Source organism: Artemia sp. Qi Xiang Cuo, chromosome 4, assembly GCF_049724085.1.
Source record: "Artemia sp. Qi Xiang Cuo chromosome 4, ASM4972408v1, whole genome shotgun sequence".
Taxonomy (NCBI): Eukaryota; Metazoa; Arthropoda; class Branchiopoda; order Anostraca; family Artemiidae; genus Artemia; species Artemia sp. Qi Xiang Cuo.
In genome coordinates, this window is record NC_142797.1 from 733,468 (window position 1) to 868,165 (window position 134,698).

The 134,698-nt window shown below is 36.1% G+C and overlaps 1 protein-coding gene across 1 annotated transcript; it reads left to right on the forward strand.

Annotated features, from left to right (window-relative positions):
• The first annotated feature begins 14,038 nt into the window (after nucleotides 1-14,038).
• LOC148952662 (transcription factor unc-3-like) lies at nucleotides 14,039-67,056 on the forward strand. Its single transcript, XM_089087348.1, is given in 13 exon segments — nucleotides 14,039-14,332; nucleotides 21,171-21,293; nucleotides 25,682-25,835; nucleotides 27,632-27,751; nucleotides 32,056-32,198; nucleotides 47,112-47,193; nucleotides 50,222-50,497; nucleotides 51,729-51,855; nucleotides 53,103-53,162; nucleotides 53,165-53,190; nucleotides 55,514-55,709; nucleotides 60,363-60,566; nucleotides 65,403-67,056. Coding segments are annotated over 13 exon segments (1,719 nt in total). The 5' UTR covers nucleotides 14,039-14,222; the 3' UTR covers nucleotides 65,501-67,056.
• The last annotated feature ends 67,642 nt before the right edge of the window (nucleotides 67,057-134,698 follow it).

Genomic DNA, 134,698 nt, shown 5'->3' on the forward strand with positions numbered 1-134,698 from the left:
TTGTCAGCGGGGAATTTTTTTTCGGGGGGATTTTCAACGCGGGTATTTTATGGGGGAAATAAATGCCTAGAACCGTTTTATACGAATATGTCAACAAATTAAAAAGGAAAAATATTAAGATTATAGGTGGTTCAACTACAGGAAAGGTTTTTTAGCCGTTAAGCAATAGTCATAAGCAACGTTAACAACAGTTAGCAACAGTTTTTTTTAGCCGTTAAGCAACAGTCACGGGAAATGTAGTCCCCCAATTTACTGGCTCTAACATTCTTAGAGCTACGATTTTCAGAGTCCGGGACGCGGCTATAATTTTGAGTTTGGTTGACGGATCAAGTCTGGTGACTCGGGCCAGGATTATAGTTTATTAATCGTTGTTTGTGTGTTTTATCACCAACTATAGTTTAAGGCTCATTCACAATGAGGTTTAATAATGACGAGATTAAGCGAGCGCTAATTTGAACCAAAAAATGTTGTGTAGAATTTCCTGATTGGCTGAAAATTCTATAATAAAATTCTGATAGGCCAAAATTAGCGTCCTAACAATGTTCATGATTTCCCCCCTCCTACACCTCTCCACCTCAGCCATTTTACTCAATTAGTAAAAAAAAAATTAACAACAGTTTTCAAAGCAAATTAAAGAGGAACTTAAGCTCAGCAGATACAAATACTTTTTAAAATTCAAACTCAAAACGACCAGAAATTACTATTAAAGAATAAATGAAATCCAAAACGAACAGAAATTAAATAAACAATCATAGCAAAAACATACAGCAAGTAAAAATATAAATGAATAAATAGATCTCAAAGCGAGTAATGATTAGATTGAATATGAATATCAAGCTTAAAAAGAAAAAAAATATTTTGCTATTGAAGTATAAATTAAACTTAAAACGAACAGAAATTAAATAAACAATCAATGCAAAAAGACATACAATATATATTAATGTGAATTAATAAATAAATCTTAAAACGAGTGAAACTTAAATTGAATATGCAAATCAAGCTTGAAACGAACAAAAATCACCACAAACAAGAGTTTGGGTTTGACCTCCTCCTTCTTTAACAAAATGGCTACCTAAAATTTTTTATCAGATGTATTTGGGGAAAAAGGGCTTGGGGGGCCAGTTGTCCTCTGATCATTTTTCACTCTTAAAAGGGCACTAGTACTCTCGATTTCCATTCAAATGAGCCCCCTTTGAAGTTTATACGACGAACCCTTCTATATAAAGTGCCTCTGGGAGAAAATAAATGGAGTGTGGGGGGAGGCTAGCTGCCCTCCAATCACTTTTGACTCTTAAAAAGGGAATTATAACTTTTAATTTCCAATCAAATGAGCCCTCTAGGAATTTTATATGAGCATCCCTTCCATAACAACCATATATGCCCTCAGGGCATAACTTACAACACCTACCCGCGGGCTCTGGGGGGCTGTATCAACACCGGAGTTTTTTGTTATTAGAACTTTGAACTATTTTTAAAAAAATGTCTATCTCAAAATTTTTATCTGAGCCCTCTAGGAATTTTATATGAGCATCCCTTCTGTAACAACCATAAATGCCCCCAGGGCATAACTTACAACTCCTACCCCCGGGCCCTGGGGGGCTGTTTCGACACCGGAGTTTTTTGTAATTAGAACTTTGAACTGTTTTTAATGAAATGGCTATTATAAACATTTTACCGGATGGGCTTGGGAAAAAGGGTGTGTGTTGGGGGGTGGGGGCTAGTTGCCCTCTGATATCTTTTTACTTTTAAAAATTTAACTAGAACTTTCCATTTCCAATCAAATGAGCCCCCTCTGAAGTTTATGCGAGCATCCCTTTCATAAGAACCATAACGCCCCAAGGACAACACTTACAACGCCTATCCCGGGGGCTCTGGGGGGTGTTTTTGTTATCTAACTTTTGAACAAATTCCAAAACACTGGCTATCTAAAAATTTGTCGGGGACCGGTTTGGGGAAAAAGAGCGTGGGGGGGTAGTTTAACTCTCTTGACTCTTAAAAAGGGAACTTGAACTTTCAATTTCGGATCAAATCAGCCCTCTATGAAGTTTATACGAGCATCTCTTTCATAAGAACCATACATTCCCTTAGGGTATAACTTAGAACGCCTTCCCCTGTGCCTTGGGGGGTTCTATTGACACCGGATTTTTTCTTACCCAGCCTTTGAACTATTTCTAACGAGATGTCTATCTCAAAATTTTCATCATATAGGCTGGGGGATAGCTGCCCTTGGATCTCTTTTGACTATAAAAAAGTGAGCTCGAATTTTCAATATCCAATCAAATGAGCCCTCTCTGAAGTTTATACGAGTATCCCTTTCATACGAACAATTTATGCCCCAGGACATAACTTACAACGCCTGCCCCCGGTCCCAGGGGGGTTGTGACGACACCTGAGTTTTTGGTATCTGACTTTTGAGAAATTTTTAACTTAATGCCTATCTCAAAATTTTTATTGGATGCATTTGGGGAAAAGGGACGAGGGGGGCTAGTTGCCCTCCAATATCCTTTGACTCGAAAAAACTTATCTAGAACTTTCAATTTCCAATCATTCCTTAATCTGCACTCTCCGAAGGAAGAAGTCCAGCAAGCCGTTGAAGATATTTTGCTGTGTTTCTGCAAGGCTAAGAAAGCAGAGGGTCTCAGCAAGGCTAGGTGCAGAGTTTATCTTAAAAAACTGAACAGCTCAAAGAAATAAACTGTTGTGAACCCAGAGAGACTTCCACCAACTTCATCGGCTGTGAAATTTCATTCTCATAGAGTCTTCTATCAGGTAATGGAATGGCGTAATACTGCGTCAGTACTCGACTCAAAAGACTAAGGTTGGCGATTACGTGACAGACGCCCCACTCCTATCATGACAGACATCGGACCTACTCCGCCTCACCCGCTAAATGTGATTCGATGCAGCTGCACACGATCCAACTGTGATAGCTCACGCTGTAGTTGCTAACAAAATGGATTGCCTTGCACACTTGCTTGCAAAGACTGCCAAGGGATTGCGTGTTCTAATAGAGATGTTTTTGTTGATAACGATGAAGAAGAGGATGTTTAGTACAGATCCTTGATCTTAGAAAAGTAAGAGATGAATCTAATGGCATGTTTTTTGAAATCATCGAGTCAAAAACCTTGGGGGCAACATTTTGACCAGCCGTATCGCACAACTCTCGAGGATACTGTTTTCCTCCTCCCCCTTCCCTACTAAAGGGGGAAATCGAACCAAGTCCAGCGATAAAACAATACAACTTTATTTTTTTTAGTTCTCCGTGTAGAAAAAGAGCAGACGTGAAATTCGAGTGCACAATAAATCTGCCCCTGAATTTTTCCAATTTTCCCTGTGTTTTTACCCTGTTCCGCCAAGGAAATTTTTGGGGACTTTTGATATGTTGTACAGAATTTTTTTCTCTATAAGATGGTGTAAAATCTTTTATATTGCAATCTTGTCCCAGAGTTTCGTAGATTTACTAGACTATTGAGCTACGCCTGGTTTATGAGCATTTTCTGCGTCAAAGCATCTGTTGGCGGATGTTCATTTTTCGTCTCGGATTAATATAAAGAGACAGATTGGAAATAGGAGGATAAAGTGTTTAGCCAGCAAAAATAGGAAAAATCCTAACCCCACTTCAAATTTGGTAACACCTTAAAAACTCTTCCTATTGTTGAAATAAATTTATGCAAACTAAAATCGTCAATTTCTTCTGTTTCGTGGCATATGGTTAGGATATCAATCAGATCCAAGGATAGTCTCGAGACAGTTTCAATTTGAACAGGATATATCCCCCCTTTTTGACATATCTACAAAATGATAGGCCCGTGGAGTACTGAATTTGCATCCATTTCCATTTGACAAAAAGGATTCCCGATATCCCCTCAAACTGATATTTTCATGGAACTAAATGCAGAGGGGATAGGCAACGATTTGATTTTCTATTTATCTTCAAATAAAGGGTGTTATTTTTTCTTTGCAAGACTATAGAAATACTAGATTCGGAAGAATTTTGCTAAGAATTTTTCTTGACCAGTATATAGAAAACGAAACATATGAATTACTGATAACAACGGCAATGGTAGACGATAAAAATTGCATTCACCTTTCTACTGGGAGGCAGTGGCATAATTTTATCAAAATCTTGGGGGGGGGGGGAAAAGTTGGAGCCAATTTTCCCAAATCAAGTGAAAATGACAGTGAAGAATGTAAAACCAGCCATATAGTAGGCCTACCATAAAGGCAAAAATATATTAAAGAAAACTGACCTGTATCTCTGGATGCTTGAATTATGCAGGCTTATCTTATTTTTAACAAGATTTCTTTTGCAGAAACTAAATTTCAGCTGAGGGAGGGTTAAACTGGGGTCTGTGGGTCAGGATGTGGAAAAAATTATAAATTAAAAAAATCAAAACAAAATTAAAACAAACTTAAAACTAAAAATGGATTTTGATCCACTTCAGTTTCAGTTAAGCGTTTAGTAGCTTTGGACAAAATTTATTTTGAAGGACATTTGGATGTTTTATTAGAAATAGCGGCTCAATATTTTTGAAAATGCGCCGTCATCATTATCTTTTCGTCATCATTAAAATTCTGTTTCTAGAATTTCGGTTACAATTGAGCCTTGTAACTCTATTCTTACAGTTCGTTACCGTAAACTGTTTGATATATTAGCACATAAATCCAAAAACTAAACGAATAGAACGTTATCTACGTTTATTAGGTGTTACAATTGTAACACCTAATAAACACCTAAAAGGTGTAAATACGATAATTTTGACAATTATTGGAGTTCTGACTAGATATTAGAAGTAGAAATTAATTCCCAGAGTAGATACCCCCCTCCTTACTCCCAACAGACTTCAATCATCAAACTATAATTGATTTAATCTATCATTTATATTACAAATCTTATTATAAAAAGCACTAAGTCCTATTTTCTTTTTCAGTGATATCTTTTTTTTTATTTATAAAATTGAATTTAATGTATAAGCTACCTACCATCTTATTTTTCAATTACTCCATTTCTGTTCTATTTGCGATGTAGAGGGTGTATTCATATTTACCCTTCACTCCACTTACAAAGGTTTTAACAGAAGAAAATCTAATTTAATATTGATACATTACAGAAAAAAAACACAAATATAAAAAATAAAAATTCGACAAGAGCAAATGTTGTAAAAAGGAAACATAGAACATTTTTGCAATTTTACGATTAACTAGTTCGCTTATTATCTTGATGATAATGCTCTGGGGTCATATCTGATATTGACATATGGTGGGAAATCGGATGTTTCAAAGATGGTATATTTGCATAGAATGCAAATCTGGAACATATTAGGAACTGAAGTGAATCACTATTTTATGTGTTTTTTTTTTAGTTAGCTTCTTATATGACTTGTTGAATTTGATCATGAATATTTGCGCTATATCGTGAAAAATCACTAAATTTAGGAAAAAATAACTAGTTGTCGAATAGAGATCATTCTAAAACACTAACTACAAAAAAATCACTAGGCAACATAAAAAATCAGTAGAAATAGTGATAAATCACTAGGGGTGGCAACCCTGGGCTCAACGCTTCCAGCGTATATCACAGACACCAAATATATTTCCCGGAAGAGGATGGGCTAAATCCTTTTGAACTTAATCCAGCCCTTGTTTAAATACCTATTTTTTTAAGCTTCAAGGAATCAGTTCCTAATTCTGGACGTAGTTTTCAATCCTACTTCAAATTTACCCTATAATATAATTATTATAATATAGAGCCCTTTCCAAAGAATTTTTCTTTTGGCAGGCTAACATGACGCCACTGCATGAGAAAACCAATCTTCTGTTACCATACTGAAAGCAGCGAGGAGTTTTTTCGCTCCTACACCTTGTACCACATCTCGAAGCGCAATTCGTTCTTCCACGCTTATAATACTTCTGGCACACTATGTCTCTCCATGCCACGCCTGGGGCACTTAGAGCCCCATGTGGTAAACTTCCACCATGCGTTGTGTGTACCAACTGCTGTAATCGATTTTCGAAAGTTTTATCTGTAACAGGAATTGGATACACAGACGATAATTTGATTAACTTTTTGCAACAATCTGTTGACCTTTCACAAAGGTCAAGCCCGCATGGTCAGTCTGAGAAGGAGCAACTTTTCTGGGAGGGTGGGGGGCTGAGACTGACATCGGAAAGCCTTTCGACGTGCTGAATTTAATATCCGAGTTTTCCACGTTGATCGACAATTTTTTTTTACACTCTTTTATAGATCTATTCGAATGTTTCTGCTCTTGATAATTTAGATGAATTCCTCTGGCAATATTCTATAAATGTACTAAAGCCCATTCTTCGTACATTTTAAGAGGGCTTCAAAAAGACAGTGTTCTGTTCTCCCAGTATACTTGCTTTTACAATCTATAAAAGACAGTCTTTTTACTTTAAAAAAAACTGACATTTCATGCTTCTTCCAGAATTTTCAACATAATCCACTCAGACTCCACCATTGCAATCTTTCCTGGATCTTTTGTCCAATCATTTGAGTTCCAGGAACATGTAGATAGGAACCAGAAATTGATCGTAATGCCGTGTTTATTTATTTTCTTGCTTTTTTCAGAAATAGAGTTGCCTGTAAATCAAGAAAAACTGACATTCTGCTTCTTGCAAGTTTAAAAAGATCAAAGTTATTTGTAAATTTTAAATTAGGACTAAGAAGGGCATGTTCTCAATAAAAAAAATAGATTTTTTTTAAATTGTTGCTAAATTAATTTAAGGAAGGAGTCCCCCCTTCCTCAGATAAAATTGGGTCAAACTCGACACAGTTTTCTGAAACCAAGTATCACTGTTTTTTAATACGAAAAATGCAGTTTTCTGACAAAAATAAATTAAAATAGAATCAACAGCATTATGGAGTTTTGGAAAATCATGGCAAGTGGAACTTTTTTTTTAGTATAGCAATATTTTTAAATTAAATTATATTGCTAACACCTGGTTTTTTTTTTATTTTATCAACAAATGGGAACCTCTCGATTTTGAGCTTATACGACAAATAAGAATTGTTTTTATAACTGAATTTTAAAGTACCAGTTGATATACTTCATCCGCTTTAAATCTTTTTCAATAAGTTTAAAGACTGTCTTCTGCCGAAAATCAGCTCAGGCGTCAACTAGATAACCGACCCAGTTAGTGATAAAAATCCCCGCCAACAAGTCTCCTGGTGAAGGCAATTATTTAAAGCCAAGGTCACTCTTGCCGCCTGAACTGTGGCAGGATATGTGTTGAGATTTATCGTAAAAGCAGGATACTACTTCTTCTTTTGGAAAAACGAGATGCCTGTTATGTCAAAATGCTTCTAAGGAGAAAACAGGGTTTTACAAAAAGGTTTCAGAAGCAAAAGGTTTTGTTGGGTGTTGTTTGGAGGTTCGTTGGTTTTCGGGTCCGGTAAGTTGTGCTCTAATTATGTTTTTTTTTTTTTTTTTATTTCTTTTTTTTTTTTTTTTTGGTTTCTTGGTTTTTTGATTTATTAGGTGGGTTTTCTCCCGCACAAGCATTGCTTCAGGGAATCGATGATGTATATTTATTTTTTTTTTTTAAATAAACCCATTGTTACTTAAAAGCTTACGTACCACAGCGCAATTGACTCTATTCCCCTTCGGCACCGTAATATGGATTATTTCATATTAGTTCCTAATTGCCCCTTTCTTCTTAATTTCTGTCAATATCCCTTTCTTGGACACCTCCATTGATTACGTAATCTTCAGTATCAAATAGTGATGGTACACGCGAGATAAACTATGTATATAAATTATTTACCGATGCTACTTCTTGAACAAAAAATACACATTCTTACCATTATTTACCGACAAGAATAAAGCTCTAATCTAAGACTTTTTAATTGCTGATGATGAAGAGAAAATAGGGGACTCCTAACCTAATTACCTAACCTAACCTAAATAATCGGGAAGTGGCACAAACCTTATGTAGAGTCAATTGTGTAGACACATCTCAACCCAGCTACGTGAGTTTTCGGTGCCCTGCTAAAGAAAGACTCGCATATCCGACTGTGGACCTGAGACAAGGAGGTTTCGTTGCAGTGAGTGCCGCAGCAAAACCATTCAATTATAGACCTGACGCATGACAGCTAGTTTAATTCAAAAAGGCGTACACATGAAAAATATAGTTCGGTTCTTTTGACTATTGAAAGGTTTCTTTTTTGACAAAAAGCACTTTGAATTACTGCAGTGAGGTGGAGTTGCAGCTGGAGGTGCCGTAACAAAACAAGACATGTAAGCTGTATTTAGCCGTGGAGCTAATCCCGGAAAGTTATCTCAGAGAGGGTTTTTGCAGCAGGTAACACCTGTGTCCCTGGTTATCCCTGTTTATGCAACCTTCAGATATCTTCAGATAAATTTTAGCTGTCTTTTCCATTTAAATCTTTGATAGCTGAGATAATTTTTACAATCTTAATCTCTTCCTATTCAAAATTGTAACCAGTGGGTACTTAGACTGGGATTCATTTCACAGGAATGGAAGAAGGTAAATTAATCAAAACAGCAAATGGAAATTATAAAAGAATTAGCACTTACCTGCAAAGATGATCTTTGACTTTGACCCAGTCAAAGCCGATTGGAAGCAATATTGCAGCCGACCAAAGAAGCGATGGTCCGACAGCGTATCCGAGTTCCTAACGATGGCAAACATCAGACCGAGTGAAGCGCAAACCCTTCCAATGAACCGAAGTGGATGGAGGAGGCAGAAGTCAGTCTCTACGCCGAGTAGCACCCGGCAGGAGACCTAAGGTAGAAAGAGATAATAGTAGAGTGATAATGGTTATGATATTTTGGTAAAGTTTCAATTGATTCACAGGTTTTTGTATTTTCCTTCAAGTTGGAGTCGTTCTCCCTTAAATAAAATCCCATGTAGCTGCACTCACAAGAGTCTTTGATTTTTAATTTTTTTTTTTTATTTAATCCTCCATATTGCTGCTTTGAATTTTGTATAATATTTCCTTTTACCCCCTCAATTTTTAGTTGTACTTCAATAAATTTCCAGTTGATTTTTTTTTCTTTTTAGTCTGAATATAATCTATAAGGTAATTTTCCCTATTCAATCAGAAGCTTAATAGTTACTTAGATGACAATTTATCACTCGTTTTATACGGATTTTACTTCCGACAAACTTAATGTTTCTGTATGAAGCATAAAATTTTGAAAATCATGGTTAAAGCGTAGATGCAACCTAGTAAAGAGCGAACAACAGCCCATAGTAACAAAAAGTTAAAAATGAAAAATGTACCATTGGAATCAGCATAGTCGAAAACCTTGTACAGGGAAGTTAGAGTCACCCACCTTGAACAACAAGGAAAATCACCTTTTGCATGGGTAGCACTGATCTGTCTTTCGATTTTTTTTTCCAGGGCTAGCGGTTTACCAGAACATCAAAGAAAGATGCTTAATAGCTCTTTCAGAAGCTATTTCTCATGTCTACGTGCTTTTTATAAATTCCACCATTTGTAAGTGCCACATGGCACTAAAATGGCACTTTTCGTGTCATTTCTCAAGGGGTGGGACTCACGTGCTACAAAAAAATCGTAGGCAGATATTTAATAGCTCATATAAAACTATTTCTCATATCTACGTTGTTCTTATAGATTCCACCATATGCAAGTGCCAAACGGCACTAAAAATGGCATTATTGGTGCTATGTGTCAAGTAGAAAAGCTGGGGCTATTGGGCTACCAGAACTTTTTAGAGAGATGTTCAATGGCTCATTTGAAAGCTATTGCTCATATCTACGTGTTTCTTATCAGTTAGAACATCCGTAAGTGCCATATAGCACTAAAAACGGCACTGTGTGCCACTTCTTAAGTGGAAAAGCTTGGAAGTATAAAACGGTACCGTTGTAATATTTATGGTCCAAAACCCTTAACTGTTACAGGAGCCCTTCCCGTATACTCCCCCTCCCAGCCCCCTTAGTAAGTCGCATTAGTCCGTTGGGATAATTCACTATGAACTCTTTAGCACGGTCAGCCGACGTTAAGGCTCGGAAAATGATTTTTAAGATATCGGATGTTCTTAAGGGGAAGAGATTCACAACCTAACAAATAATTGAATCTTGAAATTTCAGATGACTACTCCTTGACTCACTCTTCTCCCTCACTCACTCTTCTCCTCCTGTTCACAAAAGTTTAGCTTCGCCAAATATAGTTTAATGCTCTCAGACTTTATAATAGAATCGTTCATGAACTCAATTTTTTATTACAAATGTATTTAGTGGATAAGGTTCAATAACTATGCTTTCGGTGATGATATAACTCTCCATAATCTTTGGGAAAAGGGCTGTAAGTTACACAACTTGGTCCTACAAGAACAAATAGACTGAATTCGATCATCAGCCGCCGTTCTTCAGTTACTAGAGCGTTAGACTTTGAATCAGAATGGTAAGGATTCAGTTCCTTAATCTGGTATTTTTTTTCAATTATGGTTTTGTGATTTATATATGATTATTTTTGTGATTTTTTGTGAATTGTGAAATGTTCCATACACTATTTTTGGAAAAAATTACATCCCGGACCCCACCCCTTGCCACTTAGGTGTTGGAGAAGTGAAGGCTATTTATTCATATTATTTACTTTTTTACTATTTAATAGAGAGAATAAAAGTATTGTAATTTATACAGAGAAATCATAGCACGAAAAATATATTTGTATTATTTTTCTGTGATATTTTTCTAGTTGTCAGGTTATTATTCAACACGTTCTTGTCCATTGCTACTCCGCACCTGTATGATTAAAGTTTTTTGGTGTTTATCAGGAGGAGGGGGAGATCAGGAGGAGCGGAGGAGGGATTGAAGACCTTAAAAGTCTTTTTTAGAAAAATAGTTACTCTTTCCTAACTGTCGAGATTGTCCTCCTTCAAAAATCGTGTACACCATTTTGTGTAGTTGGATTTCTCGGCATTATTTGAAAAATGATCAGAAATTAAACAAAAAAAGTTTTTTAACTGATAATTAGGAGTGACATTAAAACTAAAAACGAACAGAAATTAGTCCATATGTTCGGAGGCTGCACCCTCCCCCAAAAAATACAAAGATCATTGCAGTGTTGCTTCTACATTAAATTTAAAATAAAAGCGGGCAAGGGTTACTTTAAAAAACAAAGTTTCTTTAAGGGAAGCAAACAGCCCCAGTGAACGGGAGAGGGCGTAACCAAATCCAGATCTAACATTCACTTGACTACATATACAAAAATAATAATGTAACCTATATTTTCTGTAGTTAGATTTCTGGGCATTATTTGAAAAACGATCAGAAATTAAACAAAAAAGAGTTTGTTTTTTTACCTGAAAGTAAGGAGTGACATTGAAATTTAAAACGAACAGAAATTATTCGATTAGGAATAATTAGGGGGCTGTCCCCCTCCCCCAAATAATAAAAATATCATTGTATTGTTGCTTCTACATTAAAATTAAATTAAAAACGGGCGAAGGTTAATTTAAAAACACACATTTTTTTAAGGGAAGTAAAGAGTCCCAGTGAATGGGAGGGGGCTTAACCAAATCCAGCTCTAACATTCCCTTGACTACATATGCAAAAACAATAATGTAACTGTTAGCTTATGGACAAAGAAAGAGACCCAGGACGCAGAAGCATTTTTCGGGGCTCCTCTTCCGAAGTGTTCCTCTTCCAAAATTATACATAAATAAGGACTATCGTCGGGCAAGTGAAACTTATCTAGATTTTTTTTTCTAAAAAACCCTTATTCTAAAATGGGATTCAGATTAAATCAGGGAGCAAAAGTAATTTATAAGACCATAAAGAGGGGGCATCGGGTATATAACTCCTCTCCCTTTTAAATCAAAACAAGCACCCTAGGGTTTCTTCCACTGTTTATATAGTCTAGTGGCCATAACCCCCGCGGAAAATACCCCTCGTAGAAAATACTCCGTCGGAAATCCTCCCAGCGGCTGTTTGGTCTCCAATCACTTTCGACTTATAAAAAAAGGGCTCAAACTCTCAATATCTGATCTAGAGCACCCTCCGAAAAATTTTGCGACCATGAGATGGAGGTGTGGATAAGGAAGGGGCAGTCCTTGTCCTATACGGAATAAATTCTGCTCATTTTGGAGTTTAATGTTACTCTTTATTTTCACAATAATAGCGTAGACCATAAATCATAAGGGAGTAGATATCAATTTCACATTTTTGATGCGTTTTTTAATTTGCTTTTGTCCCCCCCCCCCCAACAAAAATCCTGGTTACGGCCCTAGGGAATACATCAATTCCTACCTCCACCCTCCCCTCATCTCTTCCTTAGAACTAATTCTGTATTCATCTCATGGCTCAATGAGAGCTGGGATGTTTTGGCATTAAAATTCATCCTTTGCGGTATATCCCCCCTACCAAACTACTAAACAAACAGAGAAACCTATTGTAGAAGTTTAAGTGCCTTTTTTATTTTTGTAATGTATCCATTGCTTACAGATAGTATTTGTTATTGGAAAATATACGGACATTTTTCGCAGGGGAGTTTTCTGCAGGGGGGGGATTGTCTGGAGGAATTTCCTAAGGGAGTAATTTTTTGGGAATAATATCCCTTCATCAACGATGTGTTTTCCGGGGGACATTTTCCGTGGGGGAGGGGGGGGTGTAAACGCCTAGAACCATATAATCGGTCTTTTTTGGAGCTTTTTATAAGCTAAATCCGCCTCCCCCTGAAAAATCCCCTATGTACGCCTTCTTTCTCTCTGTGAAAACTACTGGACAATATGGTAGGTGTAGAATTAGCAAAAACATATTGATTTCATGGTTCTATGCATTAACCCCCCCCCGTGTAAAATACTCCCTGTGGACAATATCCCCCGTGGAAAGTACCCCCTCCCCCGTGGAAAATAAGGCTTTCCAAATTTGAGAGTTTTATTTGAGTTTTTTTTTCCGTAGAGGAAAAAGGTACTTGTGTATTATGCGCTACTCACTCAAGTTTACGCTGTGTAAAACTCGAGAACAAACCGGTGTCTTCGTTAGTTTCTTTCTGCTTAGCGCGAAACAAGACAAAGGCAAGTGACAGAATAAATGGAACTATACAAGTTGGACTATATATTGGCACATGAGGGGGAGGGGTAAAGTATTAGGTCAGTTTGAAGTCAGAATACAATTCTTTCTTCATAATATGCAGAATGACTGTGCAGATCACATTTTGCATGCAGACCCGCTATGCTTTACCCCCCCCATCCCCTGATCTGCAAATATATAGCCTAAATTTGTTTCTAAAGCAAAGAAGAAACCGGTTTGTTCTCGAGTTTTACACATCGTAAACTTGAGTGAGTGGCGTATAATACACAAGTATCAAAATTCCTTCCCCCTACGGATAATGAAAAAACAAAACTCAAATAAAATTCTCAAATTTGTTAAGTCTTATTTTCCACGAGGGGGGGGGATAAACGCCGGCCACCAAATTTAATTTCTCCTTGCCTTAATCACGAAACATTCCTCATTAAGAAGTGAAAATACTTTGACGAGACAATAACTCATTTTTGACGATGAGTTTTTTCTGGAGAAAATTTTCATTTCAAGAACATCAAGATTGTTAGTGGCACTTTTATTTCTTTGCCTAGAAAGCCTCTTCGAACGTCAGAAGAGTAAATAACTTTTCTAGAATTCCTTTGGGAAAAGTTGGAAACTCACCTTCGGAAATTACTTTTTCTAACTCTACTTTCTGATTGGTTGAAAGTTGGACCCAATGGACTTTCTCCAAATCTCCTCATGGGTGGAGCAAGTTCTCCAGAGACTACTGTAAGACGAATCCAGCCTCCCTAGAGCTCTCCAGTTTGCGCAGGGGAACAAAACCTCTCTGGGATCTAGAAACTCTAGAAAGACTAATCTTCCAATCTCAAGGGTATCCTTTCCATGTGAAGACTGTGGACTTAGTGAACTTTAAAAGACTTTCCTAGTGGACAAACTCTTTTGGGATCATTTCCAAAAACATTTCCCTTCAATCTTACAAATTTATGTCAACCTTTGCCTAAACAGCAATGTGAAAGTATTCCGTCTTCGCATAAACTTTAATAATCTAATTCTCACGGGAGTTTAACATTTCAACCATTACCAAACGACCTTGTGACTGAACCAAACCTTGAAGCAATTAAGACAAAACCCAAAGGTCCGTTAGAACCAGTTGAATTCAGGTTAGTTAACGGTTTCTGTCAAATTTCAAGTCCCTTGTGGTTCACAATTATTTCAGTCCAAGCTTTGCTATGTTTCGTGTTGAACCGAAAATGGAGCCTTCCATGACCGCTCTTGTGATGTCTTTTACTCAGAGGGGACTTCACCAAGTCCCAGGCATGATTTGCATCGAGCCCTCAAGGTAAGAAATCTATTTCGAACTCATATTTCTAGTTTAGCTTTTCATCATCCGATATAAAGGATTATTCTTTCGAGGGCCTTATATAAGAGGAAGGGATTTTAAATATTGAAACCTCCTTCCCCTAAATATTAAAACTTTATAATATCTACTATTTCATAATTTAATAAGAACTACCATTGATAGGAAATGGCAAAAAGAACTACCATAGGAGTGCACTGATTGTTTTTGAATATTTCATTCCAGTTGAGAAATATACGAGGGAACATAAGGGCACGGGCGTATCCAGGATTTTTCGGGGGGAGGTACTTTACAAAAGAATTTTTTTTTGGGGGGGGGGGGGTACAAAAAACTCAATTGACAAAAATATTGAAGTGAAAAAGGCTCATCAAAGTTCATCCTATTTAAAAATTTTATTTTTTCCATTAGCTTATTCACAATGCCCCCTCCTTCTCTGTGCACTGATGTATTTTATATGGTTTTTTATATTTATGTATATATTTTAATTTTAGCTATAGGTTGGTATACAAAATACACCGAAAAAGGCAGAATATTCCCAGATGTATAAACCTAATTACTTTCTATTTAATTGATGCTAACTTTTATGAACTCTACCGAATAATCTATGGACAACAAAAAAGCGTCAGAAATTTTCATTCATCTTGCTATTTCCTTTCCCAATAGAAGAGGTCATGTAAGAACAAAGTTGCCACCCGGAAAGAAAAAAAACAGTAGGTTTTTATGATTTGTTGGTGATAAATTACTATGGGTGATAACCCTGGATAAGATGGGCTATGTAATTATCCGTTATCTGGCGCAGCCGAAGCTCCCTAGGAAATGTTATGATTTTTGCAATCAGTTCCTATTTCCTTATGTACTTCATATTGCCTCAGTTTTCCCAATTAGCCCCCCCCCCTGGGTAAAAATCATCGCATCCGTGCCAGGTATAATTCTTTGATAAAACATGCTATCCACTGTAATTCAGAAAATTAATTTTTTATTAAATGATTTCTAGTTGTTTTTTTGTCTTTATTAAGAGGATCTTAATCTCGAAAAATATTTTACCTGGTCTAAGCCTTAAGAAGCACTGTTTCATTCAGAAAAGTGTGTCAGGTCTAAACAGAATGCCTCTGTTAATTTTGGTAGTCTCGATTCCTGGGTTAATCTGAAAATCAATAAAAAAAAATTCTGTTCACGCCACAAATATAGCCCCCTTCCCAAATTACCTGTAAGACAATGTCTCTTTACCGTGGAAGTATTCAGTTTTTGATTTTGTTGCACCCAGGTACCGCATGAACCCCTTTGTGCTCTTTGTTTAGAAGTTGTTCCCTGGCTGACACACATAGGAAAGGGGTATTCTGTGATATCAGCAATTTTTACATTTTCCATACTTGAATATTTTTGAGGAACACTTCGAAATTGTACCCTTTCAAAAAAAGAAAAAATGCGCACGTCTCTGCTCCAAGGCTCTATTTTATTGATTTCAACTCGCACGAATAACTAAATTATACCTGACCTCTCTTTTTACAAAATCTTTCTTGTTCAGGATGTTATTATGCGAAAAAATAGGATTGGAATCTCACCTATAATGCTTATGCTATCAGTTTATCAGATTTTTTCAAGTTCAATTTTATAACCTGTTACTAGCCTAAGTCCATTTAGTTCAAAATGGGTCAACGTATAAATATGTATTAAGACATTTTTTCGTTACTTAGCAATGAATCGTGCTGTAGGTGATATTCATGAATCATAGCGACTGTATCTAATTAAATACACAAAAAGGCAATTATTGTATTTTTTTTCGAATATAAGTTAACAGCGAGAATTAAAGCGGACATAAATTATGTTATATACGAAGGAAGGAACACTTCCCACACTGCTCCCTTTAATCCTAGTCTTACTGATATAGTTTCACTATAACTTTGCTGATAACAATTTAAATACAGCCAGGCAGTAACTTCAAATATTTTTACTTGCGCAAATCCTTAAAAACGCGTGTGAACTGAAAATTTACCAATGATAAAAATTAATCTTTTTCTCAAATTGATCTTGTGTTCATTCTTGAAGGATTAAGAAAATCGAATCGAACTTCAGCTTAAACAGTAGGGGTTAAGTTGGGCAGTAGCCAAGGCCGTATCCAGAGGGGGGTCTGAAACCCCACCGAATTGTTTATTTGACTCGTAAAAACGTAACAAAAATGGATATAAAACAATTTTGTATGCGTTTTTTGAGGGTTTTCTTGTGTAACCTCCCATCCCCCGAAAAAGAATGTTTGAGTAAAACCCCCTCAGAAAAAAAAATCCTGGGTACGGCCTTGGTAGTAAACCCCCATATATAGATTAATTTATGTTTGTTTTAAGTTTTTGGTCTAACTCTTAAATTTTATTCGATAAATACTTGATTTTTACATCTAAGCTGTGTTCGTGTTGCAAACCAATGGGTGCTGTTAACCCTCCCCCTTTCCGTTCAGCACTAAAATTGTATTCCCAGTCGAAATGACTGGAAGTTATGAATCATGTCCCTCCCCCACGTGTATTAGAAGGCTTTATCAGGGAAAGCTTGTATTTTTGGGGCTATAATATACACTCTTTACCCCCCCCCCCTGGTAAAAACATTCAATGACATCTCCTTCCATAGCTCGTTCACTATTGTACAACGCTGAGTGACTATCGTAATTGCGGCTATGTAATTAGTTTTTCTGTAATTTAAGTCGTTCTTGTATCTCTTAATTTTCGCTCGTTAGCGGTTTCTCCCTATTCGATGTAAAATTGTTCTTTAGCAGTACGAATTGACAAAAATGAGAGCAAAGATGTCTCGTTCCTGACAGTTATAAAAGAGTCCTCTGCCGATATTCTATGACTGTCGGTTTGACACAATCACCCTCCCCCCCCCAAAAAAAAATAAAGACATATACGTGACAATCGTTCACCAGGGACAAATACATAAGTTTCTATTCTTGATTTTAAATTTGTGAGTTGAGCATGCTTCGGACAAGCATAAAAAATGATTCTTTTGACGTCTTTACCATTATCAGATTTTTTTTTAAATATCGCTTTTTTAATGACAAGGGTCACTCTTTACTTGTCGTTTATTATCCTCCGCCGTTTGGTATTTTGCGGTTAAATATAAAACCAAAATCGGTTCTTCGGTACTCGTGTCGGCCTCTATAGATCTAAAGTTGCTGCAGCAGCCTGCTAATTTCGGTAGCAATAGAGTTTAAAATATTTTAAATCGGAAAAGCTGATTGTTAATTTAGGTGCTTAAAGACATTAATATAGTAATGTAGATGGGACGATAGCATGTGAATGCATAAAGGGTACTGGTGGATTATTTTTTTCTAAAACTGTTATGTTATGAAGACAGCAAGCCAGTAATTCGTTTGGTATCAAAGGAGCCAAGGGATCTTCTTATATGCACGGATATGGTACCCTAGGGCCTCTATCCAGACTTTTTTGCATGGAGGGGGGTTCGGAGGAGGGCTTACGGAGAAAAACTTTTTAAAACGCATCAAAAATGTACTTTTGTGCGTTTTATTGCGTTTTTACGAGTCGGAAAAATATTTCGGGGGGGGGGGGTCAAACCCCCCTGAACCTTCCCCCGAATATGGCCTTGGGTACAATGCCATAAAACTTATTTATTTGATATCCTTGAACACCGGGATAAATAAGCTGCTTTCTTGACATTTGATGCTTTTGGATCCCTATTGGAGGGGGCCGACACTTTTCACCGCCGGATTTACGTCTCAGAAAGCCACACAGCTCTGCCACGCTTGGCAGTAACCACACGGTATGTTATTTTTGAAAGTCGACGCTCCCTTGGTTCCAATCACAGTTCATATAATTATCTAAACAGATAATTATATAAACTGTGGTTCCAATATATGCTAACTGCTACCCCAATTGCTGATAGTAAATGCTACCGAAATCCCAAAGAGCATCGGTTCAGGTGCTGAAGATAAGCGACCCGGCGAGAAACATGTAAAATGATGGCACTTTTCGCAATGTCACTTTTGAGAACTACCAAGGACATTGACAATATAAAAGTTTTTCGCCACCTAACGTCTATTCATACCTGAAAATCAAGATTTTCTAAGTTGTTCTTTTGGCTGTTCCCAAAATCATGAAGCTTTTAGTGGGGCGTTGCCCCACTGTCGTCGCGAACCATGAAAATGAATAAGAAAAGTAATTAGTTAAAGTTGACAACGCATTTCGTTTGTAAAATTATAATATAACATCATATTATAATGTCAAAATTATATTTTTACAATATCAACAAAATATCAAAGTTATAATATCGAAAATGTATTTAGATAACCTCCAAAACCGGATTTGCAAGCATCGCTCTGAATTTCTGAAACTTATTTCTCTATTTAAAAAATTTCCAAATTTTAGCATATTGAAGCGTTTTGGAATTTTTGAACTTTATACATTCCTTGCAACCGGATTTACTGGGCCTCTGAAAGTAAAGGCCCATTCACAATAATATTTTAATTATTAAGATTTAATAGCGCTAACTTGGGCAATCAGGATTTTTCATAGAATGTTCAGCCAATCAGGAAATTCAATAGAAAATTTTATTGGTCCAAATTAACGCTCGCTAAATCTCATCATTAGTAAAATCTCTCACTGTGAATGGGCCTTAACCTGCAGATAGCGATTAAGCAAACAAACAAATATTAATAAACAACAAACCAGGCCCGAGTCAACATACTTGACCCGTTCAGCCAAACTTAAAATTAAAGCCGTATCCAGGACTCTGACAATCGTAGCTATAAGAATGTTAGAGCCAGGAAACTGGGGAACTACATTCACCATGGCTGTTGCTTAACGGCTAAAAACTGTTGCTAACCTTGCTTATGACTGTTGCCTAACGGCTAAAAAAACTTCCCCGTAGTTGAGCCGCCTAGAATGTTAATAATTTGTTGACATATTCGTATAAAACAGTTCCATATAGCTTTGGTTTTAACTACGACTACTACTACTAACAACTCACAGCAGCACCAAGCCGCCCGAGTCCAACACAGCTACGCACACTTTTTCTCCATCCGAGCATATTCAACGCGTCCCTCTTTACACCCTCCCAGGAAGTTTCCATTTCCTTTAAATCTTTCTTTATGACATCCTCCCGCCCCACCCGCTGGCGGCCTGCTTTGCGTTTAGCCCTAGACGGTTGGTCAAAGAGGACAATCTTCGGCAATCTATCATCCCTCATCTGATTTTAACGAACACCATTTATGTACTAATAAAGGGAGTTAACACAATTCCACTTCAATATTGACTTCATGGAAATTATGGCCTAAAAAGGCACTTTTAAGGCATCATTTTCCGCCCTAGAATGAAAACAAACCTCAAATCCGGCCTGTGTGCAAAGTTTTTACTGAAAACAGTGCGACTTTTTTTGCGGCTTTCTCATACTAAAAATTTCTTTAAACATTCTTGAAAAGGGGCTAACGTAAGGCTTATGATCTTCTTATTAATCTCAAAGACCTCTCATGACAAACCAGGGCCTTAAATGCACTTCAGCGTTACCAACGCTTTGGAATGAACTGTACCATTTTTCCAACTAAAACGTACAGTAAGAGGCCCATCTGAACAGCAGGTAGAAAGTTAGCCGTAACAAGAAGAAAATTTTTGATAAACCAAAACTTGGACAGATATCTGAGTCAAATTAGCGATCGCTAAATCTAGTCATTAGCCAAATCTCACTGTTAACGGGACATTACCTGCAAAAAAAAAACAAAAAAAAAAAAAACAAAGATTAATAAACAACAAACCTGGCCCGAGTAACCAGGCTTGAACCGTCATCCCGACTTAGAATGTATAGCCGCATCTAGAACTCTGAAAATCGTAGCTTTTAAGAATGTTTGATCAAGGAAATTGGGGAGCTGCGTTTATAACTGTTGCTTAAAAAAACCTTCTTCTTAGTTGAGCAGTTTAGAATCTTAATTATTGTTTTTCCTTTTTTAATTTGTCGACATATTCGCATAAAAATTCCACGTAGCTTTGATCTTTAACGAACACTATTTGTGCACTAATAAAATGAGTTACCACCCCCTAATCTCCCATTTGATTGATAATCTCCCGTTTTCCAAGCCAAATTGTTATATATTCCATGGAAAAGGGAAGGACAGGGAATAAATTTCACCTCAACATTAACAATGGAAATTAAGACCTGGAAATGCACCTTTGAGGCGTCAGTTTCCACCTTAGAAAGAAAGCAAACCTCAAACCCGGTCTATGTGGAAAGTTTTTACGGAAAACAGTGTGGAGGCCATAAACTTTTTTGTGACTTTCTCATACTACAATTTTCTTCAAACATTATTGTAAAAAGGGCTAAATAAGGCTAATGACCTTGGTATTTATCTCAAAGACCTCTCATGAAAACCTGGGCCTCAAATGCACTTCAGCGTTGCCAACGCTTTGAAATAAACCATACCAGTTTTCCAACTAAGATGTACCACAAGAGGTTAATTTATGCCATCTGAACAACAGGTTGCCGTAACAAGAAGAACATTTTCGATAAACTAAAACTTGGACAGATATACGAGTAAGAAAAAAACATATAAAACCAAAATCTTCTGGATTATTTGTATTGTACCAAAAAAAAAATCAGACGTACCGCATTATGCTTGAACCTCTAAATTGTGCCAAAAAGGGTACAATTGTACCGCGTTGGCAACGCTGACGCACTTTTGAAGCATGAATTTTCAACCTGGAGTGGCAACTTGCCTCAGACCCGGTCAACATGCAGATTCTTTATTACTGATGCTGGATAAACCTCATGAATGCAGTACTTACATTTTATCTGAATTTCCATAAAAAATTTCTTAATGGAATTCTAGGGAATTATCCTGGAATATCTACGGTCAAGAAGGGGGTGTCAAGAATTCCGGCGATGATGATCAAATCATTGATAAGATTCAAGCAGAATTTATCAACAGTCTTAGAGAAGCTAAGACTGAAAGGTATGCCAGGGTAGAGAAGAATATATGGTTGTGGTGACAAAGCTGTAACCAAGTGGACAGGGGGGGACTAACCAAATGTTTTGTTGTTATGACATTTCAAGCCTTATTGCATTCAAAAAATGTGGCATGACTATGAAAAATTAACTTGTATTTCAAGCTCAATGCTATTACCCACCCCCAAATAAATTTTGGTTACGGCTTTGTATATTGATGTATATTTTAGAAGCTTTAGTTTTGGAGTTTGTAAGTAAATTTACGAACTGCTGGTTTGTTGATAGATATGCTAATAGTGTAGAAAAGTCAAATATGGCTGATTTGAGAATTTGTAGCTCTGCTTCGTTGAGACTTCCAGGAACATGTTCAAGAGTTCCAGCAACTCTTCCCTCCTGCTTATCATAGAATATTTGCTAATTTAGAAAATTTGGTGGGCTGGATGACCAAATTTGGTCGGCTAGCTTTATTTTTGAAACTGGTAAATACATTTACAAATTGCTGGTTTGTTGACAGGTATGCTAATATTGTAAAAAAGTCGAATATCGCTAATTTAAAAATTTACTGCGCTGCTTCATTGAGACTTCCTGGAACATGTTCAAATTTATACTTGAAATATTTTCAAGTATTTACCCCCAACTCTTCCCTCATCCTTATCACTGAATCTTCAATAGTTTAGGGAATTTGGTGGGCTGGATGAATGGGTATAGCCTAAATTAAAGCTCAGGGTAGTGTTTTACCATTCTACCCCCGTTCTTTCCCTATTTTTAAGGCCCGAAATATTCTATGGAAATGGATACGGACTAATAAGAATGCGTTAGGGTTTGCTGTAATTCCTTGGAGCCGTCTTACCGAAGAATGTGGTGTAGAAGAAGCAGCATCAAAACCGAACCTACCTCGTCTTCACGCGGTATTCCGAGCCTTACAAACCGGGATGGGGTGGAGGTAGAAGTTCAAGACACCTTCTCTCATTCTAATACCTTAAATAGGCACCATACTTAAAATTTGCCTTAGAATCTTTTCAACTGGTATAATCCTTATATTTGTCTTCGCGTAATATTTTGAGCCTTACTAGTAGAGAAGGGCAGAGGTAGAAGCTTTAAGCACCTTCACAGGCTTTAGCTTGGCTCTTGGTCCGTTTCTGAAAGTGTTATTGGCGCAGCGCAACACCTTAACGATTTTGCGAAAAGCAGCTCCTCTGCGCGTTTACCATAGACATGCTGAGCTTCCAACTCTAACGGATATTTAGGTTCGGCGTATTGATCTGTAGAAATTGAAAATAGTGGACTTTACTAATTCATGTTTATTAACGTTACTTTCGAAAAACTTGGCTAATGATTTTCTACTTTCATTTTTACTTCCTTTGCAGATAAAAGCAACTATGGTAATCACCTTGGTAGGATGGATTGTCAGGCTATGCTAATTCAAAAGATTTTCTTCACGGAAGAGTGAAAAATAAACAAAAGTGGAGTTTTGCGTTAATGAGCTTTTATTCAAAAGCATTTTTGTTTTACAAATTCCTGACAGTCTGAAAACAGTCAATAAATTCCTGACAGCCCTGACAGTATATAAACTAATCTATAAAGCTTTTCATAGTCTTACACCAGCTGTGATATCAGTAACTTTCAGTATACAATTAAAATTATCTTAAAAACATAAGCGTAAAATTAATATTTTTTTAATAACCGCAAAGTCACTGAACAGCTTACAGAAATATTGGATGGATTTATCAGGCAGCATTTTGGTCCCACCAGCTATAATACCAATAGTGAGTAATAAACAATCTTAAATTGTAAATAATATACTTTAGTATTACTCAAAAACATGCTTTATTTTTATACTATAAAAAGTGTCCTTAATCCGTTCGCTTTTACTGTACCAAAAACTACGATATTGTTTTGTGTTTTCAGTAAAGCGATAGTTTTCTATAATCCTACAAACATAGGGAAATATAACTAGTTGGTTCATTTGTACTTGTTTTATTGATATATGTTGGATAGAATGTGAAACAATAAATTTGCTCGTTTTAGTTGCAACTTCGCTCTTTACTTCCCTCAGAAGACCTTGCTTTTTTTTAAATTAATGTTTTGCCTGTTTTTAATTTATATATTTAATGCAGAAGCAACACTGCAATGATCTTTTTTCGGGTGGAGGGTGCAGCCCCTCATATACGGAATAATTTATGTTCGTTGTAAGTTTAAATATCGCTCCTTACTTTCAGTTTAAAATTTTTTTTCCATTTAATTTCTGATCATTTTTCAAAAAATTTCAAATCTTTCGACCTTGCGGCGGAATTCAATTTTCTAACCCTGTAGAAAAAGTTTTTATTTTGGAGCGCATGCATCCCTGAGGATGCAAGAAATGGTTTCTGGAGATTCTTTTATAAAGAGCTCGTTTGCAATCACCTAATACGACACATACACAAGATAGTGTTGATTGCAAGTTTTATTTCACTCCTTGACGAAATTAAATCAAAAAAACAAGTTTTTTTTAACTGAAAGTAAGGAACGACGTTAAAACTTAAAACGAACAGAAATTATTCCGTATATGAAGGGGGCTGTCCCCTCCTCAACGCCTCGCTCTTTACGCTAAAGTTTTTTTATTGTTTAAAAAAATAGAGTTGTGAGAAAGTCAAACTTTAGCGTAAAGAGCGAGGCGTTGAGGAGGGGACAGCCCCCTTCATATACGGAATAATTTCTGTTCGTTTTAAGTTTTAACGTCGTTCCTTACTTTCAGTTAAAAAAACTTGTTTTTTTTATTTAATTTTTGAACGTTTTTGAATTAATGCAGGTTTTGATTTTGGCTCACCGTACATGAATAATTAAAACAAAATTTGCATATTATATTTGGTTAAATGGCTTTCTCGAAACTTGTTTAATTTTATTTACGAACATTTTTATTAGTAATAAATATACGTAACTTAGAAGTAACTTACGTAACGAACTTCTATATTCATAAATTTTTAACACGTATATTAGGGGGTTTGCCCCTTAGTCAATACTCTGCTCATTAAACTATAGTTCGAATATTTTTTCCAGTTCTTTAAAAATGACCTCTTAATCACAATCAGTTGATCAGTTGAAAAACTTGTTTTTTTTATTTAATTCCTGATCTTTTTCTTTAATAATGCTGGGAAATCCGGCGCCCCCGGCATGGCCATGTCCCTGCCCCCATGAAAACTTCCTTCATGGAAAGATCCTTCCATATAGCCCCCGACCCTCTCCTTCCCCCACCTACCAGAAAAAATCTCCTCTGAAAAAGTCTGTATACTTCCCAATAACCAATACTATATGTTAACATTGAGTAAAGTTCATAACTTTCAGCCCTCCCCCTGGGGACTTTGGGGGATCAAGTCATCCTAAAAGACATTTTTATCATATTTTTGACCATGCTGAACAAAATGGCTATCTCAAAATTTTGATCGGGTGACTTTGGGAAAAAAATGAGCGTGGGAGGGGGCCTAGTTGCCCTCCATTTTTTTTGGTCACTTAAAAAGGGCACTAGAACTTTTAATGTCCGGTCCAATGAGCCCTCCCACGATATTCTAGGCCCACTGGGTCGTTACGATCACCCCTGGGGAAAAAAACCAAACAAACAAACAAACAAACAAACAAATAAACACGCATCCGTGATCTTTCTTCTGGCAAAAAAATGCAAAATTCCACATTTTTGTAGATAGGAGCTTGAAACCTCTACAGTAGGGTTCTCTGATACGCTGAATATGATGGTGTGATTTTCATTTAGGTTCTATAACTTTTGGAGGGTCTTTCCCCCTTTTTTCGAAAATCAGCCAAATTTTCTCAGGCGCGTAACTTTTGATGGGTAGCTCTAAACTTGATGAAAGTTATATATTTGAAATCAGCATTGAAATCTGATTCTTTTGATATATCTATTGGTATCAAAAACCCGTTTTCTAGAGTTTCGGTTACCATTGAGCCGGGTCGCTCCTTACTTACAGTTCGTTACCACGAACTGTTTGACTATCCTGACAGACTCGTCCGAGTTGAGTCGCTAGTGCGCTAGACTTGATAGCCTTTGTACCTGAGGACAGGGGTTCGATTCCTGGTGTCACTGGTTATTTGGTATGATTGGGGGTCAGCGGCGTGACTCTGTAAGTTCAGCCGGTATCGACCCAGCTCCAAATGGGTATCTGGAGAAACCTGGGGAAGGTAAACAGGAAGGATGTACGAAAGCACAGGATGGCTAGCCTCCAGCCCTCCATTGCACTTCCTGGCTGAACGGCCATGAAACGGAGATGAACACCGCCGGTAGGGTTTGTAAAATCTAATGCCATATTCTTTACCCTTTTTTACCTGATAGTTATTGCGGTTTTCTAAACTTCGCGTTGCTTTTCGTAAATGTTTTTGTATGCTTTTTCATTTATTGTCTTCTTTCAGCGTTGGCATTGTGAAGGCACACTTTGAGAAGCAACCACCTCCAAACTTACGAAAATCAAACTTTTTCCACTTTGTTATCGCACTTTACGACAAAAACGGACATCCGATTGAAGTAGAAAAGACGAATTTTGTGGGCTTTATTGAAGGCAAAAAGGTATATAACACATTTCTAGACGTTACAAATTAATGCTATAGCTAGTTAAATACGATGTCCAACTGACTTTAGCTAAAAATATTTGTTTTTACACAGCGTTTGACATACCATGCGTAAAGCAGAATCTTCAAAAACTTTTTCTATGCTGGAACTTCTGGAAGGACTAGGATGCACATACATTGTAGGGTGTTGCCCCCTACCCCATCCCCTCTCGAATCAAGACAGTTTGCGAATTCATCTATGATTATCTATATATTTTCACACAAATTACTTGTTATCTGTACCTTTATTTGTCCACCTTCCTCCGAAATAATGCTCCTTCCAAAATGATTTCTTATGCATATGCCTCTGAACGGGGTCAGGTTCTGTGACAGGCTAAATATGGTAATCCTTTTAACTGGTTCTTTTTAACTAGTAAACTGGGGATTATAATCTTTTTAACTAATTAATCCTTTTAACCAGTTTTTTGGAGGAAACTAAGGAGCCTAAGGAAGCCAGTCTTTTTTTTCATTTTTGATAAATTAAGACCGTTTTTTAATTTCCTCCATGTTAATCCAAAAACACCTAAAGCAGAATTGTAAGGTTTGTCTCGAAACAAGGGGCCCGATCATATTTCTGCTTTGTTGATATTTTCGTTTTTATGATTGCATTACGACGAGGCGACGACGAGGATTGAAGTAATAGCGGAAGTCACAAAGGTGATACAATTGGTTTATCACACTGTTAGCTTTGGTGAATTTGCCAAATGCGCTTGGACCCAGATACCCAGACCAATCCAGTGGGGTTGACCCCCCTCCCTGAAATGTTTGACCTACTCGTAAAAAACGCAACAAAAATGAATAAAAATAAGTTTCTGATGCGTTTTTAATTTTTTTGTTTACTCCCCCCCCCCCAGAAAAAAAAATCCTGGATACGTCCCTACCAGAGACGTTCGTAGGAATTCATTCGGTGGGGCATAACTGAAAAAATATAAATATGGACAAGAAACTTAAAAAAAGACTAATATAGAAAACGCTATTATGTGAAAAAAAAACAACAAATTAACGGAATATTCACCAAATAATTAACATTAAGCGGGAGGCGGGCCCGAACTGAAATATAATAAACAGATAACACTGTCCGTAATATACAAACTATTATCATTATCAGGGGTGGGCTGGCACCACAAGCAGGGTGCCAAGTGCGGTAACGAAGGATAAAATTTGAGAATTTAACACCCTTAAATCGTTTTTTAGGCTATTCCTACTCTCGTAAAGTTTATACAGATCTCTACATTTATATGACGGTTTTTCATCAAACATCTTTGTGAATGAAGTTGATTTTCGATTAGGCCTACTTATAAGTCCACTTTTATATAACTCTTCTGTCTAGTAGCACATTATAATCCTCTTTAAGATTTTTTTTTTGCTAATTTTTTCTGAGATTTTAAGGCCAAATACACATGAAAATCAGGATCAACGGCCAACCTAATGTGTAAAATACCGTTTTAGATTTCAGCATCCGTTGAGAACTTGACACAGTTCCTTTTGAAAATCACATTCCCAATTTTTTTTTTTTCATCTTGAGGGTGTAAAGTGCCTTTTTTCTTGAGGGCGCATCTGCCAGGTATACCGGAGGCCCAGTTTACCCTTGCTCATCATTTTTACCTTATTCTGGGCATTTGGTTTAGTTTATATTTGCCGAATTTTCCAAGCCAATCCTGCATTCTTTGTTGTTGTTTTTTTTAGCACATTTCTTGGCTGTACCACGTTTTTTTTTTAATTTGTCTGATTTATTTAAGCAAAACATATTTTTAGGAGGCAGAAAATGAGCAGACGAGTAATGGAATCCACTATCGAGTCCAACTTCTCTACGCAAGCGGAGCTAGAGCAGAACAGGACTTGTACGTTCGTCTCATCGACTCACAGACGAGAACAGTAAGTATTTCTCTTTCGTTTTTTTGACCTTTTTAATATTAGTTTGATAATTATCTAGAGAGTCCTAGACGTTGTGTTGCATAGGAACAGAAAAAAAGGTACTTTTGCATTATCTGTAAAACACACGCGACATGGTACATTGAACATGCTAAGGAAACTAGTCAAACAGGTTTCTTTCACCGGACAATGCCTATACTGATGATTGCAAACACTGATTTGTCACTGTGTTTACAATATTTAAACGTTAGGTTTTTGGGGCGTAGGGGCAAAAAAAGGTACCTAGGTTAGGCTACGTATTTAATAAATGCTATACTTTTACCCGCCACCCCCCTGATGTGCAAATATGTAGCCGAAATTTATTTCTAAACTTTTATATTTTTATCCTATTTTGTTTTATTTCATTAGCATTAACCAAACTTCACTTCTGGCATGTGTTACAGATAATATAACAGTACCGAAAAAACCCTAAAGTGAAAAAATTCGTAATACCGAGGCTAAGTAAAATTCCGGGATTAAATAAAAGCAGAGAATCGGAGGTAAATACAATATTTTACCTCTAATTCATTGATATTGTATAGCATTTCTCGTCTCTAGTAACAAATGTAATGCTAAGATATAAAAGCTGCCCTGAAAGTGCGTTAACACTATTAGGCAGAATGCATTTTAAGCGGAATGGTAGAGGTAAGAGAATCTCATCTTTGGAATAAATTTAAATAGAATATTATCCGAGGAAAGGCTGTGAAGTTAGTTACCTTTTTTGTTAGGGTTTTCTAAAGCCAAAGTAGATTTGCTCTCCACTAGGCCTATTGAACCTCCCTGTCAACCAAAAACAAATAAAATTCGACGCCATTTTGCCAGTAGGTAAGATATGGCAGTCAATAAATTGATTACAAATATTAAGATGCTACCGTGGAACTTTTTTTTATTTTTTTTTGTCTTCCTTTCTTAGGTTACTATCAGGGGTAACGATTTTAAAGGTCTGACAACTACAAAAAAAGTCACTACATATTGTGATCAGCGTATATTTATTTTTTGGGACTCCTTCAGGCTTTGGAAATATTTTTAAGGAGACACAAATCAAGAGAGTTTTACATGGAACTAGTATTTTTGTTTTGACATCGTCTCTCGTAGAATTCTGTTGTAGATTAGATAAAGAAAACAATTTTTGTAAACTGAAAGTAAGGCGCGACATTAAAACTTAAAACGAACAGAAATTATTTCGTATATGAAAGGGGATGTCCCCTCCTCAACGCCACGCTCTTTACGCTAAAGTTTTTTATTGTTTTAAAAAATAAAGTTGTGAGGCAGAGTCAAACTTTAGCGTAAAGAGCGAGGCGTTGAGGAGGGGACAGCCCCTTTCATGTACGAAATAATTTCTGTTCGTTTTAAGTTTTAATGTCGCTCCTTACTTTCAGTTTAAAAAACTTGTTTTTTTTATTTAATTTCTGATCGTTTTTTAGTTAATGCAGCTTTTATTTTGGCTCGCCGTCATTGAATAAGTAAAAAAAATTTTGCATAAAAATTTTACTTTTAGTTTGCTAAATGGCTGTCTCTAAATTTGGTTCTGACATAATTTACGAATTAACTTACGTAACGAACTTCTATATTCGTATATTTTTCTTCTGGCAAAAAATACAAAGTTGCAGATTTTTGCAGATATGAGCTTGAAACCTAAGTTATAGGGTTTTCTGATACGCTGAATCTGACGGTGTGATTTTCATTAAAATTCTTTCTCTTGTAGGGGATGTTTCCCCGCTCTTTAAAAAATCAGGTAAATTTTCTCGGGCTCATGTCCTTTGATGAGTAATGCTAAATTTAATACAATTCATGAATCTAGAATCAACATTATGAGCCCATTCTTTTGATACATTTATTGACATCAAAGTTTCGTTTTTAAAAGTTTCGATTACTATTGAGCCGTATCGCTTGTTTTTTTTATTCTTTTTTTTATTACGTATATGTTATTACGTATATGATGGGGTTCTCCCCTTAGTCAATACCACGCTCTTTACTTTAAAATTTTAAAAATAAATTAATTCACAAACTCCTTAATCACAACGGCCTTTTAATTAGAATAGATAAATATTTTGAAAGCGCTAAAAAAAACTGTAGCGTAAAGAGCGAGGTATTGACTTGGCGGAGAACCCCCCCATATACATAATAATTTCTGTTCATTTTAAGTTCTAATATTGCTCTTTACTTTCAGTTGAAAAAACTTGTTTTTTTTTAATTTAATTTCTGATCGTTTTTTAAATAATGCTTGGAAATACGGCGCCCCCTTCATAGAAATGTCCCTTACCCCAAAGAAACATCCTCCACGGAAAGATTCTCCCGAGTAACCCCCTCCTCCAGCCCCCCTCCCCCCACCACCAGAAAAAAAAATTCTTCCTGAAAATTTCTGTATACTTCCCATTAAACAAATACAATATGTAAGCAATGGGCAAAGTTCATAACTTGCAGCCCTTCCCCTGGGAACTGTGGGGGATTAAGTCATCGTAAGAGACATATTTATTAGATTTTTGACTATGTTAAACAAAATGACTGTCTCAATATTTTAATTGGGTGACTTTGAGAAAAAAATGAGCGTGGGAGGGGACTTAGTTGCCTTCCATTTTTTTGGTCACTTAAAAAGGGCACTAGAACTTGTAATTTTCGTTCCATTGAGCCCTCTTACGATATTCTAGGACCACTGGGGCAATACGATTACCCCTGGGAAAAAAACAACAAGAAACACACAAATAAACACGCACCCTTGATCTTTCTTCTGGCAAAAAATGCAAAATTCCACATTTTTGTAGATAGGAGCTTCACACCTCTACAGTAGGATTCTCTGATACGCTGAATATGATGGTGTGATTTTCATTAAGGTTCTATAACTTTTAGGGGTCTTTTCCCCTTTTTTCGAAAATCAGCCAAATTTTTTCAGGCGCTTAACTTTTGATGGGTAAGATTAAACTTGATGAAACTTATATATTTGAAATCGGAATTAAAATCTGATTCTTTCGATGTATCTGTTGGTACCAAAATTTTAGAGTTTTGGTTACCATTGAGCCGGGTCGCTCCTTACTTACAGTTCGTTACCGCGAACTGTTTGAAAATCCAGAGTTCCTCATTTTAAGGCACCATAAAACACAGAAGTCAATTAGTGGGATAGAAAGGGGGCAATTGCTCTCTTCCATAGATTTCAAATATATTCCTTGTTTGGTATTCTCATTAAAAAGATGAAAAAACATACTCCCCTCCAGGAATTTTGAAAATATCTTTTTTCTTCTTCCTTTTTTAATTATTGCCTCCCCACCCCCCAAGAAACGGCACCCGCATCATATAAATATTAGACTTAACTAAAAGGGGTCATAAAACAACTGTAAATTTGAAAAGCAATAAACTGCTAGTTATTGATTTTTTGTTTCATCTGTACAGCCACCCTTTATTTGGAAACTTTATTCAGACGTCAAACTTTTATTTGAGTTCCCTACAGTAAACCTTATCTCGGTATTATTTTGGATAGCAAACATTTGCTCTATGTCTCCTAAGAGATTTGCGCTTCCCTCTTCTTGAATCATTTATTCGGATTGTCTTCTGCTGATAGAATATCGAATGCAGAGTAAGCCAGATAATGGAGAATGAGACGATGAATTATAACGAAGATGGAATATTTAGAACGGTGCTAGTTGATTATTTTGCATTTGGGTCCCATCTGTAATATCAGTTAATGGTACAGTCAGTTTGAATCCCTTGACTTGGAATAATATATTTAATATTTTCTGAATATTATGTGGTTGGCAGATAAGTGGTTGGCGCACTAGACTCGAAATCCCATCTTCTTTGGGATTGGGGTTCAAGTCCCGGTGTCTGATGATCGTTTGGTGTGGGAAAGGGGCCAATTGTGTGACTCTCTAAGCTCTGCGAAAGTCGACCCACTCTAATTTTACATCTCGAGAAATGTTTGGGAAAACATATGAAGTGTTAGATGATTGCTCCCTGACGACGCATAGCACTCCGGCCGAAGGAAAGGATCGGTAGATCGGTAACTGCGCTACACGGGCTGTTGGTCTGAATGCGAAAAAAGAAGTAGTACATTATATAAATTAATATAGCTATTAATTTTAAAGGTGGCAAAGTTAGCACAACTCATAAGAGAGGAGCAACCAGGCCATGTTTTCATAATTATAACAAATGGTGAAAACACGCTTTTAAAGAGGGAAAAATATTTTTTTTTCTTTTTGCGGCAACTGAATTGAAACAGGTTACTTTTTTTTTTACTTCGGATATAAACAGGAAATACTAACAAAAGTTTTTTCAAGGCTATAGTATACGAAGGGACAGACAAAAATCCCGAAATGCGCCGAGTTCTTCTTGCACATGAAGTGATGTGCACTCGATGTTGCGAGAAGAAAAGTTGTGGAAATCGGAATGAAACTCCGTCGGATCCTGTGATTATTGACAGGTGAGCCTATTTTCCATTTCATATAGTCACAACCCTGGATAAAACAAATCACGTACAACTATCCCGTGTGTTGGTGAGTTGGACCATGTTCAACGATTAAGCCAAATTTTTATGATTACTAATCAGAGTGAAACTGACGAGTCTGATTTTGTTATACAAGTGCAATGTTCAAATCAGTATAAAATATGTGTCCTTCATAAATCTTGAATTGTTTATCAACGGATGTGGCTATAGTGTGGCTCAAGCATACGTTAGTAGTATATTCGAGTAAAAGGTAGGAGATGTTTGCCCTTGGCCGTACCAAGGTGCCACTAATCAGAGTGAAACTGACTAGTCTGTTCTTGTTGTACAACTGCTTTATTTCAGCTTTATATATCTTTTTGTAAAAGAAAAGAATGCACTTATTTGTGGACCTAAACCTAAGTTTTACAACCTGCTTACAACTTCCTATTCTTAGCCCTGTTTTTAGGCATCGTTACACTTTTCCTCACTTAGTACCTCTTATTTATAGCAGGTTTATTTACGATGATGGGTATTTACCCCCCCCCCCAGGAAAACACCCTCCAGGAACACCTCCCCTGGATAGTACCCCTACGGAAGATTTTCTCCCAAAAAATACCCCTGGAAAACACCCCTCCCCCCCCCCGCGGCTGGTTGATCTTCAATCAATTTCGACTTATAATAAAAGCACTTGTACTCTCAATTTCTGATCTAATGAACACCCTTCAAAGTATCTGAGACCATGAGATGGAAGTGTAGAAGAGGAAGGGGTAATCCCCCTCCTATAGGGAATAAATTCTGGTCATTTTGGGGTTTAATGTTACTCTTTACTTTCATAATAACATCGTAGCTCAGAAATATTCCCCGAAATAATAAGAAAATAGATCTCGATTTCACATTTTGATGCGTTTTTTAAAGTTTCTTTTGTATCAAACCCCTCGGAACCCAAACAAAAATACTGGTTATGGCCCTGGTGATCAGACATAATTTCTACCTCCGCCCTCCCCTCTTTCCTCCCTTCGAACTAATTTTGCATTTATCTGATGTCTCAATGAGAGCTGAGATGGTTTTATAATTAAAATGCACCCTTTAAGTATCTCCTTCTTTCCCAACCTATAAAACAATAAGAGAACCCCATTGTAGAAGTTTAAGTGCCTTTTTTAGTTTTGTAATTTGTCCATTGCTAACAGATAGTAGGGTATTTTCCGCGGGGAGAAGAGGAGGGGGGTTAAATGCCTAGAAATTGTTTACATTTTGTTAGTTGCCCATGGAATGCTTTTTGTAATGGTATTTTTAGTCCAAAATACCATTAATACCATTTTTTTTATATACCATTTTTTTAGATGGTATTAAATACCATTTTTTAGATGGTATTTTTAGTCCAAATTGGCATTCGTTAGAATTTTATGATTTGTTAAACTGCTATGAAAATCTGAGCTAATAATGAACACATACATGTTTCAGAAATCCTGCTACTTTTGGCTTCTCTTCAGATTGAAAACCCATAGAATTAATAGTATTTGTTATGCACATACTCCTTCATAACCGTATTTGGATGTGGAGTAAAGAAAACCCTATTTCAACCGAATTTCTAGAAACAATTTGCTGTTCTTGGCATTTTTTTAAGCTTCAGGAATATATTGTCACTAGTGGGACCACCTCATACAAGCTTGACTTGATGGGTCTAATGTTTGTGCATTGTTGTTGGTCAATTAAACCTATTTTAAACCTTAAATCCCGAAAAGGTATCCCTGGTAATTAGGGATTCTGTGCATATGTGCGACCCAAAACTTTGGGAAGAATGGGAGGGGTTGCGCTATACGCTCAAAAGATATTACTGTACTTTCTCCCAGAACAATCCTAAGATCGTTGTTGGGTTTTTCAGTCTCTGTGCCGATTATATCCTTGCAAATATTGGTATAGTCGACAATAATGGAAAATAGAAAAAAGGATAAAAAAAGGGCACAGTATGAAGCTGCTTCTATGCTTCTAAGCTGCCTATGCTTCCAATTTCAGGTTTGATCATATCATTGCGAACCTTTTTAACCTTAATTCTGAAAATTTAATTGTTAAACAATTATTAACATATTTTATCCTTTTCTATTTAACATAATTATGCTAATAAGGCTTAGATTTACTGATTCCAAGAATGAGTCTAATGAGAAACAACTTGATCTAGTTTTTCGAATAGATTTTTGCTTGTTTTTAGCATTTCGATAATCTAGATTTGGCATTGTAGATGTGTCATGCTCTTGATTTGTCTACCACTAGTAACAAACTGAAGGGATATTAATTTTCCAAATAGACTGTGAAATTGCCTACTATGTATTATTTAGGGGAGATGGATTGGGATACTTTCTTTTTAGGTGCGATGATTTGGTGAACCCAAAGGCGGTTTTAGGGGCAGATAGAGGGGGTACTTGCCCCAGGTGCAGAAATTTTAGGGGCAAAAAAATTCAAACAAATAATCTAACGGTTGCAATTGTTTTGTATTTTTTAAACTTAATTTTATTTGAATTAAGTAGAGGGAGCCGCTGGCTAAATTGTATTAATAAATGAAAATCTTGTTAAAACTTGGCCTGAAAATTTTTGGGAGACAAAGGTGAGGGGTGCTAAACAAGATTTCGTCCTGGGCACAACAGAGGCCAGAAGCACCGCTTGGCAAATCTAAGGGAAGGTTTGTTTAGTTGTGGAAATGATGACCTGCTATTGGGGAACCTTTAATCGACATCTCCTAGATATATAGTGGCAATACACGGTTTTATTCTTAAAAGTCTAGACGCTCGAAAATAGAAAGCTTTGATTTATTTGCAACGGTTTATTTATTATGTTTCTTAGTATTCGTTTTGGATGAGGCTTTACAAGCATGAAATACATGTAGGCCTATAAAATTATGGGGAAACCCAGTGGAACCGAATTTTTCTTTCCAGTGGAAATAATTTTAGGATTTTTTGGGGACCAAGTTTCCTCATTCCCCTCTTGTGCAAACGTGCCTAAACTAGGCGCAGTAGATTGAATAAATTTTGAATCAAATCTAAAAAAATTTCGTATTCCTTTGAGGAAATTTGAAGTCCCCTCACTCCACCCCTTCTTTTCCCAAACAGTACCTGAGACTCTCAATCCCATCCTCCCAGTCTCAGCCCCCCGCCCCCCGTCCTTCCAGCGGTTTCACCGTTTTGGTTTTAATCTAATTTTAGACTCTAATATTCTTTCTGAGCAGTATTTATAAGCTCAATCTTTGCTAATTTTTTCTCTTTAAATCCTCTTGTTATGTATAATAGACAGGCTGAAGTGCGATGTAGGACTCCAAGCTTCCGGTCCGGAACCCAATAGCTTTATAATTCAGTTGTATGTTTCACCCCTTGTTATCGGCCAATTAAATCACAAAAATTTCCAGACCGTTGGAACAAATTATATCACCCCATAACTTTTCTAGCGAAGGTTTGCCACTAATTATACAAAATTCCGCAAGAGTAGTTCCCAAACATAAAACTGTCAACAATACCCACACACCTTGGTAGCAAAACTTTGGGGGGCTAGTTCACAAGATGTCGTGTGGCGCTTCTCACAATAAATTCTAAGATGGTGTCAATAAATGCAGGAGAATAAGTGTACTGTCCCCTCTTTGAAGTAACAGTGATATCTGTGTGGACAAGACATCCTTTTTGTGACTTAGCACCAGGAGTAGGGCATTTAAAAAAAAAACATAACATAATCATTTGAGGATCAGAGGATCATTTTTTAACCCCCATCCCGAGCACACTAATTCACCTCTCCTCCCCTCTCTACATGGCTGTCTGTACGTTTCAACTGTGTCCTCTAGTCGCAAGACAAAACAGGATATACTTGCCTAGACCATAAATTTGCAAATGCTCATTTACGAAGAAAATACCCCCCCCCCCAGTCTTTTATCATATTTTTTATTCATCTAAACGAGTATTTTTGTTTCTCGTCCAAAAATGGAACTTTTACTCCACAAAAGATTATATTTCGGATATTCGTACCTTTTACCGACGGGAAAGTGCGGGGCTGAAATCCGCAAACCTATGACTAACAGTCTTGTTGTTTTTTGAACATAGAATTTTTTTTATACATACATTTTTTTAAATTCACGATTAATTTTACTGTTAAATCACTATATATATCAACGATATAAAATTATATTATAACTAGTTCCTTTATTTTGTCTATTTGTGATATGTTTTGCTGATTTTTTTGGGGGGATGCTGAATCCAAATATGAAATCAGCTTTTTTTCAGTTATACTTTTTCAAATATATCCCAATTATCCACAATAATGGTCTAGTGATGTTTTAAAATCAATTTTTTATGTTATTTCACATTTCTTAAAAATTTGAGCTCCTAGCCAAAAACTGATGTCATATTTGAATTCAGCTCATTAAATACATACAAATAAACACCAAACACCGCGTCACCGAGACCACTGTACCCAATCTGCCTCTTAATCGATTTTTTGGTGTGTGCTTAACCCCCCTCCTTTATAGAACCATCTAGCTTAAATGTTATATTTTTAACTTTTTCTAAGAAATTAACTCTTATTTCAGTAAGCACAATAGCATTGACTTAGAAACAACTAATGTAGCTCTGAGACAATAGCTTTTCGTCCCCCTTTTCGTAGGAAAGGGGGTTTTCAACCATAAATTAGATGCCTTAAGGGCCTCTATAGAACTGAAACACATCAGAGGGCAAAATTTTTCCGCAAGCAGTATTTGATTTTCGCCGAAGCTGGTATTTAATGGTTTCTTAGGTCGTTCATTACAAATCTGGGGCTAATATTGCAATATAGAAGTATAAAATCAAAACAAATTAAGAACACATTTTACAAATAGTGTTTGATTTTCAACCAAGTTGTTACTTAGGAATTTCTGAAATTTTTAATACCAAATCTGTTTCTAATCACCAATATAGAAGTGTTGGCCTCAGGCGGCTTGGTGCTGCGGTGAGTTGTTAGTAGTAGTAGTAGTAGTAGCAGTATATAGAAGTCCGAAATACCACAAAAAATCTAATGCATATCAAATTTTTTTTTACTTTTTGTCAAATTATCTTACAAAACCTGGGGAGTAGTTGGGATTCCGCGTGCGTTCTCCAATTTCGATAAATTTGAATTGAAATCCAATATTTTAAGTTCATGACAAGAAGAATCACAAATATTCTTCCAAAATATTAGAAGTATGTCAGTTAAGAATGGAAAACAGATTATTAGAAAAAATATTGATTTTTGGAAAGAACCTAAAATGAGCGAAAAGTCATTTCACAAGGGAAGCTACTACAGACGACAGAAAAAGTATTCAGCCGAATTCACATGTGTGCTCAAGTAGACATCGACGTCTGGGTAAAATTGTTTTCGACCGATCGAAACCATTTTTTTCCTTTTTCCCTATTTTTTTTCCTTTTAATAAACAGTTCTGACTGGTCTAGAGTAATGTTGCCTAGACGCTAATGTCTAGGTAGACATATGTGAGAACGGGCCTTAATAAGACGATACTGCTATAAATTTTTTTACTTTAACTGAAACGGATTTACAACGAAAAATAGACACAATTAATTGTCGTCTTAAAATAATAATACTAAACTGAGTGTCACAGATCTATTCGTTTTAAGAAATCGCTAGTTTTTTTTCTGTTTTTAGTGCTATTTCCAGGTCTGACTTTCTTCAATTTTTTATATTGCCCATTGCTTTTATCAAAAAAACCTATTTTTGAAAGTTGTTTTACATTGAATTATTTATGAAAAAGGTAAAAGTTTTCCCAAGTTTGAAAAGTTTCCTGCGACATTTTCATCTCTAGTCACTACTTACCCGGTCGATAGTCCGCAAACCCATGGGACAGTAAAGCGCAGAGACATTGCGCTGTTTGACTGAATATTTTCTTAGAAATTAAATTCTAAGGAGAAGGACTAACATTCTAGTGAGATGAAAATTTTCACTGTGAAAACTTCACCTTGTTATATGGATTAAGCTAAAAGCTGATCTTCTTCGAATATACTTAAGTCTGACGCTGCATTAATATTAAAGTATAATAATATATATTAAAACCATTTTCAATATAAAGGTTATATTAAGAAGTAGTATCAAAATCCTATTTCTTTAAGTTCTGGTTTCAAATAAGTCAGAAAATAATAAAAGATCATGCCGTTCTAGCACTGTTCTACTAAAAGATCATGCCGTTCTAGCACCATTATAATAAATAAAACCTATTTATCTTCATTTACTTTAAACTGTGTTGGCAAAGAAATAATATATATTATAATATTGTATTCCTTGTATTTGATATTTCAAGGAAAACAAATTTTCAAAAAAAAATATTCTGAAATCACAACTGAACTCGTCATCAGGATAACATACCCATCAACAGGTACTGGACGTGTTTTTACGTACCGACGTAGTGTCTTGTCGCCAGGTCACGAGAACTAATTCCTCTGTTGAAAAATTTAGGGTTTATATGCTTTCTTGACCACCAATGTGGTCTATAGGTTGTTCTTGGTTACAATCAAATTACATTTTTGTGAAATATAGTATAAACAAACAAATATGTTCATTATAAATTTCGTTTTTTTTAAGACCATAGGATAAATGACATGTCCACCAACCGTGGTATATTTTGCCCACGCTAGTAGGTCAGTTTTAAGATCAAATGTCAGTGGCATAACATATTTAAATATTAATTCTGCTTTTCTGATTATCCCGAAATCACAGCTGAATTCAAGTCGTCACATAATATAACATCAACAGATATCGGTTATAAATTTGCGTAAACCTTGTCTGGACGAAATTAATTCCTCTTTTTTGGAGTATTTCGCTTATTTTATAACTGATATGGCCCATATGCCAAAATTGAATTATGGTGAACACTAGCATTCATAGTACAGAATTGAATGACAAAATGATTTCATTTCTTAAGACCGTCGTGACAGCTCACATGTTAGCTGAGCACGACACATTATGTCTGTTACTTCAAGTCAATAGCTCGTGTCGGGTTTGTCGGTTCAAAAGTAATATATTAAACTTATTCAAAAGCTGAAATTGGGAGTTGGAAGTAAGGACCCCGGCCTTTCATAAGAAAAAAATAAGTTCTATAGATTCGTTCAATTTGTTTTCTTCCATCTCGTTTGGTTCTTAAGATATTAACAGTTTTTTTTTGTTAAATCTGTTATTTCCTTTTTTCTCTCTGGCAACGATCTTTGGAAACCAGAGCTTCCAATCTTTGGAAACCAGAACCTCCAATATCGAAATTGTTTCATCGCACCTTAGATACCTAAGAAACCTCTCTTTAACAAATGAACAAATAAAAAACCTGGATCTTTTTAAATTAGGAAGTGCTTACATAATTAATTTTTTCTTCGACCGTAGGGTCAAATTGAGAGTTCTGGTCCTTTTTTTATAAGTCGAAAGTGATTGGAGATCAACCAGCCACGGGGGGGTATTTTCCGTGGGGTATTATAGGACGATTCTTTGAATCTTTTCCGCTATACCAATGCTAGTATTTAAATGGTATTTTTGGTCGTTTATGGTTATTAAGCTGAAACAAGAGATTGACGCATGACAAAAAGCATGGGGAATATATAATTTGGGCTACATATTTGCACATTAGGGGGGGAGAGGGGTCGGGGTAAAGTAAAGTGAAACGCTTTTAGGAATGGTATAAGTAAGTATTTTAGGATTCTTAGGTTTACTTTTTTTGTAATTTTCAGCGAGGATAGAATTATGCAAGTGGGGGGGAGAACAGGAGGAAATTCATGGAGGATTTTTTTGTAGGGGGGATCTCCCAGGGAGGGAGAGGTGGATTTTTCGGTATTATTTGAAAAGATCAGAAATTAAATAAAAAAAGTTTTTCCAACCGAAAGTAAGGAGCGCCATTGAAACTTAAGATTTTCGAAAAATAGAGTTCACAACATCAAGTCTGTTTCATCACGTTGTAGATATTCAAGAAAATCCTTTTTTTTAACAAGATAAAAGGTTTCCAATCAAACAGTTCGTGGTAACGAACTGTAAGTAAGGAGCGACCCGGCTCAATGGTAACCGAAACTCTAGAAAACGGGTTTTTGATACCAATAGACATATCAAAACAATAAAATTTCAATGCTGATTTCAAATATATGACTTTTATCAAGTTTAATGCTACCCATCAAAAGTTAAGCGCCTGCGAAAATTTGGCTGATTTTCAAAAAAAGGGGGAAAGACCCCCTAAAAGTTATAGAACCTTAATGAAAATCACACCATCATATTCAGCGTATCAGAGAACCCTAATGTAGAGGTTTCAAGCTCCTATCTACAAAAATGTGGAATTTTACATTTTTTGCCAGAAGAAAGATCACGGATGCGTGTATATTTGTTTGTTTGTTTGTTTGTTTGTTTGTTTTTTTCCCCAGGGGTGATCGTATCGACCCAGTGGTCCTAGAATATCGTGGGAGGGCTCATTGGAACGGAAATTAAAGGTTCTAGTGCCCTTTTTAAGTGACCCAAAAAAATGGAGGGCAACTAGGCCCCCTCCCACGCTTATTTTCCTCTCAATGTTGCCTGATAAAAATTTTGAGATAGCCATTTTGTTCAGCATGGTCGAAAATATGATAAATATGTCTTTTAGGATGACTTAATCCCCCGAAGTTCCCAGAGGGAGGGCTAAAAGTTATGAACTTTACCCAATGTTAACATATAGTAGGCTATTGGTTTTTGGGATGTATACAGATTTTTTCTGGAGCTTTTTTTGTGGTAGGGGGAGGTATGGGTGGGTCGGTGGTTATGTTGGAGGATCTTTTCATGAAGGACGCTTTCATGGGGGAAGGGAAATTGCCATGAAGGGGGCGCAGGACTTGCCAGCATTATTTATTGTTTATTGGGAAGTAAATAACCATTTTCAGGAAGGATTTTTTCTGGAGGGGGGGGCCAGAGAAGGGGGTTACTCTGGATAATATGTCCATGGAGGATGCTCCTTTGGGGTCAGGTACATTTCTATGAAGGGGGTACTGGATTTCCAAGTATTATTTAAAAAACAATCAGAAATTAAATTAAAAAAAAACAAGTTTTTTCAACTGAAATGCAAGCAGGAATATTAGAACTTAAAACGAACAGAAATTATAACGTATGTGAGGGGGTTCTCCCCCAAGTCAATACCTCGCTCTTTAAGCGACAGTTTTTTTTAGTTCTTTCAAAAGAGCTATCTATTCTAATTAAACGGCCTTGGTGTTTCAGGGGTTTGTGAATCAAAATTTTTTGTTAACTTTTAACGTAAAGAGCGTGGTATTGACTAAGGGGAGAACCCCCTCATATACGTAATAAAATAAACAATAAAAAAACAAGCGATACGGCTCAATAGTAATCGAAACTTTTAAAAACGGAATTTTGATGTCAATAAATGTATCAAAAGAATGTGTTTATAATGCTGATTCTAAATATATAAATTTTATTAAGTTTAGTATTACTCATCAAAAGCTACGAGCCTGAGAAAATTTACTCAATTTTTTAAAGAGGGGGAAACATCCCCTACAAGTGAATGAATTTTAATGAAAATCACACCGTCAGATTCAGCGTATCAGAAAACCCTATTACATAGGTTTCAAGCTCATATCTGCAAAAATCTGCAACTTTGTATTTTTTGCCAGAAGAAAAATATACGAATATAGCTGTTAGTTACGTATGTTAATTTGTAAAGACATCCATTTAGCAAAAGAAAAGTAAAATTTTTATGCAAATAAAAGCTGCATTAACTAAAAAACGATCAGAAATTAAATAAAAAAAACAAGTTTTTTAAACTGAAAGTAAGGAGCGACATTAAAACTTAAAACGAACAGAAATTATTCCGTATATGAAAGGGGCTGTCCCCTCCTCAACGCATCACTTTTTTACGCTAAAGTTTTTTAATGTTTTAAAAAATAAAGTTGTGAGACAGAGTCAAACTTTAGCGTAAAGAGCGAGGCGTTGAGGAGGGGACAGCCCCTTTCATATACGGAATAATTTCTGTTCGTTTTAAGTTTTAATGTCGCTCCTTACTTTCAGTTTAAAAAACTTGTTTTTTTTATTTAATAATAGTAAAAGGCAACCGACAACACCTTTTCAGTTTTCTTAAATTCCTGTTGGATTTACTCTGTGTAGCATATTGTCTCTGAGATTACTTAAGCCCAGCTATTGGTAACAAACCGGTGGCTTTGTTTAGGCTTGTGCGTAAGAATATATTTAGATGGAGGGGCATAGTTTTCAAAACAGCAAAACAGGAAAAATACGAAAAACGTTCGAGATTGCGGAAGAATCGCAGCATTTTGTAGATGAATGACTTTGAACGGTTAATTTGGAATTTTATCAGGGCTCATGTAAAGTTCTATTTGCCACTGTGAAAAGTTTCATTAGGTTCATTTTCGTAGTTCTGCATTCTTAACTTAATAAATATTAACTTATTCTGCCTACTGACTGTACCAGTCATAAGGCGATTATTCGTGATAGGCCCAATCTTAACGGCAAAATAATGCCAGTCGCGAATATCAAATAGAAAGCAAAGTTGTCTTGTAGGACAGACTAGTGAAAATTATCGTGGATATCGACTGGAAAGCCAGTTATGTGAAAATTGATAACGCTGCCACTACTATAGTCAGATTATCTCAATAAACTGATACTAATAATTACATCTCAGCTGTGATTCTAAAGATCTCACCATTTATTTCATAGTTATTGATTTTAAAAATAAACAAAACCGAAATTTAGGTTTTTTGTAAAGCCATGAATGAATTTGTAATTCATAACTCATTCAATAATGAATTTGGCACTAAAACTCCTATTCTCAACCAGAGGCCTGGATTGACTTTCCAAGCTTGGCTAATTCTTTTTCTTTTTGAATATTGGTCTGGCACCTTCTTGCTAGTGGAGAATATCGGATGGCGAGGCAAGCTGGTTTGGCACTGGCTTTACTAGCCACCTTGGGAATAATGTTTTGTAATTGTGGAATATAAGCTGTGAAAAGCTGATTTAAGTGGTCCCTATTCTTAGCAGTAAAAATTTAAAATAATATTGCTAGCAATTTTGCCATTTGAGGCAGAAAGGGTTTTCTATGTACATTTAAAAAACAATGGGAAAATAAATAAGCAATTTTTTCACAGGAGCAAAATAACAAAATTAAAATAAACATGAAACATCAAACAGACTGAGATGTTTCGAGACCGTTCTCAGAATCCTTTCTAAGCTTTACGAGGAAAAAAACAACAAGAGAGAGTACAAATGGACAACTCTAATTTCTGCGTTTTGCTTAAAGAATATAGTGAAAATAATAAAAAAAAATCGCAAGGTCTATTTAAAAAAGGTCTGTTTCACGGTAAAGTGAAATAGTTTGCTATATTTGGCTCACTGTTCAAGCTAAAAATCTACTTGAATTATTAATTAATATGACTGAAAATTTATGCATAAAACTATAAAAACGTAGTTTTTCCTGACCGTAAAACTAACTTATCGCTATGATCTTAAGGAACGGTTTTTGTTGGTTTCCTTGTGTTCTTGTGTGAATTTTTCAGTAACGATACGTAAAACTGCGACTTAAATCTGGGGTTGAAAAGCGCCTACACCTTGAACATGGATGAGAAAGAACCACGGTTTTATACAACAGGAAATAAAGTAAGACATATAATTTCTGACTCTATGGAAGTTCCTGGTCACGAAGTGTAAGTAAAATGTGACTCGTGGAAATAGTAACCAAAGCTCTAAAAAACGGATGTTTGGAAATATTATACACATAAAAAAACAATTTTACCTCATGCTAACTGAAAATATACAATATTTGAATAAGTTTAAGGGTGCACATCAAAACCTATTAGCATCAGTAAAATTGTATAATTTAATGAAACAGGGGACCTGACCTCCAATAGTGACCTTGATAAAAATTACACCATCTCAATCAATATATCAGTCAAACATTTATGTTTTTTCACTCAAGAGGAAAAACAGGGGAGTAAAACACAAAAAGAAAAGAAAAGGACATACACTGAAAGATTGATAATATATCTATTCTGTTCTAATTCTGGATTTGAAGAATTCCCTCAAAGAACTTCCACGGCTTTTGCCGCGAAACTTGAAATTTCTTAAAAAATTTTTGTCTCACAGGTGTGTTTTTTTTTACCAGGAATGATCGTATCTGTACTTTTTAAAAGTAGAAAGTGATGGTAGGGCAGTAAGGCCCTTTTCCGTGATCTGCTGGCCCTCAGTGCCAGACTTGGCATCGCATAAATATTTCAAGGTAGCCATTATAATCCAAAAGGTCAAATAGTAAAGATCATTAATAAAAACATGACTCTTACGCCACAAATGAAGCCCCAAGGACAGGGCCATAAGTTTTGAATGATTACGCATTCTATATAAAAGGATTCGTAAATAAACCTTCGAAGAGACATTACTGACTTGAAGATCTTCCGCATATTTTGATCAAGATTATTTGAGGTTTACAAAATACATTTGGGGGGGGGGGCAAAATTAGGTAAATTACCTGAAAGCGTTTTGGATCTCCATGGACCTTAGTTTTTTTTATGCAAATGCCAAAGACATATTATTGGCCTACTGGCTAATTGATAAACTTGAGAAGAAATAGAGTGAGACTTCAACATTTTGAACAACCACTAAGAGCAGATACACGATGGACTCTAGCCTCTCCAACCCTTCCCTATGTTCTCCTAAAACTACGATCGAAGGGATACTCAGATCGAATTGATGGCAATAGAGTATTGGTAGTGGACTCCATCAAACGGATATTGTGAATTTTAGTGAGTTTTTTATGAGTTAGGAGATTTTCTCCTTGTCTTTTTGACCAAGGGTACCTTCATGACGAAACCTTATGTGATATTAAAAGCGAAAATAGTCGTTCCCATAAGAAACAATAAAATGCATTAAAAAATATAAATCAGGAATGTAACTTTATGAAATATCCTCAATCTGATATTAGAAATAAACATAAGTTAAATAAAACAACCTTTTTTTTCCGACAGAAATAAAAAATGATATTAAAAATGAAAACGAGCCAAAATTATCTTACATTATGAGAGAAGAGCTGCCTCAATCTCAATCCCTCATTCTTTATACTAAAGCTTCATTTTTTCTACAAATGTTTTGAGAACGACTTCTCCAACAGAGGAGCATTGTGAACAAGATTCTTATTTAAACACATTTTTATTTTATGTATTTAATTGATTTTAGTTGTCATATTTGCTTTAAGCCATAAAGTTTTAAGTTCATATATTTTGCAAGGCAATCGGTAAATAAAAGTTTGCAATAGCGAACTGGCTATGTTTTTGGCATCCTAAAATCCTTTCAATTACTTACTAGTTAAAATTTATCGTTAAGAGGGAGGGGGTAAGGGTTCAATAGCCCTCCTTGTATACAGCATGATTTTCAGTTTGTCTTATGTTTAAAGTCACCCTTTACTTTCAGTTGAAAAACTTAGCTTTAAAAAAAATAATTAAAAACAAAAAACACATCCTTTGCTAAATGATCGTGATGAAAAATTATACAATATACCGCTAAGTAAATGAATAAAAGGTTTGTTTTCCCAAATAACCTAATTGTTTAGTGATATTTGCCCAGCCATTCAAACCAAACGTTTGCTAAAATTATACTGATTAACTAATTGATGTGAGGTCCCAAAAAAGGAAATAGTAACGATTCCATTGTACATAATGGTACCCCTTGTTATACCTCATTACAATGTGATATCATATTTCTTGTGGTGGGGGAAGCAGAATGTCTACATTTAAAAGGAAAATAAAAATCTAAAGAATTAAATACCTGTCCAGCTTTTACGTAAACCACCTGCATTTTGTTGCAGCAGAATTTGGCAATAAAAGAGCGACTGCCGGCTTGTGTAGACACGTGCCTATGTTAAGTAGCAAAAAGCAGTAGAGATAATAGACAGGTTTCGAAAATAATTGTCAGATTTTTCTAAGGATAACATTTTATTATTATTCATCTTCAGTGATCATACGGATGAAATAATGCCCTTTTTTAATTTAATGTTTTATTTTTTTACTGTCATTTTAGACAAACCCTAATATATCTAGACGGGAACGTATACAGGACGTGGGGTGTATAGATTTCCCCCCCCCCCCGGGGAAATAAGGGGGAAAAATCATGTCTTTATCCGACGCGAAGTCAGCAGTTGTCTATAGTTCCGAAAATATAGTGGACTAGACTGATATTATGCCATGTCATCAAAAACCTGCTCAGAAAAAAGGCGTCTTAAACATCATCGTGCAACTTGTTGCCTTTATTCTTAATCTACGAGAGTAAATCTTGAAAATGTTATAGTTTATCTTACTCTTTTGGGGGATGAATTGTTCTTTTTTCCTTGCTTTCTTTTTATGAATTAACAGGCCAAAATAAAATCATTGTTATCGTAATATACCCTCAGGGAAATAGAATTGATCTTGCAAGTAAGTAAATTATTTTCAGATAATATTTTAGAGACACCACGGTAACAGTCACAGTAAAAATGCAAGTTATGTTGCTATACAAGAAGTTATAGCAATAATTCTGTTTATATGAGTTTCATGAGAAATAACCGCTTTTTTATTTTTGCTATAAACAATCTTTGGATTCTGCATCTTCTGGCTCTCACTCTTTCCCCTCTCTCCCACTCCCTTTCTCTATCTCACTGTCTCTATCTCTCCCCAGCCTCTAAATCCCCCTCCTCTCTGTATGTTTCCCTTGTCTACCAGTCTTGAGAAAAAACTGATTATCAAAAATAATATAACTGGCCAAGCAATAGGATCTTTTCGTTTTATTTTGGGTCTTATATATTTGTTTACTGCTATCTTCGTAGTAACTTTTGAGCCAAAATAAGCTAGAAATAGCTGCCAACTTTTGTCCATATTTCCTTTTCTAATATTTTTAGATGGTAGTTTTGGTTGAATTTCTAAATCATTTTTTTTTCAGATTTTTCATCAAATTCTTCCTGAAGTGCAATCAAAACTGTTTGAAAAATGCAGGTAATCCAAGGGATATGCGGCGCTTTCAGGTAAGCAATTTATCCAATAAGACGTGCTTGCGGAATTTAGATTCGTATTCTGTTTCGTCTCATTCAAATGGTATCATTCCTCCTCAAGCCAAGTATATCTCCACTTTTTCCTACAGTTGTACTCCTAATAGTGCTCTGGACAGGGCCGAATTCAGGAGGTGGGGTTACCTGGTTTGAACCTCCCCCGTTCTGCCCCCCACAAAACTGTTTTTCCGATTAGTAAATTGTTCTTTAAAATATTGGGGGGGGACCTCATATTTTACAAATTTTACGGGAGGTAAACTTCTTCGTCTTCATTGCTTGGTAACCCATCCTCCCGAAACAAATTCTTGCTACCCTCCCCCAAACAAGAATCCTGTATAAGGCCCTCTGGATTTACCTTATTCTTCTGGGTACATTTGCTTTCTTTCCTTGTGAAGTTAGAAAGATATCAGATACGCCCTTTGACTCTGGCATGGGCAAATTTATACGAAAAGTCCTTATTTTGTTGTAATTTGATTAAGATGAAAATTTAGAGTTATTTATGATCAAGTATTTTCACAGAAAAAAATAATAAAAGCCAGATTTTGCAAAATTGTACAGTCAGTTTTCACCGTTAATCCGAAGTCGGGCTAAATTGCAGAATCTAATTTTATTTTGGGAGAATGGAGCAAATATACAACAACTAAAGAGAACATGACATAAATTCGTTTTTCTATCTTTATGACTATTCCCACTCGCCTCAAAAATTCTACAGAAAGGTCAATCCCGGTTACAAAACCCAAATTGCAGGAAACTTTTAAATATCTTCTTTATGGTGGTGATAGCAAAGTTCTCTGACATTTGGAGGCCATTTTGGAAAAGCTCCATTGACATTCCCTAGCATGGCTATAATAGTGATTTGGCAAATTATAAGAGACATCCATTGCCAGGGGAATGTCTTCTACAAGAAGTGTGTGGCTTAATCAAACTGTTTACACAAAAGGGACCATATGCCAATTATCAGTTGCGGGTGTCTGTTTAATGAAAGATGAAGAGCGGAAAATAAGTTATGCTCACCACTTGAAGTTTTCACGTGTCGATGTGAAGATGGATGGAACAGAGTCTAATGTGGGCTAATCCAGTTCATTTGTAATGACCTTTTAATAATTAAAAGGGCGTAAAGGGGCAAATAAGCAATGCATGACAATTTTGTTGGGAGTGGGAAAAGGGGATGTTCGTCAAAGCAGTGGATAGGAGAATGGTGTTAAAATTATGTGAGACTGAGAAAATAACATGAGGTAGGTGCAAGTTTTCCCCTGGGTATGCTCTTTAAAAGCACCAAACTTTCAGACGAGGAGTTTAGAAACTTCCAGGGGTTTAGAAACTAAACATCCAAACTTTCATCATTTTAAAGGGTCAATTTAGAGCGAAATTAAATCCTATTCAATTTACGCCCTTATTCCATTTGAAGTAGCTTTAACCTCGTTTTGCGTGTTCCCGCCTCTTGATGGTCTAAATTGTTTAAGGAGCGTAGAAGGGGCGGTCAGACTATCTTCTGATGTGGGCTAGTGTGGAATGTGGGCTAATCTAGCTCATCTATAGTTAGCTTATGACAAACAAAAAGTCATTAAGGTGCATATAAGCAATACACATGACAATTTTAGTTGGGATGGGAGAAGGAGAAGTTCTTCGAAGCAGCAGAAAGGAGAAAGTTCATAAAATAATGTGAGACTTGGAAAATGCTTTGAAGTATATGAGGCTCCTCTTTTCAGGTCATAGTGTGATTAAATACATTTGTTTACCAATATCAGATGTGGCTCGCACAAGCATTGCTTTGAGTCGAAATGTTCATGTTAATTGTTTCGTTTGTTCATTTGTTTAAAAATAAAAGGTTGATTGATTGATTGATTGAAAAGTTTATTTGAGTGTTTTTTTTTCTTTTATGCATCTATTTACAATACAAAACCCATTAGCGTACCATTATTCTGATTCAGTAAATAAACAAAATCAAAAATGAAATGTTGGGAGTGGTACGACTTTCGAGGCTACATTTCTATTATACACAATAGTTATCGTTTCAGCTGAGGTAATCAAAAGGAAACTCATGTTCTACCCTTCACACAAAGCAAGTTCTAACGGTTGGTTAACCATCTCCTATCTGATTTGTTTCCTAACCTAAATTTCTATAAACAATATTTTATAAAATATAAATTAATTTATTATCCCCTTGGATACCTAAAAAAAAAAAAAAAAAGGAAAACCTCTTAATAATACTAAAAGAACAAAAACCGATTTTTTAGGTTTTATGCTCAACTGTAAAAAATACGTATCATAAAATGCCATAACATGTCTTTTGAACGACCACAGACTCCTTTTAACCGTGAATGAGTTTAGCAGCGACTTTACTTCTTGATATTAGCTGAGAACGGTTGAAAAAGCTTAGTTAACACATCTTGGATATTGAAATAGTAGTAATAACAACCAAATTGATTTGTTAACAACATTACATCTTACTTTTATTGTCATTCTTTTGGGAGGAAGGAGTAGTATCACCGAGCAGGTTACAGCAGTACATTGTTTACATTATTTTTGAAGTACACTCTTCGTTACCTCTTCGACGGACCTTGAATAAAGAATTTAATTCCCAAATGGGCTAAAGATTTGGAAATTATTATTTTTGACAGGGAATAGCTTTTTGGAATCCACCCAAGAGCATGAAATGGAAAAATTGATTATTGATTATATGGATTATTATTCATTAAATAATTGATCACTTCGCAAGCTTTTTTGCGTTGGTGCGTCCTCGCCCTTTACTGCGTGCATGGCTATAGAACAAAATGGCCGTTAAACCCTTTTCTGAATCACGCTTCAGACATAATCTGTAGATTATACCAAGTCTGAACAAAGAAAATTGGAAGTATTTTAGTTGATGTTTTTTGTTACATTTTCCTTTAGAGGGGAAGGAGATCCCCCGTTCATATTTTATAATTCTATCTTGTATACACACTTTGTATGATTAAAGAAAACTCGTATAGCGTATCATTATCAACAAACTTTCTCATTTCAGGTCATCATTCTCCCACAAATTTCTGTTGATGGAATCAGTTACGGAATTTCAGAGAATATGTTTGTCCACAATAATTCGAAACATGGACGAAAATTTACAAAGAGACTTCATGATGCTTCCGACGCATTATATCATCCTCACTTATCAGCACCAGTCATTCATGAAATCTTCCCTTGTGAAGCATGGACTGGAGTGAACACAACTGCGATGATCAGAGGTGACAATTTTCATGATGGTATACAAGTCATGTTTGGCAGTTGTCCTGTTTGGAGTGAGGTAAATCCTTTGATCATAGTTCTTACATTTTACTGCATTCTTATTTGTATATAATCTCCTTATTTTTATAATGATTTGTGTTCTTCTCTAATATTTCTTCTTTGTGTCTTTTGTGTGTTTCTATGACGGTTCCCCCTTTCTTCTTGTTCTTTTTAAATTTTATTGTCCCCCTTCTATCCATTTTCAATTCCTTCTTTTTAGTGGCGAGGAATCCGGACCTATACCTTGCTACATCTCTGCATAACGTCAGTTTTCCAGGTGTATCTATGATCTTCCTATACTTTTCTCTTCACTGAGTTCTTTTTTCGTTTTTTTTAGCTTCAAAACCCTCTTTATACCTGGGGAGGAATGGAACACCTAACCACATCTTTGGATGAAATGACTTCTTTGTGCATTCACATCCTTGTTTTCACTACTTCTTGTCATTTTCCTTTTTTTTGCTTTTTTTGATTTTCCATTTCCACTTTTCAGGTGTATTTACGGGTTTTCTACTTTCATTTAATATTTTCCTTTTTTTACCCTCTTTGCGGTGCCACGGATGTTCAGAACCCATAGGCTATATCCCTTCCAATTATTATTCCTTTGTTCAGTGTAACCCCTTCGTTCCAAGAGTGAAGTTTCGTCCCGCCTCCTCCCTCCCTGCCCGCCTCATCTTTGTAGCAACTAAAACGTATTTTAATCTAAGTTCTTAAATGAGACACCAGTTTTGGAATTATATTTTCATCAAATAGGTGACACGAATTCCAGTGGTTTAAAACAATTTTCCATCTCAATTATTTTCGTCTTTTCCTCTACAATTTATTTTTGTTGCAATAGTTTTGGGTAAAAATGGCCCTTGAAACTAAACTTCCTCTTTCTTAGAAGCAACCTTCGACTAGAAGATCATAAGGTTGAACTTTGGAAACCCCATTTAAGAAAAAAAACCGTTGTGCTAGTTTTTCAAAGTTTCTGAAAAACTGTTGGATGCCTGCTCGAAGAATTGACCAGGTGTAGCAGTAAATTATTCACGAATCCCTACAGAGTAGTTCACTACACAACAATTTAAAAACTACATTTCCAGTTTATTTTCTTCCCTTGGGACTTAATATGTTTATTCCATTAGATCGACACTAATGTTTTGCCTCTTCTCTCTCTTTCCATTTCTTATCAAAAAAAGTCTGGAAAAGCTATGAGAGATATATAGTTTTTAATACTTTGCATAAACATATAAAGAGACCTAACCCTTATTTAGGTAACGTCCCAGCACACTATCAAGATTCAAGTTCCCCCCATACCGGTCCCTGGTGTCATTGAAGTGAGCCTAACCGTGAAGTCAAAACCAGTATCCCTAAAAAGCACCTACAAGTTCACCTGCATATGTAAGTATTGTGCACTTCTTTTTGTAAAGTACAATAATGCGATAGGCTAGTGTGTAAACATGGTACGATACTAATATAATTTAAGGTAAGAATTTCGCTGAATAGTTTTTTCCAGTTTAAGCTACGAATATAACTCTTATTAGATTGATAATTGATATCAATCCTCAAAAGATTGGTAACAAAAAGTAAAATAATAAGATATAAAACTTCAATTTTAATATAATTTTTCTTCTATTTTGGTTTACAGTTTCTTTTGACAAACAAAATTTGCAAGATACAAAATTTGGTGCGATATTTGCATAATTGTGGTGGTGTTGGTGTTTACCAACAGAAACTATTTTTTTGTATCTAAAAATTACAAGTGCCGACGGGAAAGAAGATTTTTGTTAGGAGAACAATGGCTATAAATGGGTATTTATGGATGCCTTTACAACCCTCCAAACTGTCACCTAACGGTCTATCCCTTGTGGTGAATTTAATGTTCTTCGTTGCATGCAGCTCATAAGTAGATCCAAAATGACGAAGGATATGAATGAATGATCTACCCCTCTCTTATAGACTCGAACAGCTTGTTGATCTAAAATAAATACATAGGTGGGAGCAGGTCACCTTGTCTTGGCCTGCTTCTTAAAAGTCGTCCAAATCGTTTTGGGGTAAATTCTAATGTGTCCGCTTCCGACCATCTTACTTTTGTAATCTGTTATAGCAGAGAGCCTATTGGATGAAAACACAAGAAAGGAAAAACCTCAGTGTATGCTCTTTTATGAGTATCAGATATAAGTTCCCCCCCCCGTAATACGAAATATGAAGTGATCTTTCAATTTTGGCCCCCTTTTCACATAAAGCGTGTTTTCAGTCACCTATTATACGTTACTCATTGTTAGTTCGCTTTTTTTTTATCAAAAGAGAGTAGAACTACCATCGACAATAAAAATATAAGGGTCGAGATTCCCGAAAATCTATGATCCAGCATGTAGATATATATAAAATATCTTTCAGTTTTAGTTTGACTGTAGAAATGTCTAATTTGCTTGTTGAAGGTACTATACATTTTAAAAGCTAGTGTACCTTTTTTTTGTCTATGGAAATCGCTATCTGTAAGTTCAAACTTTTCTGAGGAAAGATTAAACCATATGCGTGGTATATTGATGTAGACCCTGCTTTTGAAGGTGTCTACAGACGGGGTTTAGTGATGCAACTTGAGCATCAATGAGAAAGTAGTAATTTATTTCTGTTTTACGTTACAGCACCTAAAGAGCCCAATCTGGAATATGGATTTCAGCTGCTTTCTAAATGTATACCCCGACATTTTGGGATCCGGAGCGACTTCCAAAGGTAAGTCAATTTTTCTTGATTGTGTCCTTAAGTGATAGATTAAACTGTCGTACTCTTTTATGACCAATTTTCGAATCCCCTTCTCGAATCACTGTCTTGCTTCTTGAAACAGCTTTTTTTTTGCTTTTTTTAATCGCTTTTCTAAAATAAGAAAAATCTATAGCTTTAAAACATGTCTCGTAAAATAAGGATTGTCACTGAATTTTCTAACTGACTAACATAAGGGTAAAATGATTCGGTTGAAGTTGTCTTCTTTTGTTTATTCTTATATTCATTTAAGGAGTTGTTGCCATGCTTCAGTTTTGCTTGGCCTCCTGAATTAAATAGGATTCTTGGATTTCTGAAATTTAATAATTGCTTTTGAGAGCATTTAATTAAAAATTTTCTGATTACTTCCGTGAAAAAAAATTAGTGACAAAAGAAGAATTGTTAAGGGTTTATACTGTCTTGCCCTTTTCTTGATCATTGTCTCATAGGATTAAAAAAAATAATTGACACTATGCCAAAGAACATATTAGGATATGTATGCATTAAACGAATGTGCCATCAATAACTTATGCCAGCAAAATAGTAGTTTATATATATATATATAATAGTAGTTTGTAATGTTTGTTGGGGTATGTTATATATACAAAATAGTAGTTTATATGCATGTTTTATATTTCAGAAAATTTTTTTTTTTTAATTGTGAAGTATGTTGGAAAAATGCTTAGTAGGGTTGGGGGAGGAGAGGAGGAGTCAGAGTTTTTTTATTTTAATTTTCCGAGGAAGTGTATTGGTAGTTGAAGTGTCCTTTTTTGGGTCGTCCCAAACACGCTAATATGAGGTGGGATCTGTTTTGATAGTCAGAGGTAGTGTTTACTTTTGTTTTGTTAGTATTATACGGAGTTTTCATTGTTTTATTGGTGTGTGACCCATTTATTAAAAAAAAATATATAAAAGAAAGTTGTATACAAGTTTTTTTCTATTGTGCCGACTTAAAAAAATCACCTTTCCCTCCCTCAATCTAGGATTCTATGAATTTTGATATTAATAGTTTTGCTGAAATCCTATTTGAAAAGGAATTTTTTCAAGCAACTCTCATTCATTTACATCCCAGTCCATCCTAGTTTGCAGTCTATTTGGTGAAGTAATCGCTCTCAATTCTTTGCATTGTTAGACAGTTGGCGAGCATTTGGATCTCAATTTTAATATACATAAAGCATAATTTTAATCTCAATACGATTTCTTGCCCTAATTGTCTTTAATACCTCTATAGAAATTTAAACCATTTGATAGGCTTGTATCTACACGAAGCCGAATTTCTCAGTTTCCTAACTTTGTCTGGAAGCTCCATAAAAAAATGATCTTCAGTTTTTGTAGATCTTCGGTCACTGCTTCATGTATAAGAGAAACTGTTCTCACCGAGCAATATTTTAACATGGGTGTTTGGGTATCCCAAAGAGCAAGAAGCCTTTGGGATATAAAATTAATTTAATAATTTTATATTTATTAAATTATATTATTATAATTTATTTCTTTGTTACGGGGACCCAAATGTAGAAAAGAAATATAAACAAATATTGCTTGCTCTCAAAATTGAGCTAAAAAGGCCATAAAAGTGCTAAAAACTTTTTTCACATCCACTGCATTCGGTTTAAAATTTTCATGTGGCAGGATTTTCCACGGAGGGGGGGGGCTCCGGGGGGAATAAGCCTGGCACCAATCAATTAGCCCCAATATTATCATGTGCTTAACGCTCTGTTTTCTTAAAGAAAACGAGCCCTAATTCCCTTTTATACCCCCAGAACATTTTAGAATGTGATAATTAAAGGTTTTGCAGAGATTACGGAGACACTGCTAATGTATCTTGGCTTCAACATTTCAGGCACTTGCCTGCATATTTTTGATCTGGCACCACCATGAAGAATTCTTGCTCAGTGGTACTCATTCCTCGCACGCGGCTTTGTTTATCTGGCCCATGTTTTGCGTGTCGTAAATTCTTACTTAGTCTTCATCATCTTCGTACGCCTTTATTAAAAAAAAAATGTTTCCCTTTTATACCCATAGAAATACCGTTGACAATAATAATCAGATACTCTACAGAGTTATGATAGCACAATAGGAGGGCCTTTGAGGCATTTGGAAGACCTTCAGTTTGTTAATCTGGAACTGCCACGTAGATTTCTAGTTCGGTTTATTGATTTCTTACATGCGGTTTTATTTAGCTAGGCCTTGTTTTTGGTGACGTAAATCCCTTAGCCAAAATTTTGTCATCTGTATATCGTTTTGTCTCTCCGAATTAATAAGCCTAAGTTCCCTGTATATTCTTATATTTTTACAGGAGACAATACTCAAACGTTCTGCAGAGTTTATGGAAGCATTACTGGCAACCGTGCAGCAGCATCGGCCAAACGGATTGAATTCGCTTCTTCCAACCATGAACGGCAGCGCAGCAGGGGTGACTGTATCTACTTTTAATGCTTACGGTGGCCAAATTGCTGCCAGTATGCAAGAAGCTGGCTCTCAGTGGCCTGAAGGTTGGTACATTAATGATTTCTACTTACTCCAAAGAACACTAAAATGAGCAAATAATATTTTTAGGCAAAGGTACAGAAAACCTTTCCCCAATGTTCGTTATTTTGAAGAGAATATATGGAAATGTTAGCCCGTATAACAAGTGCAATTACGTGATAAACTCCTGACGCTTTGTTTTAAAACAAAATAGATTCTTAAGATTAGACAGAAAAAATAGTTGGTAAAAGATGGTAAAAAAAAACTCTAATAAAAAAGGACAAAAATTTGTTTAGCAATAAAAAGCAAAAAGGGAAGGAACAGCAATTTTTGGTGATAACAGATAGCAGTTCAAACCTGACCTTGAATGAGGACATACACTTACATCATTTGACAGCACCAAGTAAAAGCACCTGAAAACCATTATGATATCCATACAGCAGCTGAGGAGAGAAAAGGTATTTAAAAAGGGCACGTTTTTAAGAAACATGAGCAGGCATTTACCCCCCCCCCCAAAAAAAAAAATTGCTCTCCCAGAAAATCCCCCCTCCCATTGACACTACCCCCTGAAAAATTCTCCCCGCGGAAAACACCCTCAGGAAAATAATCACTACGTGGCTGGTTGGTCTCCCGTCACTTTTGACTTAAAAAAAAATATACTAGAATTCTCAGTTTTCTAACGTAATAAGCACCCTTCAGAGTTTATCTACCATGAGATGGAGGTACAGATGAGGAAGAGGCAGGCCCCCTTCTACACGGGATAAATTCTGCTAATTTTGAGGCTTAATGTTACTCTTTACTTTCATGATAACAGTGTAGAGCTGAAATACTCCCAGAAATCAAGAGGGATTAAATATCGATTTCACACCTTAGATTGGTTTTTAAAAGGTTCTGTTTGTATGTCCCCCCCCCAAACAAAGTTCCCGGATACAGACCTGGGGATTATACATCGATTTCTACCTTCCCCCTCCCTCGTCTTTTCTTTAGACCTAAGTCTGTATTCATACGAAGGCTCAATAAGAGTTGGGATGTTTGGGCAATAAAATGCACCCTTTGAGTTATCTCCCTCCTTCCCTAGCTAGCCGACATATTTTAAGGTCTAAGCAAATTTCACTGTCCTGTGTGAATTCCTTGTCTTTTAAAAAATACCGAACATTGGCATATACGGGCTTAAAACCTATTCAATGGGGTTCTCTGATTCTTTTATAGTTAGATAGGGAGGGAGATGCCTTAAAGAGTGCATTTTAATTCAATTCTTTTAAAATTTTAAATTTTAAAGGACATTTAATTTTTTTTGTACCCCCCCCCCTCGGCAAAAAGTCCTGGTTGCGTCCCTAGGGATTATTTATCAATTTCTATCTCCACCCTTTCTTCGTCTCTCCTTTAGAGCTAATTCTGTATTTATCTGAAGGCTCAATAAGAATTATGATGTTTTGGCATTAAAATGCATCCTTTTGGGGCATCTCCCTCCCTTCCTAACTACAAAATAATCAGAGAACCCCATTTCAGAGGGTTCTAGTCCTTTTTTATAAGTCAAAATTATTGGTGCCCCACCAAATATAGGAGGGATCTCTCCACGGGGTGTATTTTTCTAGGTGGCTGGCGTTTACTCCCCCCCCCCCCACAAAAAACACAAAAATTAACCCCTCGCAAAATACATTCCCACGTGGCTGGTTGATCTCCAGTAACTTTTGACTTAAAAAAAGGACAAGAATTCAATTTCTGACCTAATGAGCACGATCCAAAGTTTCTGTGACTATGAGGTAGAGGTGTGGATGAGGAAGGAACAGTCTTCCTACTATACGGAATAAATTGTGTTCTTTTGGGGGTTAAGTGTTACTCTACTTTTATAATAATAGCGTAGACCCAAAATATTCCAACAAATCATAAGGGAGTAGATATTAATTTCACATTTTTGATATGTTTTTAAAGTTTCTTTTGCACCCCTCCCCGAAGATAACAATTCTGGCTATGGTTCTGGTGATTATACATCAATTTCTACCTCTCCCTCCCCTTGTATCTCCTTTAGAACTAATTCTGTATTTATCTGATGGGTCAATGAGAGCTGGGATATTTTGGCCTTAAAACGCACCCTTTGAGGTATCCCTCTTCCTCAATAACTACAAAACAATCAGAGAACCTCATTGTAGAAGTTTAAGTGCCTTTTTAAGTTTTGTTATGTGTCAAATAAAGAAATATTGAGATTTGAAGGAATATATCTTAAGCTGACAATCTACGGTTTTTTTTTTTTTTTTTTTTTTTTTTTTTTTTTTTTTTTTTTTTTAGTATATTCCTCTTTTTCCCTTTCCTCTGAACTTCTCAACAAAACTAAATTAAATTTTGAAATTTGGAAAACCCTATTTTTTCGGGGGAGGGGGGTATTTTTCGAAAGGGTATTATCAGGAGTAGGAGTGCTTTCCATCAGGGGATATTTTTTGACGGGGGTAAATGCCTAGACCCTTAAGAGAAATACTTGAAAGCTATTCGAAAGAATATTCTCCCCCACCGCCCCAAGTAAAGTATACTGTCAGTCGGGTATCAAAAGGTGATATCTCCATAATTGTAAATTTTCAGAAGAGTAAAAACACTCACAACATTCTTATTTCTCCTTTGATAACCGTAAAATAAAAACGGTTTGGAATGTTTTGATTTTACACGTCAATCCTTTTTGTTTTACGATTATCAGAGGGGAAATACAACAGTTGTGATGTTTTTTGGGCTTTTCTGAAAATACGACCTTTTGATACACGACTGAGGTTAATTTGTTATTAATCAGGGAATATCATCCAACTTATGCATGTTTGGGACTTCAAATTTCTCAGTCAGGCATAATAGCGCACCTTTTATGACAATACTGTAGCTGAAATTATTAATAAAACGATGTCTAAATCAATTTAAAGAATGAGTAATAAAAAGAAAAATAACGATATATTTATGTTTGAAACAAAAAAAGGACAAAGCTGTAGGGTGGCTGTTAATGAACCATTCGAGTAATCCATTCCCTAAAGACAAAAAATTAAAGTTTCTGTTCAGGCCTGGTGGTTTAACCCCACACTACCAATAGGGCAAATAACAATTTTCCAGAAAAGGCTACTTTGATATTTCAAAGAAAGTGTTAGAAGCAAGTGGATAAAACGAAAAAGGAGAAGCACTGTATGGTAGATATTTTTGAATATTTTGAGTAATCTTCTTTGATATTTTGAGTAATCTTCTACCAATAGGGGAAATAATAGCTGTCCAGAAAGAATTTTGTTTGATGTTTCAAAGAAAGTAATAGAGGCAGGTCAATAAAACAGAAAAAAGAGAAACACTATATAAAGGATATTTGTGAAAATTTTTACCAATCCGTTCCCCAAAGAGAAAAAATCTTGCAATTTTGGAATCAGGTCTATAGAAACAGGTGAATAAAACTGAAAAGGGAGAAGACTTTATGGTAAATATTTTTGTAAATTTTGAGTAATTCATTCCCCAAAGAAAATAATCTCGCATATTTGGAATCAGACCTGGCGATTTTAGCTCCAGCCCATCATTAGGGTAAATTATACCCTATCACTAGGGGAAGCAATCGCTTTCTTGTAAAGCTTCTTTGATATTTCAGAGAAATTAATAGAAGCAGGTGAATAAATCAGAAAAGGGAGAAGAATTTATGGTAAATATTTTTGTAAATTTTGAATAATTCATTCCCCAAAGAAAATAATCTCGCACTTTTGGAATCAGACCTAGTGATATTAGTCCCACCCTAAAATAGGACAAATAATAGCTTTCCAGAAAGAATTTTGTTTGATATTTCAAAGAAAGTAATAGAAGCAGGTGAATAAGACAGAAAAAGGAGAAACATTTTGTGGTAGATATTTGTGAATATTTTGATTAATCTATTTCCCAAAGAAAAAATATTGCACTTTTGGAATCAAGCCTTTTGATTTTAGCTCCACCCTATCTGCTACTACTACTACTAACAACTCACTGCAGTACCCAGCCGACTGAGGCCAACAGAGCTACGCACGCTCCTCCTCCAACCCAATCTATTCAAAGCCTTCCTTTTTACACCCGCCCACGAAGTTCTCATTTCCTTTAAATCTTTTTCCACGACGTCCTCCCACCCCAGACGGCGACGAGCTGCTTTCCGTTTAGCCCTAGACGGTTGGCCTAAAAGAACAATCTGCGGCAATCTGTCATCCTTCATCCGCACAACGTGCCCTAGCCACCTCAACCTTTCTTTCATTATAGCCCTAGAGAGCGGTATTGAACCATATTTTTCGTATAGCCTATTGTTTGAAATACGGTCAGTCAGCCGGGTACACGGAACAATCTAAAGGTAATTTCTCTGAAAAACATCTAGCAAATTTTCATCCGCTTTTCGGAGTGCCCATGCTTCCGAGCCATATTTGACCACTGTCATCACTGTAGCCTATCACTAGGCTAAATAATTGCTTTCCGGAAAAAAAACTTCTTTGATATTTGAAAGAAAGTAAACGAAGCAGGTGAATAAGACTTTCAGAAACCAGTTCAAAAATAAAATGAGGATTAAGGCCAAATATCAGCTGTTTGACTCATCTACTGTCTTAAAACACAAAAGAAAGTTTGTCCGGAAAGCGGTTGTTTTTCCTATAGATTTTTGTGCTGCCCTGTTTAAACTGAACTGGGCTTAAATACTGATTGATGTAGGTTTTTATTTTTAGTTGAATACCAGCGTTCTTCCGGAGGTGCTGAAGTCAGCACAGGAGCACCTTCCCCTCCGGAGAGTAATTCAAGTGATGCCTCAATGCCTGTAACCTCTCAAGGAGATGTCTGTACCAGCTATTGGAATACTGGCACCGATGCTACAGCCATGTTTTCTGCTGCTGGAATGAATTCTGCTGCAGCTTTCTTAGCTCCTCAAGCTAGTAAGTACCTCTTTCTTGATATAATTTTCTAGTGTCTAATCTGAGAAATCATTTCTGCTCATTATGAAGATTTTTTTGTGAGAGAGAAAAAAAAACACAGGTAAATTTTTCCGAAACGTTTGGAAACTGCTGGAGAAATCAGAAAAAGTATCAATATTTGGAGGAGGGAGGTAGTCAATCGTATTTACCACCCCCCATGTCCCCTGCGCGTCCATCTTAATTGTTTCAAAGTAACTACAGGCCCAGATTTACCAATGCGCCTACTGGGCCGGAACCTAGGGGAGCACAATGCCAGAAGGACACAAAAAACCGATCACTGAGTGATTTTTTAATCTGAACAAAAACTGGACTGATGTGATTTATCGTCGAAGTGCCAGGTACGCCTTCGCCGTCACGCTGCCTATTCACAGAAAAGTGATATTAAAACAACACAGGAATTCCGTAGCCACTTATAAACTGCCACTTATAGTCTCCCAAGCATGCCAGTTGAGAGTTTGGTTTCACCTCTGTCTTTCATTACCTTTGGTTTTCATTACTCATTATTTGCGTTATTTTCATTGTTTCCACTATTGCAGAATTTTCGGGGATTTCCCCGAAAACCTCACAAAAACGGAGCGGCAAAAACGCTTGGGCCTAAAAGTGTCAAAGCTTTATATCCGGCCCTGAGTAACTATAAAGAAAACATTTAAAACTGATTATTGACCAATTATAGGGGTAGGCCACCTTTTAACTCAGAACACAATATTGTAGTTTTTATTTTACGTATTTCCAGGGCCGTTGAGAGTGGAGATATAAGTCAAATCTCTGGGCCCCGATTCCCAAGGGATCTCTGTGCCAGAATATTTTGCTAACGTTGAAATTTATGCTACAAGTTTAGTTGGGTTATATTGGATTTATAACCATTTACGATCTGTCCTGGATAATAAGTTATTGTGGCAAACTGTAGAACGCGTTGTCGATCATAAATTTTCTGTCTGTCTCGTCAATGCGATCATGGTATGTATGTTGTTTATTCAAGTCAAACTTCTTTCGTTATATTTCTTACCAATTTCAAACAGTTCATGGTAACGAACTGTAAGTAAGGAGCGACCCGGCTCAATGGTAACCGAAACTCTAAAAAACGGGATTTTGATACCAATAGATACATCAAAAGAATCAGATTTTACTTTTGATTTCAAATATATAAGGTTCATTAAGTTTAATCTTACCCATCAAAAGTTACGTGCCCGATAAAATTTGGCTGATGTTCGAAAAAAGGGAGAAAGACCCCGTAAAAATTATAGAACTTTAATGAAAATCAAAGCCATCATATTCAGCGTATCAGAGAACCCTACTGTAGAGGTTTCAAGGTCCTATCTACAAAAATGTGGAATTTTGCATTTTTTGCCAGAAGAAAGATCACGGATGCGTGTTTATTTGTTTTTTTGTTTGTTTTTTTTCCCAGGGGTGATCGTATCGACCCAGTGGTCCTAGAATATCGTGGGAGGGCTCATTGGAACGGAAATTAAAAGTTCTAGTGCCCTTTTTAAGTGACCAAAAAAATGGAGGGCAACTAGGCCCCTTCCCACGCTCATTTGTTTCCCAAAGTCACCCGATCAAAATTTTGAGATAGCATTTTGTTCAGTATGGTCGAAAATATGATAAAAATGTCTTTTAGGATGACTTGATGCCCCCAAAGTCCCCAGGGGGTGGGCTGAAAGTTATGAACTTTACTCAATGTTAACATATAGTATTGGTTATTGGGAAGTATACAGACTTTTTCAGAGGAGATTTTTTCTGGTAGGTGGGGGAAGGAGAGGGTCGGGGGCTATATGGAAGGATCTTTCCATGAAGGAAGTTTTCATGGGGGAAGGGACATTGCTATGAAGGGGGCTCCGGATTTCCCAGCATTATTAAAGAAAAAGATCAGGAATTAAATAAAAAAAAACAAGTTTTTCAACTGATCAACTGATTGTGATTAAGATGTCATTTTTAAAGAACTGGAAAAAAATTCGAACTATAGTTTAAAGAGCAGGGTATTGACTAGGGGGCGAACCCCCTAATATACGTGTTAAAAATTTATGAATATAGAAGTTCGTTACGTAAGTTAATTTTAAGTTACGTATATTTATTACTAATAAAAACGTTCGTAAATAAAATTAAACAAGTTTCGAGAAAGCCATTTAACCAAATATAATATACAAATTTTGTTTTAATTATTCATGTGCGGTGAGCCAAAATTAAAACCTGCATTAATTCAAAAACGTTCAAAAATTAAATAAAAAAACAAGTTTTTTTAACTGAAAGTAAGGAACGACGTTAAAACTTAAATCGAACAGAAATTATTCCGTATATGAAGGGGGCTGTCCCCTCCTCAACTCCTCGCTCTTTACGCTAAAGTTTGACTTTCTCACAACTCTATTTTTTTAAACAGTAAAAAAACTTTAGCGTAAAGAGCGAGGCGTTGAGGAGGGGACAGCCCCCTTCATATACGGAATAATTTCTGTTCATTTTAAGTTTTAACGTCGTTCCTTACTTTCAGTTAAAAAAACTTGTTTTTTTTATTTAATCACAAACAGGAATGGTGATTCATGTCTCTACTGCAAAAGAAATTCGTTGTGACGAGAAAAATCTAAAAATGGCCTGGGAAAACTCATTGGTCAAAATTCTAAATATCCTCGTATATGATGTTTTTTGTTTCAGTTTTGACATCCGAAGGAAATCATCTGAAACGTTCAACAGGAGCTAGGTCAGTGTTGAACACGTCAAGGGAGGGATACCCTGTTTTTGAGGTCCCTTTACCAAAATAACATTAAAATTAACCGGATGAAAAGTGGACTGTTTTCCATTTCAATTTTTTTTCTTTACTCTCTTTCACAAAAAGTTTGAAAGACAAAAAAAATGCACTCGGCTCTTTATTTCTAGCACCCTCTCACTTTTCTGTTTTTCTTTTTTTGCATTTGTATCAACAGTGATAAGTCATTTATGACTCGCTGTATAAATGAAAGAAGTGAAGTAGATCAAAGAAAGAACAATAAAGTGAATGAATCAATATTTTCCACGACAAAACTGCAAAAGCAAATGCATCAAAACTGATGAACAAGAGGATGATAAGGACTTACCGTCAAGGAATTTTAAAATACGAATCCGATTTTATTAAACATCAAATTATCATTAGCACCAATCTTATGAGCAATTGCACTAACTCTGCAAAATCAATGACTGCTTGTAACCAGTGGCGGAATTTTGAGGGGAGGGATCTGCTTTCCCCCTTCTTATTTTTTTTACCATCCCCTAGATTTTGAAAATACCTTCTTTGGGGGGTTTCATTTACAAATGTCTTTTTTGCATCTCCATTCACTAATATTAAGAAAAAATGATAATTTATCCCCACCTCAGATCCGAAAAATAAATTTCCTCTTAAATTTACACCCCCCCCCCCTCTAAGTAACGCCGGTGCTAATAAGAAAAAATCTAAAACTATCATATTTTGCATATCTTGAAAATTAAACACGGGGTCGAATCTGATAAAAAACAATCGAATGATAACAAATACGTTGAGTAAAGTCTAGGTAAAGCCTTGTGGGAATATCGAAGATGATTTGAGGTAATTTTAGCCGAACCAGGTCATAATTTACTCTTAGCATCAACAAGGGAATAATTTAAAAGACTATTTAATAATTTAAAAGACTAAAAATAGTGAATATATATCGCGTTACCCAAATTGTTGAACTAGCTATCTTAATTGTGGTTCCTCCTCAGTTAAGCTGGTTCCTCTACTGCGGTGGCTTGGTGGTAATATTTTTTCTTCTGTGTTTATTCGGAATCTCGACCCCTAATTAACATTTTTTAATTTTTCAATAGTTTGCTTATGATGATTGTGAAAATTGTAGAGGATCCATGTAATGGTTTTGTGGGGTTTTACGTTAGCCTGGCGTGAAAGAACTTGTTTAAGTGAGAAAGATTATGTCTGACGTAATGCAACTTAACCACTTAAGAAAAAAGAAACACATGTAGTGTGAAATCCACCTAATACAAAACCACCGCAGTATCAGGGCCAACTTAACTAAGGAGTACCCAAAGTTATTGTAGCTATTTCAATAATTTTCATCAAGGCTGAATATTCACCTTTTTCAGTATTTAATTAAAGGGCAAGCTCTTCCAACAAAGTACTTCCTCAGTTTTCTGCTGCCCTAGAGTTTCAATGTTTCAAAGTAGGATGACAACTTTGTTTTTATTCGATAGTCCCAATTCAGCTTTATCCATCTACTGAATTAAATTTTTAAATTCGCTTTGCGCGTTTTTAATTGACAAACAGATCTGAAATTAATCGACAATCTTTGAAAAAAGGAATTTTTCCTATTCTTTAGGACAAGTTTAGATGATTCTCAAAAAATACAAAAATTGGTGGTAATATCATAGTTCTGGATCGGTAAATGGACACATCTGATTCTAATGAATTCATTGATTCTTAAGCATCTTGTTCTTTCGGTGATAGATACTGCTGTAGGCTTGTCGCAAAATTAAAAATTTCAAAAGAAACATAAAGGTTAAAAGCAAATCATCAGTGTGTACAATACAAGACTGTGAAGCTGGAGTCGGAGTTTTAGGAAATTTTGCTGAATACAGTTGGAGTCAGTTTATTGAAAATGTCTGGAGTCGGTTATAACTAATATAATCTAGTTAAATGAAGCTTTAAAACAGGACTCTGGAGTCAGAGTAGTGGAGTCAAAGTTTTAGTGAAAAATTTTATTTAGTTGAATAAAGGTTAATATTTGTCTATGCTTTAGTTTATATCCTGTCAACTGAGAAGTTATATTTTAAATAGTGATTGCACTAATTTGTTTTGTTTTGCAGGAATGGGAAGTTTCATGCATTCTGGATCTCTCTACTCGGCTCTGCCAATCAACTGTAACTACCCGTTTCCGTCAACTTCAAGACAACTGTGTGGCTGATTTTGTTTTAAAGTTTATTTCAAAGAGTATGGGATATTGATGCCAGTTTCCCATGCCCATTGATTTAGTATTGTTGGATACAGTGTTGCCAGATGGGTCACATTCATCACTTGTAGACTTTTCGAAGCAGTTACACATTAACTTCTTTATATCAGCGTATTTTATATAGTCGAAAACTGGTGCTTTTGGTGCCATTTTGCTTTTACGGCTGCACTGTCCTGACCAGAAATTTGGTAACACTGGTTGGATATATCGATGAGGCTAGTCATATCTGATCTATATCAAACTAGAGTGTTTTTTTTTTCGCTAGTCTTCTGAACGTTATCTAGTTATAAAAAACAATCAAAATATATTCGAAAGATCAATGTAGTTTTGTCTTAGTATGAAAGTTCTACGCTTAGTATGTTACTGTTATTACCTCTTTTCTCTTGCGAATTGAAAAGATATAGTTACAGGTTTTGTGGGATAAAATTTTTGGATAAAAATTTTCTATTTTTTGGCATATTTTGGCGTATTTTTTGCACATTTAGTAAATAATTTTGAAATATATAGAACAAATCACTCGAAGCTGCCGTAGATACACGTATCATATCCTCTGTCTCTATCAAGCCCATATACAGGGGGGGGGTGTTAAGGTTTTGCCCCCCCCCCCGAAATAGGTATTTGACTCGTAAAAACGTAATAAAAATGATTATAAAATCATTTTTTCCCTGCGTTCTTTGAGGTTTTTCTAGAACCCCCCCCCCCAAAAAAAAAATCCAGGATACGGTCCTGGTCTCTGTGGCTGCTATAAATGACCGTCATAGCGGTGTGATGCATATATGACAAGTTTTTTCAATACTTTGCTGCTGCTTAACCAAGCACCTTCTGAAGCTAAATTCTGACGAAATTCCAGTTTTGCAGTGGTGGCTTGATTTCATGCCCACCGGTGAGAAGAAAGTCTTCATACGGGCAAATACTTGGGTCATTTCTGCTACGAGTCAAGAAAAATTATTTCCCGGCCGTAGAAATTGTATTTACAATGATTAAAATCTTTTTCTCACATCCAACTAAACTAGGTACCCAAAATAACTCTGCTAGGAAAACTAAAGAAAAATTCGCTTTCAATAAGATATACCCAGCGATATATCATTGTTTGTTACTTTTCGTTCGGCGAAATTTACTATCATCTCTCCTCGTAGCTTGAAGGTCTAATGCATCCATAACAATTTCCGACTGAAATGATTAATAATGGATTGTATAAGAAAAAAAAAACTTTGGAAATGGTTTATTACGGATGTGTAACACGTTTCGAAATTTTTTTAAAGATTATGTCAAAAACCCCTTTCTTTTTAAAAAGCCCTAAACAACCATTACAGCATGGGGGTTTCTTCCATTCGTTTCCTATATCACCAGTAGAAGTTTTTTTTTTACAAGTTATAGGGGAGTATGCAGAGTGGTGTAAGAAAATACATATTAGTGAAACAGATATTATATTATTTGAGTTTTCGTATGCAGCATATCATAAGCGTTTTCATTGTTTTGATTATTATAAATGTTTTCCGGATTAACCGATGTTTATTTGATAATAAACTATTTAAATTAATTGTTTCACCCTTATTTACGGAATACTAACCACGGAATAGGGCTCTATATCAAAGAATTAGGAAAAGGTATTAATTTGACAACTTCAAAACTGTGAAACTAGTTTATTAGATATGTCGATAAAGAAATTTAGAGCGCAATATGTCAAAACCAGATTGTTAGCCTAAAAATACTCCGTTATTTTGATTTTAGGTATGTGATACCTTTGTCAAAACGGTGCTGACAACCCAACCAGTTAAAATAGGTTTACTTGTTCCGTTTGTCCAATTTAGGTTCTTATAACTTATTTTGACATCAAGATGATAAGGAGCTTGTAAATTTTCCAAAGTATGTTGTCCCTTATTCTAAAACAAGTATGTCGTCCCTTATTCTAAAACACAAAGTATGTTTTCCCTTATTCTAAAACACAGCTGAGCAGCTGAAATTTGAGTTTTTAATAGGAAAGTTGCGTTGGTCTCATCTTAAAGGCTAAGTAAAAAAAAAAAAAAAAAATCTACTTTCAAACAAATTTTTGTTAGTAGTAATAAAAGAGCCCTAAGCGTGTTTCTTAGTTTATTTGCTATCCAGTTAAATTTGTAATTTGCGTCTCCTTTTGAATTACAGCATTAGATTTCTCCATGAAGCTCCATACTAAAATTACAAAACAAGAAACGGAAAGTGAAATACTACTACTAGTAACTCACTGCAACACCAAGCTGCCTTAAGTAAACACAGTTACGCACACTCCCCCTCCTTCCCAATCTATTCAAACCCTCTCTCTTTACACCCACCCAATAAGTTCCCATTTCCCTTAAATCTTTCCGTACGACATCATTTCACTCCAACTCGGGAAAACCTGCTTTTCCAAGAAGTTCCCATTTCCCTTAAATCTTTCATTACGACATCCTCCTACCCCAGCCGTGCACGACTTGCTTTTCGTTTAGCCCGAGACGGCCATAATGTTCTTCTAATATGTTTTTCTGACGCTCAATCCTAATGAAATACTCTAGCCCTACCCCTAATTTGTAAATATATAGCCCAAATCGGATATTTTTCATCTATTCTGTCACTTCTCTTTGTCTTGTAACACGCTAAGCTGAAAGAAACTAACGAAAAAACTGGTTCTGCAATGCGTCAATGGATGAACAACTAGAGTAATAGGGGTTTATCATACAAGCACCTTAAGGTCTTTTTAGCAGAAAGTTTATCATTCTTCACCTTGTTTCAGCCGAGATCGTGCTATAATTCTACATCCCCCATAGATGGATAGTGTTTATCATAGATTGAGGATGCATAGAAGTTATAATCTTTCAAGCCAGGAAGTTTTTCTCGTTACTTGAGATTTCGCCTCTCCTTCCTTTTCTATCCTTTTCTTCATCTTCTTACTTTTTCTTCTTGTTCTTCTTTTCATCTTTTGTTCTTCTTTATCTTCTCCTTTTCGCCTTTTCACCTTTCCTTTTTCTTCCTCTTCTTCTTCTTTTTCTCATCGTTTCTTCTTCTTCATAAACAAATAAGAAAAACAACAGGGAAATTTTTTATACAAGACAGTGGAACGCAACTTTAAATGAATATTTCGACCCTATATCCAAGGGCCGTCCTCAGCAAAACAGACGAAGAGAATAAAAACACTATAAAAGAAACTTACATTGAAATTCAATCATTAGAACTGTTTAAAAAATTTTAAAACAGCCCTAATATCATTACTTCAAGGAGTCCTGGTTGAACTTCCTTGAAGTAATGATATTAGGGCTGTTTTAAAACTTGATATTAGGGCTGTTTTAAAACTCGTATTTAATATTGGAGGGAACTCATGAATATCCGTAAACGGGGGTCTCAAGGCAAAGGGGGTGAGGTTTTCTTCTTATGTTGGAGGTAAAGTGAAGAATATTGTCATTAATATATGACAAATTAGACTACATATAAACAGATGCCAACCTTCGTTAAAAAATGTAGGTTCATTTTTATGTTCATGTTCATTTTTATGTATGTTCATAATTTCATTTACGGCTGAAAAATAAACAATGGCTAAAAGATTTAGTGAAATATGATAATATAAAATATAAAAACTCGCTATCACAAGCCCCAAAGGGCCGAATTAATATTTTGGAGGTCAAAAATAGCACAAAGCATAAGAAAAAGTTATAGAAAAACAATACGCTTAAAACTTGTCAAAGGATGCAAAATTAACTGACAGGATGAATAACTTGCATTCATTCATTGACACTTGTTTAAAACCGTCATTTTATCAAGTTCGTCAAAAAAATATAACATGTCAAAACATTAAAAAATTAAGGCTCATTAAAATACATAAAACTGAAAAAAAAATTTAATGAGGGTTTAAAGGGGCTTATGCTATTTAATCTAGTGAAAAGTTTGATCTCAAGTAATGAAAAAACTTCTTGGTTTGAAAGATTGTAACCTTTACGGATTCTCAAGCTATGATAAACACTCTCCAGCTATGGGGGATGTAGAACTCTAGTGTGATTTCAGCTGAAACAAGGTTAAGAATGCCAAACTTTCTGAGATGAAAAATATCTGATTTGGGCTATATATTTGCACATTAGGGGTGGGATGGGGTTAGAGTATTGGACAGTGTGAAGTTATAAAACCATTCTTACTACAAAATATGCAGATAATTGTACTTAACACTACTCCTAATGTGCACATATATTGCCCAAATTTTTTTCGAAAGTATTATATTTTTATCATGCTTTGATATATTTCATTAGCATTGAGCGTCGAAAAAACACATTAGAAGAATATTAAGTAGGTGGCATATCATAGTATATCATATTTATATGAAATTGCTTTTGCCTAGCCGGACTCACACAGATTTCTCATTCTTCTATTTTAGTTCTAGAGGGTAAATCCCGTATTGTTATGTTACTCTTTAAAGAGTCTGTTGCTCTTTAAAGAGTCCTTTTTTTGGCCCAAAAGTTTGTAACCCTGGTATGATTTCATTCCAAATTTAATTAGACATAACTTATTTAATCTAATATTGGTTTGTTGCAAGCTTAAAAAAAAATGACAAGGCTAAAATAAAGCAAAATGCATTAAAAATAATTTACGAAAGTATTACCCAGGAGAAGGTACCAACGAAAACGACAGTGGAAATAGAAAATACTTTCACCAAAGTTGATAGAGATTTGGACCTCGTCTTTAGATAAATGAGATTTGATATGACGTAATCAGGTTTGGTAAAAAGAATAAACAATTTTTAGTAAAATCTCTACCATTCATACTTTTCGAAGTCTGCTTACATATTTGATCTGAAAGCTGAATAAGAATCTTCACTGGTTGATATATTCTCCCATTTCGAACTTTTTATTTCTTCCATAGCTTGAAGGTGTAGTTATTAATGTAATATGTGGAGTAATTCGATTTTTACCTTATTACTCTTGGCTAGGGTTGACTAGGTCATTCAATCATTGAAGAATAAGGGGAATAATAGAATTTTCCCGGGAAATATCGTATTATTCTCGCTATATGACCCCAAGTTACGCATCACTGAATTTGTATGGAGTTATGGTTTTTGAAAAGAGTAGCCTGGTTAGAGTCCTTTTCCGAAGGTTAATCAACAGAGTGAACTTTACTGTAATGGAGATATAGCGGAAATTTATGGACAAAGGAGACGATTATAATATTTTTTTTTTTGAGATTCGCAGCAGTGGAGTAAGAATTACAGATATGTTCACATATTATGAACTTGGTGCCTAACCGGAGTTACACACAAATTAAGGCTTTTGGTTTCAAAATTATGTTTTTAATAGTTATTAAATCTTAATGTTAGAAATTGTGTTTTGTTCACTATTAAGGAATAGCAAAGTTTATTCCTACTCATAGTATAGGTAAGTAGTTTATAGACAAAATTAAGTTACATTTTCTTTTGGAAAACCCGTATATAAATTGAGTCACTTTTAAATACTACTACTACTAGCTACATTTAACAACTCACCGCAGCATCAAGCCACCTGAGGCCAACACAGCTACGCACACTTCTCTTCCATCTCACTCTATTCAAAGCCTCCCTCTTTACACTCTCAAGAAATTCCCATTTCCCTTCAATCTTTCCTTACGACTTCCTCCCACCCCAACCGTGGATGACCTGTTTTCCGTTTAGCCCTAGACGGTTGGCCGAAAAGGATAATCTTCTGCAATCTGTCATCCTTCATCCGCTGAACGTGCCCTGGCCATTTCTTCGGAAAATATCTAGAAAAATTTCATCCGTTTTCGGAGTGCCCATGCCTCAGAACCATATTTGACCACTGTCATCACTGTAGCTTCCAATATCCTAATCTTGGTTTGCAGAATTATCTTCCTATTCTTCCAAAATTTTATTTTTTATTAATTAATAAAAAATTAAAAAAATTAATAATAAATTTTATTTTTATTCTTGGAAAGCCCGCTAAAATGAAACAAAAAGCAAAATCATTAAAAACTGGTAGGCAATTAACAATACTCTAATAAAGGCCAATGTCCCCCCCCCCTTCATTTTGAAAACACGTTTGTTCGATATTTTCACCGAAAAAAAATTGTTACCGACCTCTATTGGTTTTGGAAAACCCAATTTTCATTTCTTTTTCTTTAAATATAAAAAATTATCCCCCCCCACCCTTACATTTGGGGCACCTAGTAATGTTATACACAACATAGCATGATTATCCTGCTAACTTTTGTAGACTATTTGGGACGCTCAGAAAGAAGTTGATTCAACTTTTTCCAGAGTAAAAAAAAGCTGACCTATTGTAGAAAAGTACCGAGGCTAAACTTCCCAATGAGAAAACCTGACATCTAAAACTGAACCTTTTTTTTCTGTCAAAGGTAAGTCAATTGCATGTGCATAATTGTTGCGCTACAACCCAATACTTTCTGCTTTAAATTAAATAAATAGTAAAGTAAAAAAATATATAAATAATCACCCAAAAGATGACATGTCTGTTAAGTTTTTTAGAAAATTTATCTTGACATACGGAAATCAGATAGCAGAAAAAAAGGAATGCACAATTTGATCCCACATTTAATATTCTTCCAAATATAATAATCATTACCGTCATAATTTTGTTCGTCATAATCATTACCGTCATGATAACATAAATCATTACCGTCATAAATTTATATAAAGTAAAAATATATTTTCTCTCCCTTCATTATACATATTGAGAACACGCCTACGCCTAAAATTACCTAATACCTTCGAAGTTACTGTTATTAAACGCTTATGGTGGCAGATTAAACGGCTACCTAACTCTTTCAAATATGTAAATCGTGTAAAAATGTGTACGGTCAAAGCCAATAAGTAAAAAAATAATAGAAGCTAGAAATTTTTTTTTCTAATATCGGCCCCAACTCCTCGGAATAATCTTTCGATTTTTTTTATGATTATAGAAGGTAAGTCAATTACTTATATATAACCGACAAAAGGATGGTAAAACTGCTTTCTTTAAGTTGTATGGACTTATCAACCCCGATTAAATAAAAGAAAAAGATATGAACATCCTAAAAAATATAGCATCTCCTTCTTAGTGGTTTTGACGATTTTACTGCTGAGAGACAGCTCTTTGCCGAGAACCCACATATTTTGTCAATAAAACTAAAACCAAATCGTCTTTCTCTCACTTCTTAAAAATCTTAACCAGAACAGAAAAATAGCGATAAAACACTTTTGAGTAAAAACTGCAGCCCCCTTCTATGATCTCATTGTAATAAAGAAGTCAATGCTTTAGCAAATTAGACCCAATTAATAATACAGTAAATGCCATAAACCTTACGCTATCTCTGACAGATGGGGCGATTGCTCTTATGGCCGGTCATTTTTAGACATGCAATAGAATTTTCTCTCGATTGACAGCTCACTTTTCTATGTGCAGCAGATGGAGGGCTATTCAAGCCATGGGGGGTAGTAACGTGCCCCACTATTAAGCAGGTGTCAAGAGTTAGGCAATCAACTTGACGAATAATTAGGAAAGTATGGAGACTAAACAGGTATTAGATTTTATTTCCCATTTCAATCTCAATACAGAGAATAGGCGTAAGTAAACAAGTTCAATCCTTAGCTGGGAAGGATACTTGTTCGGGTTGTGGGTTAAAAATAATAAAAAAGACATGATTTTGGGTCTATATTAATTTAAAAAAAACGAAGTTTTTCCAAGGGAAGTAAAGAGCGAAGTTTAAAATTAAAACGAACAAAAATTATTACTTCACAGCCTATTTAACAAATATCAATAAGACTAGCGCAAATAAATCAACTGGTGATATTTCCCCGTGTTTGTAGGATTACAGTAACCTAGCACTTTACTGAAAACACAAAAGACAAGTATAAAAAACAACAATATTGATTTAGGAGTCAAAAGAAAGAACGTAGCCTCACAACAACAAACTAATCTATAACGCTTTTAATTGTCTTACAGGAGCTGTGATATCAATAGCTTTCAGTATACAGTTAAATTCCAAGTTCTGATACAAATTCTAAAGTGAGTCTCTAGTGTTAATACTATCAAGATTACTTCACTTTGAAATTGTCTACAAAATAATCATGAAATATCCTTTTCAGATCCAAAACGACAGTCAATCATTGAACTAAGCTCATTGTGAATGTTGTGAACTGAGCTAGTGTTTTCAGTAAAGCGCTAGTTTTCTGTAATCATACAAACATAGGGAAATATCACCAGTTGATTTACTTGCGCTAATTTTATTGACATGTATTAAATAGGCTGTAAAGTAATAATTTTTGTTCGTTTTAAGTTTCAACTTCGCTCTTTACTTCCCTCAGAAAAACCTTCTTTTTTTTAAATTAATCTTTCGTCGTTTTTTAATAAAATTTAATGTAGAAACAATACTGCCATGATCTTTCTTATTTATACGGAATAATTTCTGTTCGTTTTAAGTTTTAATGATGCTCCTTAGTTTCAGTTTAAAACTTACTCTTTTTATATATATAATTTCTAATCACCTCCAATCTAGGGGATGTAAGGCATCTCAATCCTTATTAAGGAGCTGAACGAAGAAGCCGTACAAGATTTGAAGGAAAAAATAAGTTAAGAGCGAAAAAAAAATCAATCAAAACATAGTGTCGTTTCTTTCTGTAAATTAAATAAAAAAAACAAGTTTTTTTAACTGAAAGTAAGGAACGACGTTAAAAATAAAAACTAAAATAAATTTTTCCTTATATTAAGGGGGCTGTCCCCTCCACAACGCCTCGATCTTTACGAAAAATTTTTTTATTTTTTTAAAAAAATTGAGTTTTGATAAAGTAAAAATTTAGCGTAAAGAGCGAGGCGTTGAGGAGGGGACAGCCCCCTTCATATACGGAATAATTTCTGTTCGTTTTAAGTTTTAACGTCGTTCCTTACTTTCAGTTAAAAAACTTGTTTTTTTTATTTAATTTTTGAACGTTTTCGAATTAATGCAGGTTTTGATTTTGGCTCACCGTACATGAATAATTAAAACAAAATTTGCATATTATATTTGGTTAAATGGCTTTCTCGAAACTTGTTTAATTTTATTTACGAACGTTTTTATTAGTAATAAATATACGTAACTTAGAATTAACTTACGTAACGAACTTCTATATTCATAAATTTTTAACACGTATATTAGGGGGTTCGCCCCCTAGTCAATACCCTGCTCTTTAAACTATAGTTCGAATTTTTTTTTCCAGTTCTTTAAAAATGACCTCTTAATCACAATCAGTTGATCAGTTGAAAAACTTGTTTTTTTTTATTTAATTCCTGATCTTTCTCTTTAATAATGCTGGGAAATCTGGCGCCCCCTTCATAGCAATGTCCCTTCCCCCCTGAAAACCTCCTTCATGGCAAGATCCTTCCATATAGCCCCCCACCCTCTCCTTCCCCCACCTACCAGAAAAAATCTCCTCTGAAAAAGTCTGTATACTTCCCAATAACCAATACTATATGTTAACATTGAGTAAAGTTCATAACTTTCAGCCCTCCCCCTGGGGACTTTGGGGGATCAAGTCATCCTAAAAGACATTTTTATCATATTTTTGACCATGCTGAACAGAATGGCTATCTCAAAATTTTGATCGGGTGACTTTGGGAAAAAAATGAGCGTGGGAGTGTGCCTAGTTACCCTCCATTTTTTGGTCGCCTGAAAAAGGAACTATAACTTTTAATTTTCATTCCAATGAGCCCTATCATTACATTATAGAACGACTGGGTCGAAAAGAACACCTCTGTGAAAAAAAACAAAAAAAACAAAAAAAAACAAACAAACAAACAAATAAAAACGCATCCGTGATCTTTCTTCTGGCAGAAAATGGAAAATTCCACATTTTTGTAGATAGGAGTTTGAAACCTCTACTGTAGGGTTGTCTGATACGCTGAATATGATGGTGTGATTTTCATTAAGGTTCTACACCTGTTAGGGGGTCTTTCCCCCTTTTTTCGAAAATCAGCCAAATTTTCTCAGGCACGTAACTTTTGATGGGTAAGATTAAACTTAATGAAACTTATATATTTGAAATCAGAATTAAAATCTGATTCTTTTGATGTGTCTATTGGTATCAAAATTCCGTTTTTTAGAGTTTCGGTTACCATTGAGCCGGGTCGCTCCTTACTTACAGTTCGTTACCACGAACTGTTTGAAAAATAAAAAATAAGTTCAGAGAGAAAAAAAATCAAAACAAAGTATCGTTTCTTTTTGTATAAAAAAAAAATTAAAAAAAGAAATAGATCTTAAATTCTTTGTTTAAAAAAAAAATTAGTAGCACTTAAGAAAGTAGCTCCTGGCGAGTAGCTTTGACACAAAAAAAGGTTAACTAAGCGGACAGCTTTGCATATCCAGATATATTTTTGGCTAATTTTGCTAGCTCAACAGAAATGTGCCTTTAGGCTTAGGGAGTTATTTGACCTGTCCCAAAATAGAAAAGTCAGTCATTACTTAGAAATGAATCCAAATTTCAAAAAAGATCATTTCTTGCGTAGGTACGATAAATGGTATTATAAACTAAGTGCTTTCATGTCAAACATTTTGGGAAGAATTACCCAAATTCTTCTACAAAACTGTTTTCATTTGTTTTTCTTCCTCTTTGGATGCATAATCTTGTGTATGGAGAGAATATTACGATGGAACTGTTAAGTAAATAATTTGAATAAGTAAGTATAACAATAAGAAATCCTTCTTTTAATGTACAACTTTGAGTGGCTCCGGAACATGTCTACACTTCTCCAACCACTAAGTGACAAGGGGTTGGGGCCAGGGGCGTAATTTTCTATGGGGCAGAGGGGGCAACTGCCCCTCCCAGGCCTCAATTTCCCCCAGACCCTTTACCTTCCCCAGCTTGAATTTAGTTTCTCCAAAAATGTTGTCAAAACTAAGATAAGGCTGCATAATTCAAGTATCCACTGAAACTGGCCAGTTATCTTTAGTACATCTTTACCGTTTTTATTACTATATTGCTCGTTTTTCAGTTTTTGCTGTCATTTTCAGTTGATTTGGAAAAATTGGCTCCAACTTTGACCCCCCCCCCCCAACAGGATTTTGAAAAAATTATGCCATTCGTTGGGGTATGGTTTTAGTGATCTACTAAGAATGTCGTTGCAAACCATGAGCTGGATGGCCTCTATTCCGTTTTGAAACAAAATACTTGACAAAATACTTTCCCTTGACTGATTGAAAACGAAAAATGAATGAAAAAAATAAGAAAAGTAAAACTTATTGAAAATGAGTGCGTCACCGTGATTGAAATTGGGACAAAACCGTGATTTAAAAAACAAAACAAAAAACAAGCAGGAATCGAACGCAACACACTCTAGTTTGAAGTCCAACGCTGAACTAAAAGAGCTACGCCTCTAATAATAGAATGTGATATATTGGTGCTTTTACCTTAATTGCGTAGCTTATTAAGGGGGCTTGGAGGAGGAACATGCGAGAGATTTTCTTGCAAACCTCTATTTCAGGGTTTTGGACCATAATTATTACAATGATGATATCATTTTATACTTCCAAGCTTTTCTACTTAAGAAGTGACACCAAAAGTTCTGTTTTTAGTGCTATGTCACACTTACGGATGGTAGAATTGATAAATATCACTGAGATATGAGCAAAAGCTTTCAAATGAGCCATTAAATGTCACTCTAAAAAGTTATGGTAGCCCACTAGCCTCAGCTTTTCCACTTGAGACATGGCACCAAAAGTGCCGTTTTTAGTGCCATTCGGAACTTGCTGATGGTGGAATTTATAAAAAGGACGTATATATGAAGAATATATTTTATATGAGCTATTAAAAATCTGTCTAAGATACCTGCGATACCAATACGCCCAATAATAATATGCTCATACCGATACGCGTGATATCGATATGTCGGATACCGATACATCCCTTTCCCCAGAGACTATGGAGGGTCATATTATCACCAAAACCATAGATATTGGACCTTTGAATTATTTTGAACAAAATGGCTATCTCAAAATTTTGATTGGATAGCTTTGGGGGGGGGGGAGAGGGCCTTCAGGGTGGGGGGCTAGTTGCCCTCCAATCTTTTTGGTTACTTAAAATAGGCACTAGGAACTTTATTTTATGTTCAAATGAGCTATTACAGATCTTTCTATGATCTTCTGGTCACCTCCTAGCTCTGCTATAAAAAAGTAACGAAAAAAAGTGAGACAGATCAGTGCTACCCATGCACAAAAGTCATTTTCCTTGTTGTTCAAGGATGGGGACTGTAATGTCCCCCTTTGAAGGTTTTGACCATGCTTATTCCAATGGTACATTTTTCATTTTGATCTGACGCCATTTTCGAGGGGTTTCAGGCTTTTCTTCGAAATCACCATAAATTTCTTTTCGTGATAAAATTTTACTTTCTACTACTACTTCTTCTACTACTAACAGCTCACTGCAGCACCAAGTCAACTGAGGTTAATCTAGCTACGAAAGCTTCTCCTCTACCCAAGTCTGTTCAAAGTCTTCTTCTTTAAGACCACTAACAAAATTCTCACTTCATTTATATTTTCCTTAATGCCGTCCTCTCGCCCCAGACGGCGACGACCTGGTTTCCGTTTAGCCCTAGATAGTTGGCCTAAAAGAACAATCTTCGGCAATCTGTCATCCTTCATCCGCACAACATGCCCTAACCACCTCAACCTTTCTTTCATTATAGCCCTAGAGAGCGGTATTGAAACACATTTTTCGGATAGCCTATTGTTTGAAATACGGTCAGTCAGCCGGGTACCCAGAACAATCCTTAAGCAATTTCTCTGGAAAACATATAGCGAATCTTCATCCGCTTTGCGGAGCGTCCATGCTTCAGAGCCATATTTGACCACTGTCATCACTGTAGCCTCTAATATTCTAATCTTGGTTTGCAGACTTATCTTCCTATTCTTTCAGACTTTTTTTAACTGTGAAAAAACACCCTGAGCCTTGGCTATTCTATTTTGAACATCTTCACTGCTCCCACCATCTTTACTAATAATACTACCAAGGTAAGTGAAGCTGCCCACCTGATAAATCTTTTCATTACCCAACGTCACCTTTTCATCTTCACTTATTCCTTACTTATTCAAACTTATTCTTCACTTATTCAAAACCTCTAAAACTTCATTCATTTTGCTCACACTTTCACCTAGGATGCTTACATCATCAGCATAATCCAAGTCCAGGAGACTTTTTCCTCCCCATTTGATTCCGTGGTCTCCCATTGCCTTTCCTGTGCTCCTTAAAACAAAGTCCATCAAAATAATCCATATAAAGGGGGATAGAACACATCCCTGCTTAACTCCTGATTTAATACAAAACCAGCTGCTAACCTCAGTTCCTACCTTAACCGCAGCAGTGTTATTCTATTACTAAGAACTAATCACTTTAATGTATTTGTCTGGTTTACCGTACAAGGATAAAATCTTCACTAAAGCTATTCTATCAACGGAGTCGAACGCTTCCTCATAATCTATAAAACCGAGGACCAAGTTGTTTGAAAACTCAGACACTTCTCAACTATTTGCCTATGACTGAAATTCTGGTCGACACATCCTCTACCGGTCCTAAAACTGCACTGCTCTTTTTTTTAAAATTTGTTTACGACATCTCTTAGTCTTAGAAGTATCGTATTACTAAGGAAATGGCTACCTGCAGAGATAAGACAAATGGCTTAATAATAACAGCAATGTTATTTATTAAGTTCCTTATAAAGTGGCTTAATTAACGTTTTCCTACAATCGTTTGGTCCTTCCCCTTTTTCAAAAATCATATTCATAATCTTCAGTAACTTATTTCTAACCTCAGAGCCACCATATTTAAGAAACTCATTTACCACCCTATCAGCACCTGGAGCCTTACTATTCTTTAATCTTTTTAGTACTGTTGCTAATTCCTCCTCACCAAACAAATCTTCCTTCACATCCAAGGTATCACAAACTTTTTCATTTTCCTCTATATTTTTTCCTGCAACTCTAGCTCGGTTAAGCAAGTTCTCAAAATGTTCGGCCCATCTCTCTTTAGTGTTTACCTTATAGCTATTTGCGACCCCATTCCTATCTTTAACTGGGACAAGTCCGGATTGACTACTCCCTCTCAATTTGTTGACGTGCCAGTACAATATTTTACTATTATGCCGTCTAGCTGCATCTTCCAGATCCTCGGCAATTTTATCCATGGCTTCCACTTCACACCTCCTTAGTTCATATTTTAACGTTTTCTCCACTTTCTTTACATTCCTTTTGTTTCCATATAATCCGTCACTCAGTTAGTTCTTGTACAAGTCTTTTCTCATTTCTTTTAAACATAAAGCTTTATCACTAATATTCTTAGCTGCACTTCTAGCTTTCTTCCCTAATACACCTTCAGCAACTTGACAAATTATATTTCTAAAATTATTCCAACTATCTTCCACATTATCAAATTTTAAACTCTCAAGTTTAGTATTCAACTGTTCCTGAAAAGTTTCTCTTAAATTCTCATCCTGGAGTCTACCAACATCTTAACTTCCCGGGAGGTAGTTACCCTTCCGATATTTCAGCTTTAAATTAACCCTTGACACTACTAGATGGTGATCACTATTTTTAACATCAATAACAGGCCTCCTATATACCCTAACATTTTGTATCTATCCTGTCAGTCTCCGGTTTTCCATAACATAATCACTAAAGCTTGCTCTCCTGTCATCACATGAATCCTCTTTTAACTTATGAACTGTTTTGTGACCAAGTACTGATTTCATTATACCTATATTTTTGTTCCTACAAAACTGCAGAAGTCAGTATCCATTAATGTTTTTTTTTCCTACACCAAATTTATCTAGGCTGGGATACCATTTATCCCTATTTCTTCCAACCTGGGCGTTAAAATCTCCCAATAATAACATCATATTTTTACCTGGGACCCTGTCTTTTTACTCCTGTAAATGTAAGTAAAGGTCATCTGAGTCACAAGTACTTCCGTCTGTTGGTTGTACAGGGGTATCTACTACTATAAGTATTGACCTGAAGTTTCTAGTCATTAACTGAGGATTTAGTATTCTATTATTTATAACTTCCCAGCTTAAACAAGACTTAGCAGCTTCCTTATTCATCATCAAGCCTATTCCCTGTCTATGTACCCCATCCTTCCTACCTGAATAAACAAATTCTATATTACCTAATTTCATGCTTCCTACCCCTGTGATATGAGTTTCTGAAACTCCTAATAAATCCAGTTCGAATCGTCTGAGTTCGTCAGTCAAAATGTCGATACGATACTCATTTTTTAACGGCGTGACATTCCAGGTTCCAATTTTCAAGTTCTTCAGATCATTGAAATTATTTTGGCATAGAGATGAGCAATGATGTTGGAGGCCGGTGCAGGAGGAGGATCAACACATCGTCTCCAGCGTAAATTAAACTGCTTAAGCCGGCCTATAGCTAGTCATCATGAAGTTTCTTGGACCTCCATGAATGGGTGCTTTGTGCAATCCTGGGCTCGGACCGATACCGATACACCAATATGCCCGATAAAATACATGTGATACCAATGCGCCTGATACCGATATGCGCGATACCCATAGCCCTTCAGGGACAATGGAGGGAAATATCATCATTAAAACCATATTTATTGGATATTTAAACATGTTAAACAAAATGGTTATCTCAGAATTTTATTGGAAGACTTTGGGAGATTGGGCCTTCTAGGGAGGGGGCTAGCTTCCCTCCAATCATTCTGGTCACTTAATAAAGATGCTAGCAAATTTAATTTCCGTTTGAATGAGCCATTAAACATCTCTGTTTGATGTTGGAAAAAAAGAAGACATCAGTGCTACCCATGCAAAAAAAGTGATTTTCTTTGGTGTTCTAGGTGGAAGACTATAAATGTCCTACTACAGGTTTTCGACCATGTTGATTCCAATGGTGCACTTTTTATTTCAATCTGACACTATTTCCAAGGGGTTTCAGGCTCTTTTTCGAATTCACCATAAGTTTGTTTTCGCAATCAACTATTACTTTTAAGATTAACCAAAACAATAGTTACCATTCCTGATTTAGTATCAGATGACAATTTTTTTCACTAGGCAGTCTTTTTCAAATTACGTTTTTCAACTCTTGGTTACTATGGGCTGTGTTTCGCTCTTTACTAGGTTGCAGCTAGGGCTGTAACCATGATTTAGTTATTATCTTGAGAGAGTGATTTGGACCATAGATAGATCCTTTTTCTATGTGTAGCAGTTGAACGGATCTTCAAACAATGGGAAGGGGGAGGGGTTACAGTAGCATGCCTTCCTATTCAGATGGTGTTAAGAATTAAACATCTAGCTTGACGGATAATTGGTAAAGTATGTGAACTAAACAAGTATAACATTCATTATCACTTCTTGAAAAAATTTCAAATCTTTTGGAGCCATAATTCAACTAGCAACATTGCCTTTCATACAGCACGCCACATTGCCTCAATAAATAAAAACAATCTTGTGTGTACATTTAAGCATAGGCTCTTTTGTGAGGATCAGATATTTTTTTACTCCTCCCCCGAACACTAAATTGTGTCCCCTTGCCCATACCCCAACAAAATCTCTCTGAAAGTTTCAACTAGATTCCTCAAAATTGAGACAAAAAGGAACCTGAGAATATTTGCCAGTTTTTCGAATGAAGAGAACGGGAGAACAGCCCTAAAATGGCAAACAATTTTAATCAAATTACACCATCAAATTCAGCATATCAGAAAGCCCTATTGTAGACTTTTCATGCTCCTATCTACGGAAATGTGGAGTTTCCAATTTTTTTTTCGAGAAGGAATCGTGTTTACCACAGATGCGTGAATACTTGTTTAGTTTTTTTTTCCCGGGGGTTATCAGATTTATGCCATAGTCTTAAAAAATAAAGATAAGGCTCATGTGAATAGAATTTACAAGTTTTAGTGCCCTTTTTAAGTAGCAAAAATGATTATACCACTGTAAAGCTGCGTTCTAAGCCATTTTGAAGCACCGAACTATAGTTTTGATCCAAGGAGAGAGAAGTTGTTATTGGTTGAAAATTTTGAGACAGCCACTCGATTTAGAATTACCGAAAAACTATATATTCAGCTTACATATTGTAACTAGTAGGCCATTGGCAATACTATGCAAAAGTTCAATCCTCTCCCTCCAAGCAAAGTTGTGGTTTCAGCAATTCTGAGGCGATGAACTATAATCAAACAGTTCGTGGTAACGACCTGTAAGTAAGGAGCCACCCGGCTCAATGGTAACCGAAACTCTAAAAAACAAAATTTTCATACCAATAGATCCATCAAAAGAAACAAATTTTAATGCTGATTTCAAATATATAAGTTTCATCAATTTTAGTTTAGCCTTACCCATCAAAAGTTATGCGCCTGAGAAAATTTGGCTGATTTTAGAAAAAAGGGGGAAAGACCCCCTAAAAGTTACAGAACCTTAATGAAAATTACACCATCGTATTCAGCGTATCAGAGAATCCTACTGTAGAGGTTTCAAGCACCTATCTACAAAAATGTGGAATTTTGCATTTTTTGCCAGAAGAAAGATCACGGATGCGTGTTTATTTGGTTTATTTTTTTTCCCAAGGGGTGATCGTATTGACCCAATCGTCCTAGAATATCGTGGGAAGGCTCATTGGAACGGAAATTAAGAGTTCTAGCACCCTTTTTAAGTGACCATAAAAATGGAGGGCAACTAGGCCCCCTCCCACGCTTTTTTTTCCCAAAGTCGCCCGATCAAAATTTTGAGATAGCCATTTTGTTCAGCATGGTCAAAAATATGATAAAAATGTCTTTTAGGATGACTTAACCCCCCGAAGTACCCGGGGGGAGGGCTGAAAGTTATGAACTTTACCCAATGTTTAAATATATTATTGGTTATTGGGAAGTATACAGACGTTTTCAGGGGGGATTTTTTCTGGTAGGTGGTTGGGTCGGGGTTATATGGGAGGATCTTTCCATGAAGGAAGTTTTCATGGTGGAAGGGACATTGCTATGAAGGGGGCGCTGGATTTCCCAGCATTATTAAAGAAAAAGATCAGGAATTAAGTAAAAAAAAACAACAAGTTTTTCAACTGATTTCAACTGATCAACTGATTGTGATTAAGGGGTCATTTTTAAAGAATTGGAAAAAAATTCGAATTTTAGCTTAAAGAGCAAGGTATTGACTAGGGGCGAACCCCCTAATATACGTATTCAAAATCTATGATTATAGAAGTTCGTTACGTAAGTTAATTCGTAAGTTACGTATATTTATTACTAATAAAAAAGTTTGTATATAAAATTAAACAAGTTTCGAGAAAGCCATTTCACCAAATAAAAGTAAAATTAATATCCAAATTTTGTTTTAATTATTCATGTATGGTGAGCCAAAAGCAAAACCTGCATTAATTCAAAAACGTTCAAAATTAAATAAAAAAAAACAAGTCTTTTTTAACTGAAAGGAAGGAACGACGTTAAAACTTAAAATGAACAGAAATTATTCCGTTTATAAAGGGGGCTGTCCCCTCCTCAACGCCTCGCTCTTTACGCTAAAGTTTGACTTTCTCACAACTCTTTTTTTTAAACAATAAAAAAAACTTTAGCGTAAAGAGCGAGGCGTTGAGGAGGGGACAGCCTCTTTCATATACGGAATAATTTCTGTTCATTTTAAGTTTTAACGTCGTTCCTTCCTTTCAGTTAAAAAAGACTTGTTTTTTTTTAATTAATTTGATCCAAAGAGGTAGATGTTGTTATCGATTTAAAATTATGGTATAGTCAATCAATTTATAATTACAGAAAAGCTATATAATGAGAAGTTGTTATCGATTGAAGATTCTGAGATAGCCAATCAATTTAAAATCAGCGAAATACTACATATGGTGCTTACCGGTTTCAGAGGCAGTAATGCGGCACCGTTGGGCCTTAATTCCTAAAGAGTCAAGCAGTTCATTTATTTTAAATAATTAATACAGACATTTACTTTAAACTTCCGTTTAACCGAGTTGATTCACAAAATATCTCTTAAGTTTATGCATTATGATGTGTGATTGCGAATCAGTTATTATGGCAGAGGACTGGCAGGTCATTGTGCTTGTGGGAGGTCGGGGAGGCTTGATGACTCAAAAATTACTTGACTTAAGTCCCATCGGTCCATGAAGGTTGTTTTGGGGCCTCTTCTTTCACCAGTCTATTGATGTAACGCCTGTATGAACTTCTATCCTCTGTCAGGAGGAGAAGGCGTGGTAAGTTAAGCGATGATACCTTGCTTTCAATCTCTTTGGGGGAGAGGGCTTCTAGGTCGAGAACCATGTACCCGGCCTTCAAAGGCGATCGTCGGTAGACGAGTGCTTTCCATACATTGTATGCATCCTAAAAGCTATCTAAAGTTTTTGCTATCTAATATACTGCACTTTTGTTCTGTCGTATAAAAGTGCACTACACTACAGCATTTTTATTCTGCCGAGGATGGTTAGTTAGGCCTTGAGATTGCGGAGAAGCTTGATGTTGCAGATTCTACCATGATAAGTAATCACATTGTTATTCCCAAATTTTCTAACTGTATTTGGGGTACCATCAGATAAATACTTAATAAGCCATCAGATAAATATAGAAGAAGGCCTGGTTAAGGGATTGAAATTAGTCTATAATCTCCCTACATTTGGATAAACCTGAATGAGGGTGCTGCGGAGTGATAGCTCCCCTGTTATTGCAGAACATTTTTTGTAGCATAAAATATTACACTCACATGCTTGAAGGCACAAAATGAGGAGGGGTGGGGAGTTCGTGGCCACGAGCTGTAGGTAAAGAGCAACTCGTGCTAATAGTAGCCAATAATCTTAAAAAGGAGTTTTTACAACAATATGCATCAAAAGAATTCGCCTTTTATGATGATTCCAATTTATAAAATTCAATAAGTTTAAAGTTGCCCACAAAAAGGTACCTAAAAAAAGGAAGTTTGTCCCCATTCTAAAAAGGGAAAAAAATCATATGGACGAACGACTTCGATGAAAATCACACAATCGAAGTTAGCATATCGAAAAACTCGAAGTATCGCGTTTTGGGCTTTCCAGTATCAGTTATATACAGTACACTTGTTTCCCAGGGGCATTAACACTTTACTGGTGTGCATTGGGGTTATTTCTTTAAATATGATTTGCTCGAAAAACTTACCTTGAATACCCTGGAAATCATGCCCCTATAATTAGTTTTGATATTTAAGTCTTCCGTTCCAAATAAATATTTGGATGGGTGCATTTTTTCAAGAGTGATTATCATTCTTGAAGCATCGCTTACGAACATTAAACTTGAATGTAAAAACGGGTATTGAAGAAGGGAGAAGCACACCTCCTTTACCATTAAGAGATCATAGGATGAAATAGTAACTGTAGTAACTGTAACTTACTTACGTACTTACTTAAGTCCAATACATCCTCATGGGACGTCTTGGGGCAACTCCTTCCAGAATCTGATGAACTAGGGTTCGATATGTTGTTCTGTCAAGTGCAATTTGGAATAGTTGGGCAATGCGTTATCGGTCAAAGTTTTTGATCCGACTTTTGCGTGGTCTTCCCCGTGGTCGAAGTCCTTCAGTTGCCCCTTCAAGCGCGATCTTGGCCAGGCGTTCGGGATTCATTCGCTTTACATGGCCGAACCAGCGCAGCTGCTGTTTTCGGATTTTGTTCAGTATAGTGTCTTGCAACTTCAGCCTTCTTCTGAACTTTAACTAGTATCTTGTAATAACTAACTGTAAGTAAAGAGATACCCTTTAAAAAAGAAATCAAAACCATGTTTCCAAACGCACACCACATCATCCATGAACCTACCCCAGAAGCAAGGGGAGATTCTAAAACTGTTTATAGCGGAGGTTTCAATGGCATCTATGAATAGATTTGCCAATAAAGGAGAAAGAGAAGCCCCCATAGGTGACCCAAAAATTTGTCTATAAAACTCCCCTCGAAAACCAAAATAAAAAGAAAATTCATTTACTAGAATAATTAGTCTCATAATGACTTCAATATCCAACCTGGCTAAAGTCACATCTTCTATTAAATCAAAGTGTATTTCTATATTACTTTTTAAAACGTCCTCTCACCTTTTTAGATCACAAGTTGAATACATGGACACAACATCAAAACTGCAAAGAATTGAACTATCCTCCAGCGTGAAATTTCGCAATTTATTAGTAAGATCAGTCGAATTTTTAAACATAATTTTTGTGTTCCCAAAAGTGGACGCAATGCTACCGACAACCATTTTCCTAATTTTGAAACAGGTGACGGAAAAGTTGACACAATGGGGCGGAAGGGGGCTCCAGTCTTATGAATCTTAGGTAGACCATAGATCTTTGGTGCCGAACAACCCCGATGATAATATTTGTTATAAAACTGTGGGGTAATGTGAAAATTATTTTTAATTTAATCTATTTCCTTTATCGTTGATTTTAAAATTTTATCTGTGGGATCAAAATCAAGTTTTTTGTATGTAATAGTGTCAGAAATAATGGATTTCATTTGATTATTATAGTCTTCAGTGTTCATAATTACGATCGTGTTTCCCTTATCGGCTCTGGCGATATCGGCTCTGGTGATCGGCAATGGGCGAGGGAAGCCAAAGAAATTAAAAAAACATATGTTTGCTAACCTTTCCATAAATAGGGACACAGGTAATTTAAATATTGACCCAATTTATGATAACCTTCTAAAGAGTGAATCAACAGTCAATGAGGGAGTTAAGATTTTAAATGATCCCCAGGGGACTATTTTACCTGCTAGACTGAAACGATTTGCTTCAGTAATAGCTAACAAAAGGATTATTTCGCAAAAGAATAATTAAAGTAATTTAAGGATTTTTTATTTTTCCTCAGTTATTCTGGTGTCCTCACTGAAGTAACTATATAATAGAATATTTTCCCTACGTGGATCAGTTTAATCCAATTGTACATTTTTTTTTTTTTTTTTTTGGTGGTGGTTTTATTGGTTTTTAGTTTTATATGTTTTTTTTTATCCTGTTCTTATTGTGTTTATTTCGTGCTGAAGACGCCTTTTTTGGATACAGGTTAAATATCCAGGTTGTTTTGCATTTGTTTTTTTATTTTCTCTCCACGGGCCACAGTCTCGTTTTTTTTTTTTTTTTTTAGATTTTTCTCTTTGTTGGTTTTTGTCATGGCTGGCCAGTTCGGCTTAAGATCTTTCATTGATCCTGAAAGAAAAGATTTTCGTCAAGCAAGATGCCTAGGAATCGAGCATAACGATCCCTAGGTCTACTTAGACAACCTCTTGATACGTGTATTTCATTTAAGTCGGGGCAAGCCTTTGAAACTCCGGAGAAAATGAGAAAAAAGGACTTCTCGACATTTAAGGCAAGATAATTTACATCAAACCATTGGATAACTCTTTCAAAAAGGGCATTTATCTTTGAACGAAGATCAGACTCACCTCTACCAGCTGTGCCAAGAGTACTGTCATCAGCAAAAGCAATAAGTGAATCCGGTAAGGACGAACTCCTGTCACAATTAGTGACGGATGCTGGTTGACAAAGACGACAGCAAAGGGTAGGTTTTAAATTTTGAACCGCATTAATAAGATCATTGACATAGATTAAAAAGAGTATCGGCCCAATAACAGATCCTTGTGGAACACCAAACTCTATACCCGAAGGGTTAGAAAATTGCGGATCAACTGAGACGACTCGAACAGATAAATATGATAGAAACCAAGAATAAGCATTCCCTCTTATACCAATATGGGACAGTTTCCTAAGAAGAATCTTGTGTGTTAATGAGTCGAATGCTTTTCGTACATCGAGAAAAAGAGCAGCAGATACCAGACCAGAGTCAAGAACTGAATGTAAATAATTCAAAAGAGTTGAACATGCATGGTCAGTTGAGTGCTTCGCCCTAAAACCAAACTGAAAATCATGAAAAAAGTGTTTAGAATAAGAAAATTAAGAAGTCGAGAAGGCATAACCTTTTTAACTGTTTTACAAAACACTGATAAAAGGGATATGGGACCATAATTTGCTGGATCGTTTCTTGATGCACCTTCACAAAAATAATAACTCGAGCACGCTTTAAAGCACTTGGGAAAACACCATTTTCAAAGGAAAGATTGATAAGTCTCGTGAGGGTAGAAATGATGACAGGAATAATGAACTTTACAACCTTGGTCGGAATACGGTCTGGGCCAGAAGATGAAGAACCCCTCAAACCATTGACAATTCTGGATATTTCAGCTTCAGAGGCAGGTTGCAAAAACATTACTTTACAATAAGGCGGTCCAAGGTAAGACCTAAAATCAGGTAGAGAAAGAGAAGGACTTACAGAAGAGGTTGTAGTTTTGCCAATGTTATTACAATAGTAAGTAAACGTATTTTGAACTCTTAGCTCACCCTCTACATTTTCGCCTTCCAATACAATACTTGAAGGGGCAGAAGGAGGCAGAAAAGATGGTCTGATAACAGAATTGATTACTTGCCATGTCTTCCTAATGTCTTTACCATACGCAGAGAATTTTCTGTAATAAAATAACGATTTGGCCTTTCGGCAAAACGAATCGTAAACTATTCTATAAGCTTGGAAAAGTTGAAGTCGAGAATCACAGGAAGATGGATTAGAGTACCTGTAAGCCTTCCAAAGATTATTTTTCTTCCTCCAACTTTTAAGAAGTCCCGGAGTCATCCAAAAATTCAAAGGGGTTGTTCTTTTCGATGCCAGATTCGACTAGGGCGCAACACATGTATCCAAGGTAACTTCTTTCAAAGAATCATAAAAAGAATTAAACAAAGAATCTAAATCAGATTCATTTTCAGAAATACTCCACAAACAACCCGCCAACCGTGATCTAAGAAGGTGCAAACCCTGATCATTAAATTTTAAAGAGGAAAAACCTGCTCCTTGGTTCCTGCTTGGCAACGCATTGGAAAAATCATACGTGGAAAAAACAGGAAAATGGTCTGAGATATCACTCGTCAACACAAAATTTTGCACCAAGGTCAACGATGAAAGAGTATTATCAAGCAAAGAAGCAGTAGTGTTAGTAATGCGAGTTGGAATGTATGCAGAAGGTAATGTTCCACAATGAAGCATTGTTGAAAGAAAGTCTAAGGACAATGATAACCTCTGGTCAAAAAAATTAAGTTTTAAGTCGCCCGTAATAACAAGCTCATATGAATGAAGTTGGATTGCTTCCAAGACCATATCAACAATCTGAAGAAAAGAGCAAGCAGATCTAATAGGAGAATAGTATATATTACCAACAATCAAAGTTTTAGCTTGGGCTTTAATCTGAATAAACATAGATTCAAAAATTCCTTCTTCATTTCTTGGCAGTTCACGTCTAACACAGTAGGGAAGACATTCCGAAACATAAACAGCAAGGCCACCTCTTGCCATCCTACTTCGTTTTAAACATTCCATCTTGTACCCAGAGAGATACAGTAGAGATTCATTTTTCGAATCAAGGAAAGTCTCACAAAGACCAATAAAATCAGGCTGGCCACTACGCACTATTTTTTTTTCAACTCATCAAATGAAGAAAAAAGGCCCTGTACATGAAGCTGAAGCACAGAGAAACTACCATCTCGTTTGGATACTCGACTTAAATCCGATAGATATTTACTACTAACTGAAAAATGGGGATTTACTGGTGATTTATTAGACTGACCTACTGAATTATTAATCAAGCTAAGAAAATCTATTGGATTATTTTCAAATTGAAGCAGTAATTCACCGAAGGAGGAGATTTCACCTCCTTGTATGAGCGATATAATTTCAATTTTATACAAACAGAAATTAATATTTTTTAGGAGGGGGGGGCTCTCGCTCTTTACACTAAATTTTGACTTTTGTTGTAATTTAATATTGACTGCTCAAACACAAGGGCCGCTGAATTGGAATACAATTTTTTTAGAGCGCTATAACAATTTAGCGTAAAGAGTGAGGAGTTAAGGGGGGGCAGTCACCCTGATATACCGAATAAATTATGTTTCTTTTGGTTTTGATTATTACCTTTTACTTAAATACAAAGAAAACTTGTTTTTTATGTTTAAATGAAGGAAGAGCTACCCCTTCTGAATTAATAGCAGAGTAAGCTATCAAGTTATCTTTTGATTAGTTCATTTTGCTTATTCAAGTCACGCAACATCCTTCGTCATAATATTTTGCCCGGAGTAAATTGAAATTTCTCGGCCGGTTCTAGATCATAAAATACTATGAGTACCCTTGTGCCCCATTCTAACTAATAGGGAACAGGGAAAGTAGAACTGGATAATGAAGGCTTTGCAGCAAATTGGAACAGAAGTGAAAGATAGCCAACTTGGGAGCATTTGCTTGGAAAACTTTGATTCGTTTGTCAATGAATTACGATTCTTATCCAGAAAAATTATTATTATAAAGCGGATTTTCAAAGAATCAAAAGTCAAGTAGCAAAAATGAAATGGCTTCATCATATACTCACATTCTAATGACAATATATGTTTTTATGATACTTCCTGAAATTTTTTTAACCCATAGTCTTAGAGAAACGTCATTTGGGAAAATTAATCGTTGGCTATTCCCGATAAAAAGTCTTCAAAGTTCATGAAAATATACACTGACAACGAGATAAAGAAATTTTTCCTATGCCTCCTCCCATATCGATTCGTGGCTCGTTTCAGAAAAAAATGAAATAGATTCACCATGTACTCACATTCTAATTTCTAATGGCAATATATATTTTATGATTCTTCTTGTAATTTTTTTTTCTCTCTACACATAAAATTTTGTAAGCGAGGTTCTTATTCAAGGAAAATATCATTAAAAAAAACGGGTTTGTAGCTTAGGTCAGGCCAAGGGTAAATAAAAATAATATAAACCAGGAGAATCAAAGTATGATGGAATGTACCCTGTCCTACTGTTCCTCCCTTTGATAACAGCTTAGCAAATGGTTTTTGGCTATTATCCCAGAAGTGTAAAAATGACAAAGACAACCTTTAGCCGTCACAGTAACGATTTAGAATTATCAGTTTTCTCCAAAGTGTGTTATGTTCTTATTTTTGCTTCAAAGAAATGGACAAATAATTGATCCCTTGATGTTAAGATCGTTTTTAGCGTAGATTGAATAGCTAAAAATGATTCATAGTAGGCTACAACCTGCTGGTTTTTAATCACAGTAATTTAATCTTATATCTATTTTAATTTTTTTTTTTACTCTCCTTAGCAATCTGTGCTATGTCCTCCAACTGACTTTTGAAAGTACCAAGGCTATTTCGTTCTTTAATTTGACCGCAAAAAAATCTCACCATTGTCAGTTAAAACAGCTCTACTATCTTAAAACACCCATAAAGTGTTTTCAAGTGAGGTCAGTCTTTGGGTACACAATTTTGGACACAAAAGCAATCGAGGACTGGTAACGGTTACTTATGCCCACTGTATAAAGATAATTAGTGCGCATGCCTATTATTTATATACTGTGCTTATGCCGAAGCCGAAGTTCTGATTTGGGAAATACGAAGAAAGCTCTCACTACTCAAACCTGTTTTGAAATGGCTGAAAGGGTCTTGAGAGATTGAGAGACTGATTGTAAATTCGTACCTGAGACCTTTATCTGCTCGTTTTTTGCTCTTTCGGTATACCTCAAGGATATTGCATGAAAGGTTTGCGTACTTTTATTGGACTCAGTGAAGCCACCATTGATAAATCATGAATTTTTGTCGGTAATTTTGTAAGCAAGTGGTGAACAAACATATCATATGCACTCAAAATAACGTGTTGAGAACATTTACAACAAAGAAGAAAACTATTGGTGTATCAAATTTCACACATATCTAATCATAGCCGCGATTTCATGCTGTTCTTGCTGGAACTAGAAAATAAATAAAGACTATTAAAAGTTAAAGTCCCTTTTTGGGGCAATCAGTAATTCTAACAGCAATCTCTAAAATAGATTGACGAATAAAATTGTAGAATTATGATATCAGAGGCAACGCTAAAGCGTTGCCTATAGTAAAGGCAATACGGCTCCAATGTTTTATTAAATAAAAAAAACAAGTTTTTTAAACTGAAAGTAAGGAGCAACATTAAAACTTAAAACGAACAGAAATTATTCCGTATATGGAAGGGGCTTTCCCCTCCTCAACGCCTCGCTCTTTACGCTAAAGTTTTTTATTGTTTTAAAAAATAAAGTTTTGAGACAGAGTCAAACTTTGGCGTAAAGAGCGAGGCGTTGAGGAGGGACCCCTTTCATATACGGAATAATTTCTGTTTGTTTCAAGTTTTAATGTTGCTCCTTACTTTCAGTTAAAAAAAACTTGTTGTTTTTATTTAATTTCTGAACGTTTTTGAATTAAAGCAGGTTCTGATTTTTGCTCACCGTGCATGAATAATTAAAACGAAATTTGAATATTAATTTTACTTTTATTTGGTTAAATGGCTTTCTCGAAAGTTGTTGAATTTTAATTATAAATGTTTTAATTAGTAATAAATATACGTAACTTACGAATTAACTTACCAAACGAGCTTCTAAGTGCATAGATTTTAATACTTGTTTTAAGAGGCGCGCCCCCTATTTCGTGCCTAGCTCTTCCATATACAGCTTAAATTTAGTTCAAAATCTTTAAAAATTACCCCTTACTTCCAAAGGCCATTATGGCGCATAGATAGTCCTGTTGAAATCACTAAAAAAAACTATAGCGTAAATAACAGTGTCTTGAATTGAGAGAGAACCCCCTACTACACGTACTAATTTCTGTTCTTTTTAAGTTCTAATGTTGCTTCTTACTTTCAGTTGAAAAAACTTATTTTTTTTTAATTTAATTTCTGATCGTATTTTAAATAATGCTTGGAAATCCGGCGCCCCCTTCATATTAATGTCCCGTACCCCAAAGAAACATTCTCCCATTACATTTTCGACCGTTTACCCCCATCGGTCCGCCCCCCCCCCTACCTGAAAAAAATTCGTCCTTAAAATTTTCGTATACGTCACAAGCCCCAATACACTTTGTAATAAATGTGAAAAGTTCATAACATTCAGCCATTCCCCTGGGAGCACGGAAGGATAAGCCATAGTAAAAGAAATATTCATTAGATTTTCGACCATGCTGAACAAAATGGCTATCTCAAAATTTTGATCGTGTGACTTTGGGAAAAACATGAGCGTGGGAGGGGGCCTAGTTGCCCTCCATTTTTTTTGGTCACTTAAAAAGGGCACTATAACTTTTAATTTCCGTTCCAATGAGCCCTCCTACAATATTCTAGGACCACTGGGTCAATACGATCACCCCTGGGAAAAAAAAATAAATAAACACGCACCCGTGATCTTTATTCTGGCAAAAAATGCAAAATTCCACATTTTTGTAGATAGGACCTTGAAACCTCTACAGTAGGGTTCTCTGATACACTGAATATGATGGTGTTATTTTCATCAAGCTTATATAACTTTTAGGGGGTCTTTCCCCCTTTTCTAGAAAATCTGCCAAATTTTCTCAGGCGCGTAACTTTTTATAGATAGGATTAAAATTGATGAAACTTATATATTTGAAATCAGAATTAAAATCTGATTCTTTTGATGTATCTATTGGTATCAAAATTCCGTTTTTTAGAGTTTCGGTTACCATTGAGCCGGGTCGCTCCTTACTTACAGTTACCTTACGTACGTTACCACGAACTGTTTGATTATTATTATTATTATTATTATTAATTTTTTTTACCAGAGACACTTCATATGGAAGGGACCGTCTTAGAAACTTTAAAGGGGGTTCATTCGAATGGAAATCGAGTGTTCTAGTGCCTTTTTTAAGGGTCAAAAGTGATTGGAGGACAACTAGCCCCCCCCCCCACGCCCATCATTCTCCCAAACACATCCAATCAAAATTTTGAGATAACCATTTTGTTCAGCGTAGCTGATTTCCAGATAGAAAATACATTTTTGGGGAGGATACTCCCCCACAGCCCCCAGGGCAAGGGTTTTAAGTTATGTCCTGGGGGCATATAAGGTTTTTATAGAAGGCGTTGTCGTAGAAACTTCAAAAAATATTCATTCGATTGGAAACTCAAAGGGCTAGTGCCCTTTTTTATAGTCGAAAGTGATTGGAGGGCAACTAGCCCCCCCCCCCCCGACGCCCATCATTCCCCAAACACATCCAATCAAAATTTTGAGATAGCCATTTTGTTAAGCTTAGTTGATTTTCAGATAGAAAATATGTTTTTGAGGAGGACACTCCCAACACCCTCAAGGCAAGGGTTTTAAGCTATATCCTGGGGGTATATAAGGTTTTTATAGAAGGCGTTGTCGTAGAAACTTCAAAAAAGGCTTATTCGATTGGAAATTCAAAGGGATAGTTTTAATAGTCGAAAGTGATTTGAGGGCAACTAACCCCCCTCTCACGCCCACCATTTTCCCAAACACATCCAATCAAAATTTTGAGGCAGCCATTTTATTAAACGTAGTTTTAAGTTCTGGAAATTAGGTCTTTGAGGATGACAACTCCCCCAGAGCCCTCAGGGCAAGGGTTGGAAGTTATACCCTGGGGCATATAAGGTTTTTTATAGACAACGTTGTCGTAGAAACTTCAGAAAGTGCTCACCCGATTGAAAATTTAAATGGCTAGTTCCCTTTTTAAAAGTCGAAAGTGATTCTAAGGCAACTGACACCCCTTCCACGCCCACCATTTTCTCAAACACATCCAATCAAATTTTTTTTATAGCCATTTTTTTCAACGAAGTTGAAAGTTCTGGATATTATATGTTTGAGCAGGACTCTCCCCCCACAGTCTTCAGGGCAGGGGTTATAAGTTATGCCCTGGGGGCATATATGGCTCTTATGGAAGGAATGCTCGTATAAACTTCAGAGAGGGCTCATTTGACTGGAAATTGAAAGTTATAGTTCACTTTTTAAGCGTCAAAAGATATTGGAGGGTAACAAGCCTTCCCATACCTTTTTTTTCCCAAATGCATTTAATAAAAATTTTAAGATAGCTATTTTATTAAAAATAGTTCAAAGATCATATAAAAACAATTCCGGTGTCGACACGACCCACCAGGGCCCCTAGGCAGGCGTTGTAAGTCATGCTCTGGGGGCATATATGGATCTTATGGAAGGGATGCTCGTATTAACTTCAACGAGGGATAATTTGATTGGAAATTGAAATTTCTAGTTCACTTTTTAAGTCAAGAGAGATTGGAGGGCACCAAGCCCCCCCCCCCCTCCACGCCCTTTTTTCCTCAAACCCATCCGATAAGAATTTTGAGATAGCTTTTTTTTAAATAGTTCAATGACCATATAACGAAAACTCAGGGGTCAACACAGCCCCCCAGGTCCCGAGGGCAGGTGTTGTAAATTATGCCCGGGGGGAATATATGGTACTTATTGAAGGGATGCTCGTAAAAAATTCAGAGATGGCTCATTTGATTAGAAATTGAATTTTCTAGTTAAGTTTTGTAGAGTCAAAAGAGATTGGAGGGCAACTAGCTCCCCACTCCCCTTTTCCCCCAAATACATCCAATAAAAATTTTGAGATAGCCATTAAGTTAAAATTTTTTCAAAAGTCAGATAAGAAAAACTCAGGTGTCGTCACAACCCCCCAGGGTCCGGGGGCAGGCGTTGTAAGTTATGCCCTGGGGCATATATTATTCGCATAAAAGGGATACGTGTATTAACTACAAAGAGGTATCATTTGATTGAAAACTGGAAGTTCGAGTTCATTTTTTAACTGTAAAGAGAAATCTAAGTGCAGCACGCCCCTCCCCATGACTTCTTGTTCAAACTTTGTCTGATGGAATCGTTGAAATCGACATTTTGTTTAAAATCTTTCAAAGGTCGGATAAGAACAACTCTGGTGTCAATAGAGCTCGCCTGGGCACAGGTGAAGGCGTTCTAAGTTATGCCCTAAGGGCATGTATTGTTCTCATGAAAGGGATGCTTGTATAAACTACATAGAGGGTTCATTTGATTGGAAACTGAAAGTTCTAGGTCACTTTTTAAGAGTCAAGAGGGTTAAACAACCCCCCACGCTCTTTTTTCCCCAAATCCGTCCGCTACAAATTTTGAGATAGCCAGTATTTTGGAAATTGTTCAAAAATTAGAGAACAAAACGCCCCCCCCCCCCCAGAGCCCAGGGGATATGCGTTGTAAGTGTTTTCCTGGGGGCGTATATGGTTCTTATGAAAAGGAACTCGTATAAACTTCAGGGGGGGCTCATTTGATTGGAAATTGAAAGTTCTAGTTCAATTTTTAAGAGTCAAAAGATATCCGAGGGCAACTAGCTTGCCCCCCCCCCCAGAATCTTTTTTCCCCAAACCCGTCCGCTACAAATTTTAAGGTAGACAGTGTTTTGGAAATTGTTCAAAAAATAGATAACAAAAACGTTCACCAGAGTCCGGAGGATAGGTATTGTAAGTGTTGTCCTGGGGGCGTATATGGTTCTTATGAAAAGCATGCTCGTATAAACTTCAGAGGGGGCTCATTTGATTGGAAATTAAAAGTTCTAGTTCAATTTTTGAGAGTCAAAACATATCCGAGGCAACTAGTCCCCCCCACACCCTTTGTTCCCAACCCCATCCGATAAAATTTTTATAATAGCCATTTCATTAAAAGTAGTCCAAAGGTCAGATAAGAAAAATTCCTCTAGGGGCATATATAGTTCTTATGGAAGGGTTGCTCGTTTTAACTTCGGACAGGGCACACTTTATTTGAAATTGAAAGTCTTGTTCACTTTTTATGATTCAAAAGAGAGCGGCGAGTAACGAGACCCCCCCCCTCATCCACGCCCTAAATGCATCAGATAAAAATTTTGAGATAGACATTTTGTTAAAAATAGTTCAAAGTTCTGATAAAAAAAAACTACGGTGTCCTCCCAGGGCCCAGGGGCCCCCAGGGCCTGGGGGTAGGCATTGTAAGTTATGCCCTGGGAGCATATATGGTTGTTATGGAAGGGATGCTCGTATAAAATTCCTAGATGGCTCATTTGATTGAAAATTGAAAGTTGTAATTCACTTTTTAAGAGTCAAAAGTGATTGGAGGGCAGCCAGCCTCCCCCCACACTCCATTTATTTTTTTTCCCAGAGGCACTTCATATAGAAGAGGTCGGTCTTATAAACTTCAAGGGGTGCTCATTATATTAGAAATTGAGTGTACTAGTGCCCTTTTTAAGAGTCAGAAGTGATCAGAGGGCAACTGACCCCCCAAGCCCTTTTTTCCAAATACATCTGATAAAAAATTTTGAGCCAGCCATTTTGTTAAACATAGTTCAAAGATCATATAACAAAAACTCCTTTACGTATGGTCATTTCGTTAAAAATAGTCCAAAGATCAGATAAGAAAAACTCCTGTCTCGACACAACTCCCCCCTCCCCAAGGACCGGGACAGGCGTTGTAAGTGTTGCTCTGGGAGCATATATGGTTCTTATGGAAGGTATGCTCGTATAAACTTCAGACAGGGTTCATTTGAATGGAAATTAAAAGTTGTAGTTCATTTTCCCAGAGTGAAAAAAGATCAGAGGGCAACTAGCCCCTCCCGCCCTCCACGCCTTTGGGTGTATCGGACGGATAAACTCATCCGATAAAAATTTGAGGTGACCATTTTGTTAAAAAATAGTTCAACCATCATATATTGAAACTCCTGGGTAGACACAACCCCCCAGGGTCCAGGGATAGGCGTTGTAAGTTATGCTCTGGGTATATATATATGGTTCTTATAGAAGGGATACTCGTATAAACTTCAGAGAGGGCTCATTTGATTGAAAATAGAAAGTTCTAGTTCACTTTTAAAGAGTCAACATAGAACGGAAGCTTAATCTAGTCCCCCCACACCCTTTTTCCCCAAACCCATCCGATAAAAATTTTGAGATAGCAATTTTGTTAAAAATAGTTCAAACATCAGATAATCAAAACTCCGAGGTTGACGTAAACCCATTTTTCACTCTGATATCAGTTTTTTTACTTTGATGAATATTTGATTTTTTTTAAAGTTTGATTTTGAAATAAGGAATTTTTAAAAACTCTAGATTGTTTTTAATAAAAAACGTAAAAGAATTAATTTAAAAAACTTTCTGATAAATAGTTTCTTCAAATAAGAGTAAAGGCTATTTTCAAATTAAGCTCAGCAGATACAAATACCTTTTAAAATTCAAACTCAAAACGACCAGAAATTACTATTAAAAAAAATGAAACCCAAAACGAACAGAAATTAAATAAACAATCCTATCAAAAACATACAACAAGTAATAATATAAACGAATAAATAGGTCTCAAAGCGAGTAATACTTCGATTGAATATGAATATCTATCTTAAAACGAAAAAAAAATTTTCCTATTGAAGTATAAATGAAACTTAAAACGAACAGAAATTAAATAAACAATCAATGCAAACAAACATACAATAAATATTAATGTGAATTAATAACTAAATCTTAAAACGAGTGAAACTTAAATTTAATATGCAAATCAAGTTTGAAACGAACAAAGATCACCACGAACAAGAGTTTGGATATGACCTCCTTCTCTCACTGTAAAAGTCTAAAACCTACTGCGTATTTGGCGCTTTACTGAAAACTATATGCGGCTTGAACAGTCTTGGAAAGTATAAACAAAATCAAATTGAATATTTGATGTATAATGATATTAATTGTTGAAAGATCCATCAGTTCAAGAATTTATTTCACTGTAATTTTATTTCCATTTTCAATACTGTAAGAACTGGAAAAGAAAATATTTGTAACATAATCAGTTTTCAGTTAAGCGCCAATGACTCAGTAGGCTTTTGGTTTTTATTTACAGTTAGGAAAGGAGGCAGTATCCAAACACTTGTTTGTAGGGAAACTATATTCGTCTTTAACGACTTTAAAAAGAGCTAATAAATTAAACTGAATATTTGATGTATAATGATATTAATTGCTGAAAGCTCATCAGTTCAAAATGTTACTATAATTTTAATGTTTATTTTCAATATTAAGTACAAAAGAAAATATTTGTCATAAAATTGGTTTTCAGTAAAATTAAACGAATGTAATATTTTATACAAGACACTAGTTTTACCCAAGAAAGCGAGACACTAAATAAGAAAAATGAACGAAACAATGCTTGATCATATTCTTAAAACAAAAGTTTATACTAGATACTGGACACGTAAACATAATATTTTTGGAGCGGTACATTATGGGGACGGGGCAAAATAGTGAAGGACGTCCAATAGAATAAAATACGCAAATAAATGTGTACGAATTTAAATCATATGAAATATTCATGGAATTAAAAAGTAGACTACATATGAAGAAAAGAAAAGTGAGATGGGTACTAGAATAACCGGTACTTGGGCACTATATGGGCCTTTACAAGGAAACCAGTCACGAAAAACCCGTTTTTCATGGATTAATTCAAGAGACCGCTATAGATTAATGCAATGCATAGCGTGGTTTTCATTGCGTTACAATATTTAAACTTATTTTTTGGGGGCTTGGGGGGGGGAGGTACCGAGGTTAGGTTAATTTACGTATTTAATATATGCAATGCTTTACCCCCCCCGCCTAATGTGCAAATATATATCCCAAATTTTTTTCTAAGCTATTATATATTCATCCTATTTTATTTCATTTCATTAGCATTAACCAAACTTGACTTTTTAGAAAGGCCCATATAATGCACAAGTACCAAATAACCTTCATATATTTAAAAGGAATCTGGTTGAGGTTTTTTAAGCGTACATCAGGTCTTGATAATAAGTTTAATGGGTTGAAAGGGGACATAGGAATAATCCGCATGAGACATAGTAGGCTAATTAGTATGGTTAAATATTGAGAAGGGGTGTCATCGATAGCAGATCATAGGCTAATTAAACAAGTATTTTTATGATGCTTGAGTACAGGAGGAAGGATTCGTGGCCAAATCAGGTGAAGAATTTATTAGACTGTGCAGGACTAGGTAATGCTTGGAATGAGGGAAAGGAGATAGGAGGGATGGTAGGGACTATCTAGGTTAGTTGCTACTAGGCTACAGTCTCAGGAGGTCTAGGTTTGGCAAGCTGAGAACGCCGCCTCGCCATCCCTGGGCTATATGCGGAGATCAAGGAGAAATGGGACGAAGCAATTTATCTAAAAATGAAACTAAATCCGGAAGATTTCAAATGGGCAATGTATGTAAGGAGGAATTTCATGCCTCTTGGAGAACAAAGGAAATATTTAAGGTTGGCTAAATTGAGCGATGGTCCTTACAGTTGCTCTGTGTGTGGAGAGATAGGTGAGTCTTTGCGTCATTTTTTAGGGGAATGTAAGGAATTGAAGGAATTGTGGCTGGAGATATTTGGTAGGGAGGTCGGGGGAAGAGATTGTATTTTGAAGAGCTTTAAAAGTAGGTTTTATTTAGATATAAATACTATTGGAAGGTTCGTCCGGGTAGGTATGAGGCATCGTGAAGATTTTCTCGAATTATCAGTTCTAGGGTTTTGCCAGTTTACGTTTTGTTTTTGTATTTTTGTTTGCTTGTTTGTTGTGTGTCATTTTGACCCAATAGAGCTTTCGTGTGAATAGATCTATTCTATTCTTTATGAAAGTGCCTTTTAAACCTATATTTAAAAGGGCATGGTGCATTTAAGCGAGTATTTGCTTTTATCATCTTGCCTTTCTTGCTTTCCATTATTTTTTCAGTTCTGTTTCTAATGTTTTCTATTCTTAAAATTTGGTAAATATTTTTGTCTCTGTAAATCTACGCAAACAATTTGTATCAATTCACGTCATGTTTCTGTCGATTATATTGGTTTTCTGCTCTCAATTTAAAGAATGCCCAGGAAAAATAGGACAGCCTTAAATCTAATAAATTCATTTTACATTGAAGAGGTTTAGCAAACAAACAAACATAGGGTCTCCCCTCCTTTCATCACTTCTTAATCAATTATCCGTGGTTGCCTTTAAATGTCTCTTCACTAGCAAGTGAATAAATATTTAAAGCTCTAAAAACATGACCACCTGCTCTTCTTTTATATGCCACATTGAAAGGGGTCAAGCACTTATTTTCTGAAGTTGGAATTATTGTGATGCATTAACTAAGGTGAGAACGGATACTTTTAAGTAAGAGGGGGGACACTTTATCATATTCAGGGACTCCCAGAGAGTTATTCTTTAGCCCCTCCCTCGCCTTGTAATAATGAAGTTTGACACAAAAAGAGTATTAAAAAAGTTTTTTTTTAAATACTCTAATATCCGATAAAAAAGCCAATAAAATTTAATACCCGATAAAAAGGTTTGACAGCAAAAGTGTAAAAAAACAAGTTTTTCGGACCTAAGAATACCAAACATCCTTTCCCCCTAATCTCCCCTCTCCCCCCCCCCCAAAAAAAAATAATAGTCATCTTAAGCCTCTGTAGGCCTAAGTGTTTGACTGTGCATATCAAAAAAAAACAATAACAATCATATATATTCAATTCTTCTGACCCCGAATTCTATGCCAAAGAAATAGAATCTTGGGCCTAACCTGGCCTTAGTTTTTTAGGCAAAACTTAGGAATAGTGGGAACTTATCTTTTTTAGAGCTCATTTTCTCATAAAATTAGTCAGAGATGGCTTTGAAGTACCAGAGACAGTGAAAATGAAATCTTTACAAAAAATAATTGGTAATTCAATTTTTAACTAAGAACATCTATACGCATGGGTACCAATTCATTTAAATGCACGAAGGTAATCTTTTTTTCATTAAAAAAAAAAAAAAAATAAATATAAAAAAAAGTCATTTTTGAAAATTGTGATGAACATTTTTTTTTTTTTTCAAGATAAGTAGGCTACCAAAAAAATTATTTTCTAAGTATATTGAAGAGGGCGGAAAATCTAAGGAAGAGTTATTACCCTCTGGGTGATGTAATTTTATATAATTTCAGCATCAATAAAAAAAATGATTAAAGCTGGAAAAAAAAACTATTAGGGCTGAAAAGAATGCTTTAAAAGGAAATAGCTACTGCTTGTGTGGTTTAAGCCCTTGCAGCCCACCGAGAAATGATTTGCAGTATGCTCTGTAACAGCGTTTAGTCTGTGGGCCTAGCAGGGAATAGAAGACACACAGCAATCAAGAAGTTCAGATACTTTCTGCTGGGCCCCATTAAATTGACAAAACATTGCACTTCCATAGTCATAAGACTTGAAAACTAGATTATCCAGAGGGATCCCTCTCCTTGACAATATTTCTATTATACTCTCTGCCATACCCTGACCAGTTTTGTCATTAGCCTCGCAATAGTCTTTTTCTAGGTGTCGCTCATGAACTGATAGCGCGGATTACGATCACAAGCTTCTCACAATCTGAAGCAATGGGTGGCATATCCACCATCACAGAATAAAATGTTGAATCCAAAACTTTATCGAAGATCTTCTCCCTGACTTTTGCTGAAAGTAAATAAATGAACTCGTTCTGAGAAACGGTGCGTAAATCACCGTGAACCGTAAAATAGGTGAACCGGTATGGTTTATATTGGGCATCAAACGCAGCCACATATTTCATTAGAAGTTGAACAATTTGAACAAAGTTGCCGTTTGTTTCTTCAGTTCTCCTGAAGGCAAATGCCCTGTCTCGCTAGGGTCCTTGCTTTCATTAAGTAGGAAATCCACACGACCGCTGTTACTGACGAAGTGATAGAAGCAGACAAAGCTGCTTTGTGTGACTTGCAAGAGAAATCACTTGCCGGTCTTCCTTTCTTCGCCTTTACAATGCTCTCAATTTGTGTGAGGGCTGCACACCCTCTTTCACCCAAGCTTTTTTGAATTGGTCTCTCCCAGGACCACTGGAGAAAAGCAAATACATGAAGCGAGAAGAATCTTTCTCGATATTGTCTTCTATGAACTAGTAATCTTTATGCCATCCCCGATGAAAAATCTCCTGTTATATTTTTCATATTGAAGGTTCAACTGGGAATACGCCCAGGTTTGGTTGATTTGGACTACAGGAAATACGGTAGCCTTTAGTTTTGGTTTCCTTACTCCTGGATCCTTGTGAACTATACTTTCAAAATAGTCACTGGTAAATTTCGACAACAATTCCACTATTTGTTGAAAGGTTAAGAAGTTCTTCAGTGCAATCGACTTCTAGCGTATTTCCACCAAGATATCTCTTGCATTTGACATAGAATTTTCTCGGATAGCCTTAACAATGGCATTGGAACCAGCAATTACTTAAATAATGTATTCCACCTTAGCAACACACGTAAAAATACCTTGTTGTGTCTTTGATCAGCGACGTGTTGCCCTATATTTGAATCCTTCTCAGGGACGGTTTTAAGGCGATTAAGGGCGATTGACTTGATTGGGCCCAATCGGGCTCCGCATTTTAAAAAACCCCGTCCTACCATCAAAATTAACAGAAAACAAAAAAAACTTGAAATTTAAAGCAAATTGTTTTGCTCATGAATTATTCAAATAATTAAAAACATATTTATTTTAATGTTAAATTGCTGAATGAAGTTTATGAATGTGTATATTATTATATAATATATACTTATAATATAGAAAACTGATACCCGTAAAAGTTCTTTCAAATTTATTGAATTTAATCCAGATAGTCCTAAATTAGAGAGATTTCTCACTACGTACGCTAATTACTTTACGTACGTAAACTACTGTGCAGGTATATTTTAATTTAATATTTAATATATAGAGATCCCCCTGCAAAAGAAAATCAAATCGAGCCCCGTTACTATTCGATCCAAGCTTGCTCCTTGTCATCATTTGTGTTTACGGATGGTCTGACATATAAAAATTACCGTAGAGAATCGGAGGTACATACTTATATGTGCCTTTATATGTAGTATATGTTGCAATAGTTGGAATGAACAAAAAAAAATTTCCTTATAGTTCCAGACACACTATCAAGAGCAAATATTAAAATAGAAAATAGAAAATATTAATATAATATTAAAATGGTAGAATATTAAAATACTGAATTTTAAAATAGGAAATAGAAAATATTAAAATAACGTTAAAATAGTAGAATATTAAAATAGAAAATAAAAAGTGACAGTTCTAAGAAAGAATCTTTTCTAAGACACTTTTTTGAAACATCTGAAACAGCATATTCAGTTGCACATAGTATGCGACACATCCAGTTTCTCGCCCTTTTTGTTATTGTAGCGCAGCCTTTTTTCAGTTGCGGAGATCAGATTAAGGTTTTGGATCAGATTTCAAAATTCTTTTTTTTACATTCAGATTCAGAATACTCAGATTAGACCTAGAATATTTTGTCAAAGACGGGGTAGTTGCGTGACAGTTCCAGAAACAAATTAAGAGGAAAAATGCAGGGATAAAAAATTAGTATAATATAAGAAAACATCGTTATTTAAAGTCTTTTTGAAACATTTGAAAAAAACATATCTTAGGTTTCTGAACTTTTTGCTGTTTCAGCGCAGCATTTTTCTTCAGCTTCAGATTTCGGTTCTCACATCAAGATTCCCGGTTCCTTTTGTTACTTTCAGATTATAAATTTTCAGATTAGGACCAGAATATGCTCTCAAAGGGATGATACGATAGTTTCACAGTAGTTCCAAAAGGACCATTCTTAGGAAAATATAAAATGAAAGAAAGTATATTCTAAGAAGAACTTTCTTTTATTTTTGCTTTTTTGAGGCAATTGAAACATTATTTTTATTGTTGTTTCCTGCCAACTACAAGTTCTTCCTTTTCCCAAGTTTATTGTTCTAGTAGTTTTCTTTATTTACTTTTTCGCGGATTGGTGGCAGTTAAGATTACCGATCTCAATCCCCCCCCCCCCCCGAAATCGCTGTCCGACTCATAAAAACGTAACAAAATTGCATATAAACAAATTTTGATATGTTTTAATTTCTTTTGTACCCCTCCCCCAAGACCGCCAATAAAAGTTTTGAGACGTCCTGGCCCCTGAGTATTTTCTACTTTTCAACCTCTTTTCTTAAAAATTGGAGGTTAACGGGTCACGGGCTCAGAACTCCACTTTCAGAACTCCAGAACTCCACTCATACAAAATAAATGTTTTTTTATGGTTCAAATTTCATGAAGTGTAAAACGTTCACCTTTCTTTATAAGAAGTTTACCTTTCTATAAACCATCGGATCCTGGAGTATGCAACCGATTTTGAAAAGATGTGAGCGGTTCAACTTTCAATGTAAAAATAGATATGGGTTTTATAGGCGTTAAAGGCACAGGGACCTCTTTTTGGACCCTCATTAATACAAGGGTACGAGCCAGGGGTAAAATACATATGTCAAAGAAATGAACAAAGTATTAGCGATCACCACTTAACCTTGCATGCTAACCATTCAGTAAAAACATCTGGGCTTCTCTATTTGACATCAAAATAGGTAGATCTACAAAGCATAAAAGTCAGAAAAAGGCAAGTGCGGCCTAGACAAAAGCACAGCGGGACCTCGCTTTCGATCAGTGGTGTCACGCCAAGGGGGACTGTTCTTTTATTGCATAAGAATATCTGTCTTGCAAGAAGAGAAATATTTGATAGGAATATTCCCCTTGTACGGCTGATGACTTTGATTCAATAATACATATACAGCAATCTTCATCAGTAGAAATTCTACTGATTACCGATCACTGTATATGTGATCGAAATATCTAGACTTTTTACCTGTTTTCACTGTCTAAATAAATCCCATTTGAACGTTTATTCGTTTGCGGAAGAGTGAAAATAACTCTTTTTGCGTGTCAGTTTTCATTCGCTATAAACGTCAGTAATTGGCAACTTCGCCAGAAGTGCATTTGGCCCAAGGAACAGAATTGGCAATTTGCACACTTTTCGTGTGAAATGCACTTTTTTTACCTCAAAGGGGATACGTGTGTAGCGGTAGCCGCGCGCGCGCAAATGTTTTGACTTGCACTCTTTTTGAGCAAAAATTACTCTTTTTTGGCCATGTTTGATTCATAAGATATTGTAAGTTATTACTTTTCCTAAGATATTAGTTCCTAAGGTATTTTAAAACTTTTCTTCCATGAAATGTTTTCTTCCGAAAATGTTGGAATTCGGAGCTTCTACCAGCAATTTTTTGATCAAAATGAATATAAAAGACAATCTTCATAAAAAATATAACTTCTACATAACAGTAAAATAAAGGTTGCTTGTTAAATAAGTCTTGTGTAACAGACCACCTTTTGAATCACATCAACCGATAGTTCATTATTGTTTATGATGGAAAGGCAGTGTGGTCTTCGTCGCTTTTTACGTCTAGCTTATGGGGAGCAGTTGACCTATCGTTCCACTGTCTTGTATAAAAAAATTCCCAGTTGTGCTACTTATTGTTTATTGACCTTAAGCTAACAAGGGAAAAATAGAAGGGAGTAACACAGTATTTTCGCTAATAGAGAAGAAATTCTCCTTGCTAATTTGGAAAACCTATTGTTTTAGGTGAGTTAAATTTTCAGGTATTGACCTAAAGCCTTAAGAAAACAGGGGTGCTAATTCTCAAAAATGTGCCGGGATGTGATTTTTATCAAACTTCTGAAATGAATGCCACAAAACAAGATATTTTCAAAATATAAGGGGGGCTAATTACCTTACTTTGTTATTTTCCCTACCCTGGAAGACCCAATATAGGCTACACCAAAAGTTCAAATTTATATAATACTTTAAAAAACACGCCCTTTGTCTGGTATATAATAATCCGCTCCGGGAAAATATATATGGATAACCTGGTACATTTAGACCTATCCTTACAAATGTTTGCATCCTTACAAATAGGAATGGTCGGGAATGGGATTTTGAAACACATTTCCAGCAGTAATTTGGGCATATATCCATTCCTAGAATTTTAGTTCCCTAGTGCAGCAACTACCCACTTTATCAAAAAGACTCTCTTGTTTTAGTTCTAGCATTTCAATCGAGTGGCATATGGCCTTCCCTCGTATTTACAAGCAGTCCTCACAAATTACACTTTTAATATTCATCATATTATAATGTAAAATGTTTTACTTCTTTTTTAAAACAGGTCATTTTAAATTCACAAAACTACGAGTTCAAAGCTCCGAATCTTAGATATCTAGCCTTATCCTGTCCTCTTTCATCTAGTTACTCCTGGAAATTGGTAATTTGTTTTATCTTACTTCAAAAAAGAACAGAACATATTTCATTTTAGTTCTAGCATTTCAATCGAGTGGCATATGGTCTTCCCTCGTATTTACAAGCAGTCCCTCACAAAATCAGCTTTTAATATTCTCTTCTGAGCCCACAGAATACTGATTGGATTCAAAGTAACCTGAGCTTTAGTACTCAACATTTTATCTTAGAAATGACAGCTTATTAGAGATTTTCTATGGGGAGCCCTCATTTGGTTTACCACGAGTCAGTTGATCTGATCGGCTTAGAACATCTGTGTCTGATACATTTCTCTACAAAAAATAAAAGTAAAACACATACAATAAATAAATATATTCACAAATTGAATTATTGTATCTTCTTGTTCTTAGAATTAAGAAATACGAGTCTGATTTTATTCAGAGATTGTCAACATACTTGTTTCCCATGTAGCTGTAATGTGTTGATGATGACTACCATTACTCCGCTAGAGATTTTTTCTAAGGGAAGACAGGAAGTGGGACATTTTGGGAGTGGGATATACCTTCTAATAGTGGGATATACCTTCTAATAGTGGGATATACCACCTTCTAATAGTAAAATTCAAGTTCCTTATTTGGTAACCGAGCATGGCTTCATTGAATGTAAATCCCGGTCAGCAGCTTGCTTACCTCGGTGCCCAAGAAATTCCGCTACACCTGAAATCAATTAAGCCGATTTCTAATTCTAATTCATTGAAAAATCAATTAAGTAATGTAGACAGCGGAATACTATTTGTAAAAAATACAGGCTAATAGTGGGATCCCATCTTGCCAAAGTTGATGCTCGTAACAATCAATATCAGGGGCTCCATAAAGTAAAGGGCAACAGGTTGATTATTACTTGCTAAATACTTACACTGGTAATAAAATACTTACACTGGTAATAAGTATTACACTGGTAATAAAAAGTCCAAAATTTAGATGGAAGACAACCGGGACATAAGTATTCTTTGATGTACTCCACTACAACCCTGCCCAGAAACAAAAATACAAGGTCATAGGAGTTAAATATTTATTTGAGCATCTCGGTTTGACGTAAGTAAGGAAAAAATAAGGACGATATATCTCAGCAACCCCACCCACCTTCTGTAAAATATAACAGCAAATTATACACTTTAAATACAAGGAGATACTATCAAGCCATCTCTTGGATTTATTGGCTTTCCAAGGGCACCATGGATCAACTACTTGTTAAACCGACTATAGATAGTATTGGGTTACTAAATGGGCAAGCTGCTACAGATATACACAGGGCAGACAGTGGTCAACCATCCCCGTAAACCTAGAATCCTTGAATTTGTTGGCACTTCTTGTTCCAATTAATAATCTTTTGTTAATATAGTCCCCTGTCCAAAAAAAAAATCCTGCGAACGAGCTTTAGCTGTTACCCCAATTTCAGATCACCCAAGGGTACTGAACTGGGCATCGAAGTCCCGTCTTAGTGAAAACCTTGCGAGACCAGGGCTTTAAACTTATTTTCAGAATATTTCTTGGGAGAGGGCTTTGAAACTAAATTTTATAGGTGATAAGTAGTACTGCCTAGTTTGCACTAATATCCAGCAATTGCATCACTTAGAAAATGAGTCTATTCTGATTATTGTTGCTCATTAATGTACTTCTTTTTTGCTGAGAAACAATGTTGATGACTTACGGACCTGAAGCTTACATTGCCAATACTACATTGCAATATACAGCCAATAAAGCACAGTATGCAGTGTGTTGCCATAAACACGGTTTTCAGCCAATACACTTCACAGTAGCTTCTGATTTTCACCGCTGTTTGTTGATTTCAAGGTCAATATTGCAATATATATATTATGAAGTACACTAAAATATGGTAAGTACACGGTAATTTTCACATTGCATATCATTTAAGGGTTTGAAGTCACTAATTACACATATGAATCACATATACAATGTTACAACTGCAGCGTGAGTGTAACCGAAACTCTAAGAAACAGAGTTTTGATAACAATGGACACATCAAAAGGATTGAATTTTGATGCTTATTCACAATATGTAGAATTCATCAAGTTTATTACTACTCATAAAAAGTTACGAGCCTGAGAAAATTTGCCCAATTTTGGAAAAGGAGGAAACACCCCCGAAACATCAAGTGATGTTAATGAAAATGACACCATCAGATTCAGCATAGAACCATAATGTAGGCTAGAGTTTTCAAGCTCTTACTTACAATTAAATAAAAAAACAAGTTTTTTTAACTGAAAGTAAGAAACGACGTTAAAACTTAAAACGAACAGAAATTATTCCATATAAGAAAGGGGCTGTCCCCTCCTCAACGCCTCGCTCTTTACGCTAAAGTATTTTTATTGTTTAAAAAAAATAGAGTTGTGAGAAAGTCAAACTTTAGCGTAAAGAGCGAGGCGTTGAGGAGGGGACAGCCCCTTTCTCATACGGAATAATTTCTGTTCGTTTTAAGTTTTAACGTCGTTCCTTACTTTCAGTTAAAAAAAAAATTGTTTTTTTTTATTTAATTTTTGAACGTTTTTTAATTTATTCAGGTTTTTATCTTGGCTCACCGTACATGAATAATTAAAACAAAATTTGTATATTAATTTTACTTTTATTTGGTTCAATGGCTCTCTCGAAACTTGTTCAATTTTATTTACGAACGTTTTTATTAGTAATAAATATACGTAACTCACGAATTAACTTACGTAACGAACTTTTATATTCATATATTTTTAATACTTATATTAGGGGGTTTGCCCCCTAGTCAATACCTTGCTCTTTAAGCTAAGGTTCGAATTTTGTGCCAATTCTTTAAAAATGACCGCTTAATCCCAAAAACTGTTAATTAGAATAAATAGATCTTATGAAAGTACTAAAAAATATTTGGCTTAAAGAGCTAGGTATTGACTAGGGGGTGAACCCAATCATATACGTAATATTTTCTGTTCTTTTTAAGTCTTGATGTTCCTGCTTACTTTTAGTTGTAAAACTTGTTTTTTTTTATTTAATTTCTGATCTTTTTTTTAAATAATGCTTGGAAATCCAGCGTCCCCTTCATAGCAATGTTCCTTCCCCCATGAAAACTTCCTTCATGTAAAGATCCTCCCACATAACCCCCGACCCCCCCCCCCACTACCTGAAAAAATCCCCCCTGAAAACGTCTGTATACTTCTCAATAACCAATACTATATGTTAACATTGGGTAAAGTTCATAACTTTCAGCCCTCCCCCCAAGGACTTCGGAGGATTAAGTCATCCTAAAAGACATAATTATCATATTTTCGACAAAGCTGAACAAAATGGCTATCTCAAAATTTTGATCGGGTGACTTTGGGAACAAATGAGCGTGGGAGGGGGCCTAGTTGCCCTCCATTTTTTTGGCCACTAAAAAGAGCACTAGAACTTTTAATTTCAGTTCCAATGAGCCCTCCCACGATATTCTAGGATTACTGGGTGGTTACGGTCACCCCTGGAAAAAAAAAATATATACGCGCATCCGTGATCTTTCTTCTGGCAAAAAATGCAAAATTCCAGATTTTTGTAGGTAGAAGCTTGAAACCTCTACAGTAGGGTTCTCTGATACGCTGGATATGATGGTGTGATTTTCATTGAGGTTCTCTAACTTTTAGGGGGTCTTTCCCCCTTTTTTCAAAAAACAGTCAAATTTTCTCAGGCGCGTAACTTTTGATGGATAGGACTAAACTTGTTGAAACTTATATATTTGAAATCAGTACTAAAATCTGATTCTTTTGATGTATCTATTGGTATCAAAATACCGTTTTCTAGAGTTTCGGTTACCATTGAGCCGGGTCACTCCTTACTTACAGTTCGTTACCACGAACTGTTTGAAAATGTGGAATTTTGTATTTTTTGCCAGAAGATGGACCACGGTTGCATGTTTATTTTTATTTATTTATTTCTTGGTAGTTTTTTTGGTTTCCCCTGGGGTGATCGTATCGAACAAGTCATCGTAGGAGATCGGGAGGGGGCTCATTTGATTGGAAATTAAAAGTCCTAGTGCCCTATTTAAGTCACAAAAAATATTGGAGGGCAGCTAGCCCCTCTCCCACGCTCAGTTTTTCCCCAAAGCTGCTCGATCAAAATTTTGAGATTGTCACTTTTTTCAGCATAGTCAAAAAATTTAATAACTGTGTCGTTGAGAACGGCTTGAACCCCGACAGTCCCCGGAGCAAGGGCTGCAAGCTATGAACTTTGCCTATTGTTTGCATATAGTATTCGTTATTGGGAAGTATGCAGACGTTTTTCAGGGGATATTTTTCTGGTATAGGGTGGGGGGGGGGTACGTGAGAGGATCTTTCTAAGGAGAAATTTTTTGTCAGGAAAGGGAATTTTCCATAGGAAGGGAGCCGGATTTCCCAGCATTATTTATTGTTTTTCAACTAAAAGTAAACAGCAAAGTCAAAACGTATAACGGACAGAAATTATTACTTATATGAGGGAGTTTTCCCTCTCCTCATTTAGAGGTCTCCCCAATTTCTTTTAAAAGTTCTAAAGAAATTTTAGCCTAAAGAGCGAGTTATTGAGGAGAGGCCGACCCACGTCATATACGTAATAATGGTACTCCTGTGCTAAACGTGCTCTTTTATATACTGCAATGGAAACTAGTCACGAGAAACCCGTTTTTGACGGGGTAATTCAAGACACCGGTATAGAGTAATTCAATGTATAGCGTGGTTTTCATTGCGTATATGATATTTAAACTGTTGTTTATTCGAGGTTTAGGGGGGAGGAAGGTACCTAGGTTAGGTTACGTAATAATATATGTCATGCTTTACCAACCACCCCTCCCCCCCCCCAATGTGCAAATATATAGCCCAAATTTGTTTCTAAACTATTATATATTCATCCTATTTTATTTTATTTCATTAGCATTAACCAAACTAGCAGTATATAAAAGGGTACGTTTAGTACATGAGTACTGTAATAGTTTCTGTCCGTTTTAAGGCTTAATGTTGCTCCTTACTTTCAGTTTAAAAAACTTGTTTTTTTGTTTAATTGCTAAAGAAAATGGCTTCATACTTTCACCGCAGTTTTTATTGAAGGACTTTTAAGGTTCTTGATAAAAAAATTTGAGGCTCATATATATTGCAAGAAAAAAGTCCAGCAAAACGAGGAACTGAGATGTGGTACATGTGGTGTTTGAATTTTTACCAGTGTCATTACTTTCAAGGTTCTTGGAATAACTAATTACAAAATGACGTTAGCGTTTAAGCCTGGGTGTCATTAAACAAACACTGTATATAACCTACATTCTTGATACGTACCTTAAATGTTTAAAGATGGCTTCCCACTTTCATAGAACTTGGTATTAATGAGTTTTAAGCTTCGTGAAGTACGACCCAAAAATAATTCCAATCTCCTAATCCGTCGACTAAGGACAAAGAGGAAGAGTGTCGATTGCGTTGTCATTTTCCTCAGTACAAAGGGATATAGGTTCCTTCACATTGAATTTTGGCTTTCCCTTCTCCCCTTCACATTGGATTCCGTAAGGCTCATAACCCTCCGAGTATGTCTTCATTTTATTTATCCTTTTTCTTTTCTTTTTTGTTTTGTATATGGCTGTAAAAAAACTTTAATAATACATTATTATTATTATTATTATTAACCGGGAAAGATTCATAATTCTATAAATATTTAAGGTTTAATTTGAATAAATGGGCGTTTGAACAGGGTTGCCAACGCAGTACAATTGTACCGTTTTTGATAAAATTTAGAGATCCTGGTACAATGCAGTACAGTTTAACATATAATTGGTACAATTTAAAATTTCTGGTTCTTAGGCTGTATTTGTGGGATCAAGAGTTTTCGAAACTCCTCAAGTCACTCCTTCGGAAGTTAAGAAAAAAAATTAAATAAATAAATTTGTCAACCTGACACAAAAATTTTAACACAAAAGGACGTCTTCACGATATTCAAGGTAATAATAACAAGAGAAACAGTGCTCGAAATTGGTTTCTGCGAGAGGATTAAGACAGTAGTGGAAAAAAAACTGTTCATCTTTATGATCTATAGTATTTTTGTCTGTGAAACGAAAGAATGCTATAATTGTGCTACAAAGAATCTTTTGGGTATAATTTGGTCAGAAAACTGGTACAATATATATCAAAGTGTTGGCAACGCTAATTTTGGCACTAACATTTATCGAATAAAACCATAGCAAGGAACAATATATTTAAAGCTTTAAAAAGTGTATTTATCTTCAAATATTCTAAAATGTAATTCTTCCAGATTTTTTTGCAGAGGAAGTAATGTTGTACGGCATTACTTCCTCTGCAACTGAGAAGCTCAATATATATAGTTTTTTATACTTTTAAATTGATAGGTAGTCTTAGAATTTTCAATCGATATCAAATTGGCCCTATTTGAGCAAAGATTTTTGTTTGGTGCCACAAAATGCCAGAAACCGCCACTTTCCCGTAGCACTATCTTTTGGGTCACTTAAAAAGAGCTTGAACTTTTGATTTTCGTTCGAATGAGCCTTCTTACGATATTATGGAACCAGTTTTTGATACGTTCAGCCCTGGGGGAAAACTACAACAAATAAACACACACCCGTGATCTTTCTTCTGGAAGAAGAAAAAAAAATGCAAAATTCCAAATATTTCTGTATAGGGGTTTGAAAGCTCTACAGAAGAGTCCTCTGATATGGTGAATGTAATGGCGTAATTTTCATTAAAATAACTTGAATTTTGGGGATGTTTCATCCCTTTTCCAAAATCATGTGAATTTTTTTAGGCTCGTAGCTTCTGTTGAGTCACATTAAACTTAATCAATTTTGTATGTTTGGGAGATACCGATTCTTTTGATGCATTAATTATCATTAAATATCAGTTTTTTAGAGTTTCGGTTACTATTGGCCCGAGTCGCTCTTTTTTCACAGTTAGATATCACCAACTGTTTATTGTACTTCTAAAAAAAAAAAAAAACTCAATCAACCTATTGGGAAATTTCACGAGTAAGTTTATTTGAGCTAGCTTTGTAAATATGTAATCTGCGAAGCAAAAATTTCTCCTTTTTTTAAATATACAAATTGACCCTTAAAAATATCTTTGTCTTACTTAGGAGACAAGGTTAACGAAGTCAGCATGATTTGGCATTAAATATAGATTTTATTTCCTACATCCCTTAAATTTTCCCAAGAAATATATGCATTTTTTGACATAAATAAAGAGTCCGAGGGGTTGTCACTGGTATCTTTGAGAATTTGTTTAAGAAAAATTTCAATTATTTTCTCGAAAATAAAAATACATAAATGACAATATCTTTCACTGAGCGTTATTTTTTCAAGACGCGTGTTTTAGTTTTCGTTTATTAAGAGCCAGGGAGGTAGGAAATACTGAAAAGAAAAATTTAAAGCTTCGATTGAGAATTTCCGACAATGGAGGTTACAGTGGTACCCTTGTTATGCTTCCCAGGCTTTGAACTCCAAAAATATCACTAAAAAGTGCTTCTTTGGTAACAAAGGCCGGTAGCACTCTCCGTTGGAGTCACTAAGACAATAATCATACGAGTCACGTAAATAAGAGCAGTAGCTTTCAAATGAGTGGTTGAACCTCTCTCTCGGATCTCGAGGTGACCTGCTAGCCCCACAGGAAAAATAAATAAGAAGATGCACGTAAACCATACAAAAATGCCGTCTCCATCGTTTTTCAAGACGATGAGCTCAAAACCTCCAGTCAATGGTACTATAATCATGGAAAATCGATTGAGTGACTTAAAATTCGCATTCCCTGGACTGTTGGTCCTCTTTGGACAAAAATTGAAGTTTTGTGGGAAAAAGTGGCAGATAAAATCACTTTGCTGAGGTGTGATTTCTTTTTTATTTAAAAAGGGCCTTAGATGTTGTAACTCTCATTCATACGAGTGTACTCCCAAGATTCTACAGCCACTGGTTCAATACGATCACCCCTGGCAAAAGAGAGGAATGTTCAAGATGGTGGACTTTAATTCTCCAGTAAAGGGCTTTCGGCAATGATAGTTTCAACAGTATACTTTTTGTTTCGATCTACGGTCATTTTTTAAGGGTGTTTCAGTCTCTTTTCCAACATCTTCGAAAATTTGTTTTTATAATAATCTTTTGCCATTATGTTAAACCTACGCAATAGTTATCGTTCGTTATTTTTTTTTTTAATGAGAAACATTTCTCACCTGTCAGTTTTGTTTAACTTTCGGTTACTATGGGTCGGGGTTCACCCATTGCTAGGTCACAGTGATTCCCACAACTATGATTGAATATGTCATGACTGCCCCAGAATTTTATTTTTGGTCACGAAAATTTCGCTTTTTCTGGGTAACAGGAATCTCTTTTCTCTAGTAGCTTTTAGTGCACTTTTTTTTTAAAAGCTTATTTAAAGATATACTAACATCACTATTTTTACTATTTGGTTCATTTTTAGGACAGGAGACTAATATTATGATATATCGCCCTAACGCGTGTCTAACGATTTATACTTTAATTATTTGAAAAAAACTACGTTTTCTAAAGAGTTAAAGAGGCTGAGTTACAAGGTCGAACCTTAAAACGTACAGGGATTAGAGGTAGCGGTTGGGGGGCTACCACCCCCAAACCCCCGCTTTCGCAGCCTTTAAATATAAAAAAATTTCTTTAAACTGAAAGTAAGGAGCGACATTAAAACTTAAAAAGAACAGAAATTATTCCGTATATGAAAGAGGCTGTGCCCTCCTCAACGCCTCGCTCTTTACGCTAAAGTTTTTATTGTTTAAAAAAAGAGTTGTGAGAAAGTCAAACTTTAGCGTAAAGAGCGAGGCGTTGAGGAGGGCACAGCCTCTTTCATATACGGAATAATTTCTGTTCTTTTTAAGTTTTAATGTCGCTCCTTACTTTCAGTTTAAAGAAATTTTTTTTTATATTTAAAGGCTGCGAAAGCGGGGTTTGGGGGGTGGTAGCCCCCCAACTGTGCCTCCTAATCCCTGTACGTTTTAAGGTTCGACCTTGTAACTCAGCCTCTTTAACTCTTTAGAAAACGTAGTTTTTTTCAAATAATTTCTGCACGTTTTTGTACAGTTTATTACTTATTATTGCTTGACTAACTGTTAGCTGATCGTGTCAGGAGTTAAAGTTGGGGGCTGCCGCCCCCAAACCCCCGCTCTTGAACATTCTTGTGTTAAGGCTTTTAATTCCTGAATACTCAAATCACGTCGTACAGGGTGCCTCCTAATCCCTGTACGTTTTAAGGTTCGAACTTGTGACTCAGCCTCTTTAACAGCCCCCCAACTGTGCCTCCTAATCCCTGTACGTTTTAAGGGTCGACCTTGTAACTCAGCCTCTTTAACTCTTTAGAAAACGTAATTTTTTTCAAATAATTTAAAAAAGAAACTGAGTTTCTTTTCAAAGTATATAAAAAAGTTGCTCTGATGGTGAATCGAACCCGAGTTTTCCGCCTGAAAGTCTAAAGTCTCAGCCGCTGGACTATACAAACACAAGAGTAATTGTTGTTTAGCAAATAGAAGGTATTTTCGACGCAAGCAAATTCCCAAAAATCTGGATATGTGGTTTTTGGAAAACAGGGAAGGAGTGATCAGATTGAGCTGAAATTTCGACGATAAGCTCCCAGGCCCCAGGAAAGCTTATCCTCTAAATTTCAGCCCGATCAGACAACGTTAAAGGTGGGGTTTTGGAGGGAAAAATTAACATGGGATAATATAGTAAAACGAGGTTTTTCGTAAATGTAAATTCGGGGGATAATTTTTTCGGTCTGAAAATATCAAAAGGCCATAACAGGTAGAATTCTGCTTCGAATGAGTCCTCATTCAACCGGATCCGTTGCCAACTGTGGCCTGTAGGCGTGGCTAACAAAAAAAAAAAAGAGATGAATTTTAAGTGGCTATATTTGGTTTTTTGAAAACAGGGAAGGAGTAATCGGATTGAGCTGAAATTTCGAAGATAAGCTCCCGGGCCCTAGGAAAGCTTAACCTCTAAATTTCAGCCCAATCGGACAACGTTAAAAGGGGGCTGTGGTTGGAGGGTCGAAACTTCCGGCCCAGTTTACCCCATGAAGATAAAGTCGGAGGAGGATGAAATTTTGCAAGTTTCTTAGTTTGAGCTTGGGCTACAAAATGCAATTACCGCCGTCTCTCTGCGACCTCTAGGACCTGAAATCGCTTAACATTGTGGTGGGTCGCCTCTTTATAGAGGCACAAGTGTGCCTCCTTGAAACAAGGATTTCTGGCAAAATGTCATGCCCAGACCACGCCTACTTATCTGTCAAACAACCAGTAGCCGTAGCTACTTGTACATGAAGAATACAATACCTTCAAGTGGATTTGGTTTTCTTGAAATTTGATCTTTGAAATCTAAGTAATGGAAATTAAAAAAAAAAATTATAACAAAAACTAGCTCTTTAAATGAATAAAACCACAAGGAAAAAGAAAGCATACATCCAACTCTGACTACTTGAAGAGGGACAAACCTAGGAAAGAGCACTTGCAAAATAGCTTCGTCCACAACAGTGAACCGATCTGGAAATACTTAAACAGAAGTTGTGACTCTATCCTCCCTAAACCTCTTGACTTCAGTGGCGGATCCAGGGGGGTCTAAAGTAGTGTAATTTACTTAATTAACTCAAGTTTGTGTTAATTAAACTTGCTCCTAACGCAAGTTTATCGGATCAACCTATTTTGCGCCGCAACCACCTAAAAAAAATTAAAAAATCCTGGATCTGCCCCTGCTTGACTTTACACCGCTACTAATATTGCTGTCTACAAAGGATATGCTAAACTTTAGCATAGCCAATGGGAAGCTTACGAGACAGCATCATGTGTAGAAATACAAATAAATAGTCCTTCTTTCTGGAACATCAAGTTTGCTTCAGTTAATCGTTGTAAATTGTAATATTTAAATGTAAGTATTCTGCAATTACTGACAAAGGTGATGGGTTGAGGGAGTCTACGTTTCATCCAAGCAACATGTTGATTCCTTCCAGCTAATACACAACAAATGCATACAACCTTCAGGTTAAACTGGGCTAATGACTAGCACTACACTGGGTCTTTACGAAGCGACAAACACCATAAGATATGTTACAGAAAAAGATGACCACATCGCAAACTGAAAAAAATGAAACGAAGAAAAAATGGGGAACTTCAAGCGAGGCCTCCGCTCAACCGTCCTCATAGCAGAAAATGAAAAAGGAAGTAAGTCCTAAGGAAGAAATGAAGATAAAACACAACTTGAAAACAAAATCTAGATGATCTTTTATTTTTGAAAGAAATTATTTATATTCACATCAATCATACCTCTCTCATTTTTTTCTGTGTTTTATCTTAAAGCTGGCAGCAAATGTGAAAATGGGTTTTAGTCTTACTATTTGTGCGTAGAGCCTACATCAAACATTAGAAAGCCGAGCAATGACAGTTGAATGATCAAACGGTAGAGATAATCACTACATCAACGCGGGCGACTTTTACCCCTTCGCATAAGAAAACAGGATTACGGCACATTATACGCGATTGAAAGCCGAGATATCTTCTTCAAATGGGAGATGTGAACAGTAAGTAGTTGTTTGCGCTTCGGATTAACTGGTAGGCTAATCGTGTTAGAGGGAGCGGGGGAACACGGGCTTTCAATTCCCACGATAAAATAAACACACTTACATTGTTTAACTTAACTAACGCATCTCTCTTAAGTTATTTATGACCCTTTCATAAAATTATCCAAGGAGAAGAAGTTTTCTTTTCGAAAGTAAACAAGGAAAGCTTTTATACTCAAGGCTGTTTATTTTTCATATAAAATAAACAATTATATATCTCTGTTTTTACACATTTTTCCTTGTTAGTATTCCCTTCCACTTTCGTCATTCTTTTTATTTTCATTTATTATAATTGACGAACAATAATATATATATATATATATATATATATATATATATATATATATATATATATATATATATATATATATATATATATATATATATATATATATATATATATATATATATATATATAAAGCTATTATAAAGCTATTTATAAAGCTGCTTATAAAGCTAATTATAAAGCTATTTATAATTATAAATAGCTTTTTTTTACGGAAATAAAGTGTGAAGTTGAAACGTATAAAGCGAAAAAGATTATTGCTTCGCAGATAAACTGACTCGCGACATTTCTCTGTATTTGTAGACTTTCAAAAACTCGCGCATTACTGAAAGCATAAAACCAACACAAAAAGGGTGCTTTTATAAGAGTTGAAAAGTCCATAAGTAAGCTGCAGAAGATAAAAGCTTGTCTTATGTTGCTCTCAATAGTTTTTCAACGGCGGTGAGCTGTTTGCTTCCGTAATAAAATCTATATTTTTCAATAAGTTTTTCCATTGAATTTTTCTTAATTAATTTTTCTTAATATATATATATATATATATATATATATATATATATATATATATATATATATATATATATATATATATATATATATATATATATATATATATATATATATATATATATATATATATGCGCAATAAACCTTCCAAAAAGACCCTTTTTTAGCTTAGACGATTAGATAAAAGAAGTTAACATGAGTTTTCGATAAAGTAAGGCATTAAACACAGGTTTCTTCCTAACTCCCTTCAAAAATTTCTCGACCGATCTTAACAGCTTATTCATTTTTTGTATTTTTAACATTAACTCTGAAGTACAAATTCTGCCTTTCTGGGCTGGTGATAGTTCATTTTTTAGAATCTTATCTTATGCTTTCCCAGTCGATAGGTGCAACTTTGTCACATCAATAAACATTCCGAAATGCATACTATCACCAGCATCTTTGAGAATTTAAAGATAAATAATGGAATTATTTTCACGAAAAGAAAACATAAATAGCAGATTTTTTCAATAGGCATTTTTTTCCAAAACACGTTATTAGTTTTCCTTCTCAAAAAGTCCCATTTTTGTGGCCAAATGCCACTTTAAGATGGTCAATTTTTGTTTACAAAACATGCAGATGCAAGCATTATCTTTCAAATTAGCTCTTGAAATAGCTCTATGCAACATTTCAATTTTTTTCATTCCTATATTCACGCCGCCAGGTTCTTAAAAGTAACTGATATGCCGCTATTCTTTTACCTCGTACCTAAGCCTCGAGGTTCTAAATGTCTGGTGAACCTTCTTTTAAAGGAGTCAACAGAAGGATTTGCAGGAATAATATCCCAAGGAAGATCGTTCCAGATAGAAGTACAACGCCGGATGAAGCTGTTCCTCAAGTATTCGGTTCTTGTGTATCCTCCTTTAGATAATATGACCAAGTTTTGTGCCTTCGCGTCTGCCTTGTCGGTAAGCCAAAGGAGAAACAATGTGAGAGAGCTCGTCTGAGGCAAGTAAATTCATGTACTTTCAGAAAACAGCCATCGAGGCTACATCAAGTTTTTCATTTGGGGGTTGGAGCGAATCATGAGTGAAGGCACAGCCTGCCCTATTTTGGATCTTCTGGAGTGGTGCCAACAGCGTTTTTGGGGCACCAGCATATAGCAGGCATCCATACTCAGCTCTGGGTCTGATCCAGGACTTTTAAAGTAGGATAATCGATCTGGTTGGAAGAAGGTTTTTGCAGATCTCCAGCAGACGAAGCTAGTCGAATATCTTTAGAGTTTCATTTTGAAAATAAAACTGGGGTGTTAACGTGGCACCTTTGATTGGGCAATAAGAAGTTCATTTGTTTTCGATGCATTAAATTTGATCATCCATGTATCAGACCCCTTTTCGATTTTATAAAGATCCATCTGCAGGGAAAGGGCGGCTTGTGTTCAGTCTTCGTGTTTTGGAACGGCTGAGTGTGTCGTGGTATGGTCAGCAAAGTGATACAGAGGGTTTGCAAGGTCGTCTCCCATGTCATTTATGTAGATAAGGAAGAGTGTAGGTCCAAAGACACTACCTTGGCGAGCCCCTGCTTTCACTGAATATTCGTAGGAAATAAACCCGCCAAGGACAACCCGCGGTGAACGATCTGAAAGAAATCTCTCAATCACTTTAGCATACATCCACGAACACCGTGCGCATGGAGTTTCTTTTTGCAGGTCACGATGCCATTGTCTGTCGAAAGCCTTGGCAGTGTCTAATGAAAATAGCCTAATGTCGTGCGCCATTGCCAGAAGTTCGATCCCCTCATGATGCTGGGCCTCTTGGCAGTCCGATGTTGAGCGTTTCCACCGGAATCCATACTGACGATCGCCTAGATGGTCGTTTGATTCCAGGAACTGTTTTATTGGAGACGCTCTTATAGACTTTGCCAACACAGGATAGGAGGCAAATAGGCATATAAGAGCCCACGCTTGTTGGATCACCATCTGGCTTTAGGGAAAGTATAACATGGGTGGATTTAACATTAATAGATTGTACATTTCACCAGCTTGTCCATTGCCTTAAATTTAGTGCAGATATAGTTTTTGAGAAGAAAAGATATAAAGTAGGAACTGAGATACCTTGTTGGTCTAGTAACGCGGATTTGGTAGCGGCGAATAATTTCGCTAAGTGTAATTATCTCCGTTGGCGAGACATTGGTAAGCCCTCAGACCACCCTGCGTTTTTTGAGATGAAAGCAAGTAAGGCGACATTCCAAAGAGAATTCCGGCGGTATAAAGATAATCTGATAAAAATTGCTTCAGCAAAAAGTTGATAACGATCAGCAATCATTGTGGAGAACTTCAAAAATTAGGAAAAGAGCTGGTTCACATAAAATCTCTCATAAAGCCCCGACAGAGAAAATGTGGGTGGACCTTTTTTCGAATGTAATGTCTTTATCTAATGATAATCCTGAAGAGGTCCGAGAGCTTGATGAACTTCTTTCGCGTCGAGATCCTCAGTTTTTTCTTACTAGTTATGATCTGAATGTAGCTCTGAAGAGTCTTAAAAATAAAAGTACTCCGGACCATCATGGAATTTTTTCCAATCATCTGAAACTTACCCCGGCTTCATTTTTTGCTAAGCTTTTGTGTTTTTCTAATCTGATTCTTTTGTCTGGGCAAGTACCAACTTCTTTTAAAAAGGGATAATTACGCCGGTTCCAAAGCATAGAAAAAGCAAGTAACAGAAATGCGATTCTTTTCGGCCTATTACTAAGAGCTCTCAATTAAGTAAGATATTTCAACTGAGTGTTAAATCTTTTTTTGTTTAACTTGAATTTGGTTCGAATCAATTGGGGTTCACTAGGAGTACGGGTGATCATGCACATACTACTTTTTTCAAATTACAAGTTTGTCTTGGCTTAAAGCAGACCCGTTATATTGTTTATTAATAGATATTAAAGGAGCTTTCGATAATCTTTCTCATGCATCTGCTCTACTTAGCTTATTAAAATGTGGTTTTGCTTCATTAAATACCTCTCTGATTTACTTAGCAGTTGAAATTAGTTATTTGGCTGATGACATTATTTTACTAAATCGGTCGAAGACTGCGTTGACTGAAAAGTTTAAGATTTAAGCGAATGAGTTGAAGAAAAAAGGTCTAGAAATTAACCTCGGGATATGCCAGTATTTTGTGATTAATGGCCCTCTTGGCTCTCCTCCTCTTTATTGTATTTGTGAGTATTTTGTGATTAATGGCCCTCTTGGCTCTCCTCCTCTTTATTGTATTTGTGAGTATTTTGTGATTAATGGCCCTCTTGGCTCTCCTCCTCTTTATTGTATTTGTGAGTATTTTGTGATTAATGGCCCTCTTGGCTCTCCTCCTCTTTATTGCGGTAATGATAAGATTTTCCATACTTTGGACTCGGTGATATACCTAGGTGTCCTGTATTCTTCTGTAAAAAGATCACCTCTTTTAATAATTAATTAAAAAAAAATTTTCCACAAAATAAGTTTTTCAAAGAAAAGTAAAGAACTCCATTAAACAAAAAATTAGCAAAAATAAAATCAAATAATCTACCAAGCGTGAAACTACCACAAATCAGCATCGATAAATAAATGAAACCCGAAACGAGCAGAAATTACAATAAATAACCGAGTCGAACTCAAAACGAGCAGAAATAAACATAAGTTGGTTGGGCTCAAAACCCCTATGCCTTCTCAAGGCCAGAACATAATTTGCACTTTACTGGAAAAATATAAATGTTTTTACTTTTATAACTTTAATAAATCAAATAATATTAATATTTTGATTACTAAATATCAGTATATGTATATTAAACTGACAATGTACATTCATTTGTATTTTTGAAAGTAGCCGTCGCTTGTGTGCCTTTTGCTTTTCTAGGGTACCCTTCTTAATCTGGGCGTTGAACCAAGCTTTGTCCTTACTGGACACCTACATATGCTTTGAGGGATATGTTTTTCAATAGAGTCAACTATGGCCTGGTGGTACTTCTCTGAAGCTTTCTCTGGGCCTTCAAGGAGAAAGGGTCTCCACTCCTGAGAACAAAGAGTGCTTCTCAAACCGTCCCAATCACCTATTTTGTATAACCAGATTGTCCGCTCATGCTTAATTAGAGACGGAATACGAAGGTTTCAGCATGCACTGACGGCAACGTGGTCACTTGTGAAAGCATGAGCGTCTACCTCAAAGGAGTCAGGGTGATCCATAAGGAAGAGATCAAGAAGAGTTTCAAGAGATCAAGGCCGGGATACGTGTCAAATTCGACAAGTTGTTCCAGCCCGCATGAGAGAGATAGATCATACAAGTGAACTCTTCCTGGTCGGTATTTTTGCTGCGAAGCCACATGCTGTGATTAACGTTGAAGTCTCCATGGAGGATAATGGCAGACATAGCGTGATTGCCCCGAATGTATTCAAGGGAGGCTTCCAGATAGCTGGTAATGTGGCAGGTGAAAGGATTATACACGGTACCAACAATCCCAGACTGATTTGGGAGGGTCACCCTAACCCACGGAGCTTCTTTGCCTGCTGAGTCTGGTATATTCAGGCACGGATATGGTATATGACTCCGTGGACAAACAGCAATATCTCCTTCTCCGTATTTAGCGCCATCACTACTTTCACAATCCCTCCCGAGGAGCGTGTGTCCCTGTATGGCAACCTCACTGCTCTGTATGGCATGGTTGAGATTGGTCTCAGTGATGCACATGATAGACGGTTTGACCGAGTTCACTGAATATAGGAACGGGTCAAACTTAGATCTGAGATCACATACTTTCCAGTGGGCCACCGTAAACAGGACAGATTGGATGGCCGGTGGACGTGCTAAAGATCGTCTACAAAAGGGCTGTTTTGTCCGAGGATTTTATTATCATAGGCAGCGCGCTAGCGCTGCCTAAGTAAAGAACGATGTGGGTACAATCTGTTTTTTTTTTTCCACACCCGGGGACTTCGTATAGAAGGATTTGTTGCATAGATTTTAACAATGGGTCATTCACTTAGAATTGGGAGTAAATTGTACTAAATTCAATATTTATCAACGTTGGAATAGCGACGCGCCCCCCCCCCCAGGCCCATCCTTCTTCCAAACCTATCCCATACAAATGTTGAGATGGACAACGTTCTCAGAAGAGCTGATATGCAGATATAAAATATGTTTTTAAAGTGGACTATCCCCCACAACCCTCGGGGCAAGGGTTTTAAGTTATGCCCTGGGGGCATATGTGGTTTTTATAGAAGGCGTTGCCGTAGAAACTTTAAAATAGGCTCATTCGATTGAAAATTCAAAGGGCTAGTGCCCTTCTTAATGGTCGAAATTGATTGGAGGGCAACTAGACCCCCCCCCCCACGCCCATCAGTACCCCCACCATCTCTACTCAAAATTTTGAGCTTGCCATTCTGTTTAGTGTAGTTGATTTCCAGATAAAAAACATGTTGTTGAGGAGGACACTCCCCCACAACCGTCAGGGTAAGGGTTTTAAGTTATGCCCCGAGGCATATAAAGTTTTTATAGAAGGCGTTGTCGTAGAAACTTAAAAACAGGCTCATTCGATTGGAAATTCAAAGGGCTAGTACTCTTTTTAATAGTCGAAAGTGATTGGAGGGCAACTAGCCCCCCCCCCGCCTATCATTCCCCCCGAACACATCCAATCACAATTGTGAGTTAGCCATTTGTTCAGCATAGTTGATTTTCAGATAGAAAATATGTTTTTGAGGAGGACACTCCCTCAGGGCAAAGGTTTTAAGTTATGCCCTGGGGGCATATAAAGTTTTTATAGAAGGCATTGTTGTAGAAACTTCAAAACAGGCTAATTCGATTTGGAATTCAAAGGGCTAGTGCCCTTTTTAATAGTCGAAAGTGATTTGAGTGCAACTAGCCCCCCCACGCCCTTCATTCCCCCAAACGTATCCAATCAAAATTTTGAGATAGCTATTTTGTTCAGCGTAGTTGATTTCCACATAGAAAATATATTTTTGAGGAGGACACTCCCCCACAGCCCTCAGGGCAAGGGTTTTAAGTTATACCCTGGGGGTATATAAGGTTTTAGAAGAAGGCGTTGTCGTAGAAACCTCAATAAAAGCTCATTCGACTGGAAATTCAAAGGGCTAGTGGCTTTTTTAAAAGTCGAAAGTGATTAGAGGGCAACTAGCTCCCCTCCAAACCCATAATTCCCCCAAACACATCCAATCAAAATTTTGAGATAGCCAATTTGTTCAGCGTAGTTGATTGCAAGATAGAAAATATGTTTTTGAGGAGGACAATCCCCCACAACCTTCAAGGCAATGGTTTAAGTTATACCCTAGGGGCATCTGAGGTTATTATAAAAGGTGTTGTCGTAGAAACTCCAAAATAAGCTCAGTACATTGGAAATTCAAAGCGCTAGTGCCCTTTTTAATAGTCAAAAGTAATCGAAGGGCAACTAGCCCCCCCCGCGCCCATCATTCCCCCAAACACATCTAATCAAAATTTTGAGATAGCCATTTTGTTCAGCGTAGTTGATTTCCTGATAGAAAATATGTTTTTGAGGAGGACACTCCCCCACAACCCTCTGGGCAAGGGTTTTAATTTATGCCCCGGGGGCATATAAAGTTTTTATAGAAGGCGTTGTCGTAGAAACTTAAAAACAGGCTCATTCGATTGGAAATTCAAAGGGCTAGTACCCTTTTTAATAGTCGAAAGTGATTGGAGGGCAACTAGCTCCCCCACGCCCATCATTCCCCCCGAACACATCCAATCAAAATTTTGAGATAACCTTGTTGTTCAACGTAGTTGATTTCCAGATAGAAAATATGTTTTTGAGGAGGACACTCCCTCAGGGCAAGGGTTTTAAGTTATGCCCTGGGGGCGTATAAGGTTTTATAGAAGGCGTTGTCGTAGAAACTTCAAAACAGGCTCATTAGATTGGAAATTCAAAGGGCTAGGACCCTTTTTAATAGTCGAAAGTGCTTTGAGTGCAACTAGCCCCCCCCCCCACGCCCTTCATTCCCCCAAACGTATCCAATCAAAATTTTGAGATAGCTATTTTGTTCAGCGTAGTTGATTTCCACATAGAAAATATGTTTTTGAGGAGGTCACTCCCCACATCCCTCAGGGCAAGGGTTTTAAGTTATGCCCTGGGGGTGTATAAGGTTTTAAAAGAAGGCGTTGTCGTATAAACTTCAATAAAAGCTCATTCGATTGGAAAATCAAAGGGCTTGTGCCATTTTTGACAGTTGAAAGTGATTGAAGGGCAACTAGCCCCCCCCCCACACCCATAATTCCCCCAAACACATCCAATAAAAGTTTTGAGATAGCCATTTTGTTCAGGGTAGTTGATTTCCAGATAGAAAACATCTTTTTGAGGAGGACACTCCCCCACAACACTCACAGCAAGGGCTATATGTTATGCCCTTTGGGCATATAAGGTTTTTATTGAAATCTTTGCCGTAAAAACTTGAAAAAGGGCTTATTCGATTTTAAATACAAAGGGCTAGTACCCTTTTTAATAGTCAAAAGTAATTTGAGGGCGTTTAAGCTTCCTCTCACGCCCATCTTTTCCCCAAACACATCCAACTAAAATTTTTAGATAGCCATTTTATACAACGTTGTTGAAAGTTTTGGAAATTAGGTCTTTAAGGATGACAACCCCTCCCCCCAGAGCCCTCAGGGAAAGGGTCGTAAGTTATGCCCTGGGGGCAGATAAAGTTCTTATTGAAAGCGTTGTCGTAGAAACTTCAAAAGGGCTCATTCAATATGAAATTGAAAGGGCTATGCCTTTTTTAATAGTTGAAAGGGATTGGATAGCAACTAACGTCCTTCTCATGCCGACCATTTTTCCAAACACATCGAATTAAAATTTTGAGATATCCATTTTGTTCAACGTAGTTGAAAGTGCTGGAAATTTTGTCTTTTAGGATGATAACCCCCCTCAGAGCCCTCAGAGCAAGGGTTGTAAGTTATGCCCTGGGGTCATATAAAGTTTTTATTGAAAGCGTTGTCGTAGAAACATCAAACGAGCTCATTCGATTTGAAATTGAAACGGATAGTGCCTTTTTTAATAGCTGAAAGTGATGGGAGAGGGACTAACGCCCCTCTCATGCCCACTATTTTGCCAAACAAATCTAATCAAAATTTTTTAGATATCCATTTTGTTCAACGTAGTTTAAAGTTCTTGAAATTAGGTCTTTTACGATGATAACCCCCTTAGAACCCTCAGTGCAAGGGTTGTAAGTTATACCCTGGGGGCTTATAAGGTTTAGAAAGTTGTTGTATATAATTTATAGAATAGATTTTAGTCTTCCTCAAATCCAATTTTTATTTACAAGATATTCTACCTACTCATGAAATAGAAACTTTGCGAGTTGCTGGCTGGACGCTGGTCTTCTTCATTATTCATCAAAAGAAGTAGAAATATGGTAAAAACGAAGTCGTAGGAACTTCGAAAAAGGCTCATTCGATTGGAAATTCGAGAGGCTAGTGCCCTTTTTAATAGTCGAAAGTGACTGGAGGGCAACTAGCCCCCCCCCCCGCCCATCAGTCCCCCAAACCCATCCAATCAAAATTTTGATAGACCCATTTTGTTCAGCGTAGTTGATTTCCAGATAGAAAATATGTTTTTGAGGAGGACACTCCCCCACAACCCTCAGGGCAAGGGTTTTAAGTTATGCCATGGGGGAATAAGGTTTTTATAGAAGGCATTGTCGTAGAAACTTCAAAACAGGCTCATTCAATTGGAAATTCAAAGGGCTAGTACCCTTTTTAATAGTCAAAAGCGATTGGAGGGCAAGTAGCCCCCCCCACGCCCATCATTCCCCCAAACACATTCAATCAAAATTTGAGATAGCCATTTTGCTCAGCGTAGTTGATTTCCATATAGAAAATATGTTTTTGAGGAGGACACTCCCCCATAACCCTCAGGGCAAAAGTTTTAAGTTATGCCAGGGGGTATATAAGGTTTTTATAGAAGGTGTTGTAGTAGAAAATTCAAAAAAAGCTCATTCGATTGGAAATTCAAAGAGCTATTGCCCTTTCTAATAGTCAAAAGTGATTGGAGGGCAACTAGCCCCCCCCACCCCATCATTTCCCCAAACACATCCAATCAAAATTTTGAGATAGCAATTTTGTTCAGCGTAGTTGATTTACAGATTGAAAATATGTTTTTGAGGAGGACACTCCCCCACAGCCCTCAGGGCAAGGGTTTTAAGCTATGCCCTGGGGGCATATACGGTTTTTAAGGAAGGCGTTGTCGTAGAAACTTCAAAAAAAGCTCATTCGATTAGAAATTCAAAGGGCTAGTGCACTTTTTAACAGTCGAAAGTGATTGAAGGGCAAATAGCCCCCCCCCCCCCACACCCATCATTCCCCCAAACATATCCAATAAAAATTTTGAGATAGCCATTTTGTTCAGCGTAGTTGATTTCCAGATAGAAAATATATTTTTGAGGAGGACACTCCCCCACAAATCTCAGGACAAGGATTATAAGTTTTGTCCTGGGGGCATATAAGGTTTTTATTGAAATCTTTGTCGTACAAACTTGAAAAAGGGTCATTCGATTTGAAATTCAAAGGGTTGGTACCCTTTTTAATAGACGAAAGTGATTTGAGGGCAACTAACCCCCCTAACCTAACCTAACATAAACCACAGACGACACACACACAGAGACGACAAACACACAAAGACGACACACCCACAGAGACGACACACACACACAGACGACACACAGACACAGAGAAGACACGCACACAGAGGCGTAACACAAATACAGATGACACAAACAGAGAGAAGACACACAAACACAGAATTAACACACATGCAAAGGAAACACACACACACATAAAACACGCACAGACAAGAAACACACAGAGAGACGACACACACACACAGATGGCGAACACACACAGACGACACACACACAGACACGACACACACACAGAGACGACACACACACAGGGCTGACACACACACAGAGCCGACACACACACAGAGACGTCAAACGCAGTGCGATGACAAACACACAAAGGCGACCAGACAACACATGCAGCAAGTGCACAGAGAGGACAACCAAACAGACCCTACAAACACACAGAGACTACACACATATAGAGACGAAACACGCACAAAGACGACACAACCACAGAGACGACACACAGACACAGAGACGACACACACACAGAAACGTCACACTTTGAGACGAAACACACACATAGAAGACAAATACATAAAGACGACACACCCACAGAGATAACAAATACACAGAAACGACACATACACAAAGACGACAAACACACAAAGACAACACACACACAGAGATAATATACATAGATACACATTTAGATAAGGTTTTTACTGAAGTCTTTGTCGTAGAAACTTGAAAAAGGGCTTATTCGATTTGAAATTCAAAGGGCTAGTACCCTTTTTAATAGTCGAAAGTAATTTGAGGGCAACTACCCACCCTCTCACGCCCACCTTTTCCCCAGACACTCCCCCACAACCCTCAGTGCAAGGATTATAAGTTATTCCCTGGGGTCATATAAGGTTTTTATTGAAATCTTTGTCGTAGAAACTTGAAAAAGGGCTCATTCGATTTTAAATTCAAAGGGCTAGTACGCTTTTTAATAGTCGAAAGTGATTTGAGGGAAACTACCCCCCTCTCACGCCCACCTTTTCCCCAAACACATCCAATCAAAATTTTTAGATAACCATTTTATTCAACGTATTTGAAAGTTTTGGAAATTATGCCTTTAAGGATGACAACCCCTTCCCCCTAAGCCCTCAGGGCAAGGGTTGTAAGTTATACCCTGGGGGCATATAAAGTTTTTTTTTAAAGCGTTACCACAAAGAAGTCAAAACGACACATTCTTTTAGGAATTGAGAGGGCTTGAACCTTTTTTAATAGTTAAAAGTGATTGGAGTATGACTGACGCCCCTCTCACGCCCACCGTATCCCCAAAAACATCCAATCAACATTTTGATACACCCTGTTTGTTCAACATGCTTGTATGTTACGAATAATGTGTATTTATGACATACACACCCTCGAGAACCCTAGAGGAAAAGGTTATGTCTTATGTCTTTCAGACACACCTGATTTTATAGGAAGTGTTGTCGTAAAACTTTGAATGGGGTACATTCTATTTGTACTTAAGATGGTTATTGCCCTTTGTAATAGTCGAAAATGATTGGAGCGTAACTAACCTCCCTCTCAGGCCCACCATTCCTCCAAACAAATCCAATCAAAATTTTCAGATAGCCATTTTGTTCAACGTAGTAGAAAGTTCTGGAAATTAGGTCTTTGAGAATGACCCTAGGGTAAGGGTTGTAATTTATGCCCTGGGGGCATATAAGGTGTTTATAGAAAGCGTTGTCGTTTCCAAAAGGGCTCATTGAATTGGAAATCGAAAGGCCTAGTGCCCTTTTCAATAGTCGAAAGTGATTGGAAGGCTTGACAAGCTGTCGTGGGAACTTCGAAAAGGGCTCATTCGATTGAAAATAGAAAGGGCTGATACCCTTTTTAATAGGCGAAAGTGATTGGAGAGCAACTAGTCCCCCTTCCACTCCCACCCTCCCATTTGCCCATTATGTTTAAAAACTAAATGTTGCCTTAAGAATAAATCAAAATGCACTCTGATAGTGCTAATTCCCAATAAGGCATCTCAGCAGTATCCCAAGAACGACTATGGGTGTTATGTTCAAAATTTCGGGGCTACTTCTGCTCTTAAAATTTAACCAAATCAAAATAGCGTAAGTTTATCCAAGCTATCAAAGAAAGTAAACAGATTTTTTTGCGAATGGTATTAAGTTTTCCATTTCAGGTCAACTAGAGGAGGTATGCAACTAAATTAAACAGTACTGTTTGTGTCCGGATTCTTAAAAGTATGTATGTTGTTAAAAATTGCTGAAATTTTTTCTCGAGCATACAAATAGCAGGCCAAACTATAAAGTCTTAAAGAACTCCATTAAACAGAAAAAGAGCAAAAATAAAATCAAATAATCTACCAAGCGTGAAACTACCACAAATCAGCATCGATAAATAAACGAAACCCAAAACGAACAGAAATTACAATAAATAGCCGAGTCAAACTCAAAACGAGCAAAAATTAACATAAGTTGGGCTCAAAACCCCTATGCCTTCCCAAGGCCAGAAAAAAATTTGCACTTTACTGAAAAAATACAAATGAATGTGCATTGTCAGTTTAATATACATATACTGATATTTAGTAATCAAAATGTCAATACTATTTGATTTATTAAAGTTATAAAAGTAAAAACATTTATATTTTGCTATAGATCGTCTACAAAAAGGCTGTTTTGTCCGAGGATTTTATTATTATCAATAATAACCAGGTAAAAGATGCTTTGCCAGGTGGTTAGCCCGACAAAACCTATGAATCCATTGCCATGCATCATTAGACGTTAGACAAATGAAAAACAAAACATAGATACGTTAACAATAAACATCAGCGCCTCATGCTCTTTTAGAAATTCTAAAAAAAGGTAATTATCAAATTAAAGGATTTTTATAGGCAGTTATTTTCAAGATATGTTTTTTCAGTTTTCTATTATAAGGGAGCTAAGAGGAGTATACAAGAGGCAGGACTGTAAACCTTCCTTAAGAATTTTAGACCATTGAGGCACTTTTTATGCTTTCCAGGGTTTCCACTCAAGATACAATCAAGAGCTTAGAGATGACTGATTAAACATCTCTCAGGGGGTTTCAGGCTGTTTTTCCAAATCCTCATAAATTTGCTTTTGGAATAAATATTTACTGTTGTGATTAATCAGATTAGTAGTTACCATGGCCTAAATCAGCTTCAAATGGCGACTTTATTTACAAGACATTTTTTTAACAGTTTCTAAACTTCTGATTACTATAAGCGTATTTCTCTCTGTAATAGATTGCAGCTATCGCTGCAACCCTGATAAAAGCTTTCCGGGTTTACTCTAAAAAAAGAAAGCTTCTTCTTTGGTATTTTTCCATAGAGACTTATTGCCAATATTTGCAATAGTCATTTAATGTTGCTTCTTATAAATAGAGAAATAATTCAAATTTTTTCTACAAATACTTTGATTTTAGTGGTTTTGAGCTATACTAGTAAAAATAACAGCAGAAAATAGTCCCTTGCACTTGTGGCAAAAAAAAAAAAAAAAAAAAAAAAATGAGAAGTTTTTTCCATAAATTGTTTTCCGTTGTTTACTGTATAACAGGTATAACAGGATATACCGGTATAACAGGTATATCCTGCATATCTGTCTCTGCAACATGATAAAATAGAGCTACCGAGATCTCCTTGCCATAAGAACGATTACCTTACAATTACCTTATGTACAGCAATAAAGCCGCATAAAAAAATGGTTAATTAATCCAAAGGTAAGAAAAGCAGAGGAGTAGATAATATTTACTTTCAAAAATAGGGAGAAAAAACCTGAAAACTTTGAGTCAGCCCTTGCAGAACACATTTATGACCACCCGCACCATAATATTTTGCTTGACCAGGGCGATTTAATTTCACAGGATAAGGTCTGGCCGAGCAATACAGAGAAGCGTTTAAAATATATAAATACCAAAATTTAGGTCAAACTCTAAAGAGGGATAATGGTGATTTAAAATAAGTGACTCTTAGTGTTCATAAACCGGATGCTGATAATCGAGAAGCTCAGATCTCAGATCGAGAAGCACTAATTATAAACAAGAGCATATGAAGTAGTTTTTTCCCTGTATATCTAATTGCGTTCGTTTGAAAGAATCTTCACTTTTTCAGTCACTTTGTAACAATGCGAGGAACGTTGTCTTTGCTATTTCTTAGATGATGGTAAATACTTCACTTTTCAAATGAGTTTTATTGGCTTTTAAAGTTTTTAATTCTGTTAAATTTGATTTTATCTACTGTGGATTTTCCGTATTGCTTGTTTTTTGTTGTTTTTTTAATTCTTCCATTTTGGGTTTTACTTGTTTTTTCTTTTGGCGTTCCGACATGTTGGTTTTTATCGGTTTGTTTTTAGCCAGTTTTTTGTTTAATTTTTCTTCAGAAAATTTGAGCATATTTCCATGTAACTTTAAAACAATTCGTGTTAACGAACTGTAAGTAAGAAGCAACTCAGCTCAATAGAAACCGAAACTCTAAAAGACTAGAATTTTGATATCAATATATACATCAAAAGAATTGCCTGTGTGTGCCCATTCCAAATATGTAAAAAAGCGACGCAACTTTTACTTAGGAGTAGTAAAATCCTGCAGTAAAAAGTAGCCTACAGAATGAAAGAATAATTTATGAAGAAAAATTTGTGAACAATATTTGTGAGCTTTTGTTCTTCTGATCGGAGCAAACAGCGAAGTTGAGACTTGAAACGAACAAAATTTTCGCATCACAACCTACACAAAATATATCTGTAAAACTTTTTAGATAAGATGACTCGTGATATTTCCCTACATTTCTAAAATTCTTAAAAACTAATGCCTTACTGAAAACAGAGCGAGGTTGAGTTGTTTAGAGAATTAGAATTATATACAAATATTTATCCATTTATCGGCCGGCGAAAGACTATTGAAAACCTTACTATTTAGTCTCGTATTTTATGTGGGCTACTTAAGGACTTCTCTGCTCCTAATAATTTTTACTGCGTCGGCTTGTTGCTTATGCACTAGTTTTCTAAATCCCACAATTAAATGGAAATTTATGAAATCCCTAAAAGGGGATGCAAAATATAGCGAAAAATTGAGAAGTCGGTGACGGCACGAAGTATTTAGGAATTGATTTGACAAATTATACTTTTTAGGACAAAACCGTGCTACTTTCCTGAAACTATCATATACCTAATTAAGATCCATGCTTTTGGCCCTGCTATGCATAGGGTAAAATAGATTATTCCCCATTTTGTACAAGGTCACAGAATAATGAGAACCATCATTGAATCAA